We start from the raw sequence: 144,179 nt of genomic DNA, 5'->3' as shown, positions 1-144,179 counted from the left end.
ACGAGGCGTACGGAGCGGAGCCGCGTGTGTACAAGGTGTACGGAGCGGAGCCGCGTGTGTACGAGGTGTACGGAGCGGAGCCGCGTGTGTACGAGGCGTACGGAGCGGAGCCGCGTGTGTACGAGGCGTACGGAGCGGAGCCACGCGTGTACGAGGCGTACGGAGCGAGGCGTACGGAGCGGAGCCGCGCGTGTTCGAGGCGTACAGAGCGGAGCCGCGCGTGTACGAGTTGTACGTAGCGAAGCTGCGCGTGTACGAGGTTTACGGAGCGTAGCTGCGCGTGTACGAGGCGAACAGAGCGGAGCCGCGTGTGGACTCCGGCAATGACACCGCACCTTTCCCAGGACATGACAGCTGATCTGTACAGCTGTCTCATGCTCCTAACAGCCACAGGTGGAGTCGCAATCCACCCATGGCAGTTAATATGTTAAAGGGAATCTGTCACCCCTGGGACTTATCTGACCTCTAATATGGGGATACGGGTTATAGAAGTATGAATCTATACTTACCTGTATGTCCCATATTACAGGTGATGTCCCATATTAGAGGTCTACTTGCTGTGTAATAGCTTTTTATTAAATTAGTTTTGGCAAGCTTCACGTCTGGGGGACGCGAAGAAATCCCCGCCTATTAGCTTACTTCCCATATCCCCCCTCCTCCCCGGCACGACACAGGGGCCTGTGACCTGCAGTTCCCGGCCGGATCACGCGCCTGCGCAATTTACCCTGTATGGACGGCGCTCTTCTTCCTGCCATCTGTGTAGCCTTGTGGAGCAGGAAACTTGTGCGCAGGTGCCGGTGAGTCACAATTGTGAAATTGTACTTTTTTTGCAATTTCACTGCACTTTGAATTTTTTTCCCGTTTTCCAGTACACAATATGGTAAAACCAATGGTGTCGTTCAAAAGTACAACTCGTCTCCCAAAAAACAAGCCCTCACACTGCCATATTGTCGGAAAAATAAAACCGTTATGGCTCTGGAGAGAAGGGGAGCAAAAAACGAAAAAGCAAAAATGGAGAAGCCCAAAGTGGTAAAGGGGTTAATATCAAATAATTATAAAAAAAAATAGAAAAGTGTTAGAAAATATTTGTTTTTATTTCTTTCATATAGGCATCGAAGAAAACCGGCGTATGTATCTTTTCCAGCCTGGGTGCCGGGTTATCTGGGCCCATTCCATCCGGTGTTGTTCATATGGTGCGAAATCCCTTCCCAGATCCCCTGAATTCCTACATGGGATGTAAATTCCCCCAGGACCGACCCGCTGAATTCACGGCTTATCAATCAACCAGGGGCGGAACTACCGCCCGTGCAGCCGGTTCATTGAACGGGGCCCCGAGGGAGAGGGGGCCCCTCCAGCCTCAGCAGGGCCGCCATCAGGGCATGACTGCCCTGACTCCAGTATGGGGCCCGGCCGGTAGGGGCCCCCTCGGAGCCCCGTTGGGGGCCCCCCTCTTATGCATCTCTCGCCTCATGGGGCCCCTGGCCCCATGCTAAGCGCCGGGTCCGGGACATCTCAGCGCTGTGCTGCGCTGCCGTGGCAGCGCCTTCAAGATTCCCCTGACTTCCGGTCATGTGACGGTGCCGTCACATGACCGGAAGTCAGGAGAACCTGGTGTCAGCGATTTGGACGAGCGCCAGGATTCTGCAGGGATCGCATGGGGGTAAGTATAACAAGTTTTATTTTTTTAAAAATACAATTAACTAGGAGTGGGGGGAATGGGAGATGCACATGTGTGTGTGTGTGTGTGGGGGGGGGAATTGGGAGATGCACATGTGTGTGGGGGGGGGGGAATTGGGAGATGCACATGTGTGTGTGTGGGGGGGGGAATTGGGAGATGCACATGTGTGTGTGGGGGGGGGAATTGGGAGATGCACATGTGTGTGTGGGGGGGGGAATTGGGAGATGCACATGTGTGGGGGGGGGGAATTGGGAGATGCACATGTGTGGGGGGGGGAATTGGGAGATGCACATGTCTGTGGGGGGGAATGGGAGATGCACATGTGTGTGGGGGGGAATGGGAGATGCACATGTGTGTGGGGGGGAAATGGGAGATGCACATGTGTGTGGGGGGGAAATGGGAGATGCACATGTGTGGGGGGGGGGAATGGGAGATGCACATGTGTGGGGGGGAAATGGGAGATGCACATGTGTGTGTGTGGGGGGGGAATGGGAGATGCACATGTGTGCGTGGGGGGGGAATGGGAGATGCACATGTGTGTGGGGGGGGGAATGGGAGATGCACATGTGTGCGTGGGGGGGGAATGGGAGATGCACGTGTGTGGGGGGGGAATGGGAGATGCACATGTGTGGGGGAGGGGGATGAGAGAGGTGCACATGTGGGGGAGGGGGATGAGAGAGGTGCACATGTGGGGGTGAGAGGTGCTCGTGGGGGGATGAGAGATGCACATGGGGGGATGAGAGAGGGGCACATGTGGGGGAGGGGGATGAGAGATGTGCACATGGGGGGTGGTGAGAGATGTGCACATGGGGGGGGTTGAGAGCTGCACATGGGGGGGGTTGAGAGCTGCACATGGGGGGGGTTTGAGAGCTGCACATGGGGGAATTGGGAGAAAATGAGCTGTACATGGGGGAATTGGGAGTAGGGGGATAATGAGCTGCACATAATGAATGTGGGGTGGGGGAGAGTAAATGATAAATGATGATGGGTGGGGAGAGCACGGACATGATATAATGAATTGGGGCAGGGGGTTGCATGTAAATAATGAATGCGGGGAGCAGGAAGTATAGAGTAGGGGGCGTTGCGGATGCAGGAGTGTAACTGGTAACAAATTGGCGGAAAGAGTAGAGGTTCTAATTAAATTATATATTGAGTGCCTATTTACAGTTAATGGGGGCACCGTGGTGGATTACAATTTATATTTGGAATGGTAGGTGGCATAATAACTAACCATATATTGATGGTGGATGCACGTCTGTATTCAGCTGCGTAATGTAGAAGTTGGGGAATGTGCTCTAGATAACTGTGTTATTTTATGCAGAGATGAGTCCTGGCTGGAAGACGTGATGGCGGTCTGTGCTGGATGAAGGAGAAAAGCGTAGCTGAAGGACTTCACCTAGAGACGTCACCAGTGAGTCAGTGTATTACATGTACACTTACACTATATACTATGTACCGGGCTCCTGTGTATAATGTCACTGGTGATCACTGTATTACCTGTACACTATATACAGAGCTCCTGTGTATAATGTCACTGGTGATCACTGTATTACCTGTACACTGACACTATATACAGAGCTCCTGTGTATAATGTCACTGGTGATCACTAGATTACCTGGACACTTACATTATACATACCATGTATAGAGCTCCCGTGTATAATGACACTTATGGTAATATTAGTAATGTGGTGGTAATATTAGTAATGTGGTGGTAATATGTGGTCTGGTCATGGTGTGGCAGTTTTTCTCCCTTCTGTGTGGTATTATTCGGTCACTATGTTGTGGTAATATGTGGTCTGGTCATGGTGTGGCGGTATTCCCTGTATGTGGTATTATTGGTCATTTTAAAAAAAAATGTATATGACACATTCCCTTAAAGAAAACTAAATAAACATATATCTAAAAAGAGTATTGCATATTTTAAGAAAATTTTAATAGGTTAGAGTAGGGCCCGGCCAGAAGAGTCTACCTTATCGTGGTGGCGGCTTTAAAAATCTTTTGGCCAAAACAAAAGCTGATGGCTATGTATGTGGCGCCGTCACATGGCCGAACGTCAGGAGAACGTGGTGGCAGCGACGTGGACGAGCGCCAGGATTCTGCAGGGATCGCATGGGGGTAAGTATAACAAGTTTTATTTTTTTAAATACAATTAATTAACCAGGAGTGGGGGGAATCAGAGATGCACATGGGGGTGGGGGGGTGAGAGATGCACATGGGGGGGGGGGTGAGAGATGCACATGGGGGGGGGTGAGAGATGCACATGGGGGGGGATGAGAGATGCACATGGGGGGGGTGAGAGATGCACATGGGGGGGTGAGAGATGCACATGGGGGGGTGAGAGATGCACATGGGGGGGTGAGAGATGCACATGGGGGGGTGAGAGATGCACATGGGGGGGATGAGAGATGCACATGGGGGGATGAGAGATGCACATGGGGGGGATGAGAGATGCACATGGGGGGGGATGAGAGATGCACATGGGGGGGATGAGAGATGCACATGGGGGGGATGAGAGATGCACATGGGGGGGATGAGAGATGCACATGGGGGGGATGAGAGATGCACATGGGGGGGGATGAGAGATGCACATGGGGGGGGATGAGAGATGCACATGGGGGGGATGAGAGATGCACATGGGGGGGATGAGAGATGCACATGGGGGGGGATGAGAGATGCACATGGGGGGGGATGAGAGATGCACATGGGAGGGGGATGAGAGATGCACATGGGAGGGGGATGAGAGATGCACATGGGAGGGGGATGAGAGATGCACATGGGAGGGGGATGAGAGATGCACATGGGAGGGGGATGAGAGATGCACATGGGAGGGGGATGAGAGATGCACATGGGGGGGATGAGAGATGCACATGGGGGGGTGAGAGATGCACATGGGGGGGTGAGAGATGCACGGGGGGGGTGAGAGATGCACGGGGGGGGGTGAGAGATGCACCGGGGGGGTGAGAGATGCACGGGGGGGTGAGAGATGCACGGGGGGATGAGAGATGCACGGGGGGGGTGAGCTGCACATGGGATGAGAGCTGCACATGGGGGGGTTATGTTTACATAACTTTGTTGCCTTATGAAGGGCAGGGGGGGCCCCCAAAAATTTCTTGCACAGGGGCCCACTACAGTCTGTGTCCGCCCCTGCAATCAACATTTACATTTTGTTCATATTTATCCGGAACTTTTCGAAAACCGTCTAAATGGTTAACATTTCTGATGAATTGTATCATTTATTTCAGTTAAATATAGATTTTTGGCAATGTTCACACTCTGCATCTGAGGCTGAATGGTCCACAATGTACATTATATAATCATTGTCATATAGCATTTTATAGAGAGATTCATAAACATTTTGAAATATAATAAATAGAGTGGAGACACGAGGGTCAGTGGGTGGTCTCATCTTTAGAAAACCATATGGACCAGGGCTCACCCCACTGAACGCCCGCTCTCCTTTCCCGTGGACACTACTCAGACCAGATAGGGTGAGGGTAACACAGTGCAGCAATAATTTTATTGCACCAACACCAGCCGGTCACATACATTACAGCACCAGCAAGTACATGAGATGGTGCACATGACATAGTCTCACCTTTCCACTGGCTCTGAGCAGCTGTGACTACGGAGCATCCAGGCTGACTACCCCAACTTCTGGCCGGCAACCAGGGAGGAGGTAGCGGCAAGCTTAGGAAGCTGAGTGAGTGCAGTGAGGTATGTGGCCAGGTGACCTGATTGTCCCAACCTGGATTCTCCCGTGTCTTTGAGGGTTCAGTGATGGTCAGTGGAGCAGATCTGTGTTCCTGCAGCTGGTCGGTGGCTTGCTGTAGAGTGTGTGGGAAAAGAGGCAGATCCTACTTTTCTTGGTCACAGCTCGTAGTCAGGTATTTTCCAACAGGATTGGGAGAAGGTCGTCTCTCATTGTCCAAGTGTTCATAGCCAGTCCTTCAATATTTGCATGAGAACAACCTTGAATGCACTAATACAATAGGTAGACAGGAAACTAGCAATGATCAATGGGTCAGTTAGCCGGTGCCTTGGTTCCACAAGGAGAGCAGGACAATAAGCTTTAGGGGGCGCTATATTCCGTACACAGCAGCCATTCAAGATTCGAACAATTAATTACATCTACAACTAGAGTCACCGACAATAGCTCCTGTCCCTGTGCCCACTGACTAACATTGCGTTTGGCAGAATTAAGAAGAAATGCTGTGTCCTCACATAGATATATGTAAATATACAACTATCTCTAAATATATATACATCTATATATGGATATAGACATAAAGTTCAAATTAAAACACAGTTTGAGGTATAAATTTCCACAATAAAACAAGTGTTGTGTGTATAAAGTCTTATTGTGATGGATGTGTTCTTGTTAATCTCTGAGACTATAGGAGCAGAACAGAAGCTTCAGGCCGGAGTCACACTACACGTAGACAAAATCGGTCCGATTCTCACTGATGAGAGTCGCACGAGTTCTCCGTATGGTAATCCGTGTGTAATGCGATGATGCGATATTTTCTCGCCCGTGTATCTGTATGACATCAGTATGCAATGCATTTATTTTCTCTGCAACTATTATTCTCCAATCATTTACAGGACCATTTACAGTGTTCTATGCTACAGAATGGTAATGTTTCCATAAAAATTGGACGGCATACGGATGGTCCGTGTGGCGACCAATTTTTTTCTTACACCCATAGGCTTGCATTGGCGAGTCTCGCACGATATACGCGTACAATCACAGCATGCTGTGATTTTGCATGAACGCCTAATACGCTTGAGAAAAAAAACGGTGATCTGAGCTGCCCTATAGAATAGGTAATGTCATTTTAACATTTTACAACCTTATCTGGCCATGTGGTGTGTGAGATATCATCAGACGCATCATGTTTCATTTATGATGGAGGGACTCTGAAAGTCACAAAGCCTATTTTTATAGGGCCATCAGGCGGCCTTTACTATTCTTAAAGGGCCAGTCATCGGCCATCACTATTCTTCGAGAGCCATCAGCCGGCTATGTTTTATTGTTCCCATTACTAAAGAGTGGGTCTCCTATACTGTTATTGCGTATGCAGTGATTGGCAGGGCTGCCCAAAATTTAGATGCACCCCAATACCCCTTTGAAGAGACTTAGAGGAGGGCCTCCTGAAAACAATGTTCCCATTATTAGGAAGTGGGTCTCCCATTGTGTTTGCCTATGCAGTGAATGCAAGGGCTCCCAAAAATTGGGAGGCACTCCAATACCGCTTGGAAGAGACGTGGAGGAGGGCCTCATAAAAAAATGTTCTTATTAGAAAGGAGAAGGCCTCCTATACTTGTAATGCCCATGCACTAAGTGTATGGGCTGACAAACATTTACCCCTGGGGGGTATACATAAACATACTGTATAAAATTTTTTTTTATGGGCATCATAAACAGGGCCAGGTCCAGGTTTTTCTGGGCCCCGGGCGAAAGAGTCTCATTGGGCCCCTTTAATACATACCACGATTCATGATGCACAGATACCGCAGAGAAATATATAAATATATAGTACAATGCAAAGATTTCACTTCTTACATTACATGAGCGATATCTATTGTAAATTCCACAATAGCCCAGAAACCAGCGAATCGCTCCACACAGAATACTGGCCCCCATATAAGGCCCCATACGGAATACAGGCCCCCCATATAAGGCCCCATACGGAATACTGGCCCCCATATAAGGCCCCATACGGAATACTGGCCCCCATATAAGGCCCCATACGGAATACTGGCCCCCATATAAGGCCCCATACGGAATACTGGCCCCCATATAAGGCTCCATACTGAATCCTGGCCCCCATATAAGGCTTCATACGGAATACTTGGCCCTCATACAGAATACTGCCCTCCATATAAGGCTCCATACGAAATACTGGCCCCCATATAAGGCTCCATACAGAATACTGGCCCCATATAACGCTCCATACAGGATACTGGTCCCCTTATAAAGCTCCATACAGGATACTGGCCTCCATATAACGCTCCATATACGATACTGGTCCCCTTATAAAGCTCCATACAAGATACTGGCCCCCATATAATGCTCCATACAGGATACTGGTCCCCTTATAACGCTCCATACAGGATACTGGCCCCCATATAATGCTGCATGCAGGCTGTTACCCCCCACATAATGCCCCATACAGGCTGTCCCCCCCTTATAATGCTCCATGCAGGCTGTTCCCCCCACATAATGCACTATGCAGGCTGTCCCCCCCCCTTATAATGCCCCATGCAGGCTGTTCCCCACCTTATAATGCCCCATGCAGGCTGTCACCTCTCCTCTTTATAATGCCCCATGCAGGATGTACCCCCCCTCTTTATAAGGCCCCATGCAGGACGTCACCCCCCCTCTTTATAATTCCCCATGCAGGATGTCACCCCCTCTCTTTATAATGCCCCATGCAGGATGTCACCCCCTCTCTTTATAATGCCCCATGCAGGATGTCACCCCCCTCTCTTTATAATGCCCCATGCAGGATGTCACCCCCCCTCTTTATAATGCCCCATGCAGGATGTCACCCCCTCTCTTTATAATGCCCCATGCAGGATGTCACCCCCTCTATTTATAATGCCCCATGCAGTATGTACCCCCCTCTTTATAAGGCCTCATGCAGGATGTATCCCCCCTCTTTATAATGCCCCATGCAAGCTGTCACCCCCTCTCTCTATAATGCCCCATGCAGGATGTCACCCCCCCTCTCTCTATAATGCCCCATGCAGGATGTCACCCCCCCTCTCTATAATGCCCCATGTAGGATGTCACCCCCCCCCTCTCTCTATAATGCCCCATGCAGGATATCAACCCACCTCTCTTTATAATGCCCCATGCAAGATGTCACCCCCCCCCATATTATGCCCCATGCAGGATGTCACCCCCCCCCCCCATATTATGCCCCATGCCTCCATACATTAAAAAAAAAAAATCAAATACCTCCCTCCTCCTCACCTGCTGCCCGCTGCTCGGGTCCGGACTCCAGCGTTGCCGGCGTCGTCCCGCTCTGCGCTCCCTGTGACGGCTCAGGGGAGCGCGCGGTGGAAAGACGTCACCGCGCCCTCTGACCTGAGACGTCACAGGGAGCGAAGAGCAGGAAGACAGTGGATCTGCAGAGGCACAGGGAGAGGTAAGTATCCGGCTGCCGGGGCCCTGAGCAAGCGGCGGAGAAGGGCGGGCGCTGACACCGCTCTCCTCCGCCCATAGCCCGGCGGGGTGCGCGACCGCCAGTGGGCCCCCCTGCCTGCTCAGGGCCCCGGCACTTGCCCTGACGCCGGCCCTGATCATAAACAACCTTTAAAAAAATTATGTGGATGTTGCATCACGGACCACGGTCACCCTGGTGATATGGTGGTGGAGGATGTGGAGAAGGTGGAGGACAAGAGCAAATAGCCCAAATCAGGAAGCGTATACCCATGTGTGGGTGTGAGGAGGTGCATGGGAATACACCTCTCAAGAAAAGACACTGGATTTGAGTTTATGTTACGCTGCTATCATTCGGTCGTGTTGAGAAGTCTGGCCCAATCCAGCCCTTGTTCATTTTTATAAGAGTCAGCCTGTCAGCATTTTCAGTTGACAGGCGGATGCGCTTATCACTTATAATTCCACCAGTGGCACTAAAAACCCGCTCTGATAAAACGCTGGCGGCAGGGCAGGCCAGGACCTTCAAGGCATAGAGAGCCAGTTCATTCCACGTTTCCAGCTTGGATACCCAATAATTATATGGCACAGAGGAATCAAGGAGGACGTTGGTACGGTCGGCAAAGTACTCCCTCAGCATCTTCCCAAACTTTGTACTCCTTGTGAGAGTACCCCGCGCCTCAGGGCCTGTGCGATGGGAGGGGCTGAGAAAATTCTCCCAGAACTTTGACACTGTTCCCCTGCCTCTGCTGGATTGAAGTTGTGTCTCTTTCGCCTGTACTCCTTGGTTGTCCAACGAACTGTGACCCCTGCCCCCAGCGTTTTCAGATGGGATTTTTTTTAATAGTTCCGCAACAAGGGCCTTCTGGAATAGCCCCATTTTTGTAGACTTGTCTGCCTCAGGAATAAGAGATATAAAGTTCTCCTTGTAGCGTGGGTCTAGAAGTGTCACCAACCAGTAATGACTGTCACCCAAAATTTTGAGAACGCGAGGGTCATGGGAAAGGCAGCGTAACATAAACTCAGCCATACGTGCCAGACTGCTAACAGAAAAGACTTCCGTGTCCTCACCAAGAGGATGACTGACCATGCTCTCTTCCTCCTCTCAGTCCTCTGGCCATCCACGCTGAACAGACGGTATGACAGCTGTGCAGGTAGTACCGTCTATAGCCCATGAAACTAGCTCCTGTTCTTCCTCCTCCTCCTCTTCCTCATTGTCACCCAATCCACATTGGGATGAGATGAGGCTGGGCTGTGTGTAATCACCCTGTATGGTTCCTTGCTCCATCTCATCGTGCTCCGCCTGCAATGCATCTTCTTTGAGTGTGAGCAGAGAGCATTTCAGAAGACAGAGAAGCGAGATCACCATCTTGGTGGAGTCATCAAAGTTTTGGAGGATGGTACATATGTCTGACATCCATGTCCACTCCTGAGGTCTTATGTGTGGAGTCTGAACTGAATACCGACTGCCTTGTTGATGCTGGTACTTAACAACTGCCCTCTTCTGCTCACAAATCCATCCCAACATCTGCAGTGTAGAGTTCCAACGCGTGGGAACATCTCATACCAGTCGTTGAGCCAGAAGCTGCAAACGCTGCTGAAACACGGCAAGGGCAGCGGAAGCTGTAGGTGACTTTCTTAAATGGGCACACAGGCGGCGCATACTTTAACAAGCTGATCCGACAGCTCTGAGTAGGATTTGAGAAGCCACTGAACCACGAGGTTAAGCACATGGGCCAGGCATGGTATGTGTGTGAGTTCGCCTCGCCTCAGAGCCGCCACCAGGTTCCCGCCATTGTCACACACGACCATGCCTGGCTGTAGGTTCAGCGGTGTGAGCCACAGATCTGCCTGCTCTTTCAGAGCTGTCCACAACTCTTCAGCATTGTGTGGTTTGTCACCTAAGCGTATTAGCTTCAGCACAGCCTGTTGCCGCATGGCCAAGGCAGTGCTACAGTGCTTCCAGCTTGTGACTGATGTGGTCATTTCGGAGATGGAGGCTGTAGAGGAGGAGGAGGCTAAGGAGAATGATGTGTAGGAGTTGTAGACTGTGGGGGCAACCCTGATTGACCTAGGGACCGCAATCCTTGGCGTCGGGAGGACATGTTCCATCCCAAGGTCCGACTGGGTCCCGGCTTCCACTATATTAACCCAGTGTGCCATCAGCAAGATGTACCATCCCTGCCCACAAGCACTTGTCCACGTGTCCGCGGTTAGGTGGACTTTCCCAGTAAATGCGTTGTTGAGGGCACGGCTAATGTTTTGGGACACGTGCTTGAGTAATGCAGGGACGGCACACCGGGAGAAATAGTGGTGGCTGGGGACCGAGTACCGAGGGACGGCCGCTACCATCAGATTGCGGAATGCTTCTGTCACCACGAGCCTAAAAGGCAACATTTCGAGAGCAAGCAGTCGTGAAATGTGAGAATTTAGTAGTGTGACCTGTGGGGTGTTGGCTGTGTATTTGCGCTTGCGTTCCAAGGACTGGGGTATGGACAAATGAACGCTGCCCTGGGACAAGGACGTGCTTCCTGATGCTGCTACTTGAGAGTGTGCATGGCAGGAGGCATCTTCGCATGCACCATGGACAGGGGATTGGCTTGCATGCACAACAGCGGAAGAAGCAATAGTGCCACCCACAGACACTCTTCCTGGACCCTGGGGTTCGGCCCACAAAGTCAGGTGCTTTGCTGCCATGTGCCTGATCGTGCTGGTGGTGGTCAGGCTGCTAGTTTTGCCACCCCTGCTGAGGCTGGCCTGGCAGGTGGTGCAAATGGCCTTTTTGGGGTTATCGACAGAGTCTATAAAAAACAACTAGACTCGGGAAGACCTAACTGGCAACTTCTTTCGTGTTGGTGTTAAGGGAAACGGTTGCCTGCCTTCTGTCTGCGGCCACCACACTGCTTCTTCCTGCCTGTTGGGGTGATCTGCCTCCCTCCCCATGTGTGCTGCTGTCCTCTCTCTGCATGTCCTCCTGCCAGGTTAGGTCAGTTACTATATCATCCACCACCTCATCTTCCACTTCCGCACCCTGGTCCTCCTCCTGAATTCCTGGCATTTGTGTCTCATCATCGTCCACCTCTTGTGACACTTTCCCACAATTGCCTTTGTGTGACCGTGGCTGCTCAAATATTTGGACACTGCTACATGCAATCTCCTTTTGCCCCGCTTCAAGTGGACCGGGCGAGAGGCCCGAATGTATAAATGGAAAAGTGAACAGCTCTTCAGAGTGTCCAAGTGTGGGATCATTTGTCTCTGGGCACTCGGCATGGTGGGAGGAAGGAGGATCAGGGTGAGGAATATGCGGTCCAGACTCACGGCTACTGAGACTTGACCGTGTGGAAGACAGGGTGGTGGTGGTGGCTAAGTGACTGGAAGCATTATCCGCTATCCAATCAACAACCTTTAGACACTGCTCTGGGTTCAGTAGTGGTGTGCTGTGGTCCCCTAGGAATTTGGACAGGAAGGTCAGGCGAGAAGATGCGGGTGTTTGTTGTGGCACAATTTCAGCTTGCCCACAGCCTCGACCTCGGCCTCTGCATGCACCATCACCATCACGTCCAGTTCCCCTTCCCTTGCCACGCATCTTGCCCATTTTAAATGGACGACAATATCTTCCACGCTCACTACAAATGGCTGAATTTGGAGCAAAGTTATATGTAGTCCGTGTGATGAAAAAAACACAGTTTTAAATACCTGGCCTGTAGGTAATTATTTTGAACAGCAAACCGGTGCCAAAAACTTTGCTGACATACTGAAAAAAAATTTGAATGGAGGCCAAAAATGGCAGTATTTTCAGCGCAATTATATGTGAATGTGATCCGTGTGACGGAGAAACCACAGTTTTAAATACCTGGCCTGTAGGTAACTACACTGCTCAAAAAAATAAAGGGAACACTTAAACAACAGAATATAACTCCAAGTAAATCAAACTTCTGAGAAATCAAACTGTCCACTTAGGAAGCAGCACTGATTGACAATCAATTTCACATGCTGTTGTGCAAATGGAATAGACAATAGATGGAAATTATTGGCAATTATCAAGACACCCTCAATAAAGGAGTGGTTCTGCAGGTGGGGACCACAGACCACATCTCAGTACTATTGCTTTCTGGCTGATGTTTTGGTCACTTTTGAATGTTGGTTGTGCTTTCACACTCGTGGTAGCATGAGACGGACTCTACAACCCACAGAAGTTGCTCAGGTAGTGCAGCTCATCCAGGATGGCACATCAATGCAAGCTGTGGCAAGAAGGTTTGCTGAGTCTGTCAGCGTAGTGTCCAAAGGCTGGAGGCGCTACCAGGAGACAGGCGAGTACACCAGGAGACGTGGAGGGGGCCGTAGGAGGGCAACAACCCAGCAGCAGGACCGCTACCTCCGCCTTTGTGCAAGGAGGAACAGAAGGAGCATTGCCAAAACCCTGCAAAATGACCTCCAGCAGGCCACAAATGTGCATGTGTCTGCACAAACGGTTAGAAACCGACTCTATGAGGGTGGTATGAGGGCTCGATATCCACAGATGGGGGTTGTGCTCACAGCCCAACAACGTGCAGGACTCTTGGCTTTTGCCACAGAACACCAGGATTGGCAAAGTCGCCACTGGCGCCCTGTGCTCTTCACAGATGAAAGCAGAGTCACACTGAGCACATGTGACAGACGTGACAGTCTGGAGATGCCGTGGAGAGCAGTCTGCAGCCTGCAACATCCTTCAGCATGACCAGTTTGGCAGTGGGTTAGTAATGGTGTGGGGTGGCATTTCTTTGGAGAGGCGCACAGCCCTCCATGTGCTCGCCATAGGTAGCCTGACTGCCATTAGGTACCGAGATGAGATCCTCAGACCCCTTGTGAGACCATATGCTGGTGCGGTTGGCCCTGGGTTCCTCCTAATGCAGGACAATGCCAGACCTCATGTGGCTGGAGTGTGTCAGTAGTTCCTGCAAGATGAAGGAATTGAAGCTATGGACTGGCCCGCTCGTTCCCCAGACCTGAATCCGATTGAGCACATCTGGGACATCATGTCTCGCTCCATCCACCAATGTCACGTTGTACCACAGACTGCCCAGGAGTTGGCGGATGCTTTAGTCCAGGTCTGGGAGGAGATCACACAGGAGACCATCCGCAACCTCATCAGGAGCAAGCCCAGGCATTGTAGGGAGGTCATACAGGCACGTGGAGGCCACACACAATACTGAGCCTCATTTTGACTTGTTTTAAGGACATTACATCAAAGTTGGATCAGCCTGTAGTGTGTTTTTCCACTTTAATTTTGGGGGTGACTCCAAATCCAGGCCTCCATTGGTTAATAAATTAGATTTCCATTGATGATTTTTGTGTGATTTTGTTGTCAGCACATTCAACTTTGTACAGAACAAAGTATTCAATGAGAATATTTCATTCATTCAGATCTAGGATGTGTTATTTGAGTGTTCCCTTTATTTTTTTGAGCAGTGTATTTTGAACAGCAAATGGGTGTCAAAAACTTTGTTGACACACTGAAAAAAAATTTGAATGGAGGCCAAAAATGGCAGTATTTTCAGCTCAATTATATGTGATCCGTGTGACGGAAAAACCACAGTTTTAAATAGCTGGATTTTTAGCGCTGTAATATGGAAAGGACCTGGTTGAATTCTGCAGTGCCAACAAGCACATGGCGCAGAAAAACGGTGTTCTCTGGATTGCTTTTTAAGCAAATAATGAGGATTAAGATCCACCAAAAAATTATTCCTGGCCCCTGAGACCTGGGCCTTTGTCTGGAAATATCTAACGGCAGCAGAAGGCAGAATTGAAATGGAGCCTCTTGTGCTATATGCACTGCAGTCTGCTATATACACTGCCTACCTGCCTATTCACCCTGCCTGCCTGATATCTCTGCAGATGGATTAGTCCTCAGGACTGTTTGTTGAGATGGATATGTGTAATGTACTTGTTTTCTTCCTACACTACCTAATACACAACCAAATCTCTCCCTAGCTCAGCAGCAGCTCTCCCTACACTGACTGATTGCGGAGTAGACTGATGAGCACAGCGGCGCCAGGTCTGATATAGACCTGATAACGCTGTGCGGCCAGCCAATCACTGTAATGCCACAACCAACATGGCTGCGGCATTACAGTGAGTGGCAGGCAATCCCTGCATGTTGATTGGCACTCAAAAAAGGGCGCCAAACATGCAGGGAGGGGACCCAAGCATCCGCCCGAGCATATCGCAAGTACTCGGCGAGCTCCGAGCATCTCGAGTACTGAGATGCTCGGGCGAGTACTTGCGAGTATGCTCGATCATCACTAATTCAGAGGACTTTATTCACAGACACAGAGGACTATATTCACACAGACACAGAGGACTATATTCACACAGATACAGAGGACTTTAATTCACACAGATACATAGGACTTTATTCACACAGACACAGAGGACTTTATTCACACAGACACAGAGGACTATATTTCACACAGATACAGAGGACTTTAACCCCTTAACAACATCTGACGTACTAATATGCGTCTGTGCCCTGGGACTTAAGAGCCAGACCCGTATTAGTACGTCATGGCGATCGCGCGCGCACACAGACTGTGCGGGCGCGATCGCCGCCGGGTGTCAGCTGATTGTCACAGCTTACACCCGGTACTATGTGCAGGGAGCGGTCCTGCACCGCTCCCAGCACATTAACCCCCGCGATGCTGCGATCAAAGTCGATCGCCGCCGATCGCGGCATTGCGGGGGCAAGGGGAGGTGATCGCCGATACTCACCTCCTCTTCCGGCTTCCAGCGCAGTCTGCAAAGGCTTCCCGGGTGTTGCCATGACGACCCGATGTCGTCATGACAACATCCGGGTCACCAGACAGCAGGAAGATTGTTTGGACATGCACAGTGCATCTCCAAACAATCTTCACACTGTGCACCGCTGACAGCCTGCATGGCATAGGGATGGTGCATTCCTGTGCCATGCAGGCGATCAGAGAAAAAAAAGTGAAAGTCCCAGAGTGGGACAAAGTAATAAAGTGTATAAACTGTCTGAAAGTGGAAAAAAAAAAAAAAAAAAAAAATAATCCACCAAAAATAAAAATATAATGTACCCATCAATAAATATTATTATAAAAAAAAACAAAACCAAACAATAAAAGTACACATATTTGGTATCGCCGCGTCCGGAACAACCTGACCTATAAAACTGTCCCACTAGTTAACCCCTTCAGTGAACACGGTAAAAAAAAAAAAAAAAAAACGAAGCAAAAAACAATGCTTTATCACCATACCACCAAACAAAAAGTGGAATAACACACGATCAAAAAGACGCAAATAAATAAAAATTGTACCGCTGAAAACGTCATCTCGTCCCGCAAAAAACAAGTTGCCATACAGCTCCATCAGCTGAAAAATAAAAAAGTTATAGCTCTCAGAATAAAGCGATGCTAAAAAATATTTTTTTCTATAAAATAGCTTTTATTGTGTATAAGCGCCAAAACATAGAAAAATGATACAAATGTGGTACCGCTGTAAACGTACTGACCCGAAGAATAAAGCTACCTCATCAATTTTACCACACGCGGAACAGAATAAAAAAACAAAAAAAACAAACAATTCCTGAATTGTTGGTTTTTGTTTATTCTGCCTCCCAAAAATCGGAATAGAAAGCGATCAAAAAATGTCACGTGCCTGAAAATGGCACCAATAACAACGTCAAGTCATCCCGCAAAAAACGAGCCGTCACATGACTGTCTGCCAAAATCTGGAAAAATTATAGCTCTCAAAATATGGCGATGCAAAAACTAGATTTTACAAAAAATGCGTCTTTTTTGGTGTGTGACAGCTGTCAGTCATAAAAACCCCATATGATTCTGGCATTGCTGTAATCACACCGACCTGAAGAATAAAGTCGTCTAATCACTTATACCGCACAAGGAACGGCGTCAAAAATAAACTCTTGGGTTAAGATTGGGCTAGGGTTAGGGCTGGGTTTTGGGCTAGGGTTGTGCTGGGGCTAGGGTTGTGCTGGGGCTAGGGTTGTGCTGGGGCTAGGGTTGTGCTGGGGCAAGGGTTGTGCTAGGGCTAGGGTTGTGCTATGGTTAGGGTTGTGCTAGGGTTAGGGCTGGGGTTGAGATTTTTATCAAAAGTAAGAAAAAAAGATGACGATATGGCGACTAGTGTTGAGCGCAAGTGCTCGCTACTTGAGTTTGCATCGGGTGCTCTGGTATGCATTGAGTATCGTGGGTATTTGAGTGACATGCTCGAGTCTCTGCCCCATATGCTTCGCGGCCAAAAAAACTTTACGGGGATTGCCTGCCATGCACGAGCGATCCCCGCATGTTTTTTTTTGGGTGTCTAATAACCGTGAAACATGCGGAGCAGGGACTCGAGCATGTCACTCGAGCACACGCTGTACATGGTGCATACCTGAGTATCCGATGCAAACTCAAGTAGCGAGCATTTGCGCTCAAGAATAATGACAACTTATTCAATATGATGACCTAATGTAAACAAATTCTGTGCAGTACCTCTGGGTTCAAAATGTTCACTATACACCTTAATAAAATCCTTGAGGGGTATAGTTTCCAAAATGGGGACACTTGTGGGGGAGCTCCACTGTTTAGGCACATCACGGGCTCTCCAAATCGACATGGTGTCCGCTAACAAATTGAATGGAAAATCGGCTCAAATTGTTAGCGGACACCATGTTGCGTTTGGAGAGCCCCTGTGTGCCCAAACTTTGGAGCTCCCCCACAAGTGACCCCATTTTGGAAACTAGACCCCCCAAGGCACCTATCTAGATTCATAGTGAGCACTTGGAACCCCAGGTGCTTCACAAATTGATTCATAAAAATTAAAAAGTGTTTTTTTTTTCACTTTTTCATTTTTACGAATCAATTTGTGAAGCACCTGGGGGTTCCAAGTGCTCACTATGCATCTAGATAGGTGTCTTGGGGGGTCTAGTTTCCAAAATGGGGTCACTTGTGGGGGAGCTCCAAAGTTTGGGCACACAGGGGCTCTCCAAACGCAACATGGTGTCCGCTAACAATTTGAGCCGACATTTTGTTAGCGGATATCATGTTGCATTTGGAGAGTCCCTGTGTGCCCAAACTTTGGAGCTCCCCCACAAGTGACCCCATTTTGGAAACTAGACCCCCCAAGGCACCTATCTAGATTCATAGTGAGCACTTGGAACCCCAGGTGCTTCACAAATTGATTCATAAAAATGAAAAAGTGTTTTTTTTTTACTTTTTCATTTTTACGAATCAATTTGTGAAGCACCTTGGGGTTCCAAGTGCTCACTATGCATCTAGAAAGGTGCCTTGGGGGGTCTAGTTTCCAAAATGGGGTCACTTGTGGGGGAGCTCCAGAGTTTGGGCACAGAGGGGCTCTCCAAACGCAACGTGGTGTCCGCTAACAATTTGAGCCGATTTTCCATTCAATTTGTTAGCGGATACCATGCTGCATTTGGAGAGTCCCTGTGTGCCCAAACATTGGAGCTCCCCTACAAGTGACCCCATTTTGGAAACTAGACCCCCCAAGGCACCTATCTAGATGCATAGTGAGCACTTGGAACCCCAGGTGCTTCACAAATTGATTCATAAAAATGAAAAAGTGTTTTTTTTTTCACTTTTTCATTTTTACGAATCAATTTGTGAAGCACCTGGGGGTTCCAAGTGCTCACTATGCATCTAGAAAGGTGCCTTGGTGGGTCTAGTTTCCAAAATGGGGTCACTTGTGGGGGAGCTCTAAAGTTTGGGCACACAGGGTCTCTCCAAACGCAACATGGTGTCCGCTAACAATTTGAGCCGACATTTTGTTAGCGGATATCATGTTGCATTTGGAGAGTCCCTGTGTGCCCAAACTTTGGAGCTCCCCCACAAGTGACCCCATTTTGGAAACTAGACCCCCCAAGGCACCTATCTAGATTCATAGTGAGCACTTGGAACCCCAGGTGCTTCACAAATTGATTCATAAAAATGAAAAAGTGTTTTTTTTTTTCACTTTTTCATTTTTACGAATCAATTTGTGAAGCACCTGGGGGTTCCAAGTGCTCACTATGCATCTAGAAAGGTGCCTTGGGGGGTCTAGTTTCCAAAATGGGGTCACTTGTGGGGGAGCTCCAAAGTTTGGGCACAGAGGGGCTCTCCAAACGCAACGTGGTGTCCGCTAACAATTTGAGCCGATTTTCCATTCAATTTGTTAGCGGATACCATGTTGCATTTGGAGAGTCCCTGTGTGTCCAAACATTGGAGCTCCCCCACAAGTGACCCCATTTTGGAAACTAGACCCCCCAAGGCACCTATCTAGATGCATAGTGAGCACTTGGAGCCCCCAGGTGCTTCACAAATTGATTCGTAAAAATGAAAAAGTGTTTTTTTTTTCACTTTTTCATTTTTACGAATCAATTTGTGAAGTACCTGGGGTTCCAAGTGCTCACTATGCATCTAGAAAGGTGCCTTGGGGGGTCTAGTTTCCAAAATGGGGTCACTTGTGGGGGAGCTCCAAAGTTTGGGCACACAGGGGCTCTCCAAACACAACATGGCGTCCGCTAATTATTCAAGCAAATTTTACAATCAAAAAGTCAAATGGCGCTCCTTCCCTTCCGAGCCCTGCCGTGCGCCCAAACAGTGTTTTTTTCCCCAAATATTGGGTATCTGCGTGCCCAGGGGAAATTGCACAACAAATTTTGGGGTCCATTTTTTCTTGTTACCCCTGTGAAAATAAAAAAAATTGGGTCTAAAGTAACATTTTTGTGAAAAAAGTTAAATGTTCATTTTTTTCTTCCACATTCAAAAAATTCCTGTGAAGCACCTGAAGGGTTAATAAAGTTCTTGAATGTGGTTTTGAGCACCTTGAGGAGTGCAGTTTTTAGAATGGTGTCACTTTTGGGTATTTTCTGTCATAAAGACCTCTCAAAGTGACTTCAAATGTGATGTGGTCCCTAAAAAAATGGTTTTGTAAATTTTGTTGGAAAAATGAGAAATCGCTGGTCAACTTTTAACCCTTATAGCTCCCTAACAAAAAAAAAATTTGGTTCCAAAATTGTGCTGATGTAAAGTAGACATGTGGGAAATGTTATTTATTAACTCTTTTGTGTGACATATCTCTCTGATTTCAGGGCTTAAAAATTCAAATTTTGAAAATTGCAAAATTTTCAAAATTTTCGCCAAATTTCCATTTTTTTCACAAATAAACGCAAGTGATATCGAAGAAATTTTTCCACAATCATGAAGTACAATATGTCACGAAAAAACAGTCTCAGAATCAGGGGGATCCGTTGAAGCGTTCCAGAGTAATTACCTCATAAAGTGACAGTGGTCAGAATTGTAAAAATTGGCCTGGTCATTAACGTGCAAACCACCCTCGGGGCTTAAGGGGTTAATTCACACAGATACATAGGACTTTATTCACACAGATACAGAGGACTTTTCAGGTTCTTATTTGAGACATTGATATCAGCAACTAGGTATTGTAGCTAATCAGAAGTGCAGATACAGAACACGATGTCCAAGAGACACAGTGACTCCATCTCATCCATATAACAAGGAGCCGTCAGCGCACAGGACAGATTCACGTTTTTCCTGCTTTCAGACAGCTATCCATATATCTATCTATTTATTTATCTATCAGTCTATGTATCTATCTAATATCTGTATATCTATTTATCTATCAGTTTATGTATCTATCAATTATCTATCTATTATCTGTATATCTATCTATTCATGTATCTACTCCAAAAATAAAGGACTGCACTCCCTGTAGAAAACATAATGTGGTTTAATGGCCCATAAGGGCTAGTGGCGATGTTTCGGCTCTGATTTGAGCCTTTCTCAAGCAGTGAATAAGTGAAGTTACATCATATAAATAGAGTCATCCGTCAGATAATCAATGATATAAATAAAGTGCATAAGTGCTTTACAGAACCAAAATGCCTAGTACAAAAGACATGTGCAAACCTCATTGTATATTTATAAATAAAGTGCTGGTGATACACAGATTGCAGATTTACACAAAACATATATTACATTTAATTGCAATCAAGTACCAGATGCGTAGCTTTCAATAATCTAAGATAACATGACTCACCCCATTGGATCATATAATCCAGCGCCAAAACTCAGTGTCTATCAAATGCTACCGCGCATGTCAGTGTCAGCGCCAGGAAGTGTCCTGGCCGGGCAGGCGCTCTAAACGCCTGTGTGTATCCTGCGCCATGTATGTTGAAGTAAGAATATCAAATCGTACTGCGCATGTCACAGGCTGCTTCAGCATCACAGGAAGTGCTGCGCCTGACACAGACTGTCAAAAAATTCCCACGCAGCAGCAGTGCCGTAAGTGAGGTCGCGCTCCTGTCAGTGTATCGCGGCTGCACAATAGAGACGTCACATTTTCTGATGTGGCCGTTCTATTCATGAAATCGATGTGGGACACTTGGGATTATATGGACTACGGTGGACAGGTGAAGATTATGGTCGTTTATTATTTTATCTTTATTTCAGGAGACAATGGCTTCGGGGATTAGGTGTAAGGTGAGTATATGGCGTGTTTTTATTTTTTGTAGGGGTCGAAGACATCGGGGACAGGGTGTAGGTGAGTATAATGTGTTTTTTTTATTTGAATTCTTTTTATTCATTTCGACATTTGTTTTTTTTACTTTCAGCACAGGCGCCGCTGACAAGAGACTACTGCTTCCATCCAGTGGAGCCTGTGCTCCCTACTTTCTATGACAGCAGGTGCCGGCTGATGGGGGTAGTAGTCACATCAGCTGGCGTCTATGACCTGCAGTAAGCTTTTTACTGTAGGTCACTGTCACAGCTGTGGGATCATGCTGACATCTGTCAGCATGATCCCACAGCGCTCTTACCGTGGTAACTATGTTACCGCCAATCAGAGCCTGTGTTTCCTGTGCTGTCACGCAGATGACAGCCCGGGAAACACCCGAACCTGGACCCGAACAGTAACACGGACTTACCGAGGAAGTCCGTGTTCAGGGTCCGTGCCCGAACAGTAATTGTTTGGTATGGACCCCAAACTTTACTGTTCGGGATCGCCCATCACTTTTCATAATCTCTATCTACGTACCACCACCATATTCCAGGAGAATCATACATACAATTCTCACTATTATTGCCGGCTTCTCGTAAATCCCCTATATTATAATAAGGTACTTTAAAGCACACGTCAGCAGGATTGTGCTCAATAAACTATATACACTGTCTGGTGGGCGACATTACACTGATTAACATGATACCTTGGTTGATGAAATCCGTCCTGTGGTTCTTGTGTAACCTTTACTTTCAGCTTGGAGATAATGATATGCTTGTGCTCCAGGGTGGCCTGTGGGGGGCGCTCTATCTGGTGCTCGGCTTATATATTCATCTGTATGCTCTTATGACAGCTCACTGATCATTCACTGACCTGCCTTCTATTTTACATAGCCCCGCACTACTAGATGCATTATGTAGAACAGGAGCAGACATAAAACACTCTTCCAATTTTTCACAAGCCCAATAGCATCTGGTGACCAAACCTTCATATCTGCCCCCTTCCATGTGATGACAATAAGAGGTCCAGCAATCTGAGAAAAAAGCCTAATGAATTTCCTATAATAGTTGGCGAATCCTATAAAACGTCGCAACACTTTCAGGTCACCTGGTTGGACCCAATCTATTATGGCTTTCACCTTCCCAGGATCCATCGTAAACCCATCAGCCGATAAAATGACCCCCAGGAATGAAACTTCCTGAACAGAAAAAATACATTTCTCAATTTTAGCAAAGAAAGAATTCTCCCTAAACCTTTCTAATACAACACGGACATGTTCCTGGTGAGAATCCAAATCAGGAGAGAAAATTCTATATCATCAAGGAAAATCACAAGAAATCTTCCAATGTAATCAGAGAAATATCATTCAGAGAGTGGTGAAATCCTGTTGGTGCATTGGAGAATCCGAATGGGAGGACGAGATTATCGAGTAAACCCTCAGACGATAAAGACGCCGATTCCCACTCATCACCCGTCATGATGCGGATCTAATTGTAATAAGCCCCTCTAAGGTCAAGGTCAGAAAACCATTTATCCCCAAAGGCTGATTATATAGCTCAAGGATGAGTGGAAGTGGGTATGTATTCTTGATTGTGCTTTTGTTCGGTACTTGGAAATTGAGGCAAAAACGGAGACCCCCATCTTTTTTTTTTTTAAAGAAAAAATCCAGTAGCCCCAGAGGAGGAGGAAGGACGGATATGACCCTTCTGTAAACTTTCCTTTACATAATTTTTCATGGAGGTCCATTCAGGTCCAGACAAATTGTACAGGCGAGCTCAAGTTAATAGAGAGAAGTTGTGTCAATGGTTTATAGTACCCCGAAAAAATATATATGTATAACCATTAGTCTATGAATCTATCACTTGGGTACTTCAAACCACCATGGAAGCGGTAAGTGGTTCCCTACAGAAAACACTCATCATATAGAAAATGTACTCATGAACCAAGATGCATAAAATATAACAATGCTTTATTAAATACAAGATAAAATACATTACAATACAAAATACAGTGGGGAAACCACAAGGTGGCGCCACAAACCCACAATATAATAATAACAATAATAATCTTTATATAACGCCAACATATTCCGCAGCGCTTTACAATTCACAGGTTCATATACAACAGTCATAAGTAACATAGCTAAAGATAATACAATAATTAAAGCAAAGACAATGACGATCCTGCTCGCAAGAGCTTACGATCTATAAGTATTTTATGCATCTTGGTTCATGAGTACATTTTCTATATGATGAGGGTTTTCTGTAGGGAACCACTTACCGCTTCCATGGTGGTGTGAAGTACTCAAGTGGTAGATTCATGGACAAATGGTTATACATATATTTCTTCTATAGTCTAACATTGAGTTATTAGGGGCTGGCAATACCACCCACAAGAAGGTGATGTATATACTCTATTGATACCTTACAACGTGTCTATGTACTTGCTGGGACAGCAGAGACTTCTGCAGGTTCCTATAATAGTGTCTGACACTGGGTTCCCACTTGATGATTAATCCTGGCGATATAGAGATCCAGTATCTGGTTTTACATGATTCCATATTGTGGGTTTGTGGCGCCATCTTGTGGTTTCCCACTGTATTTTTTATTGTAATGTATTTTATCTTGTATTTAATAAAGCATTGTTATATTTTATGCATCTTGGTTCATGAGTACATTTTCTATATGATATGAGCTTTAGGTAATTTAGCATTAGGGACAAGATTAATAGCACAATCATAAGGACGATGGTGAGGAAGTATCTCCGCCTCTTATTCCGAGAACACATCTCTGAAGTCCATCAGGTACCACGGCCGACCCTCCAGACTAGAGGAGCAAATTTGTACCGACTTTAGACATTTCTTATCACAATTTCCTTCTGACACCAATCAAGAACAGCAAGTGCTTCACTCTGTGCTCCACACTCACTACTTCCGTTATCTACGTTCTGCTCCGAATACATATAATCGTATACACGCGGCTCCGCTCCGTACACCTCGTACACTCGGCTCCGCTCCGTACACCTCGTACACACGCGGCTCCGCTCCGAACACCTCATACACACGCGGCTCTGCTCTGTACACCTCGTACACACACGGCTCTGCTCCATACACCTCATACACACACGGCTCTGCTCCATACACACGCGCATAGCTCCCAACTGTACCGGATTCCGCGGGACTGTCGCGCTTTGAGGGCTAAGTCCCGCGTCCCGTCACGGCTCAGCTGTTCTCCTGGCTGCGGAGGGTGGTGGTGGGGGGGTTGCGGAGGTGGAGCAGCGGGCACAGGTAGTAGCCGACAGCTGCAGCTACCACGTGTGTCTGCTGCTAAAGAGAATGAATATTCACTCCTCTCCATGCCCATGGGAGTGGAGAGTAGTGAATATTCATTCTCCTTAATAGCGCACACTGTTGATCGTAGCCGTTGGCTTCTACTGCAGCTCTGCGATCCTGTGTGCTCGCTATTAGAGAGAATGAATATTCACTCTTCTCCACTCCTATGGGCATGGAGAGGAGTGAATATTCATTCCCTTTAGTAGCGGGCACAAAGGATAGCTGAGCCGCATTAGGAGCTGTGGCCGTGCTGACAGTGCGCAATAAGAAGGAGAATGACTATTCACTCCTCTCCACTCCCATATCCCGGCGTGGAGAGGAGTGAATATCCTCGCAACCCACCTCGGCGTCTGAGGGCGCATGGCAGTGATGTCATGCGCTGCTCAGATGTTGAGATCAGCTACTGACAGACAGCATGCAGCGCTGGAGCAGAGGGGAGGAAGGAACGTGAGTAGAAGTGTTTATCTTTTTCATGTGTGCAGTGATGGGGGGGCCATGCATACCAGGATTGGGGATGAGGGGGCCATGCATACCAAGATAGGGGGGCCATGCATATCAAGATTGTGGATGAGGGGGTTATGCATACCAGGATTGGGAATAAGGGGGCCATACATACCAGGATTAGGGATGAGGGGGCCATACATACCAGTATTGGGGGATGAGGGGGCCATATATACCAGGATTGGGTCTGAGAGGGTCATATATACCAGGATTGGGACTGAGGGGGCCATGTATACCAGGACTGGGTCTAAGGGGGCCATGCATATCAGGATTGAGTCTGAGTGGGCCATATATGCCAGGATTGGGGATGAGGGGGCCATGCATGCTAGGATTGGGGATGATGGGGCCATGCATACCAGGATTGGGTCTAAGGGGGCCATGCATACCCTAATTGAGTCTGAGGGGGCCATGCATACCAGAATTGGGGCTGAGAGGGCCATGCATATCAGGATTGGGGCGGAGGGGGCCACGCATACTAGGATTGGGGCTGAGGGGGCCATGCATATCAGGATTGGGTCTAATGGGGCCATGCATACCAGGATTGAGTCTGAGGGGGCCATGCATACCAGGATTGGGTCTAAGGGGGCCATGCATACCAGGATTGAGTCTGAGGGGGCCATGCATACCAGGATTGGGTCTAAGGGGGCCATGCATACCAGGATTGGGGATGAAGGGTGATATGCATACCAGGAATGGGGATGAGGGGGCCATGCATACCAGGAATGGGGATGAGGGCAGTCTGCTGAATGCCCCTCATTACCAGCGCCCCTGTGACAACTCCTCCTGCCAGGGGAGAAATAAATGGTAAATGGGTGTGGATTGGGGTGCGGCCAGGGGCGTGGCCAAAAATTGCAGAGGGATCTATCCCTCTTTCTCTTCTTCAAAAGTTGGGAGGTAGAAGAGTGCGCGCTCCGCTCCTTATACCTCGTACACATGCGTGCTCCGTACAACTTACAAAGACACGGCTCTGCTACATCCACACCTCATACATGCGGCTCCGCTATGCACGCCTCGTACACGTGCTGCTCCACTCCGCACGCCTCGTACACGCACGGCTCCGCTCCGTACACGCGCGGCTCCGCTCCATACACCTCGTACACGCGCGGCTCCGCTATGTACACCTCGTACACGCGCGGCTCCGCTCCGTACAACTCGTACACGCGCGGCTCCGCTCCGTACACCTCGTACACGCGCGGCTCCGCTCCGTACACCTCGTACACGCGCGGCTCCGCTCCGTACACCTCGCACACGCACGGCTCCGCTCCGTACACCTCGTACACACACGGCTCCGCTCCGTACACCTCGTGCACACACGGCTCCGCTCCGTACACCTCGTACACACACGGCTCCGCTCCGTACACCTCGTACACACACGGCTCTGCTCCGTACACCTCGTACACACGGCTCCGCTCCGTACACCTCGTACACACACGGCTCCGCTCCGTATACCTCGTACACACACGGCTCCGCTCCGTACACCTCGTACACACGGCTCCGCTCCGTACACCTCGTACACACGCGGCTCCGCTCCGTACACCTCGTACACACGCGGCTCCGCTCCGTACACCTCGTACACACGCGGCTCCGCTCCGTAAACCTCGTACACACGCGGCTCCGCTCCGTACACCTCGTACACACGCGGCTCCGCTCCGTACACCTCGTACAAACGCGGCTCCGCTCCGTACACCTCGTACAAACGCGGCTCCGCTCCGTACACCTCGTACAAACGCGGCTCCGCTCCGTACACCTCGTACAAACGCGGCTCCGCTCCGTACACCTCGTACACACGCGGCTCCGCTCCGTACACCTCGTACAAACGCGGCTCCGCTCCGTACACCTCGTACACACGCGGCTCCGCTCCGTACACCTCGTACACACGCGGCTCCGCTCCGTACACCTCGTACAAACGCGGCTCCGCTCCGTACACCTCGTACAAACGCGGCTCCGCTCCGTACACCTCGTACAAACGCGGCTCCGCTCCGTACACCTCGTACAAACGCGGCTCCGCTCCGTACACCTCGTACAAACGCGGCTCCGCTCCGTACACCTCGTACACGCGCGGCTCCGCTCCGTACACCTCGTACACGCGCGGCTCCGCTCCGTACACCTCGTACACGCGCGGCTCCGCTCCGTACACCTCGTACACGCGCGGCTCCGCTCCGTACACCTCGTACACGCGCGGCTCCGCTCCGTACACCTCGTACACACGCGGCTCCGCTCCGTACACCTCGTACACACGCGGCTCTGCTCCGTACACCTCGTACACGCACGGCTTCGCTCCGTGCACCTCGTACACGCACGGCTCCGCTCCGTACACCTCGTACACGCACGGCTCCGCTCCGTACACCTCGTACACGCACGGCTCCGCCCCGTACACACGCGGCTCCGTTCCGTACGCCTCGTACACACGCGGCTCCGCTCCGTACACCTCGTACACTCGCGGCTCCGCTCCGTACACCTCGTACACGCGCGGCTCTGCTCCGTACACCTCGTACACACGCGGCTCTGCTCCGTACACCTCGTACACACGCGGCTCCGCTCCGTACACCTCGTACACACGCGGCTCCGCTCCGTACACCTCGTACACACGCGGCTCCGCTCCGTACACCTCGTACACACGCGGCTCCGCTCCGTACACCTCGTACACGCGCGGCTCTGCTCCGTACACCTCGTACACGCGCGGCTCTGCTCCGTACACCTCGTACACGCGCGGCTCTGCTCCGTACACCTCGTACACGCGCGGTTCCGCTCCGTACACCTCGTACACGCGCGGCTCTGCTCCGTACACCTCGTACACGCGCGGCTCCGCTCCGTACACCTCGTACACGCGCGGCTCCGCTCCGTACACCTCGTACACGCGCGGCTCCGCTCCGCACACCTCGTACACGCGCGGCTCCGCTCCGTACACCTCGTACACACACGGCTCTGCTCCGTACACCTCGTACACACACGGCTCCGCTCCGTATCCCTCGTACACACACGGCTCCGCTCCGTACACCTCGTACACACACGGCTCTGCTCCGTACACCTCGTACACACGCGGCTCCGCTCCGTACACCTCGTACACACGCGGCTCTGCTCTGTACACCTCGTACACACGCGGCTCTGCTCTGTACACCTCGTACACGCGCGGCTCCACTCCGTACACCTCGTACACGCGCGGCTCTGCTCCGTACACCTCGTACACACGCGGCTCCGCTCCGTACGCCTCGTACACACACGGCTCTGCTCCGTACACCTCGTACACACACGGCTCTGCTACATCCACACTGTAAACCCCTCCTGACCCCACACATAACCTTCAGCTCATCCAGCACCATGACAACCAGCACAGCAGAGTCCTGCATCCACTGAGGCCCCTGATCATGTGACCCCTGACTCCTCCCCTCCTGTGACCTCATCACAGGTCCTGTGCGCACAGAACAGCCATGACTGTGGGGACCCCCAACCAAACCCAGATGCTCAGCCCCCCTACCGCCACCCCTTCTTTAACAATACAATAATGTAACTCTTACAACTGGATGGGTGAGGATCGGTCACAGCTTTATTAACTCTTTAACTCATTCCATTAGGAAGGCATTTTATTTCCAAAAATAATTCCGCTTGTTGCAGCATGCCCTGTGTCTCCACACCGGCAAATTGGCCAACAAGAGTAACTTTCCAACATGTCCTTTCTATTTCCAGGCCGCTGTGACTTTAAAAAATTCTATGATTCTCCTTCTTACAGTCTTCATATCAGGGAGGGTGGTTGGGACGTTCCACTCTGGGACCAGCGAAGAAAGGAAGTAACGTGGGATGTCCCGGTGTTTATGTATCCATGGGACGGCTTGTAGCGTCCCCTTTCGCTTCATTGGATCCTTCCGGGGGCTTCAGGATCACTGGTCAGTAAGGGGCAGCGAAGGGGGATCACCACAGTCAGTGACTCCTTCCTTATTTAGTATGGAGTCTACCAGACTGTGGGGACCCCCAACCAAACCCAGATCCTCAGCCTCCCTACTGCCACCCCTTCCTTAACACTACAATAATGTAACTCTTACAACTGGATGGGTGAGGATCGGTCACAGATTTATTAACTCTTTAACTCATTCCATTAGAAAGGCATTTTATTTCCAAAAATAATTCAGCTTGTTGCAGCATGCCCTGGGTCTCCACACCGGCAAGTTGGCCAACAAGAATAACTTTCCAACATGTCCTTTCTATTTCCAGGCCACGGAGGATCCTGCATACTCGTAGGCAGGACTCCGACCCCCACCCATCATCATCATTAACGCTTGTTCCACTCCGTCCTGGAGTCCTGACAGGAATATGTCCAGTCCAATATCCGTTAAATGAACACCATCGGGCCGTATGAGGCCTGCTTTATCTCCTTCCAGCTCTCATGTCGTATCACTACACCACTTCTTTCCTTTACAAATTTTGCCATCCGAATATTTCTTAGCCTCCTTGTCCGTTCGATGGCCGTGATGTCTCTCGCACCTCTCCATACAGCTCTCGGCACAATCTCTGACCATACTATAGTTAGTTTACTAAAAAATGCTCTGAAGCGCTCAGTGTCTAGCTTCATTATTGCCATTAGTTCTGCACTTTTGTAATGACCGAGGTCGTTTCCCCCGGCGTGTATAACTAAGATGACCGGACCTGATGCTTCTCTGCCTATGTCGATTACCTCCATTAGTACATGTGGTCATCGCAGGCCTCTAATACCTCTCCAGTTGAAATATGTGTTATGAAACCCTATATTCCTCCCGCCTGGGCGGACTTTCGCCCTTTTTTCTGCCCAATATATATACGAGTGGCCTATCACTCACACTGTTGGCTTAGCGTCACCTGTAAAAGAAACAAACCACGTTAGGATAACAAGTCCGGTCTTATGTATCTTGCAAAACACGCGGATCGCCATCTTCCTATCCTCTGAACTTCCGTCTCTGACAGTCCTGCTTTAGCTGCTTCCGTGGCTGCGCCTATGCGGAATGAGTGTGTCCCGTAATCTTTGGGGTGGTACCCTGCTGATGTTAGGCATTTATTAAATATAGCTTGGAACTGGTATCTTGATAATGGAGTTCCGTCAATGTGTGATAGGAAGAAATTACTTTGTGGCCTGATGGCTGTATATGTTTTTACTATTGTTACCGGACACAGTATACTGTTAGTGGGTTGTAAAAGCACCCAAGTGCCCCTGCCCGCTAGGTCCGTTTTGGATTTGCGTATGCGTATTGCATTATTGGCTATGACTACGTCCTGGTGTAATAAGCCTCCACTGGTGGTGATTTTGGATCGGGGGACTAATTTGCTTATGCGTAGCGCCCCGAAGAAGGCGATCGCAAATGCAGTAGACACTAGTGTTGCTTCAAATTGTGAGTGGCGTGTTACTGGTGTTAGGGATATGATTTCTGACAGCAGTTTTATTTACACAGGACGTCTGCACTCCTGACTTGGCTGACCTCTTTTCCACCCTTTTAAGGCTTGCCTGATGATGAATCTTTTTGTCACATCTTCCCAATTCAGTAATTGAAAGTGAAATGCCACTCCAGTTAGCCACCGCTGTGCTGACGCCCCTGATATGCCCCTCATCATTAGTTGGTGGAGAAATTCTATGGTTACATCTAGTCTGGCTTGTTTACATATGTCAACCCGTCTGCCTGCTACTAATCGTGTCCACTCTTCCCATGCCTTACCGTATGCTTTCCACGTTGACGGGGCGACTGATGCTCTGATTAATGGCATCAGCTGTTCGCCATTATATCCCATAGGGAGGGTGGGCAACTGGTGCCCGACGGGTGGGCGTTGGGGAGGAGCTCTCTGAAAACCTGCCAATTGAATTGTGATAAAGCGTTAGCAGCAGCAGCATTAGACTCTTCAATATTGTAGCTCACGCGAACCCATATATTGTGTTTTAGGCACAGGAATGCTAGCCGGCGCAGTAGGCCTAGCACTGGGAGAGACGATGATGCCATCTTATTAATGCAGTTCGCTAGGTTGGTGTTATTTGTTATGAAGCGTATATTTTTGTTAGCTAGGAACGTGCCCCATATTTCTATTGTTACCAATATTGGAAAGAGTTCCAGGAGTGTCTGGTTTTTTGTTAATCCTTGTTCAGACCAATATGGAGGCCATAAGCCTGTGCACCACTGGTTATCTAGTATCGCTGCATATCCGCCCGCTTCTGCCGCCCCGGTGAATAATCTTAGTTCAGTGTTGGACTGTTCTGCTGACATAAATAACGTATGACCGTTGAATGATTGTAAGAAGTTTTTCCACACCTCTAAGTCCGCTCGAAGCTGCCTGGTGATTCTGATTCTATGACTCGGTTTTAATGAACCTTTTGTTGCAAGGGATAAACGACGAGAAAAAACCCTTCCGACTGGCATCACCCGGCTGGCAAACACGAGGAGACCTAGTAATACTTGCATCTGCTGTAGAGTTACTTTCCGTACCGCGCAAAATCCCTCGATCTGGTGTAATGTTTTTTGTATTTTTTCCGTTGGGAGGCGGAACAACCCTGCTGTGGTGTCGATTTTGATGCCTAAAAACGATAGCTTTGTTGTGGGGCCTATGGTTTGTGTAGGGCATAATGGGACTCCGAACAGTTGAGCGATATTTGTGAATTCGTTAAGTAATGATTGCCATTGATTTGAGTCTTTTGGTCCGACGAATAGGAAGTCATCTAGGTAATGTGTGATGGACCTATTGCCGGTTTCATACCTCAACACCCATTCTAGGAAGGAACTGAATAGTTCAAAGTAATAACAAGAAATTGAACAACCCATTGGGAGGCAAGTGTCGTAGAATTATTCATTGTTCACTTGGCATCCCAACAGATGGTAGCAATCTGGGTGCACCGGTAGTAGGCGAAAAGCGGATTCTATGTCGGATTTAGCGAGGAGCGCTCCGGGCCTAGCATCGCGTACTAACATTACTGCTCTGTCGAACGACGCGTAGGTGACCGAGGCATCTTCTAACGTAATACTGTCATTTACAGACTCTCCTTTTGGGTAAGATAAATGATGGATAAGCCCGAATGAACCTGGCTCTTTTTTTGGTATTATTCCTAGAGGGGAAACTCTTAGGTTACTGAATGGTGGTGTTGGGAAAGGGCCCGCCACTCTGCCTAGAGCTACTTCTTTTTGTATTTTTTGTCTTAAGTATTTCAGGGTGTTCTTTTGCAGATTTAAGGTTATTTGCAAAGGTGGGCGATTTATTAAGTTTGAAAGGGATGAAAAAACCGTATGTGAAACCAAAACGTAACTGCCCCGCTGTGTCTTTCTTAGGATATTGGTCTAGCCAGGGGCCCATCGCGTTTACGCTCACCGGGGTCCTTGGCTTGTGACTGTGGGAGTTTAATTGATAATTTGCTTGCGGGACGAGAACATCTCGCTGCAGGGTGGGCTCCTCCACAGGCTGAACATTCATGTTTATATCTGCATAAGGTGTAGAAACGACAGTGTCCCTCATTGAACTGCCAGCAGGCCCCTGGTCTACGTACGACCACTGAATTTTGGCCTGCTGTTGCCGGTTGTCCAGTAGCCATTGTTGTAAAGGGATGTTGTTTCTGTGACAGCATTAATCGCAACCATACGTCTGTAGCTTTTACCCCCCAGCCTAGCTGTGGTTGCAGAGCCAACCGCCTCCAGAACTCCTCATCGTAGCGCCACCATGCTGAACCGCCGTGTGCTTTGTACGAGTTATACACCGTATCCTGGTATATGAATAGTTCCGAGCAGCGCTCCGGATGCTTTTGGCCCATGATGCAACCCAGCACAGAAAACGCCTGTAACCAGTTGCTCATTGTCTTTGCGACCTTTTGTCTGTTTCTGTCGAATGGTCGGTCGGCTACCCTTCTCTCTTTGTCTATAGTATGTTGGTCAGTGGTTAATAGTGACCAAATGTCAATGTAGTCATTATTCCATATTTTCATTCTGGTTTCCTCGTCTATGTGTGAGCCTAATGGGCTAATTCCGCAAAAGAATGCGTCCTTGTGTACACTGGCTAATGGTGGAGTTGTTTTAGTAGAATTATGTATTGCGCCTGGTGGCGCGGATAGTTTTTAGACTATGGCCTTAAGGGCCGTTATTAAGTTGTTGTTAATATTTCCCATTTCAGTTATACTTATATTGCACTCACCCATTTCTGCGGCTGGAGGAGGGACTCCGATGTTTGGAGGGACTTCGACACCAGTCTCGCTCGGGGTGAGCTGCGTGCCTCTGCTTGTAGACCTACGTGAAATCGCTTCATCGTGCAGGCTGTAAGCTCTGGAGGGTGCCCTTGAATCATCTCTGCCCCCCGAAGGACGGGATCGGTGCAAGCAGCTGTGGTTTGACGTTGCGCCCGACATCTCTGATGCGGAGGATGGTGAGCGCCACCTTGAGGACCGCGACCTGTTACCCCTCCTGTGGGATGCCGATCTCTGCTTTGCTTGCGACGACCTCTTCCTTTGCCGGTGACTTGTGTGCTGTGATGTAGATCTGTCGAGGAGGAACTACAGCGAGTTCGCCTGCAGCGAGTACACCTGGAGTCTCTGTGTCCCTGACGGTGTATGTGGGGTTCTGCGCAGTATACATGTGTCCCACCGGGATGTGGCGGTGCTATTTGTGTCCAGCTAGAGGGTGATGCTATATCGGTGTCAGGCGCGTACGTCGCTGCGCTATCAAAGGGGTATATGGTATTGATCATTTGACTGGGCGCTGGATGGGCTGCGGTGATTACAGGGGCAGCCATGTCCCCTGGATGTGTAGGGTCATGTGTGCTGTTTTGGGAACTTTTTCTTTTATTTTTAATAGGGGTTTTTCTGCGGGGGGGGGTGTTTGTGGGGTTGGCAGAGCACAGCTCCCGCCAGAGGATTCCTGTCCGAAGCTGTGCTCCGCCACAGCCCCTGCTGTGTGTTGAGGGGGAGGTGATGGATAAATGTATGGCCCGCAACTTCTTTTCTGTGGCAGCGGGGTGCTGTGCCTAAAGCGCTCTGGAGGGCGGGAGTGCCTGCTGGACCTCCGCTCTCCAGGGTGCCCTTCGGCAGGATGCGGGATGGGAGTTTTTAGGGGTTTGGGCTTTGATATGCTCGGTGCTGTCTTCAGCACCGGCGGCAGCCAGGAGACCTGAATCCCCGCTGTGCCCGCTGCCGACACAGAAGACACCCCACAATCGTAGACTAGTGCAGCGGAGCCCCGTGCCCGCTGTGAGTGCGGCGCAGGATCCACCACTGCACCAGCCACCGCTTCCTGTTCCGTCGCGCGGCATTCTGGACTGGGGGGCGTGACCTGCGCTTCCTGTACATTAGCTCCTCCTCCCCCAGCATGCCTCTGCGGCCTAGTCGCGTGGCTCGCCCGCCTCCCTGCTCCGGCGCGCGACCGCCGAGAGGAAACCCCCCCCCCCCCAACCCTACGCCGGCGCGAACACACCGCCTCGCTCCGGACCCCCGCTCCCCCGCCCCGGCAAGAGCACGAAGAGGTTCCGCAGCCGATCGCCGTCCAACGCCGGGGGGCGCCTGCCAAACCGCCCCACATGCTCGCTCTGCCGCGACGTCGTGCGAGACAGGGGGTGAGCCACGATGAGTGGCCTGCAGCTGTGCGTCTGCGGCGGCCGGGCGAGAATGGAGGACAGGACCAGACAGCGGCAGAACTGCAGCCCCTCGTCCCAGAGGATCCGGATGCAGCACGCTGAGTGGTGAGTGAGTGGGCCCAAGGGGTGAGGGGATTGGGGGATGTGATGTACCCTTAAGGGGTTGAGGGCCAGGGGAAGGGTTATCCGGGGAATTAGAGCTGGGGCCAGGGGGATGAGCGCTGAGCCCCGAGATGAGGGCCTGTAACCAGCGCTCGCCCCCCTGTGCAAACCCAGCCTTTAGGGCCTCAGTAATCTAACCTGATCCTGAATTCTCCATGACGTTCCACTCTGGGACCAACAAAGAAAGGAAGTAACGTGGGATGTCCCGGTGTTTATGTATCCATGGGACGGCTTGTAGCGTCCCCTTTCGCTTCATTGGATCCTTCCGGGGGCTTCAGGATCACTGGTCAGTAAGGGGCAGCGAAGGGGGGTCACCAATTGCCACGGCCCGGGGAGGGGCCACCACAGTCAGTGACTCCTTCCTTATTTAGTATGGAGTCTACCATTACACACAAACGAGTGGTAAAGAAATCAGTGAGACACCTGTGGGATAAGAATGTAAGAACGTCCATTACACCCTCAGATGACTTCCCTCGTGGGTACAGTGTCCGAAATGGGGTCACTTTAGGGGGTTGTATGTTCTTCACACCTCGTGGGCTTTGCTTTTGGCCGCTCCGTACACACCTGGCTCTGCTACATGCCGCTCATCTCCCGGCTGCATCGCCGCTGAGCTCCGTCCCGCAGATGAGCCGCTAACGGCCGCCATCTTTTTTCAGAAATCCCGCAGCGCTGATTGGCCACTGCCGGACCAATGAGCGACGCGAGATTTCCTGGACAGACAGAAAGACAGACAGACAGACGGGATAAGACAATTATATATATAGATAAGGTTTTTGTTCTGTTTCCTGTAATAGATACATACGACCCAACTATGGAGACAGGAAGGGAGGAAACGTATTGTTCTCATAGTACAGGACCCCTTTACTGGCCCCACAGTGTAATGCCCCCATTATGCCCCTTATGCAGGATGTATGATGCCCCCGCACAGTGTAATGCCCCCATTATGCCCCTTATGCAGTATGTATGATGCCCCCATTATGCCCCTTATGCAGGATGTATGATGCCCCCACACAGTGTAATGCCCCCATTATGCCCCTTATACAGTATGTATGATGCCCCCACACAGTGTAATGCCCCCATTATGCCCCTTATACAGTATGTATGATGCCTCCACACAGTGTAGTGCCCCCATTATGCCCCTTATGCAGGATGTATGATGCCCCCACACAGTGTAATGCCCCCATTATGCCCCTTATGCAGGATGTATGATGCCCCCCACAGTGTAATGCCCCCATTATGCCCCTTATGCAGGATGTATGATGCCCCCCACACAGTTTAATGTTCCGGGACATACTAAAAAGAATGAAGATCAGGAATAAATAAAAAGAATGAACACAAAAACTTACAGGTCCAAACATATGTAGAGATATTATGGATTTCTTGTGTATCTTGCACATGGGATGAACATGAAATATATCAAGATTACAAGGGAATGAACACATTCCATATAAACAGGTGTATATTATATTCCTACACTACCACCATCCCCCCACACACAGTATAATGTTCCCTCAGTACCCCCTGAGGTCCTGCAGTTGGAATAATCCCTCTGGAATTGGTTTTCCCTTTGCCTGCTCCCCTACATGTAGACCCTCGAGCATGTATACATGCATGTAGGGGAGCAGGCCTTACTAGATATCGAGGCTTTGTACAGTAATATACCGCATGAGGATGATATCAGAGGAGTAAGATATTTCTTGAAATCGAGATCAATAGAGTGTAGCAGACATAATGACTTCATGGAGGATCTTCTAAAATTCACTCTTACAACATATTTCTTTTTGACAGGAAGTACTTCCACCAGCTCAGGGGTACTGTGATGGGGAGCCCCTGTGCCCCCTCGTATGCTAACCTATTCCTGGGCTGGTGGGAGGAATCCACAATATTCAGGGATGATCATAAGTGGTGGCATCCATATATTGGGGTTTGATATAGATATATTGACAACATTTTTATCATCTGGTCAGAGACGAGTGAACAATTTCTTGAATTTGTCAGGGAACTCAATATCCATAGAGTCGGCCTGAGATTTATATCAGAGTTTAATTATTACCAGTTGCCTTTCCTGGATGTACCAATCAAGAAAGAACGGGATGGGACCCTAGGGACTCTCATCTACCATTAACCTATGAGCACTATTAAATTACTAAAAAAAAAACAAGCAATATCCAAGGGCTAATTTTTACAGTTGAGTAGAAACTGCTCTAATGTCACAGATATTAATAAAGAGGCAATAGACATGAAGACCAGATTCAAGGAAAAAGGTACCCACAGTACATTTTGGATTCCGCATGATTGTTTGCAGAAAAACAGGAGGGACAGACACTCCTCCATACCTAACCAAGAGAGCAAGAAAAATATGGGATAACACAAGTAATAGAAACTTGTCACAATCAGAGTGACCTTACCTTTAACCCCTTAAGCCCCGAGGGTGGTTTGCACGTTAATGACCAGGCCAATTTTTACAATTCTGACCACTGACACTTTATGAGGTAATTACTCTGGAACGCTTTAACGGATCCCCCTGATTCTGAGACTGTTTTTTCGTGACATATTGTACTTCATGATTGTGGTAAAATTTCTTTGATATCACTTGCGTTTATTTGTGAAAAAAACGGAAATTTGGCGAAAATTTTGAAAATTTTGCAATTTTCAAAATTTGAATTTTTAAGCCCTGAAATCAGAGCGATATGTCACACAAAAGAGTTAATAAATAACATTTCCCACATGTCTACTTTACATCAGCACAATTTTGGAACCAAAATTTTTTTTTGTTAGGGAGCTATAAGGGTTAAAAGTTGACCAGCGATTTCTCATTTTTCCAACAAAATTTACAAAACCATTTTTTTAGGGACCACATCACATTTGAAGTCACTTTGAGAGGTCTTTATGACAGAAAATACCCAAAAGTGACACCATTCTAAAAACTGCACTCCTCAAGGTGCTCAAAACCACATTCAAGAACTTTATTAACCCTTCAGGTGCTTCACAGGAATTTTTTGAATGTGGAAGAAAAAAATGAACATTTAACTTTTTTCACAAAAATGTTACTTTAGACCCAATTTTTTTTATTTTCACAGGGGTAACAAGAAAAAATGGACCCCAAAATTTGTTGTGCAATTTCCCCTGGGCACGCAGATACCCAATATTTGGGGAAAAAACACTGTTTGGGCGCACGGCAGGGCTCGGAAGGGAAGGAGCGCCATTTGACTTTTTGATTGTAAAATTTGCTTGAATAATTAGCGGACGCCATGTTGTGTTTGAAGAGCCCATGTGTGCCCAAACTTTGGAGCTCCCCCACAAGTGACCCCATTTTGGAAACTAGACTCCCCAAGGCACCTTTCTAGATGCATAGTGAGCACTTGGAACCCCCAGGTGCTTCACAAATTGATTCGTAAAAATGAAAAAGTGAAAAAAAAAACACTTTTTCATTTTTATGAATCAATTTGTGAAGCACCTGGGGTTCCAAGTGCTCACTATGAATCTAGATAGGTGCCTTGGGGGGTCTAGTTTCCAAAATGGGGTCACTTGTGGGGGAGCTCCAATGTTTGGGCACACAGGGACTCTCCAAATGCAACATGATATCCGCTAACAAATTGAATGGAAAATCGGCTCAAATTGTTAGCGGACACCACGTTGCGTTTGGAGAGCCCCTCTGTGCCCAAACTTTGGAGCTCCCCCACAAGTGACCCCATTTTGGAAACTAGACCCCCCAAGGCACCTTTCTAGATGCATAGTGAGCACTTGGAACCCCCAGGTGCTTCACAAATTGATTCGTAAAAATGAAAAAGTGAAAAAAAAAACACTTTTTCATTTTTATGAATCAATTTGTGAAGCACCTGGGGTTCCAAGTGCTCACTATGAATCTAGATAGGTGCCTTGGGGGGTCTAGTTTCCAAAATGGGGTCACTTGTGGGGGAGCTCCAATGTTTGGGCACACAGGGACTCTCCAAATGCAACATGATATCCGCTAACAAATTGAATGGAAAATCGGCTCAAATTGTTAGCGGACACCACGTTGCGTTTGGAGAGCCCCTCTGTGCCCAAACTTTGGAGCTCCCCCACAAGTGACCCCATTTTGGAAACTAGACCCCCCAAGGCACCTTTCTAGATGCATAGTGAGCACTTGGAACCCCCAGGTGCTTCACAAATTGATTCGTAAAAATGAAAAAGTGAAAAAAAAAAACACTTTTTCATTTTTATGAATCAATTTGTGAAGCACCTGGGGTTCCAAGTGCTCACTATGAATCTAGATAGGTGCCTTGGGGGGTCTAGTTTCCAAAATGGGGTCACTTGTGGGGGAGCTCCAAAGTTTGGGCACACAGGGGCTCGCCAAACGCAACATGGTGTCCGCTAACAATTTGAGCCGACAATTTGTTAGCGGATATCATGTTGCATTTGGAGAGTCCCTGTGTGCCCAAACATTGGAGCTCCCCCACAAGTGACCCCATTTTGGAAACTAGACCCCCCAAGGCACCTATCTAGATTCATAGTGAGCACTTGGAACCCCAGGTGCTTCACAAATTGATTCATAAAAATGAAAAAGTGTTTTTTTTTTCACTTTTTCATTTTTACGAATCAATTTGTGAAGCACCTGGGGGTTCCAAGTGCTCACTATGCATCTAGATAGGTGCCTTGGGGGGTCTAGTTTCCAAAATGGGGTCACTTGTGGGGGAGCTCCAATGTTTGGGCACACAGGGGCTCTCCAAACGCAACATGGCATCCGCTAACAATTTGAGCCGATTTTCCATTCAATTTGTTAGCGGACACCATGTCGCGTTTGGAGAGCCCGTGATGTGCCTAAACAGTGGAGCTCCCCCACAAGTGTCCCCATTTTGGAAACTATACCCCTCAAGGATTTTATTAAGGTGTATAGTGAACATTTTAAACCCAGAGGTACGGCACAGAATTTATTTACATTAGGTCATCATATTGAATAAGTTGTCATTATTCTTGAGCGCAAGTGCTCGCTACTTGAGTTTGCATCGGGTACTCAGGTATGCACCATGTACAGCGTGTGCTCGAGTGACATGCTCGAGTCCCTGCTCCGCATGTTTCACGGTTATTAGACACCCAAAAAAAACCATGCGGGGATCGCTCGTGCATGGCAGGCAATCCCCGTAAAGTTTTTTGGCCGCGAAGCATATGGGGCAGAGACTCGAGCATGTCACTCAAATACCCACGATACTCAATGCATACCAGAGCACCCGATGCAAACTCAAGTAGCGAGCACTTGCTCTCAACACTAGTCGCCATATCGTCATCTTTTTTTCTTACTTTTGAAAAAAATCCAAACCCCAGCCCTAACCCTAGCACAACCCTAACCATAGCGCAACCCTAGCCCTAGCACAACCCTAGCCCCAGCACAACCCTAGCCCCAGCACAACCCTAGCCCCAGCACAACCCTAGCCCCAAACCCAGCCCTAGCCCAATCCTAACCCAAGAGTTTATTTTTGGCGCTGTTCCTTGTGCGGTATAAGTGATTAGACGACTTTATTCTTCGGGTCGGTGTGATTACAGCAATGCCAGAATCATATGGGGTTTTTATGACTGACAGCTGTCACACACTAAAAGACACATTTTTTGTAAAATCTAGTTTTTGCATCGCCATATTTTGAGAGCTATAATTTTTCCAGATTTTGGCAGACAGTCATGTGACGGCTCGTTTTTCGCGGGATGATTTGACGTTGTTATTGGTACCATTTTCAGGCACGTGACATTTTTTGATCGCTTTCTATTCCGATTTTTGGGAGGTAGAATAAACAAAAACCAACAATTCAGGAATTGTTTTTTTTTTTTTTTTTTTATTCTGTTCCGCGTTTGGTAAAATTGATAAGGCAGCTTTATTCTTCGGGTCAGTACGTTTACAGCGGTACCACATTTGTATCATTTTTCTATGTTTTGGCGCTTATACACAATAAAAGCTATTTTATAGAAAAAAATATTTTTTAGCATCGCTTTATTCTGAGAGCTATAACTTTTTTATTTTTCGGCTGATGGAGCTGTATGGCGGCTTGTTTTTTGCGGGACGAGATGACGTTTTCAGCGGTAACATTTTTATTTATATGCGTCTTTTTGATCGCGTGTTATTCCACTTTTTGTTTGGCGGTATGGTGATAAAGCATTGTTTTTTTGCTTCGTTTTTTTTTTTTTTTTTACCGTGTTCACTGAAGGGGTTAACTAGTGGGACAGTTTTATAGGTCAGGTTGTTCCGGACGCGGCGATACCAAATATGTGTACTTTTATTGTTTTGTTTTGTTTTTTTTTATAATAATATTTATTGATGGGTACATTATAATTATATTTTTATTTTTGGTGGATTATTTATTTTTTATTTTTTTTATATTTTTGCAAATTTTATTTTATTTTTTTTCCACTTTCACACAGTTTATACACTTTATTACTTTGTCCCACTCTGGGACTTTCACTTTTTTTTTCTGATCGCCTGCATGGCATAGGGACGGAGCACCATCCCTATGCCATGTAGGCTGTCAGCGGTGCACAATGTGAAGATTGCTTGGAGATGCACTGCGCATGTCCAAGCAATCTTCCTGCTCTCTGGTGACCCGGATGTTGTCATGACAACATCGGGTCGTCATGGCAACACCCGGGAAGCCTTTGCAGACTGCGCTGGAAGCCGGAAGAGGAGGTGAGTATCGCCGATCACCTCCCCTTGCCCCCGCAATGCCGCGATCGACTTTGATCGCAGCATAGCGGGGGTTAATGTGCTGGGAGCGGTGCAGGACCGCTCCCTGCACATAGTACCGGGTGTCAGCTGTGACAATCAGCTGACACCCGGCGGCGATCGCGCCCGCACAGCCTGTGTGCGCGCGCGATCGCCATGACGTACTAATACGGGTCTGGCTCTTAAGTCCCAGGGCACAGACGCGTATTAGTACGTCAGATGTTGTTAAGGGGTTAATATCCTTGGAAAACACTAGTATGTACTTGTGGTCGACCCGGACCTGAGGGTGCTGTGGGATCTACTCCCACAATAACTTTCATAAAGGGTTGGTCAATTAGGGACCGTTTAGTGCATAGTTTCTATAAAAACCTGCACCCAAGTGGTCTTGGCTAGATAGAAGAATCTGTGGTTTCTTTAGTTGTGGAGAAAGTTGTACATGTAATTGGATGAGACCATATAAATCTTTCTCAAGTTCATCTACAGGTGAAGCCTTTTTCCAGAGGGATTATTCCAACTGTAAAACCTCAGGACTTGTATATGTGGCCACATGCAACTGCCCCCTAGATTATGTATGCACGACCAAGAGGATTGTGGGGGGGCATTTGGGCAAAATACGCCATGGCCGGGACACCTCATTAGTGAGACACATGAACAGTGCACATTGAGGTGAAACTGGAGACATCTCCTCTTATATCATTGAGGTGGTTAAACCCAATGTGAGAGGAGGTGATCACAATAGATGTATCCTCAAAATGGAAAGTGAATGGATTTCCAGACTGGATTCACAAGCTCCAAAGGAACTCAATGAGCAAATTTCCTATGCCTGTTTTGTGTGAATACAGCCCCATTCTGGATTACATTTTTGGATTTTATACTCTACCCATTGCTGCTCAGTTCCCTGTGAATGAGGTTCACATATTGTTTTACTTCATCAAGAGATCTGAGCTTCTATATCAGAATTATTTCTTATCAGTTATATACCACTTATACTGTTTAGTAACTAACAAGTGTGGTGTTCCTTATGTATCTCTAATTATGCAATAGTGGTCAAATTTGACCATTTAGGAATATACTGTGCGCCATCATCCCCTATTTTTTGTAGTGATAAAGTAGATCTACATGCCTATTGCATGATGGGAGGATGTGCAATAGTTGTTTTTAGTCTCCCATGACGCTGATCTCAGAGAGAGGATTTTTCATTTGATGGAATGCAATCCAATACCATATGCGCTCCGGCATGGAACGCAGACATCTGGGCATGCGCATTCGTGACAATGATCCTAGATGCGCTCCAGTGTGAAATGATAACTACGGGCATGCGCAGTCACAGGTACGAGTGAAGCGGCGGCAATCAGTTTTTTATTATTATTATTATTATTAATTTATATAGTGCCATTGATTCCATGTTTATCTAGCGTTTCAGTGTAAAATACGTCACTTCCGAACATGCACACTAGGGAATGGACATTATTGGACTTCTAGCTCATGAGAAGTAGCGTAGGTGCAGTACATTATTGTAGACAGATCCCGGTTCTTCTGCAACAACTCTCGACACTGCTGTTTCGGGGCCTTCGGTTGCGTTTCCGCTATTGCGACTCCTCCAACGTCACCTTCTGGCTTGCCCAGCAAGCATGGAGCTTCCACAGCCTCTCTGTCTTGCCACGGCTTGATGAGGTTGACGCGATATATCTGGTACGGCTTACGTCGTCCCTGTTGATGATCCTTGTAGTTCACTTCACCCACTTTTTCCACCACCTCATACGGCCCTTGCCAGTTGGCCAAGAACTTACTTTCCACCGTAGGAATTAGCACGAGCACTCGGTCTCCCGGATTGAATTGGATCACTCTGGCTGACCGGTTGTAGACTCTGGCATGAGCTTCTTGTGCCTGGAGGAGATGTTCTTTCATAATGGGCATCACCTTCGCAATCCTTTCCTGCATCAGAGCGACGTGCGCGATGACGCTCCTGTGGGGCGAGACCTCCGCTTCCTAGGTTTCCTTTGCAACATCCAGGAGACCCAGCGGATGTCAGCCATACAGGAGTTCGAATGGCGATAACCCTGTAGAGACCTGTGGAACCTCTCGGATGGAGAACAAGAGATACGGTAGGAGACAATCCCAGTCTCTGCGGCCCTTTCTATGGCATTCCTCAGCATACTCTTCAGAGTCTTGTTAAACCTTTCGACAAGGCACGTGGAGGCCACACACAATACTGAGCCTCATTTTGACTTGTTTTAAGGACATTACATCAAAGTTGGATCAGCCTGTAGTGTGTTTTTCCACTTTAATTTTGGGGATGAGTCCAAATCCAGGCCTCCATTGGTTAATAAATTTGATTTCATTGATGATTTTTGTGTGATTTTGTTGTCAGCACATTCAACTTTGTACAGAACAAAGTATTCAATGAGAATATTTCATTCATTCAGATCTAGGATGTGTTATTTGAGTGTTCCGTTTATTTTTTTGAGCAGTGTATATTGATGTTGCCCACGAGCAGATTCAATCAGGGGACCAACCAATTTCCATAACAATTCTCTTGAATGCTCTACAATAATGGGCAAAGGCACAAGGGGACTTTGAAAGTGAGAGGTGGGGGCGGTTAACTGGCGTGTAGGGCAAGACTTGCAATACTTACATCCCGGCCAATAGAACCTCTGCACAATCTGTTCCTGTGTTTTTTCCACTCCCAGATATCCCCCCCAAGACATGTCAATGGGCCATGTCCAACACCTTCTGTCTATAGGGGCCCGGCACTATTAACTGCTCCACTCGCTCCTCCCTCACTTTCTTGACCCGGTACAACGACTCCCCACTCATCATAAAATGGGGAAACCTTGTGTCAGCCCCCGGCTCCTGTGTAACCCCATTTATAGCAGTGACATTATTAAAGGCTTCCTTCAGAGTTAGGTCCCTGTGTTGGGCAAGCCCAAAATTCTCGCTGGTCACCCCTAACTCTGGAATGGCAGACCCGGGGGGCACTACCTCCTTATCCCCAACAAGGACACAAAAGAGAAACCTGCCTGACTCTGGGTGTGGTGATACCTCCTCAGGGTTAACTGGTTTCTTATCTGAGCCAGTGAACCCGGAACTCTTCCCCCACACATCCCAAAACAAACAAAAGTCCCAGCCTATAGTAATAGGGTGCAACAAGTCCTGAACGACGCCGACCTTGTGGGACTCAGTACCGTGAGCCATTTCAATGTCTACTCTGGCCATGGGGTAGTCCTTAGCATCACCATGAATGGACCGAACGCCAACTTTTTTTCCCGGGATCATTTGAAGAGGAAGGGTGGCCATCATAAGGGTCACCAGACTCCTGGATTCTAGCAGTGCCGTTACCTCCTGTCCGTTCACCTTCACAGGACATGCTTGTGGCCCCTCGCTGGGTTGACATTTCACACTGCAGGTCGGATAAGCATAATATGAACAATGGCGTCCTATGCTGCAGTCCATCGGCTCAGCGGACAATGGAGCCTATATGGCCTGGGCCGTGGCACCTCCAGTAAACAACATCACCTGTAGGGACCTTAGGCACCACCTCCCCCGCCCCTTTGGACCTTGGATGGCCCACCCCCTTTTGAGTCTCCGCCCCCCTGTTGGGAACCCCAGTATGGAGTGGGCTGCCTTCCCAAGGAACCTTCAACCCCCTGGTATCTCTCGACCAGTCCAACCCGGTCATCCGTATTCCAGGGATCACCCTGGGCAACCCAAGTCTGTATGGGCCTTGGCAGGGAGTGCACAAACCGGTCCATCACCACCCGCTCTACCATCTGCGCAGGTGTAGGGGAATCCGGTACCAGCAACTTCTGGACCAGGTGCAAGAGGTCAAACATTTGGAAGCTAGGTTGTTTGTCCCGGTGATTACCCCAGTGGGCGAGAATCTCAGTTTTTAGCTTGCCATACCCTTTGGCGTCCTGCAAAGCTAAATCATAGTACACCTTCTGGGGCTCTCACGTCAAGTAACGCGCCAATGCATCAGCCCTCTGCTCTGGGGTAAGTTTCTCCATCTCAGCGACCCTTTCAAACTAGGAATGCCTGAACGTCATCCACCAAGGTCATTTTCTGCAATGCCCGTTGTGACATGCAGAAGTAGTGCTGTTGCAGTGTGACATGCAGAAGTAGTGCTGTTCCTTTAAAAGCATTCAGCAACTATTAGCAGTAACAAAAGCACAAGAGACAGGTAGTGTTGTGCTCCAGAAGCATCCAGCAACTAGAGGGGTTAACACGGTCACAGGAGTACAGTGTCCATTTTAGGACATGATCAGATATCAAAATCAAACATCATAATGATGTCAGTTTGAGGCTAAATACCCTGTCTGACTAGTGTTTCTGACTAGTGACTTTGATAAGTGACTTTTACAACTGTAATAATAATAATAAAAAATAAAAAAAAGTCACTGTTCGCTGATGGGACTTGAACCTAAAATTCTGTATCCAGACACCAGTGCACTAACCACTGAGCTATTAACTCAGTTGAAGAGACCTTGGAGTTCCATTTGGTTATCTGATTTTCAGTGGAAATCTGATTGAAACTCATTGGGACTTATGCACAGACTGCAAGCAAGACAGATTCAAATGATGTTTGATTTTGATGTGTGAGTCTGATGTGTGACTTTCTTCAAACATCAGAATCACAATGACTTTTAGTCACCCTGAGTATTTTCATGGTTGATCTCATAAGACAAGAAAAGCTGCCAGTTACTATCACTTGCTTGGATAGCTCAATGGTAAGGCATCAGCCTCTGAAACTAAAGTGTCACAGTTAAAATCCTCATAGAAGTATTATTATTATTATTATTTTTATTTTTTTTTAACTATCCCTATTTAGCACACAAACTACAGGGGTGTTTTACTTTTTAATATCTGACATTTTTATTGTCATCCTGACGTGTTAAGAGTTTCAGACACGCTGTGTATTTGCATGGTAAATTACATAGCCAAAGTAAATTGGGAGGCACTAATTTACTACATATCTATTTCCAAGTGACTGTTCATTTGCATAATTTCTTAAAGGAGTCTAATGATAACATTTCTTTATTGTCAATTTTTATTTCCATCTACCCAAGAACTGGCTGCAAACTCCCAATTTACTTTTGCTATGTAATTATTATAATTATATATCACTACCTAAATAATCAAATAATGAACCTACAGTTTAATGGTAAGGCATCTGTGTCACATAGTTTTGGATGGAAAGGATAATAGTAATAATAATAATAATTAATAATAAAAAGTTCAGTATCCCTACAGGTTTTTCTTGGCTTATGAGATTAACCATGATAATACTTAGTAATTGTGATTCTTATTCTGATGTGTGAGAAAAGTCATCAGATATCAAAGCCAAGCATCAGTGAAGTTTGTGTGCTCGCCAACATCATTTAAAAAACAAAAGTTTATTTTTTTCTGCACCAGGGATTTAAACTCAGAACTAGTGATGGGCGAGCACTAAAATGCTCGGGTGCTCGATACTCGGGTTGAGCATATTGGAATACTCGGGTGCTCGACCCGAGCAACGAGCCCAATGTAAGTCTATGGGAAACTCGAGCATTTTTCAGGCGGCTCCCCCCGGCGGTCTGTTTTTGATCAAAAATAGCATGAAAGCTATCCCACCATGGCAAGGTGAACCCATTCGGGATAGCCCTACTCTGTATAATATTAAATACCTTACCATGTGTCAAAGCCTCAAACTTCTGTGTGTGAATCAAACATGAGATCTAATGTGATAGAAGATTACAGTCCAGGGAAGATGGGAAACATTCATATAGACGGCCAGTGGAGATGTAGTCAGTGAAGCACTGTGGCTAAATATGTTTCTAGAGCCGTAGTAGAAGATGAATGTCGTCCTCATCATGAAGTAGTTATTTCTCATGTTACGTGTAATGAATATCTCCTGCAGTATTGCTAATGCTGATTACAGTGTTGGTAAATGAGACGAGAATTAGCGTTATGGCAGATGAGTCTTTGAGAAACGTATTCAGCTACAGACTCCAAGGAAGAAACTGCTTGTTGTCTGTGGCCTAAAATATATAGGTTTTATTACTAGATGTAAAGAAGAAAACTAAATACTGTAGAAATAATATATCTCCTCATTTGTTTCCCTTTATTATCTCCAGTAATTGTATTATTACACAGGATTTTTATGATGTGACATCTGCTCATCATCTTCTCATTCAGGTCTCTACAATATCAGATCCTCTCAGTGAAGATCTTCTATTAAAGAGAATTTTCCTTATGGACCCATCAAAGATGGATTTGGACAGAGACCAGATGACGGAGAGGATATTACAACTCACCCTAGAGATCCTCTTCCGGATTACTGGAGAGGTGAGAGATTCTGATGACGTCTCATTACATCATTCTTATCTATGGGAATAACAGATGGACAGAACTGGAGAGGTGAGGACTCTGGAAATGTCTGTAGTGAGATTTATTAATGTGTCTCTCCATTACCAGGATTACACAGTAGTGAAGAAGACCTCTAGTGTACGCTGTCAGGACCCTGTGTCTGAGGGATGGAGAAGACCCCTGAGCCCAATCACTGGACCTCCATCTCACCCCCTGATACATGAGGACATCAATGATCAGAAGATCCTAGAACTCACCTACAAGATGATTGAGCTGCTAACTGGAGAGGTGACACTGCTGGGAATACTGGGATATTATACAGTAACGCTATGAAAGGATCTGGGGAATGACTGTATCATTGTATGTGTCAGGTTCCTTTAAGATGTCAGGATGTCACTGTCTATTTCTCCATGGAAGAGTGGGAGTATTTAGAAGGACACAAAGATTTGTACAAAGACGTCATGATGGAGGTTCCCCAGCCCCTCACATCACCAGGTAATAGACAGGACTAAATACACACGGCCTATAATTATCTGTATGTAAAGAATGAATTCAGTCCCTTATGTATTTCCCCCAGATCTATCCAGAAAGAGGACAACAACAGAGAGATGTCCCCGTCCTCTTCTTCCACAGGACTGTAAACAAGAAGATCCCAATGTTCCTCAGGATCATCAGGTAGATGGAGAGAAGGTGTCATGAGATCTCCCCTATGATGTGTAGACGGCTGTGAAGGTCTTGTGCTCAGTCTTGTTTTATCCACCAGTATTATATGTTTTATACTTGTGTAATGAGAACGGTGGAGATGGCAGGATTAGAGCTGATCATAGATGGGACTTTTACAATATTTGTTTCAGGGTGAAGATCTTTCCCATATTAATACTATAGAGGCATATGTGAGGGGGGATGAGTGGTGTAAAGAGGAGATTCCTACATATGACTACCCAGGTGAGTAGTGACCACTAAATGCAGAGAAGTCATAGATTCTTCTCAGTCACCGGCTGTGGCTGCTTTATCGGTTGTGTAGTCCAGCCGTATCACAATCGTGTGATCACCATTTTGCCTCTAAACCACAACATTCTCCTCCACCCAAAACTGTTCAAATGATTTTGGGCATTGAAACCCTTTTCCATAGAACTTACAACCTGGAGGATCCACCTACTCCCTGTGATTAGGAGACGTTACCTGCCCAGATCTGTAAACCACAAAGCCAGAAAATTACTTGAAGAAAAATATTATGATGAGACTGTAAGAGAAAGCGGAGGGTAATGATGCTGTTGGCTTCCTAGAACCCTGATATCTTATTGGATGAATCTACCTTCTCTCCCTTCTGTGCTGCTGAATGTGCTCATATGGTCCCTACAAGACCAGGTCCAGTCTTTCTGGCCAAACTTCACTTTTATGATCGATATTAAATGTGCAGTGAGGCCAAGTGTGAATTTCTGTACAATAACAACAGAGTTTCCCCTTATCCTGACTGTTCTATTTCTTTTGAAACCGACTAACTTCAAACCAGATTGTGATAAACTATACAGAAAACATTACACCTGTGCCATGATATATCTCTAAGCTAAATTTAAGACACCTCATCTCTGCACTATTATAAAAAGTTCTCTTTGAATGTCTAATATTTCTTCTTGAAACTCATCTGACAGAAAATATTGTCCCTTACGATAGTTTAGATTGCCCAGAGCCCCCGAGTCCCATACTCTAATTACCCCAGAGAGGTTTCACCACTAGTTACTCACTACTTACTGATGAAGACTGTTGAGTTTGATCATTTCAGTAGATGTTATTGTCTATAGTCACAGTTTTTGACTACAGTAGTTAGTGCCCAAAATACTCTGATTTAACCTCTTCCTGCAGCCAGTTTTCTGTTCCTTTCTGGGCCCATTTTTCAAATCTGACATGTGTGACTTTATATGGTGATAACTTTGGAATTCTTCACAAAGGATAATAGGAAACAAATGGACCTTACAAATAATATTCCATCTTCTCTTGAATCTGACAATACCCTATATACGGTTGTACACTACTGTCTGGGCCCATGGCAGGTTAAAAAATGAAGATGCGCCATTTAGCTATTAGGAATGCAGATTTTGCTGGGATAGTGTGCAGACACAATGTATTGGGGACACTGTTCGTTGTCACCTCGCAGCTCAAAAGATGGCTACCACAAACAGACTTGGCGCTATCTACTCCATTTTCCAGATCCCAGGGTTTGCCTTGCTCATCATCTTTTAACCCCTCTGCATGGATTTGGACTTAGACAGAGACCCCCTAAGCTTGGGCCACAGTGTTACCTAATGTTCTGTGGAGTGAGATTGCAAGAAGAATAGTCAGATAGCCGGGTCAGAACATGGAGGTCAGAGAAAAGCCGTTAGCTGAGCACAAAATCAGAAGATACAAGAGTAGTCCGTAAACAGGTCGGGGTCACAACAGGAAACAAATACACAAGCCGGGAGCTGAGCACAGAGGACTGAACCAGAGGAGAACAAGGCTGTATCTGGCAGCTTCCGGCAATATGCTTCCAGCTTTAGTAGGGTGTGGTGCTTTCCAGTTGGCTGAAGTAGGGAGCAGATTACTCCAGCTGGACAACACACACACCCATACTGCCAGACTGGATGGTACTACTGGTCCCAGCAACCCTAATCTTAGTGGCTGGACAGAACCTGCACCACCCAGAGCTTCTGGTTCTGACGTCACCTCCATCACCAGCGCCGCCTGCAGGATGAATAAGGAGACGCCTGGTGAGAGAAGCAGACGTTGCAGGAGCAGATCCCAGAGGAGATGGGACCCACCATTTGCAGAAGCCCTAATGTGACCAAATTGCAGAAAACCAGAGCAGTAGAAATCCACATAAAGTGACTCAATTTTGGAAATTATAACCCTCAGTGAAATAATCTATAGGAGCAGTGACTATTTTGACTCCACAGGCACTTTCCGGAAATTAGCACGCAGTGGATGATGGAGAGTGAAAATTACAAATATATAATTTCATTACCCAACACATAGTGCCCAGATTGTGCTCCAGGAGACACACACCATCAATTAAGTGGGTTCTTCTCACTATAGTAATGCCAAATACATGGATGATAAATGTGGTTTGGGCGCACTGCAAGGCTCAGAAGTGAGGGGGAGATTTGACTTTGGGAGGGTGGATATTGCTGGATTGGTTTATGGAAGCCATGTTGCATTTCTAGAGTCTTTGAGCCACTAATAATGTGGAAGCCTCTGGTTTTCCATTGACAGATGATGGACCTGAGTGGGGGCTTGTTTTTTGTGAGATGAGTAGAAGTTTTTATTGATATTATTTTCGCCTACATAACATTGTTTGGTGGCTTTTTATTCCATATTTGGGAGGCAGAATTAACAAACAGTTGGACACCACGCTCTACTGGTTCATCCTATGAGGTTTTCTATTAGACTGTGAACTGTTATCGTCTTGGTGAATAATGACGGCTAACATAGGGCAAAATAAAAAAAAATCACAGAAAAAGATACAGCCTTACTAACACCAAATCATATAACAAATGCACTAGCAGGATGCAGCAGACCCCCATGATAAAGGTGGGGGGGGGGGCAACACAGGTGCATAATACTTATGAAGCAACCACTCACAATCATACCAATTCATGGAGGGGGTGATTACTTAGTATTAAAGATGCACACAGATGAAGCTTGCATAGGACGCCAGTCACACAGGCAGGTTTGATGCACAGTGTCTGGCTTACAGCCTATTGATGATGCCCATACTATTAGATCAGGAAGGCTGCCCAGCACTATATAAGTGCACCCCACATGGACAGACGCCCCAGTACACCCAACCAACACTAAAATGCTAATGCATTTGCTATCTGATTTGGTGTTGGTAAGGCTGATTTTTCTGTGATATGTTTTCTTGGTAAATAATGATACTATTACATAATGTACATTTTTACGGAGAGTTTAAGTAAAATTATTCTACAATATAAATTTTAAGTATATGTTATTCATAAATAATAATGGGTTTTATTCTTGGCAGATGACTGTACCAGGAGATCAGAGGGACAGCTGACATCTTCAATTTTTAAATCACATGATCTTGAGATCACACAAGATACAATTGAAGTGAATGACATTACTCCAGATATACCATCATCTCTTCACAGCAAAGATCTGTCATCTGATCATTTGAAACAGGTCCTGTCTTCTGATTCATTACTGACTACTAAGGAAAATCAAAGTCACAAAATAAGCATTAAAAAACAAATTGCTCCTAAAGCAAAGAAGCCATTTTCATGTTCAGAATATGGAAATAGTTTTTCCCTCGAAAAGTCTTTTCTTAAACATCAAAGCATTCACACAGCAGAGAATAGATTTTTTTGTTTCAAGTGTGGGAAATTTTTTAACCAGAAATCAAATCTTGTTAATCACCAGAGAACTCACACAGAGGAGAAGCCTTTTTGCTGTTCAGAATGTCAGAAATGTTTTAACCAGAAATCAGATTTGGTTAATCACCAGAGGACTCACACAGGGGAAAAGCCTTTTTTCTGTTCGGAATGTGAAAGATGTTTTAGCCAGAAATCAGGTTTGGTTAAGCACAAGAGAACTCACACAGGGGAAAAGCCTTTTTCCTGTTCAGAATGTGGAAAATGTTTTGTCTGGAAATCAGATTTGGTTAAGCACCAGAGAACTCACACAGGGGAGAAGCCTTTTTCCTGTTCAGAATGTGGGAAATGTTTTAGCTGGAAATCAGGTTTGGTTGAGCACAAGAGAATTCACACAGGGGAGAAGCCTTTTTCCTGTTCAAAATGTGGGAAATGTTTTAGCCGGAAATCAGTTTTGGTTAATCACCAGAGAAGTCACACAGGGGAGAAGCCTTTTTCCTGTTCAGAATGTGGGAAATGTTTTATCCAGAAATCAGATTTGGTTAAGCACAAGAGAAATCACACAGGGGAGAAGCCTTTTTTTCTGTTCAGAATGTGGGAAATATTTTATCTCAAAATCAGTTTTGGTTAAGCACAACAGAACTCACACAGGGGAAAAGCCTTTTTGCTGTTCAGAATGTGGGAAATGTTTTAGCTGGAAATCAGATTTGGTTAATCACCAGAGAACTCACACAGGGGAGAAGCCTTTTTCCTGTTCAGAATGTGGGAAATGTTTTATCCAGAAATCAGATTTGGTTAAGCACAAGAGAACTCACACAGGGGAGAAACCTTTTTCCTGTTCAGAATGTGGGAAATGTTTTATCCAGAAATCAGATTTGGTTAAGCACAAGAGAAATCACACAGGGGAGAAGCCTTTTTCCTGTTCAGAATGTGGGAAATGTTTTGTGCAGAAATCATCACTTCTTAGTCACCAGAGAACTCACACAGACGAGAAGCCATTTTCATGTTCTTAATGTGGGAAATGTTTTACACGGAAATCAACTCTTAACAAACTTCATAGAAGTCACACAGGGGAGAAGCCTTTTACATTTTTAACTGAAAATTGTATCTTCATAAAGGGGTTGTCCACTACTAGGACAACTCCTTCTCATTTCTCATGTTTGGCCTTGTTAAAATAAAAACACTCATACGCACTTCCTGTTCTAGCGCCGTTCCATTGGTGTCACAACTTGTGTTTCCGTAAGGCTGTTACATCACACAAGATTGTTACATCACACAATCCTGCTCCCAATCAACGCCACCTTCAGACGTATTGAACATCAACAGGAAGGACAGGGCCTGGACATAGCACCAACCAAAAGAATGTACACACTGAAAGCACTCTCTTCAGATCGTGTTCTTGGGGGAATTATAAGCAATTTACAGCCTCAAACATGACTTTCGATATGGGAAAGAAAGAAGAGATCAGAGGTTAATCTGAGGTCCTCCACCTCCGTCAGCATGTCTGGTATGCAGTGTTTCTTATGGAAGGTCTTATCTTCCTGCTCCAGAGCTATTACTGCCTCACTTCAGTGTGGAAAAAGAAGCAGTCTTAACCCTCATGATGCCTGACAGCTCCGGACTGTAAGTCCTGCACCAACTTCTCTCTTAATGTAGGCCTCACAAGAAAACAGCTCCACAAATCTCCCTGTACTCTCACCAAAGCCCACATACTGAGCAGTGCTTTCTTCACCGGGACATTTACCCCCCAGCCACAGGTTATTCTGATATGGGGAACAACATAGCTTATTTGTATATCAGATTGCGTCTATCCCTACTAAAGAAGATATGGAGCAATATATTCAGAGGCTGGAGACCACATACAATACTGAAATACGTCCCCTCACTTCTATCCTGTCACAGCTTACTGACAAGGTACAGAGATTGGAGGATAATGTCGTCCAAGTTAGAGGCCATCATAATGCTCAGAAACTAACACTGGATCTTCACAGCCAGTAAATAAACCATCTGTTTAATATGGTTGATGATCAAGAAAATCACAATAATATCTGGATAAGTGGTATACCTGAAAGCATCAATGCACAAGTGATTATGCCAACACTGCGATCATTATTCAATAATATCCTTGGTGATCCTATTGATAAGGAGCTGGAGATTTAAAAGGCGCACCGGACAATAGGCAATCATGGCCCAGATCCTGAGCGTCCAAGGGACATTATCTGTCGCATACATTTTTTCAATGTAAAAGAGGCCATTGTGAGGAAAGCAGAGGAGTTGGGTCCTGGTGATTTCAATGGAAAACGCATATAATTGCTCACATACAGTACAGACGAAAAGATTGGACTCGCCTTCTCATTTAAAATTTTTTCTGTATTTTTATGACTATGAAAATTGTACATTCACACTTAAGGCATCAAAACGATGAATTACACATGTGGAATTACAGTACAGACCAAACCTTTGGACACACCTTCTCATTTAAAAATTTTCTGTATTTTCATGACTATGAAAATTGTACATTCACACTGAAGGCATCAAAACTAATTACCACATGTGGAATTATATACTTAACAAAAAAGTGTGAAACAACTGAAAATATGTCTTATATTCTAGATTCTTCAAAGTAGCCACCTTTTGCTTTGATGACTGCTTTGCACACTCTTGGCATTCTCTTGATGAGCTTCAAGTGGTAGTCACCGGAAATGGTCTTCCAACAATCTTGAAGGAGTTCCCAGAGATGCTTTGCTTTGCTAATTGTGCTTTGGTAGCAACTGGTCGATGTATGGAGGATTCTACATCCAGACGTAAAGGATTATACCTATTATTCTCCTTTACACAATATGCATAGCCATATAGTCCTTTTCTTAATTAGCCGTCACTTGCCTACATGGCAACCTACATCTCAGGTAGGAACTGCTGTATGGTCAGTTCATGCTCCTGTATATTGTAACTAGCTATTGAACCCGTTCTATGCCCGGGTGGCGAGCATTTTTATTGGTATATGGTCTCCCATGCTGGTATATGCTGCCCCCTCCTGGTATTTCTTCTGCCCCCATCCTGTCCCCACCATCCCATCCTGGTATGCATGGCACCCCTCATCCCCATCCTGGTATGCATGGCACCCCTCATTCCCAATCCTGGTATGCATGGCACCCCTCACCCCCAATCCTGGTATGCATGGCACCCCTCATCCACATTCTTGGTATGCATGGCACCCCTCATCCCCAATCTTGGTATGCATGGCACCTCTCATTTCAAATGTGGTATACGTTGCACCCCTCATCCCAATCCTGGTATTATGATACCCAATCCCTCATCCTGGTATGCATGGCACCACTAATCACCCAATCCTGGTATGCATGGCACCCCATCCCTCATCCTGGTATGCATGGTACCCCTCATCCCTATCCTGGTATGTATGGCACCCCTTATCCCCCAATCCTGGTATGTATGGCCTCCTCATCCCCCAATCCTGGTATGCATGGCACCCCTGATTCCAAATCTGGTATACATTGCACCCCTCATCCCAATCCTGGTATGTATGTTACCCAATCCCTCATCCTGGTATGCATGGCATCACTCATCCCCCAATCCTGGTAGGCATGGCACCCCATCCCTCATCCTGGTATGCATGTTGCCTCTCATTCCTATCCTGGTATGCATGGTACCCCTCATCCCTATTCTGGTATGTATGGTACCTCTCATCCTGGTATGCATGGCACCCCATCTTTCATCCTGGTATACATGGCACCCCTCATCCCAATTCTGGTATGTATGGCCTCATCCCAGTAACCTGGTATACATGGCACCCAATCCCTTATCCTGGTATGCAATGCACGCTTCATCCCCAATCCTGGTATATATGGCTCCCTCATCCCTATCCTGGTATGCATGGCACCCCATCCCTTATCCTGGTATGTATGGCACCCCTCATCCCTATACTGGTATGCATGGCACACCTCATCCCTATTCTGGTATGCATGGTACCCCTCATCCCTATCCTGGTATGCATGGTACCCCGCATTCCTATACTGGTATGCATGACACCCCATCCCTCATCCTGGTATACATGGCACCCCTCATCCCAATTCTGGTATGTATGGCTTCCTCATCCCTATCCTGGTATGCATGGCACCCAATCCCTCATCCTGGTATGCATGGCACGCCTCATCCCCCAATCATGGTATATATGGTGTAACATACCTGGCGGCGTCCTTGCATGGTGGTCCATCTCCCACTGTGCAGGAGGGCGCACTTGATCTCCTGTCCAGAATGTCTCTCTGGCTTCCCTCCATGCTGTCTGTTTGTGTCTGTTTCTGCTGCTTAAGGGCGGCGCCCGATCACTTCCTGCCTTTTGTACCTGCTGTGGGTCACACCCCTTGTGCGTCCTCAGCCTATTGCTGTCTGTCACTTGGTATATAGCTCAGCAGCTCCCTTCTATCCCTGCCTGAGCATAGTGTTGCCTTCAGTGTGTGCTTGCACTCTGAAGGTGCCAGGTCCCGTCTCTTGTCTCCTGCTTTTTGTATCAGTTCCCGTGTCTGAACTGAGTCCTGTATGTCTCCTGCTTTGCGGTATCAGCTCCCGTGTCTGAACTGAGTCCTGTATGTCTCCTGCTTTTCGGTATCAGCTCCCGTGTCTGAACTGAGTCCTTTCTGTGTTCTCTTGTCTGTCCTGTCTGAACACGCTCCTAGCCTGTTCCTCCTGCCTTCTAGGGGCCGATTACCTAGACCCGTTCCTGTATCTTGTCTGACCTGTCTGAACTCGCTCCTAGCCTGTTCCTCTCGCCTTCTAGTGGCCGATTTCCTAGACCCGCTCCTGTGTCTGGTCTGTCCTGTCTGAACACGCTCCTTGCCTGTTCGTTCCGCCTCTCTGGGGGCCGTATTCCCAGACCCGCTCCTGTATCCCTCTGCAGTGTCGGTCTCCTCCGTACACTCAGTTCCAGTCTGAACTCTCTCCTGTCCTTTACCTGTTTTGCCTCTATGTCCGTTCCCTTCCTTTTTCTGCAGAGTCTGAACTCGTACCTAACTCTTGCTTGTTGTCTCTGCAAGTACTGTGTGAGTATCTGGCTCTGTCTTTCCCTTCCTGTCTGTTCCGTGTGAACAGAGCCCTGTCCTCCCTGCTCAGCCTTGTCTGCACTCTAGCTGTGCTTGCCTGTAACCCTCTGCCTGTATTGTTCCTGAGTCCCGGTGTGTACTGGGTCCTATCCCGCCTGTGTTCCTACCTGCTAGTGCCTCCCTGTCTGCACTCTAGCTGTGCTTGTCTTTACCCCCCTGCCTGCATACCCGCCTGCCTGCATACCAGTCGTGCCTGCCTATACCCACCAGTCTGTGTGCCAGCCTACCAGCCTGTTCCTGTATTCCCCTGTGTGGGTCAACAGCCGTGTCCGGGGTCTGTCCTGGAGTAGCACCTGGTCCCTCTGCTCGGTTCCTCCTTGGTGCACTGGCGTCGTATGCCGTCGTGCGACCCTGGTCGGATCGGGTGAATACCTAGTCACGCCCCTCCAGGCATTCACTCTCCGGCACGGTCCAGTGGAATCACTACCAATCCCACGCACACGCCGCTTAGCCCGGGCGTGTGCATAACAGCATGCTCAGGCCATGGTTCCCGTTGAGCCCCACGGCCTTCGCTCTTTGAGAAGTTTTTCCAGCGAATACATGCATTAAAATAAAATAAATAATTTTTTTTTCCCCCTTTAGCTGAGTTCCAGGCGAATTACGCACCCGTCCAGATGGATCTATCAGCCCTCGTTCCTGCGGATCCGCCACGTTACTATGGGGATCCAAGACAGTGTCGTGCATTTGTGGAGCAATGCATGCTACACTTTAAGGCCTACCCTCTCTATTTTCCTTCCGATTGGGCTAAAGTGGCCTTTATGATTGACTACCTAGCGGGTGATGCCTTGAAATGGGTCACCCCCCTATGGGAAGCATGGGATCCTGTCATCCTTGACCTGCAGGCCTTCCTGGTGGCCTTTCGTATGGTCTTCGAGGACCCTAACTCTGAAGCCCCTGCTGAAGCTTCACTTCCCAATATCCCGGAGCAGCCCCGACGGGTAATGTGTGTGGGTAGCGCAATAGTCCTCCAGCCCAATGAGACTACTGCCCACCCAGAATCCTCACAGGGTGACTACGCTTTCCGGAATACTTCTCTCAACCTCAAGAGGCAGTCCAGACGTGCTAGACTTAGAGGCAAGCCGTCACGCCAGGGTCTGTCCTCCCTGAGACCTCCTGACCCCAACCTTGAAGTCCCTACTGAAGCTTCATCTCCCTGTATCCCGGAGAAACCCCAATGGGTAATGTGCGTGGGTAGTGCACCAGTTCTCCTGGCCGAAGAGACTTCTGCCCATCCAGACTCCACACAGGAGAACTTCCTGCACCCGGCATCAGATGCTTCTTTCTCTTTAACCGGTGTGCATGTCCAAGGATGCTCCAAAGCTGTGGTTACCTCAGAGTCTGTGCACCTCTACTACCTGGCGGAGGATCCCCTGTTGCCTCCTGAACCCTCCGGGATACCACTCGATGACAAATGGAGAGAGACTTCTCTACACCCGGTACTCAATACTTTGTCCGCTTCGTCCTGTGAGCCTGACAATGGGTACCCCAAAGTGGTAGTTACCTCCGAGTCTCTACACCCCTCCGACCAGGCGGAGGATCTCCAGTTGTCTCCTGAACCCTTCGGGGTGCTACCTGGTAGCGAAAGGACAGAGACTCTCCTATACTCTGTACCTGATACCTCGCTCGCTTCGTCCAGTGAGTCCAACTTAGTGTACTCCGAAGCAGAGGTTACTCCTGAGTCTCTACACCCCTCCGACCAGGCGGAGGACCTCCAGTTGTGTTCAGAATCCTTCGGGGTGCCACCTGGTGGTGAATGGACAGAGACTTTCCTATATCCTGGATCTGATACCTCGCTTGCTTCGTCCAGTGAGTCCGACCTAGTGTACTCTGAAGCAGAGGTTACCCGTGAGTCTCTACACCCCTCTGACCAGGCGGAGGACCGCCAGCTGTCTCCAGAACCCTTCGGGGTGCCACCTGGTGGTGAATGGACAGAGACTTTCCTATACTCGGTACCCGATACCTCGCCTGCTTCCTCCAGTGAGTCCGACCTAGTGTACTCTGAAGCAGAGGTTACCCGTGAGTCTCTACACCCCTCTGACCAGGCGGAGGACCGCCAGCTGTCTCCAGAACCCTTCGGGGTGCCACCTGGTGGTGAATGGACAGAGACTTTCCTATACTCGGTACCCGATACCTCGCCTGCTTCCTCCAGTGAGTCCGACCTAGTGTACTCTGAAGCAGTTGTTTTCTCTGAGCCTCTGCACTCTTCTGACCCGGCGGAGGACCTCCAGTTGTTTCCTGAATCCTCCGGGATACCACCAGATAACAAAGAGACAGTGACTTTTCCTCATTATGTACCTGATAACCCGTCTATTTCTTCCTGTGAGCTTGACAAGATGTACCTCGAAGCAGAGATTACCCTTAAGTCTCTGTCCCCCTCCAACCCAGTGAACGACTGGCCCTCGAATTCCCTGCGGAAGATTCTGGCAGGCCTGAAGAAGAGGGGGCGTAAGGGGGGAGGTACTGTAACATACCTGGCGGCGTCCTTGCATGGTGGTCCATCTCCCACTGTGCAGGAGGGCGCACTTGATCTCCTGTCCAGAATGTCTCTCTGGCTTCCCTCCATGCTGTCTGTTTGTGTCTGTTTCTGCTGCTTAAGGGCGGCGCCCGATCACTTCCTGCCTTTTGTACCTGCTGTGGGTCACACCCCTTGTGCGTCCTCAGCCTATTGCTGTCTGTCACTTGGTATATAGCTCAGCAGCTCCCTTCTATCCCTGCCTGAGCATAGTGTTGCCTTCAGTGTGTGCTTGCACTCTGAAGGTGCCAGGTCCCGTCTCTTGTCTCCTGCTTTTTGTATCAGTTCCCGTGTCTGAACTGAGTCCTGTATGTCTCCTGCTTTGCGGTATCAGCTCCCGTGTCTGAACTGAGTCCTGTATGTCTCCTGCTTTTCGGTATCAGCTCCCGTGTCTGAACTGAGTCCTTTCTGTGTTCTCTTGTCTGTCCTGTCTGAACACGCTCCTAGCCTGTTCCTCCTGCCTTCTAGGGGCCGATTACCTAGACCCGTTCCTGTATCTTGTCTGACCTGTCTGAACTCGCTCCTAGCCTGTTCCTCTCGCCTTCTAGTGGCCGATTTCCTAGACCCGCTCCTGTGTCTGGTCTGTCCTGTCTGAACACGCTCCTTGCCTGTTCGTTCCGCCTCTCTGGGGGCCGTATTCCCAGACCCGCTCCTGTATCCCTCTGCAGTGTCGGTCTCCTCCGTACACTCAGTTCCAGTCTGAACTCTCTCCTGTCCTTTACCTGTTTTGCCTCTATGTCCGTTCCCTTCCTTTTTCTGCAGAGTCTGAACTCGTACCTAACTCTTGCTTGTTGTCTCTGCAAGTACTGTGTGAGTATCTGGCTCTGTCTTTCCCTTCCTGTCTGTTCCGTGTGAACAGAGCCCTGTCCTCCCTGCTCAGCCTTGTCTGCACTCTAGCTGTGCTTGCCTGTAACCCTCTGCCTGTATTGTTCCTGAGTCCCGGTGTGTACTGGGTCCTATCCCGCCTGTGTTCCTACCTGCTAGTGCCTCCCTGTCTGCACTCTAGCTGTGCTTGTCTTTACCCCCCTGCCTGCATACCCGCCTGCCTGCATACCAGTCGTGCCTGCCTATACCCACCAGTCTGTGTGCCAGCCTACCAGCCTGTTCCTGTATTCCCCTGTGTGGGTCAACAGCCGTGTCCGGGGTCTGTCCTGGAGTAGCACCTGGTCCCTCTGCTCGGTTCCTCCTTGGTGCACTGGCGTCGTATGCCGTCGTGCGACCCTGGTCGGATCGGGTGAATACCTAGTCACGCCCCTCCAGGCATTCACTCTCCGGCACGGTCCAGTGGAATCACTACCAATCCCACGCACACGCCGCTTAGCCCGGGCGTGTGCATAACATATGGCTTCCTCATCCCTATCCTGGTATGCATGGCACCCCATCCCCTATCCTCGTATATATGGCACCCCTCATCCATATACTGGTATGCATGGTACCCCTCATCCCTATACTGGTATGCATGAAGTACAATATGTCACGAAAAAACAGTCTCAGAATCAGGGGGATCCGTTGAAGCGTTCCAGAGTAATTACCTCATAAAGTGACAGTGGTCAGAATTGTAAAAATTGGCCTGGTCATTAACGTGCAAACCACCTTGAGTTGTAAAGGGGTTAATTTTGTCTTGGATCCTTCTTTAGATGCGCCCCTGGGCTGGAGTCACCAGTCTAAAAGACAAACAAAAGCTTTGCTAATTGTGCTTTGGTAGCAACTGGTCGATGTATGGAGGATTCTACATCCAGACGTAAAGGATTATACCTATTGTTCTCCTTTACACAATATGCATAGCCATATAGTCCTTTTCTTAATTAGCCGTCACTTGCCTACATGGCAACCTACATCTCAGGTAGGAACTGCTGTATGGTCAGTTCATGCTCCTGTATATTGTAACTAGCTATTGAACCCGTTCTATGCCCGGGTGGCGAGCATTTTTATTGGTATATGGTCTCCCATGCTGGTATATGCTGCCCCCTCCTGGTATTTCTTCTGCCCCCATCCTGTCCCCACCATCCCATCCTGGTATGCATGGCACCCCTCATCCCCATCCTGGTATGCATGGCACCCCTCATTCCCAATCCTGGTATGCATGGCACCCCTCACCCCCAATCCTGGTATGCATGGCACCCCTCATCCACATTCTTGGTATGCATGGCACCCCTCATCCCCAATCTTGGTATGCATGGCACCTCTCATTTCAAATGTGGTATACGTTGCACCCCTCATCCCAATCCTGGTATTATGATACCCAATCCCTCATCCTGGTATGCATGGCACCACTAATCACCCAATCCTGGTATGCATGGCACCCCATCCCTCATCCTGGTATGCATGGTACCCCTCATCCCTATCCTGGTATGTATGGCACCCCTTATCCCCCAATCCTGGTATGTATGGCCTCCTCATCCCCCAATCCTGGTATGCATGGCACCCCTGATTCCAAATCTGGTATACATTGCACCCCTCATCCCAATCCTGGTATGTATGTTACCCAATCCCTCATCCTGGTATGCATGGCATCACTCATCCCCCAATCCTGGTAGGCATGGCACCCCATCCCTCATCCTGGTATGCATGTTGCCTCTCATTCCTATCCTGGTATGCATGGTACCCCTCATCCCTATTCTGGTATGTATGGTACCTCTCATCCTGGTATGCATGGCACCCCATCTTTCATCCTGGTATACATGGCACCCCTCATCCCAATTCTGGTATGTATGGCCTCATCCCAGTAACCTGGTATACATGGCACCCAATCCCTTATCCTGGTATGCAATGCACGCTTCATCCCCAATCCTGGTATATATGGCTCCCTCATCCCTATCCTGGTATGCATGGCACCCCATCCCTTATCCTGGTATGTATGGCACCCCTCATCCCTATACTAGTATGTATGGCACCCCTCATCCCTATACTGGTATGCATGGCACACCTCATCCCTATTCTGGTATGCATGGTACCCCTCATCCCTATCCTGGTATGCATGGTACCCCGCATTCCTATACTGGTATGCATGACACCCCATCCCTCATCCTGGTATACATGGCACCCCTCATCCCAATTCTGGTATGTATGGCTTCCTCATCCCTATCCTGGTATGCATGGCACCCAATCCCTCATCCTGGTATGCATGGCACGCCTCATCCCCCAATCATGGTATATATGGCTTCCTCATCCCTATCCTGGTATGCATGGCACCCCATCCCCTATCCTCGTATATATGGCACCCCTCATCCATATACTGGTATGCATGGTACCCCTCATCCCTATACTGGTATGCATGGTACCCCTCATCCTTATTCTGGTATGCATGGTACCCTTCATCCTGGTATGCATGGTAACCCCCGCATTCCTATCCTGGTATGTATGGTACCACTCATCCCTATCCTGGTATTCATGGTACCCCATCCCTATCCAGGTATGCATGGTACCCCGCATTCCTATCCTGGTATGTAGTGTACCCCTCGTCCCTATCCTGTAGGGTACCCCTCGTCCCTATCCTGGTATGTATGGTACCCCATCCCTATCCTGGTATGTATGGTACCCCTCATCCCTATTCTGGTATGCATGGCACCCCTCACCCCCCAATCCTGGTATGCATGGTCCCCTCACCCACCAATCCTTGTGTGCATGACACGCCTCATTCCTATACTGGTATGTATGGCACCCCTCACCCCCCCAATCATGCTATGTGTGGTACCCCTCATCCTGGTATGCATGGCACCCCGTTCCTCATCCTGGTATGCATGGTACCCCTCATCCCCCAATCCTAGTATGCTTGGTACCCCTCATACCCATTCCAGATGTGTTGCCCCCTCACCCCCCAATCCTGGTATGTATGGCACCCCTCATCCCTTTCACGCTACACTTAATCTCACCTTTCTTCTCTGTGCTCCAGCACTGCGGTGTTCTGTTCTGCTGGAGGCTAGGTGAGGAGTGCGGTGCCAGAGTATGCGCATGCCCATACCACGCTGTCTGGCGCCATTTTACTGAAGACACACTTCAAATAGCGCTATGTGCATGTGCTGATTCCGACACCTGAACTCCTGCTCCGGTCTCCAGCGAAGAGAGGCGCTGCGGCAACAAACCTTCCCGGTCAGGTAAGTATGTAAGTATGGCGCCAGAGATCGCGGTATGCGTTCAGTGTCTATGCATACCGTGATCTCCGGCGCCATACACGCTCCTCTTACCCGTAACGGCTCCATGCCTGCTTCTGTCTGGAGCCGGACTGCGCAGGCTTGTCGCACTTCATCAGTCTATAAAGGCTTCAGAGACACGCATCTCCCGTTGTATTATAGATCTGACTATGCCGGACTCCACAAAGGCTTCAGATGTTGGAACCTAAATGATAATCTGCTGAAAGACTCACTCTGTGTCTCAGACCTTCTTAAGACTATAGACTCCTTCAAATATATGAGCATGATGAAACTGCCTTACCATTTAAATGGGAAGCACTCACATGTGTCCTCAGAGGGATAATAATAAAACATAGATAAAAGCTAAAAAAACGAGAGAACAGCTAAAGTCTCCATTTGCTTGAGCGGATTGATCTCCTTGACAAACAACATAAATGATCTGCTTCCCTCCAGGTATACGCAGACCTGCTTAACGCTAGAATGGAGCTAAAGTAGTTTCATGGATGGGGTACTCGCAAATATTGTGTAATTTCAGGGCACCTACTTATGGAAGGTACAAAGTGGAAGCTTCCATTCTCGGTACTAGATATGGGCCCTCCTCGAGAAAATTACTTAAAATGTTGTACACTAAAGTTAATATATAAGGTGTGGGATAGGGGTAAAAATATTCTGGGGATTGGAAAGTACACAAACTATACTCCTTTATGGCACAGCTATAACTTACCAGAGCCATAGAAGCTAAACAATATTAGTGAGTGGGAGGATAGGGGTACTAGAATAAACGCCATACTGATTGATAGACATCACCCAATAGATACCATTGCTAAAGCAGTGGATACAAAAGGTCTATTAACCCTTATTTATAAGCAGTTACTGGCCCTACATTTGGATAATATTGATAGTTAAGACAAAATGGGAGGAGGATTTGGGTCCGTTATCTGAGGAGCAATGGGGGAAATACTGGATTTGACACCGAATCTTTCATTGTCAGAGTCACAAAGATTGTTCCGAATTCTTCTCATTCATAGAGTATATAGATCCCAAAGTATTTTATTTAAAATTGAAATAGAAACGGATGACACATGTCCTAGATGTGGTCAAAAGGACACCCACCTGATGCATATGACGTGGAAATGTGTAAATATTGGCGACTACTGGAAGGGGGTGATCGCTCTTGTACTATCTGTATTTGGGATACAACTTCAGTTGGAACCTAAAATCTGTATCCTAGGACTCCTGGGAGAAGATGTACACCCAGACTCCATATGGCAATAGGTCGCTCAAGAATATTATTCCAAGCCAGAAAGTTGTTGGCACTACATTGGATAGACAATTCTCCCCCAACGATAACAGAACTAAAATCCAGGATAAATAACACTCTATGCTTGGAAAGTGGATCTTATATAAAAAGGAACGCTCTCAAGAAATTCATACACATATGGGAACAATGGTTAATTACCCCAGGTATTGCTTCAGAAAACCTTCACAGAAATACTATCCTGGATCGTTTGTCCATTTCCTTACAGTAAACCAGGAATTTATATCCTTATACCCAAGGTGTCAGCAAATAATAATTGTCTCAGTCCACACAATTGCTCCTTCTTAGATATATTCATTTTCTTTTGATGTCTCAATAGGGAAAAAAATAAGCCGTCAGGAAGTATTCAGATATTTATGTACAAATGTAAAATTACTATTCCAAAACATTGTACTATAGAGCGATATTGGGATTTATATCATTGTAAACCGGTTCTTGTATTGTTTACTGTTTTTTCTTTTTTCTTTTTTTTGTCACAAAGTTTATTTAAAAAAAAAATTTTGGTAATTCTTTGTTTTGTTAAATAAAAATAATCTGAAAAAAAGAAAGGAGCGAAGGTCTTTACTAGATCAAACGTATACAAAATGCCGAGATCACGTGTGAAGGTACTCGTATGAATTCACAGATAAATGTGGTTGCTCATTGGCAAGGAGGTTACATCCACACGTGTAAAGGACATACGTATCCAAAATAAAAGGGGCACCCGGGCCAGAAATTCATAACCCCATTGACAAAGCGGAAGCATTTAGTTTCTTTTATAGTTCGCTATATAATATTCATGGACAATACCACGACATGCCACCTAATATTCTTGAAACTAAAAATGACAAATCTATTATGGACACTGCCGTTCCTTCCTTACAGACCCCTGAGCAGGAGATACTAGACAAAGCTTTCACTGAACAGGAGATATGAGAGGCCAATAAATAATTCCCTATCGGGAAGAGCCCTGGGCCAGATGGATTCAATAATAGATTTTATAAGATGTTTTCCCCCCAGTTATTACCATTTTTAGCCAAAGTGTTTGATAATATCTCAGAAGACTCCCCCTTTTGACCCCCAATCACTTAAGGCTCATATAACGGTTTTATCAAAGCCCGGAAAAGAACCAAATACCTGCCCTAATATTCGTCCAATATCATTAAATAATATAGACGTCAAAATATTCTCTAAATTAATTACAACACGGCTCTCCCACTATCTACCCTCAATTGTCAGCAACGATCAGGCTGGCTTCATTAAGGACAGAGAAGCTCGTGATAATAAAAATAAAACGTTGTTAATTTCACATGCAAAAAACAGGGGCTCCCAATGTGTCTTGTTTCTGCCTACGCTAAAAAAGCGTTTGACACAGTGCATTGGACTTTCTTGAAGAGCACCCTACCACAAATTAGGTTGGACTCTTTCTTGTTATCTAAAATTCTATCCTTCTACACTGACCCTAAAGCGATAGGGTAAACGGCCTTCTATATGACACATTTTCTATTAAAAAGGGGACGAGACAAGGGTGTCCCTTATCACCTCTCCTATACACATTGGTGATGGACCATTTTGCGGTAGCATTACACAAAAATCCAGATATTAGTGGAGTTACTATAGACTCACATCACTATAAACTAGCTCTATACGCAGATGACTTGTTGCTCTATGTGTCAAACCCAATGATCTCATTTCCCTCTATAATAAAGGAATTTGAATAACTCGGCCATGAAAGCAATTTTAAAGTCAACTACTCTAAAACAGAAGCCATGAACATAACTTTTAACCCTGAACTGACACTATAACTAATTTCTAACTTCCCCTTTAAGTGGCAGAAAGACACAATTAAGTACCTGGGTATACAAATTCTGGGGAACTTGGATGATCTGTATCGTTTAAATTATATCCCCCAACCTTGAACAAATGGTTAAAAATCGAATGAATTATAACTTGAAACCCTTGTCCTGGTTTGGTTGTATTAGTGTGATCAAAATGGACATTTTACCAGATCTTCTTTATATATTTCAGACCGTTCCGGTCTGCGTTCCTCAAACCTTTTTCTCCCGTCTCAACAATTCTAACAGCAAGTTTGTATGGGGAACAGCGAGGCCTAGGATACGTGTTAAAATATTGTGAAGAAACAGGAGGGAGGGTTAGGGAGTTGCAACACTGAATCCTAACAGGGTGAAGATAGTCCACTGAAGGGCGCCGGTCCCGCTGGTGAGCCCAGACATATGAAGGAAACGAGAAGGAGAAAATCAGCACTCCAACAGGTAAAATATGAAAAAAATGTATTGGATAATTTAAAAAAACAAAAAATGTAAAATTCTTACAAATTTCTGGCGCTAGGGTTGCGCCCTTAGTCATAGCAGATGAGAAAAGGACAATGAAGTCATATATATACAAGCACAATGGAGTCACATGACACGAAATGAGAAATCAATTAGACATGCAAAAGGTGTGAATAAAATCCAAGCCATAGTTCACATTGAAGGCAACGAGATCAAATACAGACAAGATGATCATTACAAGCGTCACACAACAAGCCAGAAATGCAAAACACCATGATGGTGAAAAATAAGATAGAATTAGACCTCATCCTCTTATTCATGCATATCCGTATCCCCCTCTGTATATAAACTGTTTATTGCAGGACATTTGTGTGAAGACCACCGGTGTTAGCTGCCAGGGGATTATCCCATATAGGAACACAACACCGGGTTTAAGTGTACAGGTGTGAGATCACAGGGTCAGAACATCACAAATGCCATCAACTATAGCAAGGGAAGGTGGGAGGATATACTGATTATAGAGGGACAGGAACATGTATACATGAGATGGATGATAGATTCAGTATAGAGCATCACAATAACAATGTCCAATAAACAGATAAAACGCATATCAATGTCTAAATTGTGAATAGAAATATTGTTCTTATCGATCTGACACACGTAAAAATATAATATAAAATAATATGCACAATAACCAATATGGAGAAACTATAAACCTATAACAATGAACATATAAAGGGGGAAAAAAATATGCAAATCAAAATTGAATAGATAGTAGAAAATTTACAAGGAAATCCACCCGCATCTGATCTGGTGCAAAGTATAATATCCTGGCAAAGGATCATAGAGAAGCAGATATACCGAGCATTATCTGTCATATTAACGGAAGGCAAATAGATGCATCATTGTAAAACAGACGAGAACAAGTACAGAACACTGGTGAGATTACTGTGGAGCATTGTAATGGCAAATCAGATTACTGTGGAGCATTGTAATGGCGAATCAGATTACTGTGGAGCATTGTAATGGCGAATCAGATTACTGTGGAGCATTGTAATGGCGAATCAGATTAGATGGAGCATTGTAATGGCGAATCAGATTAGATGGAGCGTACAAATCCATGATATCCAAGAGCTGGATGTATAACAGATCATTGGCAATGGGAGACGTCTGCATAGAGTCTGATGGAGAACCTGATCGTGAGGCTATAGATGTAGCAAGCATTTCTATCTGTATCAACGAAAAACAGGTAATTACATTATAATAAAACTGACAAAAACAAATATCTGATGCAGAACTTAATCGTGAAGCTGTGGATGTAGCGGGAATTTCTATCTGTATCAAGGAAAAACAAATCATTGAATTATATTGCGAAAAAACGGACAAAAATAAATATATGAGAAATGGAAGATAAATAAGCTGCAGAACATTGCAATGGAAATACTCCGTCATTGCTGAAAAATCTTTAAGATATTTTCATCATTTATGTGCGTTCTGCTAAGATGAATCAGCAATGATAGCGCAATATACAGAAAGGCAAATAAGTACGCCGGCAAATAATAACCAGAAAAACACAAAATAAATTCAGAAAACCTGGAATGTCACCATATAGATGGTCTGCTGGGAATAAACCAGTATGAATTTCATCAATAGATGTAAAACAGGTCATTGCGGAAATTCATTACCCGAAGGTTATTTAGTATTTACACGTCAGATCCAGAAGGCTTCACACATATTAAGGTGTTTCTGTCTGTTTCCACCCCTTACAGGATAATTAACTTTTACAAGACCAAAGAAAGAAAACTGTGTGAGATCATTATTATGTATGGACACAATGTTTTGATGCCCCGGAGTATGTGCTATTAGAACTGTTGATATATGAAATCTGCTCCGGTGGTCTCTATGAATCCTACCAATTTGTATAAAACAATGTTGTCCACTATTCTGGAGGAAGGCATTTATTTGTCGGTGTTTAATAACAAAATTCAGCGCAGGCTGTTACCTGATTATCCCATTTTTCATGGGCTCCCCAAAACACAAAAGGGTATCTCCCCCCCACCCTTCGCCCTATTATCTCGGGTATGGGTTCATTGAATGAGAATTTAAGACAATGGCTGGTGAACATTTGTATCCTCTGGTTATTCAAACACCAGGCCATGTGAAAGATACTACGTCTGTCCTGAGGGTTTTTGACAGGTTCGTGTGGCAAGAAGAATATAGGTTTGTCACCAGCAATGTTGTCAACCTGTATTCCTTCATCTCTCATGCATTGGCTGTCATTGCCGTTCAACACCATTTAAATAAATATAGTGGTTATTCTGTGAATTTAAAAAGGTTCATTAGAACATAAAATATTTGTTGTCCCACAACAATTTTATGTTTGATTCTAAATATTATTTACAAGTACTTGGAGCCCCCATGTGCTCCAAATTCTCATCATCTTTGGCTATGCTGTACATGTCGTGGTGGGAAGAAATTTACATATTTTCTGATGATAATCCATTTATGAGCACATTTTTTGGCTTGGTAGATATGTTGATAATGTACTTTTAGTATAGAGAGGTGACCCCCAGTTAGTGTCACAATTTGTTTTGAAATTTAAGGAATAGGAATTCAAATACAAATTAACTGTCAGTGAACCTTTGATTTTTCCACTCCATTTCTGGATATTTTCCTGACAGGGATAGTAACATCTTATAAAGTGGACACCACACTCTATAGAAAACCTTTGTCAGGCAACACATTACTGTTGTCTTCCAATTCTCAACTTACTCTATACTGTTCGCAGGGACCACTCAGTATAGTTGGAGAGAAGCACTCCGATGCCGTTCAGCGAATGTAACCCGTGCTACACAAAATATGTAACTTCCAACATAAGTGCTGATCCATCCTCCGTGGATTCTTTTATGCCTAAGGGGAGACCTGCCCACATACCCCCTGTGATGACATCACGGGGGCTAGTCTCCAGCCTTCATATTTTTATTAGATATCTGTTTTTTGCAATAACTTATCGTGGGTTGATCGTAGAGCCCCAAAAGTGATACCATATTTTCCGTTATGATTTTACCTTTCTCCAAAGACCACACCGTCTGCTATTTTGTTACTTTTGCGCCACAGCTCCCCAGAGGGGCTTACAGTGACGGTTAAATATCCATATTGTTCCTTAGCTGACCCTGCCACCCAAAATATAGGCCCCATTATTATCGGACATATGGAACTTTAGTTATTCCATATTGGCTTCGGGCCGTCTGCAGGCCTTTGTTACATTCCCTTTGAAGCACTGGGAATACAACCTTCTCAGTTAGCCAGTTAGCTGTAAATCTATCACAAGCCTGTGTTGAGTTTGGTAGCAGCTTTTGGGCCAGCATTTGCTTACAAGGCCCTTCTCATATGTGTTGATTTGCATAGAGGCCACTGGCCAAAGTGTCAGCTCTTCTCCCGTGGACAATTACTATAGGGGAGGAGGGAAGAGGAGTCTGAGAGAGACTTCTTAATATCTATGACAGGGGAGAAGAAAAGATTTTCAATATTTCCTTTACAATCTGTTTTTCATTGATACAGATAGAAATGCTTGCTATACCTATAGCCTTACGATCAGGTTTTGCATCAGACTCTATGCAGACCTGTCCCATTGCAATTGATCTGTTATACATCCAACTCCTGGATAGCATGGATTTGTACGTTCCATCTAATCTGATTCACCATTGCAATGTTCTACAGTAATCTCACCAGTGTTTTGTACATACTTGTTTTTGTCTGTTTTACAATGATGCATCTATTTGCCTCCCGTTGATATGATTGATAATGCTTGGAATATCTGCGGCTCTATGATCCTTTGCCAGGATATTATGCTTTGCACCAGATCAGATGCGGGTGTATTTCCTAACATCGGTGGTTTTCACACAAATTTCCTGCAATAAACAGTTTATATACAGGGTGGGATACAAATATGCATGAACAAGAGTATGAGGTTTAATTCTATGTTCCTTGTATGTAGTATTATTTGGTCATTATCTGGTGGTAATATGTGGTCTGGTCATGGTGTGGTGGTACTTGTTCCTTGTATGTGGTGTTGTTCGGTCACTATGTGGTGGTAAAATGTGGTCCGGCCATGGTGTGGTGGTATTTGCTCCTTGTATGTAGTATTATTTGGTCACTATGTGGTGATATGTGGTCTAGTCATCGTGTGTCGGTATTCTTTGTATGTGGCATTATTTGGTCACTATGTGGTGGTAATATGCAGTCCGCAGCATATACGCTTGAAAAACGCTATCGGGGCACTTAGCCTAAGTCCCTGCAGGAGGACAGACACAGCAGTCAATGAGCGCTCTCAATAGTCTGATGGGAAAGCATTCATTGGCCAGCGGCCTCTCTCCTGCATGACATGCCCCATTTTTCAATGCCCGCACTCTGCCCAGGGTATCAAAATCTTTACAGGTGGGAGTGGACGGGGTTAAGCAGCATCAGCCCTCAGTCAAGGGCACCATAGCAGCTGCGTGGTCTACTGCCTGAGCACTGCGCCCCTTCCTGCATGGGCTCCCCTCCACCTCTGGGCCCGGGTGCATCGGTGGTGTGTCCGCCCCTGGCTGAACCCCTCGCTGCGGCTATGAGCAAATGTAATATTATTTACACACAAACGAGTGGTAAAGAAATCAGTGAGACACCTGTGGGATAACAACGCCCATTACACCCTCAGATGACTTCCCTCGTGGGTACAGTGTCTGAAATGGGGTCACTTTAGGGGGTCGTATGTTCTTCACACCTCGAGGGCTTTGATTTTGGCCGCTCCGTACACCTCATACACACATGGCTCCGCTCCGTACACCTCGTAAACACGCGGCTCTGCTCCCTACAAGTTGTACACGTGCGTCTCCGCTCCGCACGTCTCCGCTCCGTACACCTCGTACACGCGCGACTCCGCTCCGTACGCCTCGTACACGCGCGGCTCCGCTCCGTACGCCTCGTACACGCGCGGCTCCGCTCCGTACGCCTCGTACACGCGCGGCTCCGCTCCGTACGCCTCGTACACGCGCGGCTCCGCTCCGTACGCCTCGCACACGCGCGGCTCCGCTCCGTACGCCTCGCACACGCGCGGCTCCGCTCCGTACGCCTCGCACACGCGCGGCTCCGCTCCGTACGCCTCGCACACGCGCGGCCCCGCTCCGTACGCCTCGCACACGCGCGGCCCCGCTCCGTACGCCTCGCACACGCGCGGCTCCGCTCCGTACGCCTCGCACACGCGCGGCTCCGCTCCGTACGCCTCGCACACGCGCGGCCCCGCTCCGTACGCCTCGCACACGCGCGGCCCCGCTCCGTACGCCTCGCACACGCGCGGCCCCGCTCCGTACGCCTCGCACACGCGCGGCCCCGCTCCGTACGCCTCGCACACGCGCGGCCCCTCTCCGTACGCCTCGCACACGCGCGGATCCGCTCCGTACGCCTCGTACACACGCGGCTCTGCTCCGTACACCTCGTACACACGCGGCTCTGCTCCGTACACCTCGTACACACGCGGCTCCGCTCCGTACACCTCGTACACACGCGGCTCTGCTCCGTACACCTCGTACACACGCGGCTCTGCTCCGTACACCTCGTACACACACGGCTCTGCTCCGTACACCTCGTACACACACGGCTCCGCTCCGTACACCTCGTACACGCGCGACTCCGCTCCGTACACCTCGTACACACGCGGCTCCGCTCCGTACACCTCGTACACACGCGGCTCTGCTCCGTACACCTCGTACACACGCGGCTCTGCTCCGTACACCTCGTACACACACGGCTCTGCTCCGTACACCTCGTACACACGCGGCTCTGCTCCGTACACCTCGTACACATGCGGCTCTGCTACATCCACACTGTAAACCCCTCCTGACCCCACACATAAACTTCAGCTCATCCAGCACCATGACAACCAGCACAGCAGAGTCCTGCATCCACTGAGGCCCCTGATCATGTGACCCCTGACTCCTCCCCTCCTGTGACCTCATCACAGCTCCTGCGAGCACAGAGCAGCCATATATGTGGTGGCGGCTCTGCAGGTGGAGGTATGTGGAGACCCCATTACTGGGCTCAGGGGGCATTAACCCCTTCAGCACGGAGACTCTTTTGGGGTCTTGTGTTGCCCCTTTATAAGAATCATAAGGTTTTCTTCTGTTTCCTGTAATAGATACATACGACCCAACTATGGAGACAGGAAGGGAGGAAACGTATTGTTCTCATAGTACAGGACCCCTTTACTGGCCCCACAGTGTAATGCCCCCATTATGCCCCTTATGCAGGATGTATGATGCCCCCACACAGTGTAATGCCCCCATTATGCCCCTTATGCAGGATATATGATGCCCCCACACAGTGTAATGCCCCCATTATCCCCTTATGCAGGATGTATGATGCCCCCCACAGTGTAATGCCCCCATTATGCCCCTTATGCAGTATGTATGATGCCCCCACACAGTGTAATGCCCCCATTATGCCCCTTATGCAGGATGTATGATGCCCCCACACAGTGTAATGCCCCCATTATGCCCCTTATGCAGGATGTATGATGCCCCCATTATGCCCCTTATGCAGTATGTATGATGCCCCCACACAATGTAATGTCCCCATAATGCCCCTTATGAAGTATGTATGATGCCCCCATTATGCCCCTTATGCAGGATGTATGATGCCCCCACACAGTGTAATGCCCCCATTATGCCCCTTATGCAGGATGTATGATGCCCCCACACAGTGTAATGCCCCCATTGTGCCCCTTATGCAGGATGTATGATGCCCACACAGTGTAATGCCCCCATTATGCCCCTTATGCAGTATGTATGATGCCCCCACACAGTGTAATGCCCCCATTATGCCACTTATGCAGGATGTATGATGCCCCCACACAGTGTAATGCCCCCATTGTGCCCCTTATGCAGGATGTATGATGCCCACACAGTGTAATGCCCCCATTATGCCCCTTATGCAGTATGTATGATGCCCCCACACAGTGTAATGCCCCCATTATACCCCTTATACAGTATGTATGATGCCCGCACACAGTGTAATGCCCCCATTATGCCCCTTATACAGTATGTATGATGCCCTCATACAGTGTAATGCCCCCATTATGCCCCTTATGCAGGATGTAGGATGCCCCCACACAATGTAATGCCCCCATTATGCCCCTTATGCAGGTTGTATGATGCCCCCCACACAGTGTAATGCCCCCATTGTGCCCCTTATGCAGGATGTATGATGCCCCCACACAGTGTAATGCCCCCATTATGCCCCTTATGCAGGATGTATGATGCCCCCACACAGTGTAATGCCCCCATTGTGCCCCTTATGCAGGATGTATGATGCCCCCATTATGCCCCTTATGCAGTATGTATGATGCCCCCACACAATGTAATGTCCCCATAATGCCCCTTATGAAGTATGTATGATGCCCCCATACAGTGTAATGCCCCCATTATGCCCCTTATGCAGGATGTATGATGCCCCCACACAGTGTAATGCCCCCATTATGCCCCTTATGCAGGATGTATGATGCCCCCACACAGTGTAATGCCCCCATTGTGCCCCTTATGCAGGATGTATGATGCCCACACAGTGTAATGCCCCCATTTTGCCCCTTATGCAGTATGTATGATGCCCCCACACAGTGTAATGCCCCCATTATGCCACTTATGCAGGATGTATGATGCCCCCACACAGTGTAATGCCCCCATTGTGCCCCTTATGCAGGATGTATGATGCCCACACAGTGTAATGCCCCCATTATGCCCCTTATGCAGTATGTATGATGCCCCCACACAGTGTAATGCCCCCATTATGCCCCTTATGCAGTATGTATGATGCCCCCACACAGTGTAATGCCCCTTATGCAGGATGTATGATGCCCCCACACAGTGTAATGCCCCCATTGTGCCCCTTATGCAGGATGTATGATGCCCCCACACAGTGTAATGCCCCCATTGTGCCCCTTATGCTGGATGTGTAATGCCCCCATTATGCCCCTTATGCAGGATGTATGATGCCCCTACACAGTGTAATGCCCCCATTGTACTCCTTATGCAGTATGTATGATGCCCTCCACAGTATAATGTTCCCCCAGTACCACCTGAGATTTTACAGTTGGAATAATCCGTCTGGAAAATGGTTTTCCCTTTGGCTGGTCCCCTACATGTAGACCCTTGAGGATGTATACATGCATGTAGGGGAGCAGGCCTTACTAGATATCGAGGCTTTGTACAGTAATATACCACATGAGGATGGTATCAGAGGAGTAAGACATTTCTTGAAATCGAGATCGATAGAGTGTAGCAGACATAATGACTTCATGGAGGATCTTCTAAAATTCACTCTTACGCAGAACTTCTTTCTTTTTGATAGGAAGTACGTCCTCCAGCTCAGGGGTACTGCGATGGGGAGCCTCTGTGCTCCCTCATATGCTAACTTATTCCTGGACTGGTGGGAGGAAGCCACAATATTCAGGGATGATCATAAGTGATGGCATCCATATATTGGGGTATGGTACAAATATATTGACTACATTTTTATCACCTGGTCAGGGACGAGTGAACAATCTTTTTAATTTGTCGGGGAACTCAACATCAATAGAGTGGGCCTTAGATTTACATCTGAATTTATTATAATAATTTTTATTTTTATAGAGACAACATATTCCACAGCACTTTACAATTTTAGGGGGGACTTATACAGACAATACAGACTTTCCAGAATAAGCATAACTCAGATATTAAAAGGAGTGAGGGCCCTGCTCACAAGCTTACAGTCTGTAAGGAAATAGGGGAGACACAAAAGGTAAAATGTACATATATTGTATAATACTGCCTTAATATACTAAATAGGGTAACTATATAACACTACATGAACTGGTCTCCAGCCAGTATGTGTACAGTACAGACAGAGGCTAATCAGTGCATGGATGGTAGGAGCACGATTTTGAAGAAAATTTTAATATGGGCCAAACTGGGACAGTTAGGTAAGTGTGTTGAGGTGATAGGCCAGTCTAAAGTAATGGGTTTTTAGGGCACGCTTAAAACTGTGAGTATTGGGAATTAATCGAATTGTCCTGTGTAGTGCATTCCATAGAATTGGTGCAGCATGCGAGAAATCTTGGAGACGGGAATGGGAGATTCGGATTACGGAGGATTTTAGTTTTAAGTCATTAGCAGAACGAAGGGCACGGGTAGGGTGGTAGACTGAGACGAGGGAGGAGATGTAGAGTGGTGCTGAATCGTGGATAGCTTTGTGGGTAAGAGCGATAAGTTTATATTGAACTCTGTATTGGATGGGCAATCAGTGCAATGACTGGCACAGGGAAGAGGCATCGTTGTGTCGGTTGGCGAGGAATATGACCCTGACTGCTGTGTTCAGGACGGATTGGAGAGGGGAAAGTTCAGAAAGAGGGAAATCGATAAGTAAAGAGTTGCAATAGTCCAGACGAGAATGAATAAGAGCTACAGTAAGAGTTTTTACCGAGTCAAAGATAGGAAAATTTCTAATTCTAGAGATGTTTTTGAGGTGTAGATGACACGAGCGAGCGAGTGATTTGATGTGAGGAGTGAAGGAAAGATCTGAATCAAGTATGACCCCAAGACAGCGGGCATGTTGCTGGCGAGTAATGATGGAGCCACAAACAGAAATGGCTATATCGGGCATAGATAGGTTAGTGGAGGGAGGAAATAGGAGTAGTTTAGTTTTTGACAGATTCAGTTTTAGATAGATGGAGGACATAGTGTTAGAGACAGCGGAAAGACAATCACTGGTATTTTGTAATAATGCAGGGGTGATGTCCGGAGAAGAGGTGTATAATTGGGTGTCATCAGCATAGAGATGGTACTGAAAACCGAATCTGCTGATTGTTTGTCCAATAGGAGCGATATATAAGTAGAAAAGAAGGGCGTCTAGGACTGATCCTTGAGGAACCCCGACAATAAGGGGGAGGGGAGAAGAAGAGGAGCCAGCAAAAGACACAGTGAAGGAGCGGTCAAAGAGGTAGATCCACAGTGTCGAATGCTGCAGAGAGATCCAGAAGAATCAGCAGGAAGTAGTGACCATTAGATTTGGCTGTTAGTAGATCATTAGAAACTTTAGTGAGTGCAGTTTCAGTAGAATGTAAAGAGCAGAAACCAGATTGTAAAGGGTCAAGAAGGGAGTTATCTGAGAGATAGCATATTAGACAGGAGTGGAACAGGCTTTCCAGGAGTTTAGAGATAAAGGGAAAATTGGAAACAAGTCTGTAGTTAGCAGCACAGTTCTGGTCCAGGGATGTTTTTTTAAGTAATGGATGTATGCTGGAGTGTTTAAAAAAGTAGGTAAAAATACAAGATGAGAGGTAGAGGTTGAATATTTTAGTTAGGTGAGTGGTGACAGCTGGAGAAAGGGACTGAAGGAGATGTGAAGGAATAGAGTCACTGGTGCAGGTGGTAGAGCGAGAGGAAGCAAGGAGCCTTGTCACTTCTTCTTCCGTGACTGGTTCGAAGTCAGAAAATGAGCAATATACAATGTGTGAGGGAGGAGCATGCATAACATTTGGGGATTGAGAGAAAATTTCCTGTCGGATATGGTCAATTTTTTCTTTGAAATAATTGGCCAGATCGTCAGTGCTGAGGTTGGTGGTTGGGGACTGTGCTGTTTGATTAAGGAGAGAATGAAAAGTGTCAAACAGGTGTTTAGGATTATTGGACCATGAGATGATGAGGTTGTTAAAGTAGGTTTGCTTGGAGAGGTGAAGGGCGGAGTTATAGGTTTTAAGCATAAATTTATAATGGAGGAAATCTTCGGCCAGATTAGATTTTGTCCACAGCCGTTCGGCACACCTGTAGCCCCGCTGGAGAAAACGTGTTTGCAGCGTGTTCCTGGATTGTCGCCGTCTGTGCCGAGTTGTTCTCTGTGTAGGAGCTGCGCCTTCATCCAGGGCTCATTGCAATGTTTCGTTATAATGCTTCAGTGCAAAGTCAGGGCATGAGAGGGAGGAGATTGGGGCCAATGATGATTGCACCGTTTTCATAAATTTCTGGGTGTTAATGGCATGTATATTTCTATAAGTGTGGAAAGTGGAGGTGTCTTGAGCAGGGTGACAGTTCTTGACAGAGAATGAAAGAAGGTTGTGATCAGAGAGCGGAAGAGGAGAGTTAGTTAAGTCATGTATTGAACAGAGCCGGTCGAAGATCAGGTCAAAGAGTATTTCCATCTTTATGTGTAGGAGAATTAGTAAGCTGTGAAAGGCCAAAGGAGGAAGTTAGCGATAAAAGATGAGCGGCAGATGGGGAGAGGGAATCGCCTATTGGGATGTTAAAGTCTCCCATAATGAGGGTGGGGATGTCATAGGATAGAAAGTTTGGAAGCCAAGTGGCAAAGTGATCCACAAACTGACAGGAGGGTCCCGGAGGGCGATACACAACCGCCACTCGCAGGGAGAAGGGCCGGTAGAGTCTGACTGTGTGGGCCTCAAAAGAAGGGATGAAAAGTGAGGGTACTGGGGATATAACCTGAAAAGTACATTTTGTTTAACCCCTTAATAACATCTGACGTACTAATACGCGTCTGTGCCCTGGGACTTAAGAGCCAGACCCGTATTAGTACGTCATGGCGATCGCGCGCGCACACAGGCTGTGCGGGCGCGATCGCCGCCGGGTGTCAGCTGATTGTCACAGCTGACACCCGGTACTATGTGCAGGGAGCGGTCACGCACCGCTCCCAGCACATTAACCCCCGCGATGCTGCGATCGAAGTCGATCGCGGCATTGCGGGGGCAAGGGGAGGTGATCGGCGATACTCACCTCCTCTTCCGGCTTCCAGCGCAGTCTGCAAAGGCTTCCCGGGTGTTGCCATGACGACCCGATGTTGTCATGACAACATCCGGGTCACCAGAGAGCAGGAAGATTGCTTGGACATGCGCAGTGCATCTCCAAGCAATCTTCACACTGTGCACTTCTGACAGCCTTCATGGCATAGGGATGGTGCTCCATTCCTGTGCCATGCAGGCGATCAGAAAAAAAAAAGTGAAAGTCCCAGAGTGGGACAAAGTAATAAAGTGTATAAACTGTGTGAAAGTGGAAAAAAAAAAAAAAAAAAATGTGCAAAAATATTATAAAAAAATAAAAAAAATAATACACCAAAAATAAAAATATAATGTACCCATCAATAAATATTATTATAAAAAAAATAAAAAAAAAACAATAAAAGTACACATATTTGGTATCGCCGCGTCCGGAACAACCTGACCTATAAAACTGTCCCACTAGTTAACCCCTTCAGTGAACACGGTAAAAAAAAAAAAAAAAAAAACAAGCAAAAAACAATGCTTTATCACCATACCGCCAAACAAAAAGTGGAATAACACGCGATCAAAAAGACGCATATAAATAAAAATGATACCGCTGAAAACGTCATCTCGTCCCGCAAAAAACAAGCCGCCATATAGCTCCATCAGCCGAAAAATAAAAAAGTTATAGCTCTCAGAATAAAGCGATACTAAAAAATATTTTTTTCTATAAAATAGCTTTTATTGTGTATAAGCGCCAAAACATAGAAAAATGATACAAATGTGGTACCGCTGTAAACGTACTGACCCGAAGAGTAAAGCTGCCTCATCAATTTTACCACACGCGGAACAGAATAAAAAAAAAAAAAAAAAAACAATTCCTGAATTGTTGGTTTTTGTTTATTCTGCCTCCCAAAAATCGGAATTGAAAGCGATCAAAAAATGTCACGTGCCTGAAAATGGCACCAATAACAACGTCAAGTCATCCCGCAAAAAACGAGCCGTCACATGACTGTCTGCCAAAATTTGGAAAAATTATAGCTCTCAAAATATGGCGATGCAAAAACTAGATTTTACAAAAAATGCGTCTTTTAGTGTGTGACAGCTGTCAGTCATAAAAACCCCATATGATTCTGGCATTGCTGTAATCACACCGACCCGAAGAATAAAGTCGTCTAATCACTTATACCGCACAAGGAACGGCGTCAAAAATAAACTCTTGAGTTAGGATTGGGCTAGGGTTAGGGCTGGGTTTGGGGCTAGGGTTGTGCTGGGGCTAGGGTTGTGCTGGGGCTAGGGTTGTGCTGGGGCTAGGGTTGTGCTGGGGCTAGGGTTGTGCTAGGGTTAGGGCTGGGGTTGGGATTTTTTTCAAAAGTAAGAAAAAAAGATGACGATATGGCGACTAGTGTTGAGAGCAAGTGCTCGCTACTTGAGTTTGCATCGGGTGCTCTGGTATGCATTTAGTATCGTGGGTATTTGAGTGACATGCTCGAGTCTCTGCCCCATATGCTTCGCGGCCAAAAAACTTTACGGGGATTGCCTGCCATGCACGAGTGATCCCCGCATGTTTTTTTTTGGGTGTCTAATAACCGTGAAACATGCGGAGCAGGGACTCGAGCATGTCACTCGAGCACACGCTGTACATGGTGCATACCTGAGTACCCGATGCAAACTCAAGTAGCGAGCACTTGCGCTCAAGAATAATGAAAACTTATTCAATATGATGACCTAATGTAAACAAATAATGTGCCGTACCTCTGGGTTCAAAATGTTCACTATACACCTTAATAAAATCTTTGAGGGGTATAGTTTCCAAAATGGGGACACTTGTGGGGGAGCTCCACTGTTTATGCACATCACGGGCTCTCCAAACGCGACATGGTGTCCGCTAACAAATTGAATGGAAAATCGGCTCAAATTGTTAGCGGACGCCATGTTGCGTTTGGAGAGCCCCTGTGTGTCCAAACATTGGAGCTCCCCCACAAGTGACCCCATTTTGGAAACTAGACCCCCCAAGGCACCTATCTAGATGCATAGTGAGCACTTAGAACCCCCAGGTGCTTCACAAATTGATTCGTAAAAATGAAAAAGTGAAAATAAAACACTTTTTCATTTTTATGAATCAATTTGTGAAGCACCTGGGGTTCCAAGTGCTCACTATGAATCTAGATAGGTGCCTTGGGGGGTCTAGTTTCCAAAATGGGGTCACTTGTGGGGGAGCTCCAATGTTTGGGCACACAGGGACTCTCTAAATGCAACATGGTATCCGCTAACAAATTGAATGGAAAATCGGCTCAAATTGTTAGCGGACACCACATTGCGTTTGGAGAGCCCCTCTGTGCCCAAACTTTGGAGCTCCCCCACAAGTGACCCCATTTTGGAAACTAGACCCCCCAAGGCACCTTTCTAGATGCATAGTGAGCACTTGGAACCCCCAGGTGCTTCACAAATTGATTCGTAAAAATGAAAAAGTGAAAAAAAAAACACTTTTTCATTTTTATGAATCAATTTGTGAAGCACCTGGGGTTCCAAGTGCTCACTATGAATCTAGATAGGTGCCTTGGGGGGTCTAGTTTCCAAAATGGGGTCACTTGTGGGGGAGCTCCAATGTTTGGGCACACAGGGACTCTCTAAATGCAACATGGTATCCGCTAACAAATTAAATGGAAAATCGGCTCAAATTGTTAGCGGACACCACATTGCGTTTGGAGAGCCCCTCTGTGCCCAAACTTTGGAGCTCCCCCACAAGTGACCCCATTTTGGAAACTAGACCCCCCAAGGCACCTTTCTAGATGCATAGTGAGCACTTGGAACCCCCAGGTGCTTCACAAATTGATTCGTAAAAATGAAAAAGTGAAAAAAAAAAACACTTTTTCATTTTTATGAATCAATTTGTGAAGCACCTGGGGTTCCAAGTGCTCACTATGAATCTAGATAGGTGCCTTGGGGGGTCTAGTTTCCAAAATGGGGTCACTTGTGGGGGAGCTCCAATGTTTGGGCACACAGGGACTCTCCAAATGCAACATGATATCCGCTAACAAATTGTCGGCTCAAATTGTTAGCGGATATCATGTTGCATTTGGAGAGTCCCTGTGTGCCCAAACATTGGAGCTCCTCCACAAGTGACCCCATTTTGGAAACTAGACCCCCCAAGGCACCTATCTAGATGCATAGTGAGCACTTGGAACCCCTAGGTGCTTCACAAATTAATTCGTAAAAATGAAAAAGTGTTTTTTTTTTCACTTTTTCATTATTACGAATCAATTTGTGAAGCACCTGGGGGTTCCAAGTGCTCACTATGCATCTAGAAAGGTGCCTTGGGGGGTCTAGTTTCCAAAATGGGGTCACTTGTGGGGGAGCTCCAAAGTTTGGGCACAGAGGGGCTCTCCAAACGCAATGTGGCGTCCGCTAACAATTTGAGCCGATTTTCCATTCAATTTGTTAGCGGATACCATGTTGCATTTAGAGAGTCCCTGTGTGCCCAAACATTGGAGCTCCCCCACAAGTGACCCCATTTTGGAAACTAGACCCCCCAAGGCACCTATCTAGATGCATAGTGAGCACTTGGAACCCCTAGGTGCTTCACAAATTGATTCGTAAAAATGAAAAAGTGTTTTTTTTTTCACTTTTTCATTATTACGAATCAATTTGTGAAGCACCTGGGGGTTCCAAGTGCTCACTATGCATCTAGAAAGGTGCCTTGGGGGGTCTAGTTTCCAAAATGGGGTCACTTGTGGGGGAGCTCCAAAGTTTGGGCACAGAGAAGCTCTCCAAACGCAATGTGGTGTCCGCTAACAATTTGAGCCGATTTTCCATTCAATTTGTTAGCGGATACCATGTTGCATTTAGAGAGTCCCTGTGTGCCCAAACATTGGAGCTCTCCCACAAGTGACCCCATTTTGGAAACTAGACCCCCCAAGGCACCTATCTAGATGCATAGTGAGCAGTTGGAACCCCCACGTGCTTCACAAATTGATTCATAAAAATGAAAAAGTGTTTTTTTTTTCACTTTTTCATTGTTACGAATCAATTTGTGAAGCACCTGGGGGTTCCAAGTGCTCACTATGCATCTAGATAGGTGCCTTGGGGGGTCTAGTTTCCAAAATGGGGTCACTTGTGGGGGAGCTCCAATGTTTGGGCACACAGCAGCTCTCCAAACGCAACATGGTGTCGCTAACAATTTGAGCCAATTTTGCGTTAAATTTGTTAGCGGACACCATGTTGCATTTAGGGAGCCGCTGTGTGCCCAAATATTGGAGCTCCCCCACAAGTGACCCCATTTTGGAAACTAGACCACCCAAGGCACCTATCTAGATGCATAGTGAGCACTTGGAACCCTCAGGTGCTTCACAAATTGATTCATACAAATGAAAAAGTGTTTTTTTTTTCACTTTTTCATTGTTACGAATCAATTTGTGAAGCACCTGGGGGTTCCAAGTGCTCACTATGCATCTAGATAGGTGCCTTGGGGGGTCTAGTTTCCAAAATGGGGTCACTTGTGGGGGAGCTCCAATGTTTGGGCACACAGGGACTCTCTAAATGCAACATGGTGTCCTCTAACAAATTTAACGGAAAATCGGCTCAAATTGTTAGCGACACCATGTTACGTTTGGAGAGCCGCTGTGTGCCCAAACATTGGAGCTCCCCCACAAGTGACCCCATTTTGGAAACTAGACCCCCCAAGGCACCTATCTAGATGCATTGTGAGCACTTGGAACACTCAGGTGCTTCACAAATTGATTCATAAAAATGAAAAAGTGTTTTTTTTTTCACTTTTTCATTGTTACGAATCAATTTGTGAAGCACCTGGGGGTTCCAAGTGCTCACTATGCATCTAGAAAGGTGCCTTGGGGGGTCTAGTTTCCAAAATGGGGTCACTTGTGGGGGAGCTCCAAAGTTTGGGCACACATGGGCTCTCCAAACACAACATGGCGTCCGCTAATTATTCAAGCAAATTTTACAATCAAAAAGTCAAATAGCGCTCCTTCCCTTCCGAGCCCTGCCGTGCGCCCAAACAGTATTTTTTCCCCAAATATTGGGTATCTGCGTGCCCAGGGGAAATTGCACAACAAATTTTGGGGTCCATTTTTTCTTGTTACCCCTGTGAAAATAAAAAAAATTGGGTCTAAATTAACATTTTTGTGAAAAAAGTTAAATGTTCATTTTTTTCTTCCACATTCAAAAAATTCCTGTGAAGCACCTGAAGGGTTAATAAAGTTCTTGAATGTGGTTTTGAGCACCTTGAGGGGTGCAGTTTTTAGAATGGTGTCACTTTTGGGTATTTTCTGTCATAAAGACCTCTCAAAGTGACTTCAAATGTGATGTGGTCCCTAAAAAAATGGTTTTGTAAATTTTGTTGGAAAAATGAGAAATCGCTGGTCAACTTTTAACCCTTATAGCTCCCTAACAAAAAAAAATTTTGGTTCCAAAATTGTGCTGATGTAAAGTAGACATGTGGGAAATGTTATTTATTAACTCTTTTGTGTGACATATCGCTCTGATTTCAGGGCTTAAAAATTCAAATTTTGAAAATTGCAAAATTTTCAAAATTTTCGCCAAATTTCCGTTTTTTTCACAAATAAACGCAAGTGATATCGAAGAAATTTTTCCACAATCATGAAGTACAATATGTCACGAAAAAACAATCTCAGAATCAGGGGGATCCGTTGAAGCGTTCGAGAGTAATTACCTCATAAAGTGACAGTGGTCAGAATTGTAAAAATTGGCCCGGTCATTAACGTGCAAACCACCCGCGGGGCTTAAGGGGTTAAAGGAGCAGACCAACACCAATTATTACCAGTTGCCTTTCCTGTATGTACTGATCAAGAAGGATTGTAACGGGACCCTAGGGACACTCATCTACCAGAAACCTTCAAGCACTAATAAACTATTGAAGTGGGATAACCACCACCCCATCCCCATAAAAAGAGGAAAACCCAAGGGACAATTTTTATGGTTGAGAAGGTACTGCTCGAATGTCACAGATTTTAATATACCGGCAATAGACCTGAACACCAGATTAAGGGATAAAGGGTACTTGTGGTACATTTTGGATTCCGCAACATCGTTTGCAGAAAAATGGTCCATCAGCTCATCTTTTTCTCATTCAGATCTCTAAAATACCGGATCCTCTCAGTGACGATCGTCTATAATTATATAATATAATATAAATTTTCCTGATTTATCCAGGAAAATGATGGACAAGATGGTGGAGAGGATATTACACCTCACCCTAGAGATCCTCTTCTGGCTTACTGGAGAGGTGAGAGATTCTGATGACGTCCCATTACATCATTCTTATCTATGGGAATAACAGATGAACAGAACTGGAGAGGTGAGGACTCTGGAAATGTCTGTAGTGAGATTTATTAATGTGTCTCTCCATAACCAGAGATTAATCACGGGGCCTCCACCTCACCCCCTGATACATGAGGACATCAATGACCAGAAGATCCTAGAACTCGCCTACAAGATGATTGAGCTGCTGACTGGAGAGGTGACACTGCTGGGAATGCTGGGACATTATACAGTAACGCTGTGAAGGGATTGGGGGATGACGGTATCATTGTATGTGTCAGGTTCCTATAAGGTGTCAGGATTTCGCCGTCTATTTCTCCATGGAGGAGTGGGAGTATTTAGAAGGACGTAAAGATCTGTACAGGGACATCATGATGGAGGTTCCCCAGCCCCTCACATCACCAGGTAATAGACAGGACTAAATACACACGGCCTATAATTATCTGTATGTAAAGAATGAATACAGTCCCTGTATGTGTTTCCTCCAGATCTATCCAGTAAGAGGACAACACCAGAGAGATGTCCCCATCCTCTTCTTCCACAGGACTGTAAACAAGAAGATCCCAATGTTCCTCAGGTAGATGGAGAGAAGGTGTCATGAGATTTCCCCTATGATGTGTAGACGGCTGTAAAGGTCATGTCTTCAGTTCTGTTTTATCCACCATTATTATGTTTTATATTTGTGTCATGAGAACGGTGGAGATAACAGTATTAGAGCCGATCAAACTTGTGACTTTTCCATCTGTCTTTGACTTTTATAATATTTGTTTCAGGGTGAAGATCTGACCCATATTAATACTACAGAGACATATGTGAGGGGTGATGAGTGGTGTAAAGAGGAGATTCCTACATATGACTACCCAGGTGAGTAGTAACCACTGAATACACAGAAGTCACAGATTCTTTTCAGACACCGGCTGTGGCTTCTTTATCAGTGGTGTAGTCGTATCACAATCGTGTGATCACCATTTTGCCGCTAGACCACAACATTCTCCTCCATCCGAAAATATTCAAATTACTTTGGGAAATTGTGAAAGCCCTTTTCTATAGAACTTACAACCTGGAGGATCCACCTACCCCCTGGGATTAGGAGACACTGACCGTTACCTGCCCAGTTCTGTAAACTACAAAGCCAAATGTCAGCGTATGTAGATTGTCCTGACAAATTAAAAAATCACTTGAAAAAAACTATTATGATGAGCCTGTAAGAGAAAGCGGAGGGTAATGATGCTGTTGGCTTCCTAGATCCCTGATATCTTATTGGATGAATCTACCTTCTCTCCCTTCTGTGCTGCTGAATGTGCTCATATGGTCCCTACAAGACCAGGTCCAGTCTTTCTGGCCAAACTTCACTTTTATGATCGACAACATTAAATGTCCACTGAGGGACACGTGTGAATTTCTGTACAATAACAACAGAGTTTCCCTTTATCCTGACTTTTCAATTTCTTTTAAAACCAACTAACTTCAAACAGGATTGTGATAAACTATACAGAAAACATTACACCTGTGCCATGATATCTCTCTAAGCTGTGCGCGGCTGATGGCTGTAATATACATTTATTCACGCCTGCAGGAGATGTGTTGGCATGGCTCGAGCCCTGGTTTCATGGATTCACTCCACATCATAAATAGTATTGAGCGAATTTGTTCGGCATTTCAGATTCAGGTTCGTGTTCGGTGTTCCGGCTTGTTCGGCCCAAATGGTCAACCATAAATGAGTGTGACTCCAGTTTAGTGTTGGATTTCTCCCTTCATACATACGTTGTTGTTGGAGATGTAACATGTTTATATATTCTTTTTTTTACAAGTTCATTCTGTATGTTAGTTTGATTGTGGTGGGATCGGCCGGCCTCACTTATGTGCGTCTGTAACTCCCTGGTAGTCTTTCAAAAAGATCTCCATTGCCTCTTCCAAATGCCCGAGATCTATATTTAAGACACCTCAGCTCTGCACTATTATAAAAAGTTCACTTTAAATGTCTAATATTTCTTCTTGAAACTCATCTGACAGAAAATATTGTCCCTTACGATAGTTTAGATTGCCAAGAGCCACCGAGCCCCATACTCCAATTACCCCAGAGAGGTTTCACCACTAGTTACTCATTTTTCTCTGATGGAGACAGTTCAGTTTTATCATTTCAGTAGATGTGTTATTGTCTATACTCACAGTTTTTGACTTCAGTAATCCTCTGATTTAACCTCTTCCTGCAGCCAGTATTATGTTTCTAATCAGGCCCCATTTTTCAAATCTGACGTGTGTCCCTTTATGTGGTGATATCTTTGGAATTCTTCACAAAGGATAATAGGAAACAAATGGACCTTACAAATTATTTTCCAACTTATTTTGAATCTGACAATCCCCTATATACGGTTGTACACTACTGTCTGGGCACATGGCAGGTTAAGAAGGGAAGAAGCGCCATTTAGCTATTAGGAATGCTCGAAAGATGGCTACCACGAACAGGCTTATAACTATCTACCCTGTTTACAGATTTCTCAAATTACTTTGCTCATCACCCTTTAACACCTCTACATGGATCTGAACCTACACAGAGACCCCTAGGCTTGGGCCACTGTGTTACCTGCTATTCGGTGGAGTGAGATGGGAAGAAGAATAGTCAGGTAGCCGGGTCAGAACCAGGAGGGCAGAGAAAATACAAAATCAGAAGACGCAAGAGTAGTCAGTAAACGGGCCGAGGTCACAACAGAAGTAAATACACAAGCCAGGAGCTGAGCACAGAGGACTGAACCAGAGGAGAACAAGGCTGTATCTGGCAGCTTCCAGCAATATGCTTCCACCTTTAGTAGGGTGCAGTGCTCTCCAAATGGCTGAAGCAGGGAGCAGATTAATCCAGCTGGACAGCACACACACCCATACTGCCAGACTGGATGGTACTACTGGTCCCAGCAACCCTAATCTTAGTGGCTGGACAGAGCCTGAGCCTTTAACTCCATATTTGGGAGGCAGAATGAACAAACAGTTGAACACCACGCTCCACTGCTTCATCCTATGAGATTTTCTATTAGATGGTCATTGTCCTGGTGAATAAGTGAATTTTTTAATATAACTTGCCTTTTTTATAGACAATTTAAGTAGAAATGTTCAAAAATATAAAATTGAAGGATTTTTTATTAATAAATAATAATTGGTTTTATTCTTGGCAGATGTCTGTACCAGGAGATCAGAGGGACAGCTGACATCTTCAATTTTCAAATCAGATAATTTTCAGATCCCACAGGATACAATTGAAATGAATGACATTACTCTAGATTTACCATCATCCCTTCACAGAAAAGATCTGTCATCTGATCCTTTGAAACAGGTCCCGTCTTCTGATTTATTACCGACTAATAAGGAAAATCAAAGTCACAAAATAAGCATTAAAAAACAAACTGCTCCTAAAGCAAAGAGGCCATTTTCACATTCAGAATATGGATATAGTTTTCCTCTCAAAAAGTCTTTTCTTAAACATCAAAAAATTCACACAGCGAAGAATAGATTTTCTTGCTCCAAGTGTGGGAGATGTTTTAATCAGAAATCAAGTCTTGTTAGGCACCAGATAACTCACACAGGAGAGAAGCCATTTTCCTGTTCAGAATGTGGAAAATGTTTTACAGAGAAATCCACTCTTATCAAACATCAGAGAACTCACACAGGAGAGAAGCCATTTTCATGTTCAGAATGTGGAAAATATTTTACAGAGAAATCAACTCTTATCAGACATCACAGAACTCACACAGGAGAGAAGCCATTTTTCTGTTCAGAATGTGGAAAATGTTTTACAGAGAAATCAACTCTTATCAGCCATCAGAGAACTCACACAGGAGAGAAGCCATTTTCATGTTCAGAATGTGGAAAATGTTTTAACCAGAAATCTAGTTTTCTTAAGCACCAGAGAACCCACACTGTGGAGAAGCCTTTTCCATGTTCAGAGTATGGGAAATGTTTTGTACAGAAATCAAATCTTTTCAAACATCAGACAACTCGCACAGGGGACAAGCCTTTTCCATGTTCAGAATGTGAAAAATGTTTTACAGAGAAATCAACTCTTATCAGCCATCAGAGAACTCACACAGGAGAGAAGCCATTTTCATGTTCAGAATGTGGGAAATGTTTTACAGAGAAATCAACTCTTAGCAGCCACCAGAGAACTCACACAGGAGAGAAGCCATTTTCATGTTCAGAATGTGGGAAATGTTTTGCAAAGAAATCAAATCTTATCAAACATCACAAAACTCACACAGGGGAGAAGCTTTTTTCGTGTTCAGAATGTGGGAAATGTTTTACAGAGAAATCTACTCTTATCAAACATCAGAGAACTCACACAGGGGAGAAGCCTTTTCCATGTTCAGAATGTGGAAAATGTTTTATCCAGAAATCTGATTTTGATAAGCACAAGAGAACCCACACAGTGGAGAAGCCTTTTTCATGTTCAGATTGTGGAAAATGTTTTGTACAGAAATCCTATCTTAATATACATCAGACAACTCACACAGGGGAGAAGCCATTTTCATGTTCAGAATGTGGGAAATGTTTTGCAAATAAATCATATCTTTTCAAACATCAGAGAACTCACACAGGGAAGAAGCCTTTTCCTTGTTCAGAATGTGGAAAATGTTTTACAGAGAAATCAACTCTTATCAACCATCAGAGAACTCACACAGGAGAGAAGCCATTTTCATGTTCAGAATGTGGGAAATATTTTACAGCAAAATCTAATCTTATCAAACATCACAAAACTCACACAGGGGAGAAACCTTTTTCATGTTCAGAATGTGGGAAATGTTTTACAGAGAAATCAACTCTTACCAAACATCTAAGAACTCCCACAGGGGAGAAGCCTTTTCCATGTTCAGAATATGGAAAATGTTTTAACCAGAATTCTGATTTTGATGAGCACCAGAGAACCCACACAGGGGCGAAGCCTTTTTCATGTTCAGATTGTGGGAACTGTTTTGTACAGGAATCACATCTTAACAAACATCAGAGAATTCACACAGGGGAGAAGCCTTTTTCATGTTCAAAATGTGGGAAATGTTTTAACCAGAAAGCGCATTTTGATAACCACACTGGGGAAAATGCCGCAACTACACCCAACTAGTCTCTGTACAGACAAGAAAGGCCCTAGCTGCACAACTAAAAACACCACCACAGACCTAACTCCCTAATAAGCCGTTGAGGAGTTTCTCGTACCTCCTGAGGAACCAGAGGGGAGGCTGCAACACACTGTCAACAAGGGGAAAGGAAAGTATGAAGTAATATACAAAAAACCTGAATGAGAAACAAAAACCCATTCATATAGGGCAAAGAAGGCAAGCTAAGGAGAACCAAAAATAAAAGGAACGAGTATAATCTCCTAGAAACCTAACATTGCTAGAATGAAAAGGTACTGGGAGGGAAAGCAAACTGACCGGGAGGATATTTTCACCTTTGTGGTGAAACTTATAAAATTCATCCTCACCAACTGTAAATGTAAACCTGTCCGTTTATAATGACCACGGACAAGATAAAGATTCCCAACTCACATCAGGACCACAAGATCCCAGGTACTTTCAGCTGCATCACATCTAATGTAATGTACTTAATATGTAGCAAATGTCCAACTGGGGGTCTGTATGTAGGGGAGACAGGGCAAAAACTTGGATGAATTCTCATCGCCACACAAAAAAAGAATAGATCTACTTGTGGCCACACATTTTTACGGCCACAACTGCTTATCCTTTTCCCAAACTGATAGTTCTGCTTCATGTCACTTGTCTTATCTATTGCATTATTCCTGAGCCCTATTATGTATAAATATTTGACTCTTCAGATTTTGTGTTATTCTTTGTCTGATGAAGAGACCTGAGTAGTCTCGAAAACTTACTGACTAATGGCTAACTGAAAAGATGGTATCAACCACTAAGGACTCTCAAATTTTAATATTTTTCTCCATACAGCAATTTTAAGATCTCTCCACAGGTTTTCAATGGGATTTAGATCCAGACTCATTGCTGGTCAGAACTCTGCAGTACTTTGTTTCCATCCATTTTCTGGGTGCTTCTTGAAGTATGTTTGGGGTCATTGTCCTGCTGGATGACCCATGACCTAGGACTCAAACCCAGCTTTCTGACACTAGGCACTACATTGTGACCCAAAATCCTTTGCTAATCTTCAGATTTCATGATGCCTTGCACACAGTCAGAGGCAGCAAAACACCTTTGAACCTCCACCATATTTGACTGTATGGGTTGTAAATTTATTGATTATGCAGTTCTTTTCTCCTTTTTCTGTTTTCTCCATGCTTAGTGTGCCACACATATGCACACAATGCAAAGATTGAATTCATTTCTCCCATTTTTATCTGGTTTTAGTTGTGATTTTCATATTGCCCACACCTGTTACTTGCCACAATTGCGTTTGAACAAGCTTCACATGCTTGAAACAAAGTTGTTTACCCATAATTTTGGCAAGGTGCCAACAATTTTGTCCGGCCTATTTTGTGTGAAATTATGTTTAATTTGCCTTTTTTTCTCTGTTTTCTTGTGTTGTTCCAATACATGCAAAGGAAATAAACGTTTATAGCAAAAAGTGTAATTTCAATCATTTTCAGGGAGAATTACTTCATTTTGTGGAACAATTTCAAGGGAGCCAGCACCTTGACCATGACTTGTTTTTGTTGCCTTTTTAATATGTTGCAGCATATCATCCTCTACTTGTTCAGCTATATTAGGAGGCTTGTAGCAAAGTCCAATTAGCAGCTTTGCATTATTGCCATTTCCGTGTACATTTACCCAGGCTGATTCTACATCAGGAATGTAAAACTCAAAACATGCAGAGGGACAAAATGAAAAACGTGGACAAAGTCGTGGGCCAACTAGTATACAGTATAATGGGCTCCACATAGTCCACCATACAGTATAATGGGCCCCACATAGTCCTCCATACAGAATAATGGGCCCCACAAAGTCTTCCATACATAAGAAGCAAGAGGAAAAAACTTCAAGTCAGAGTCCCATATAATACTGAAAAAATTACAAAATTTTATTAATTATAATTAATACAGGAAAAAAATATGAATTGCAGAAACAGAGGCAGTTAATAGTAAAATAATGGAGGAGCACTAATGAGGAGCATGAGACAAATTAACATGATTCTTTTCTGATGTAAATACATAATTGGGCTGCCAAAAAAATAAGTATATATTGTTAAAATGCAGTGAAGCATTCAATAAAAGTGCAGGTTCTTATGAGGTAGGTCAGAAGTAGTTGCTATATAAGAGGTTAGTCATACCGCTGTCTATATATAGGTACTAATCTAGATAGCTCATACTGGGGGTAGCAGATCTTTATAAGTGGTATCAGTGCCTGGACCCCTTAGGCTACAGAGTAAAAGTATATCCTAATACATATTAAAGCCTAGAAAATGCACCTAAGTAGGAAAAAAGATTAAAGAATGGCACCAAAAAGAGTGTAGCATGAATCCTATAGTATACTTACAGCCACAGTGGATGTGAACACAGTCCTCAATGGCACTCACCCTAATGTGCGTTTCGGCACGGCTGCCTTCGTCAGGAGGTGGCGTCAATGAAGGTGGGTAGGGTTTAGAAACCCTTGAGCCAATAGAAAAGGGGGTGTGTAGTCTCTCTGCCAATGGGTGTGGGGATGGAGTGGCATGACACATGGCAATCACCGCCGCATCCACGGCAACATCACCATGACGCAGCAAGCACGTGGTGAACCACGTGACCGCGCATCATGGAGCAGATATTGTTACGGCCAGTGAGGACACCACAGAGAACAGTGAAGCCATGCGTACCGCCCAGTCCACAGACATATATAGTCAAATACAACCGGAGAGAAAAGGAAACTAACATAATGGGGTAAACTGTCAATAACAGCATAACCCAAATGTATATACAGTACAGACCAAAAGTTTGGACACACCTTTTCATTTAAAGATTTTTCTGTATTTTCTTGACTATGGAAATTGTACATTCACACTGAAGGCATCAAAACTATGAATTAACACATGTGGAATTATATACTTAACAAAAAAGTGTAAAACAACTGAAAATATCTCTTATATTCTAGGATCTTCAAAGTAGCCACCTTTTGCTTTAATGACTGCTTTGCACACTCTTGGCATTCTCTTGATGAGCTTCAAGAGGTAGTCACCGGAAATGGTTTTCACTTCACAGGTGTGCCCTGTCAGGTTTAATAAGTGGGATTTCTTGCCTTATAAATGGGGTTGGGACCATCAGTTGTGTTGTGCAGAAGTCTGGTGGATACACTGCTGATAGTCCTACTGAATAGACTGTTAGCTGCTTTTTTCTTGCCATAATACAAATTCTAAGTAAAGAAAAACGAGAGGCCATCATTACTTTAAGAAATGAAGGTCAGTCAGTCTGAAAAATTGGGAAAACTTTGAAAGTGTCCCCAAGTGCAGTTGCAAAAACCATCAAGCGCTACAAAGAAACTGGCTCAAATGAGGACCGCCCCAGGAAAGGAAGACCAAGAGTCACCTCTGCTTCTGAGGATAAGTTTATCCGAGTCACCAGCCTCAGAAATCGCAGGTTAACAGCAGCTCAGATTAGAGACCAGGTCAATGCCACACAGAGTTCTAGCAGCAGACACATCTCTACAACAACTGTTAAGAGGAGACTTGGTGCAGCTGGCCTTCATGGTAAAATAGCTGCTAGGAAACCACTGCTAAGGACAGGCAACAAGCAGAAGAGATTTGTTTGGGCTAAAGAACACAAGGAATGGACATTAGACCAGTGGAAATCTGTGCTTTGGTCTGATGAGTCCAAATTTGAGATCTTTGGTTCCAACCACCGTGTCTTTGTGCGACGCAGAAAAGGTGAACGGATGGACTCTACATGCCTGGTTCCCACCGTGAAGCATGGAGGAGGAGGTGTGATGGTGTGGGGGTGCTTTGCTGGTGACACTGTTGGGGATTTATTCAAAATTGAAGGCATACTGAACCAGCATGGCTACCACAGCATCTTGCAGCGGCATGCTATTCCATACGGTTTGCATTTAGTTGGACCATCATTTATTTTTCAACAGGACAATGACCCCAAACACACCTCCAGGCTGTGTAAGGGCTATTTGACCAAGAAGGAGAGTGATGGGGTGCTCCGCTAGATGATCTGGCCTCCACAGTCACCAGACCTGAACCCAATCGAGATGGTTTGGGGTGAGCTGGACCGCAGAGTGAAGGCAAAAGGTCCAACAAGTGCTAAGCATCTCTGGGAACTCCTTCAAGATTGTTGGAAGACCATTTCCGGTGACTACCTCTTGAAGCTCATTAAGAGAATGCCAAGAGTATGCAAAGCAGTCATCAAAGCAAAAGGTGGCTGCTTTGAAGAACCTAGAATATAAGACATATTTTCAGTTATTTCACACTTTTTTGTTAAGTATATAATTCCACATGTATTCATAGATTTGATGCCTTCAGTGTGAATGTACAATTTTCATAGTCATGAAAATACAGAAAAATCTTTAAATGAGAAGGTGTGTCCAAACTTTTGGTCTGTGCTGTATGTTAAAAATATAGGGTATAGGCAATAGCCAATTATATATAAGTATGAGAAGTTAATTGGCAATGACAAAACAAAGTATATCTTTAAGAAAAGCTTGAAGTATAACATGATTATATGAGATCATAGTATAAATGCATAATAAGATATAAGAAAATATCTCTCAAAATATCGATCTATAAATGCGAAAGATATACAATATTAACTGTATGGATCAAAAATGTGCACAGAGAAAAAAAGTTACAGATCTTGAGAGCCAAATAGTGCCGGCAATTATGTCCATGTTATCCAATAGCAGAATGGAAGTCCTCAACGTCATTGACTGGTAGAAATGGAGATATCACGTATACAAACATGCCAATCACCATGTAATGCCTTTATGAAAATTTGGTAGAAAAAGACGACGAACTCTCATAGGAGAACACTAAAGAAATAGGAAAAAGTTTAAATTAAAAAAAATACTCAACCATACTAGATAAAAAGGTAAGACAAAATAGCTAAAACAATGTGGATATAGGTGAGCAGAGAAATGGGGCATAACTAATATTTTCGTTCAAGCCCAATGGATGGAGTGCTTTTAAAGTCCAAATCCATCTGCTCTCTTTCTGGGCTAATAGTTTGCTCACTCTACCTTCCCTAATATTAGTGGTGATCATGTCAATACACCGAACTTTAAGTTTAGATGCGTCACACTTATTGTGTATTCTAAAATGCTTGGGAATAGTTTTTAACGTAGAAATATCAGTTTCATTTACCGCCGCTTCAATACCTAGGACGTGTTCACGTATTCTTGTCTTAAGTTGTCTAGTTGTGAGCCTTACATAGATTTTAGGACACAGGCATGTCGCATAATAGACCATAGCTTTAGAGATACAAGTTATAGGTTTGGTGATGTAATAGGTCCTAGAGCCCTGGGAATATGTGAAAGAGTTAGCTTGTTCAACATTAGGACACGCCACACATCTACCACATGGTACACATCCATTTACTGGAGGTGGTCTTTTCTGAAAATTAGGGGGAGTGGTAGAATAATAGTGGCTTCTCATAAGGTGATCACAGAGATTTTTTGCCTTTCTGAAAGTGATTTGCTGTCTCTCTGGTAGATATTTTGCCAATATGGGGTCAGCCATTAAGATGGGCCATGATTTGATAAGACAGTCACGTAATTCTGTCGCTTTAGAGTGGAATGTTGTAATGAACCGTAACTACTGATGAGCGAGCATGCTCGCTACTGCTCGGTGCATGCCCGAGCATCTCACTGCTTGCCCGAGCATCTCACTGCTTGAGATGCTCGGCGCTCGCCGATTATTTCCGGGGTTGCTCGGCGGGAGCTCGGTTCCCCTCACTGCATGTTTGGCGATCATTAGAGCGCCAATCAACATGCAGTGATTGTCTGCCACACACTGTAATGCTACAGCCATGTAGGTTGTGGCATTACAGTGATTGGCTGGCCGCACAGCGTCATCAGGTCTATATCAGACCTAGCGCCGCCATGCTAGGCAGGCTGGCAGGGTATATAGCAGACTACAGTGCACATAGCAAGAGGGTCCATTCCAGTTCAGCCTGCTGCAGCTTCATTCAGGAAGTGGTGGAGGTGGAGCCTGCAGTGGGCTGTGTGCCCTGTGCTGTCTGTACTGTGTGCTGCTGTGGAGAGAGCTCCTGGGAAGGGAGGTTTTTTTTTTTCCATCTGGGACTTTTTGTCTGCCCCCTTCCCAGGAAACAAGGCTCAGAGTGGGACTGGCCTCCGGGGCTGGGCCCCCGGCTCCCACCTCCCGGTCCAAGCTGGCGGGGGGTGGGAGAAACACCAAGCCGGCTAAGGCAACAAGATCTGGCCAAGACAGCAAGGGGTCCGGCATGAGGACCCGGAGGACCCCCGAGGCTATGACCGCGGCGGCTCCTCCCTCCGGAGGTGGGTCGAGTATGAGCGGAGGTGCTGCAGCGGTGCCCCCTGATTGGGGTACCAAGGCGTCGAGGGAGGCAACCGTCACCTATGCCTCCCGTATACATGCACACCTCTGCGAGTATGAGGACGCCACAAAGAAGCTAAGTTCCCTCTGGGGGGAGTTGAGGGTGGCTCAGGAGAGGTCCGTGAGGGCCTCTGGCAGTAAGAAGCCTGAGCTATCCGCCGCGGTCCGGAAGATCAAGCGGGCCATTCAAGACCTGGAAGACCGCAGGAGCATCATCTTGGCGGGCAGTGGACCCTTCAGGGAGAAGCTGCTTAATGATGACCGGTTCAGAGCCATGACCGGTGGGGCTCTGGAGGGGTCGCAGGGCCCCGGCCAGGCGGTGGAGGAGGAGGAAGAAGAGGTATGCGTGGAGGAGGTCGCACCCTACCCACCGCCTGGTGGCCTGGTAAGTGATCTCCAGGCATCGCATAGCGGGATAGCCCCTGAGCAGATGGCTCTCCCGTCTGATTCTAGCCCTTCAGAGGGCAGCGGGAGCGAGGGGGAGGATGAGGAGGATGGGAGCAGTAGCAGTGAGGGGGGCTGCCTTATCATGCAGCAGATCCAGCAGATCGAGTCCCCGATACGTTTTGGTCAGCTTACGTTCGGGGATGAGATCTGCGAGGATGAGGCACCCGTGAGGGGGATGAAGAGAAAAGCAAAAAAAAAGAGAAAAACAACTGTTGCGCACAAATTTGTGTATGTCCCCCTCTCTGGGGCCCCCCTGTCCCGTTGTGCGGCACCCGCTACCCACCCCGGCTTGGACTCTGTTGTGGGTCCACAGCGAGGGAGCGGGGAGAACATAGGCCATGGCACGCAGAGCGCTGCCTCTGTTTGTGGTAATGGAGGCAGTGGGTCCAAGGTGTCTGATATGGAGCATGGCGCGGAGGGCGGCCCGATGGTGGGAGTCATCAGTGGAGGTGCTCGGGCTGGATCCCCTGTAAAAGGGGGGTCTGGCCTGGCACCTGGTGCGCCTGCTGGCGTGCGGGGGGCGGCGTGTACATCCGCCGCTGCCTCCTGCGCTGCCGGCGGTGCACCGACAGCCGGGGCCGCATCTCCGGCGGCGTGTGCTGGGGTGTCTGGGTCCCTCACGCACGGATCCACTAAATCTGGATCACTTTCAGGGACCCAGAGACCTGGTAAGGTGAAGGGCGCGGGGCCTGCGGCTCCGGCAGAGCCGGCTCATAAACGAAAGGTGGGGCTTGCTCCCCTGGCAAAATCCGTGGCGAGGTCGGGGCCCCCTGCGCAGGGGCCCAGTAATGGGTCAGCGCGGGGGGCTCCACCGCCGCTGGGTGCCGAGGGGGAGTGGCCTAGCCTGGGGCCGGCCACCGGAGCTGGGGTGGCCAGGCTTTTTGTGGCAACGGGTGTGACGGTAGGGGGTGCTATGCCCCTGAGAGCTGGTGCCGCTGGTCCAGGGGCCCCTGTGAGTAGACCCGGCTCCGGGTCAGCTTCGGGGGTCCCTGCGCGGCCGGCTTCGGGGGGTGTGGCCTCCCAGCCGTCCACAGCGCCAGTGGGAGTGGCCTCTGGGGCCCCCACCGTGCTGCCTGGTGCGGGGGGCGTGGCCTCCATGTCACCAAAGGCACCGGTGGGAGTGGCCTCTGGGGCCCCCGCCGTGCTGCCTGGTGTGGGGGGCGTGGCCTCCCTGTCATCCACGGCACCGGTGGGAGTGGCCTCTGGGGCCCCCACTGTGCTGCCTGGTGCGGGGGGCGTGGCCTCCCTGTCACCCACGGCACCGGTGGGAGTGGCCTCCGGGGCCCCCACCGTGCTGCCTGGTGTGGGGGGCGTGGCCTCCCTGTCATCCACGGCACCGGTGGGAGTGGCCTCTGGGGCCCCCACTGTGCTGCCTGGTGCGGGGGGCGTGGCCTCGCGGGTAAATCCCGCACAAGTGGGCGTGGCTTCACCCGAAAAGGGGCGGGGCTTAGCGCCGGCAGCTGCTGGGAGCAGTGGTGCCACAGTTGTGGCTAAAAATGGAGGTGGTGCCTGCCTGCCGGTGTCCTCTGTGCCCACGGGCTTATCTGGGGCAGGGGCGCCGGCAAAAATAGCTGCAGCACCAGGCTCCCAAAACCCCCCGGCAGGGAAGGTGCTGCCAGCAGGTGGCAGCAGTAGTAATGCTGGTGGAAAACCTGCTGGCAGAAAGTGTGTGGAGAAAAGAAATAACTGTGACCCCAGTGTGCATGTGAGTGGGAGTGGGGCAAGTGGGGTCACTGTCGGTATGGATGTGTCTGTGGTGGAGGAAGCGAGTGCTGGTGTGTCTGTTGCTAGTGGGGGGAGTGGGGGTGGGGCTGGTCCATCTGCCCCCCCGGCTGCTGGTCCCCGGAGTTTTGCGGGGGTAGTAGCCGGGGCCTCGGGGTCTTCTCGGGGGGCTTCCTCACCTCTGGACCTCAGGGATGGTGACTTGCGACGCCGTTTCCTGGAGGCCCTCAAGAAGGGAGAACGGACGATCCAGGTAGAGGGAAGAGAGGTGGACCTGGCCTTTTGGCTAGATAGGCATGGCCTGGCCGCCTTCCAAGATAAAAAGGAGGGGGAGACAGCGTGGTCCCTCCCGACAGCCGGGCAGGGGGTGGCCAGGAGGAATGTAGTTCGTCTTCGGTGGAGGGGCAGTGAAGCGTGCCCGCCAAGAGCAAGGGTCGTGGAGCTCCTCCTGAAGATGAACTTCAGGGCGACTGACATCTTTGCCCTGATCCATCCTTTTGGTACCCCCATCTTCGACATCAGTTTTGTTCGGCCGGAGGGCCTAGAGCTTTTTTGGTCGAATTTTGAACTGGTGAAGGGGGAGCCCGGCTGGCGAGACTTTGCCGTGCAGGCGGTGTCTCGCCAAAATGGAATAAAGAGAGTGACCGTTCTAACTAATAACGAGTCACTCTCTGGGGTCGATATTATGACGTGGCTTTCCCGCTATGGGGAGGTCACGGACGTCCCAAAAAAGAACAGGGACGAGTTTGGCATCTGGTCAGGGGGCTGGACCTTCATGATGAGGTTGAAGGTCTCAGGCGGTACTGTCACCCACATCCCCTCCTCAGCATTCCTGGGGAGGGACAGGATCCTGATCTTCTACCAGGGGCAACCAAAGGTCTGCCACAGGTGCGGTGATCCCCGCCACTTCAGCGCGGGCTGCAAGGTGCAGAAATGTGCCTTGTGTGGCGGGGTAGGTCATCTTGCCGCGGCCTGTGGTGACATTAGGTGTCACCTGTGTGGTGACCTAGGTCACCCGTACAGCCGCTGCCCCCGCTCCTTTTCTAACACCATCTCTGGTCAGGCGGGGGAGAGCCATGGGGGGGTCCCCAGCGGTGCATCCTCTGCTGGAGCTGGAGGTGGGGGCGGGAGAGGAGCTGAGGGGTCGGTGAAGGAAGGCGTGGCCAGTACATCTGCCCACCAGTGGCATCAGGTGAGGCGCCGTGGGGGTAGGGGGCAGGATAAGCCCCAGGCGACTGGGGTGATGTCTGTACCCTCCTTGGAAGCGGCAGCCGGTGCCCCTGAGGCCCTGGGGGAGGAGGCGGTGAGCGAGGAGATCAGGAGGATGGAGAGGGAGGAGGTGGCTGCTTCTGATGACTCCTCCCAGTATGAAAGTCTGGACGAGGAGGTGGTGGAGCAGCCTAAAACAAAAGGTGACAATAAGACCAGTAAGAGTCGGAGGAGGAAACGAAAAGGGGCAAAAACATCTAAGGCCCCCCCCCTGGCCACTAAGGTGCCTACGGAAGGGCTCACCGGCTCCCCTCTGATCCCCCTCTCCAACCGGTTCCATGCCCTCGATGACTCTGCTGTGTCGGAGGTCGGGGGTGAGGGACCGGCAGTAACATCTGAGGTGCCTTCAGGGAGCGGCGGGGTCCGTCCTCCGGAGGGCTCACTTTCCTCTGGGGGGGGGACTGCCCTGGGGTCCAGGGGTGAGGAACCCGGTAAGACTGGGAAGGTGGTGGCGGGTGCTATGGACACCTCGGTGTCACTAAAGAGGAGGGGAGAGTCTGGCTCCTCCTCTGAGGGTGAGCACAGAAAATCTGGGGGTACGGTCAAAAAGAAGGCCGTCTAACTCAATCACCCATGATGGCGGAACCTACCCCGTTGACTCTGGCGTCGATTAATGTCGCCAGTATAAAGTCAGATGCGGCCAGATTTATGGCCTTTGATTTTTTCAACCGAGTTGAGGCTGACATTTTATTTTTGCAGGAGACCAGACTAACAGACATGGGGGCCATTTACAAAGCAAGGAGGGAGTGGAGGTGCGGGCCCTCATACTGGTCTCTTGCGGCCGAGCCGTATAGCGGGGTAGCGGTCCTTTTTAAGGCCGCTTCGGTGGAATGCAGACGGGTGATCGAGGTAGAAATGGGGAGGTGCTTGGTCCTTGACGTCTTCATGGGGGGACAGGAGCTCCGGCTCATTAACATCTATGGTCCACAGTCAGAGTGGGACCGTAAATGTCTCTTCCTGAAGATCAAGCCCTATCTTTTTACCAGCCGGCAGGTGGTCTTCGGTGGGGACTTTAATACTATAACTAGACCCCGTGATAGGGGAGGCCCCGGAGACCGAAGGCTGGCTTTTGATAGTAATACCCTCAACAGCATAGCAAGCGAAGCTCGCCTGGTGGATGTCCACATCCGGCACACCCCAGGTCACGGGGGTTTCACCTTTCATAGGGGTAGTTGTAGGTCTAGGATAGATAGGTTTTTTTTAAAGGAGGAAGCCGTCTCTTCTGCAGTGTCCGCTGTTGAGGTGGAATTCTCCGATCACTGTTTCATTTCCTTTTCTTTGAATGTTGCAGAGACTCCCCGGATAGGGAGAGGCCTATGGAAGCTGAATTCGTCCCTGTTGGAAGAAGCGGATGTGAGACAATCCTTTGAGGAATTTCTTCAGAGCCAGGTACCTCTCTTGGGTCTCTGTAGCAGTAAGTCTGAGTGGTGGGAGATCTTCAAAACAAGGGTTGCGGGGTTCTTCCGTCAGCTTTCGAGCCTCAGAGGCCTGAACAGGTACCGCCTGTATCGGGAGCTGGGGAGGAAACTCGAGCAGCTCGTCTCGACTGGAGGGGACCGTGAGGAAATCTCCAGGGTGAAGGCCTTGCTCAAGGGGTGCCAGTATGATAGGCACACATCCTTAGTTTTTGAGAGGGATTTCGGGAGGTACCGCTCGCCCGACCCCTACAGGAACTGCAGGATGTCAGTGAGTTGCAAGATGGTAACAGGACTGATCGACAGTACGGGTTCCCTGAACAGATCCAAATCAGGGATCCTGGAAGTGGTCAGATCCTTCTACTCGCATCTCTTGGGAAGGAGGGATCCAGATCGGGATGAGATGTCGGCTTTCCTGGCTGAAACCATCCCTGAACCAGGGGATGACCCCTCTCTTCATGGTTTGGCAGAAGCAATCAGGGAAGAGGAAGTGAGACGGGCCATTGATGGGCTCCGGCCCAAAAAATCGCCCGGTCCGGATGGCTTAACATCCGAGTTTTACAGGACTTTTAGGGACTCTTTGGTCCCCCTCATGACTGAGGTTTTTAATGAATGTCTTTCCTCGGACATTCTTCCCGGTTCAATGAGGAAGTCCGCCCTGATTATCCTGTCAAAGGGTAAAGACTCGTCCCGTATTGAGAATTGGCGTCCCATAGCGCTTCTCAATACGGACCGAAAGGTTTTGGCAAAGGTGCTTTTCAATCGGTTGGTGAAGTTTGCACCCCGGCTCCTTTCGGGGGCCCAGCACTGCTCTGTTCCAGGCCGCAGTACTTTTAGTGCTGTGCTCGGTGTCCGGGAGGCAGTGGAGCAGGGCAGGGCAGGTCTCTGGAAGGGGTACTTGCTGTCCTTAGACCAAGCGAAGGCCTTTGACCGGGTTAACCATGAGTACCTCTGGTCCGTCCTTCTGAGGTACGGTCTGCCCGGGAGGTTTGTTGATTGGTTGAGAGTATTATACAATGGGGCAGAGACTTTTCCGCTTGTGAACGGTTGGGTCGGACCCCCTTTTGAGGTGAGGTCTGGTGTCCGCCAGGGCTGTCCTCTGAGCCCACTGTTATACGTGTTCGCGATCGACCCCTTTTTAAGGAGAGTGGAACGCGGACCGTTGGTGGGAGTCGGGATGGACCGGGCGGAGCCAGAGGCCACCTTGAGGGTAGTGGCGTACGCCGACGACGTTTCCCTCTTTGTATCCTCGAGAGAGGAGGCGGACTGGGTCATGTCTGAAGTTGAGCGCTACTCGGTGGCTTCTGGGTCCATGATCAACCGGGATAAGTGTGAGAGTCTCTGGCTGGGAGGGGGAGATCCAAGTTTCGATCTCCCGGACACCCTTCCAGGGCCTCAGGCCACAGCAAAAATTTTAGGCATCAGTTTCGGCCCGGGGGACTATCCCCAGCAAAACTGGGAGGGCAGACTTAAGATTGCCGCCCAGAAGGTGGATCAGTGGAAGGGTTGGTCCTTGACCCTGAGGGAAAGGGTTAACCTGGCCAAGGGGTATTTGCTCCCTTTATTAATATACCTGGGCAGCGTCTGCATCTTGCCAGAACCTCTTTGGACACGGGTCTACAGCCTGTTCTTCCAACTATTATGGGGGAATAGGCTGAACCTGATCAAGAGGGAGGTCACGTACCGCACGAGGAGACTAGGAGGGTTGGGTATGGTCAACCCGGTGGTGTTTCTAGTAAACACCTTTCTTAAGGCAAACATCGCCAACCTCTGGTTAGAGAGGGCTCCTCCGTGGGTATTCTCCTGTAGGGGGTGGTTTCGGCCTTTCTTCCAGGAATGGGAGACAGGAGGGCGGGTGAAGGACCTTCGCACGCCTCATGGGCATCTTCCGGCTTATGCTACCCTGGTTGTGAAGGCGATCCGCCGGTGGGGTCTGGGAGTGTGGGAGATCAGGACCTTGTCAAGGAGGTTACTTGACAATAGGGTTCTGTTGACCCACTTCCAGAAGCCCCTGGCCCTCAGGGATTGCCCAAGCCGGGATCTGGAGGTGGGGCTCGGGTTATTAAACTCTAAGCGGATCCCCTTGAAGTTTTGGGACTTGACTTGGCGCTGCTTCCATGGGAGACTGTATGTGAGGGGCAACCTGAAGTACAGGAACTCTGATGACCGGGATTGTCCCCGCGAGGAGTGTGGCGGCATGCTTGAAAGCATGGAGCACTTCCTGCTTCAATGTCCCTTTAATACAGAGGTCTACAGTAGGGTGGGTGCTTCCATTGGCTGGCCTAGGCTGGCAGGCCTTTCCTATGCGGAGTGGGCCTATGGGGCATTCAGATCCCTTGGTGGCCGAGATCGGGGCACTGTCTTCTTAGTTAGTTTAGTGACTAGGTTTTACACGTGGAACGCACGGTGTTTAGTGTCCACCCAGCATAAAGTCCTCCCCCGGGAAGAGGTGATTAGGAACATCCTGGGTGACCTGGCAAAAGTGCGCTCGCTGGAGTATGAGAGGCTGGGTGCAGGGAGGGCTTCCCTTCTATGGAGGGGGTTCTCATTTAATGTGCCCTAGGGAGAGTTAGGGTATGTGTGTCTGTGATAGGGTTAGTTTAGTCCTTTCTATATTTTATATTTATTTGTAGGGTCAGATGGATGTGTAGGGTCAGGGAGGGACAGGTAGGGACAGTCTTTAGGGATAGGTAGTTAGCATTAGGTTGGTAGTGAGGGTCAGAGAGGGACAGGTAGGGACAGGTAGGGAAAGATTGGTAGGGCGGTAGGGACAGGTTTTTCTTTTTCTTTAATAGGGAGGGACAGGCTGTTTGTGTGTTAGAGCAGGGTGAGAGCCTCTGTAGTCTCCAGTTTCCTGGTGGTGGGCTGCTCCCCTCACATTTGTAGTTTTTTGTTTTACGAAAAAAAAAAAAAAAAAAAAGAGGGCTCGCAAGCACTGAACTTGGGTCTGATCCTTTGGTTCATGTTTAGTAGTCTTAAAAAATCGGTTAAGTTGTTATGTCATGATGATTTGGTTAGTTGTTGTTACATCGTTATGTTGTGTTGTATATAAATAATGTATGTGTATTGTGTGTGTGGGGGGGTTAGTTTAGGTTGGGTGGGGGGCTTTAGGGGGGAGGGGGGAGGGGTTTGCGGTGGTTTTGTGAAAAATGTGGACGTCCTGCGGGATGCCGGAAGAGGCAAAGGGACCTTTTTGTGTGTGAAATGGCCACAAACTTTAGTGGGGCTTGTTGTGATAAGGCCACAGACTCTCGTGGGACCTTGGGTGTTAAAAAATGGTGGTGGGGGAAAAAAAAAAAAAAAAAAAAAAAAAAAATATAAAAAACTACAAAAAAAGGTTTGCTGTGCATTAAGTTTTGTTTCGGCCAGGTGGCCTATTTCTTTGTTTTTGGCAGTGGGCCAGTTATTTAGTTTTCCTTTTTTGTTAGGGGGTTAGGTATGAATGTGCAGGTATGGATGTTGTGTATGCTGGGGGTCGGGTGCGTTTTAGGGCGCACCCTGGAGTTATGGTAGGGTCTTCCCTTGCTGGGGGGTCTCCTACAGAGTCTGCTGGAGGACTTGAACTTTGTGTCGTCTTATATTTCTTTGTTGGACTCTATATAATTTCAGATTTTAGGTTATGTCTTGCTGGGGTTTTGTTGGTTGTTAGTTGTTTGTTTGTTGTATAATTGTATCTGTGGTTTGGTTTTTGTGTTTTGTATATGTGTTTTTGTACTTTTATAATAAAAGAGCTCCAGTTCAGCCTGCTGCAGCTTCATTCAGGAAGTGGTGGAGGTGGAGCCTGCAGTGGGCTGTGTGCCCTGTGCTGTCTGTACTGTGTGCTGCTGTGGAGAGAGCTCCTGGGAAGGGAGGTTTTTTTTTTTCCATCTGGGACTTTTTGTCTGCCCCCTTCCCAGGAAACAAGGCTCAGAGTGGGACTGGCCTCCGGGGCTGGGCCCCCGGCTCCCACCTCCCGGTCCAAGCTGGCGGGGGGTGGGAGAAACACCAAGCCGGCTAAGGCAACAAGATCTGGCCAAGACAGCAAGGGGTCCGGCATGAGGACCCGGAGGACCCCCGAGGCTATGACCGCGGCGGCTCCTCCCTCCGGAGGTGGGTCGAGTATGAGCGGAGGTGCTGCAGCGGTGCCCCCTGATTGGGGTACCAAGGCGTCGAGGGAGGCAACCGTCACCTATGCCTCCCGTATACATGCACACCTCTGCGAGTATGAGGACGCCACAAAGAAGCTAAGTTCCCTCTGGGGGGAGTTGAGGGTGGCTCAGGAGAGGTCCGTGAGGGCCTCTGGCAGTAAGAAGCCTGAGCTATCCGCCGCGGTCCGGAAGATCAAGCGGGCCATTCAAGACCTGGAAGACCGCAGGAGCATCATCTTGGCGGGCAGTGGACCCTTCAGGGAGAAGCTGCTTAATGATGACCGGTTCAGAGCCATGACCGGTGGGGCTCTGGAGGGGTCGCAGGGCCCCGGCCAGGCGGTGGAGGAGGAGGAAGAAGAGGTATGCGTGGAGGAGGTCGCACCCTACCCACCGCCTGGTGGCCTGGTAAGTGATCTCCAGGCATCGCATAGCGGGATAGCCCCTGAGCAGATGGCTCTCCCGTCTGATTCTAGCCCTTCAGAGGGCAGCGGGAGCGAGGGGGAGGATGAGGAGGATGGGAGCAGTAGCAGTGAGGGGGGCTGCCTTATCATGCAGCAGATCCAGCAGATCGAGTCCCCGATACGTTTTGGTCAGCTTACGTTCGGGGATGAGATCTGCGAGGATGAGGCACCCGTGAGGGGGATGAAGAGAAAAGCAAAAAAAAAGAGAAAAACAACTGTTGCGCACAAATTTGTGTATGTCCCCCTCTCTGGGGCCCCCCTGTCCCGTTGTGCGGCACCCGCTACCCACCCCGGCTTGGACTCTGTTGTGGGTCCACAGCGAGGGAGCGGGGAGAACATAGGCCATGGCACGCAGAGCGCTGCCTCTGTTTGTGGTAATGGAGGCAGTGGGTCCAAGGTGTCTGATATGGAGCATGGCGCGGAGGGCGGCCCGATGGTGGGAGTCATCAGTGGAGGTGCTCGGGCTGGATCCCCTGTAAAAGGGGGGTCTGGCCTGGCACCTGGTGCGCCTGCTGGCGTGCGGGGGGCGGCGTGTACATCCGCCGCTGCCTCCTGCGCTGCCGGCGGTGCACCGACAGCCGGGGCCGCATCTCCGGCGGCGTGTGCTGGGGTGTCTGGGTCCCTCACGCACGGATCCACTAAATCTGGATCACTTTCAGGGACCCAGAGACCTGGTAAGGTGAAGGGCGCGGGGCCTGCGGCTCCGGCAGAGCCGGCTCATAAACGAAAGGTGGGGCTTGCTCCCCTGGCAAAATCTGTGGCGAGGTCGGGGCCCCCTGCGCAGGGGCCCAGTAATGGGTCAGCGCGGGGGGCTCCACCGCCGCTGGGTGCCGAGGGGGAGTGGCCTAGCCTGGGGCCGGCCACCGGAGCTGGGGTGGCCAGGCTTTTTGTGGCAACGGGTGTGACGGTAGGGGGTGCTATGCCCCTGAGAGCTGGTGCCGCTGGTCCAGGGGCCCCTGTGAGTAGACCCGGCTCCGGGTCAGCTTCGGGGGTCCCTGCGCGGCCGGCTTCGGGGGGTGTGGCCTCCCAGCCGTCCACAGCGCCAGTGGGAGTGGCCTCTGGGGCCCCCACCGTGCTGCCTGGTGCGGGGGGCGTGGCCTCCCTGTCACCAAAGGCACCGGTGGGAGTGGCCTCTGGGGCCCCCGCCGTGCTGCCTGGTGTGGGGGGCGTGGCCTCCCTGTCATCCACGGCACCGGTGGGAGTGGCCTCTGGGGCCCCCACTGTGCTGCCTGGTGCGGGGGGCGTGGCCTCCCTGTCACCCACGGCACCGGTGGGAGTGGCCTCCGGGGCCCCCACCGTGCTGCCTGGTGTGGGGGGCGTGGCCTCCCTGTCATCCACGGCACCGGTGGGAGTGGCCTCTGGGGCCCCCACTGTGCTGCCTGGTGCGGGGGGCGTGGCCTCGCGGGTAAATCCCGCACAAGTGGGCGTGGCTTCACCCGAAAAGGGGCGGGGCTTAGCGCCGGCAGCTGCTGGGAGCAGTGGTGCCACAGTTGTGGCTAAAAATGGAGGTGGTGCCTGCCTGCCGGTGTCCTCTGTGCCCACGGGCTTATCTGGGGCAGGGGCGCCGGCAAAAATAGCTGCAGCACCAGGCTCCCAAAACCCCCCGGCAGGGAAGGTGCTGCCAGCAGGTGGCAGCAGTAGTAATGCTGGTGGAAAACCTGCTGGCAGAAAGTGTGTGGAGAAAAGAAATAACTGTGACCCCAGTGTGCATGTGAGTGGGAGTGGGGCAAGTGGGGTCACTGTCGGTATGGATGTGTCTGTGGTGGAGGAAGCGAGTGCTGGTGTGTCTGTTGCTAGTGGGGGGAGTGGGGGTGGGGCTGGTCCATCTGCCCCCCCGGCTGCTGGTCCCCGGAGTTTTGCGGGGGTAGTAGCCGGGGCCTCGGGGTCTTCTCGGGGGGCTTCCTCACCTCTGGACCTCAGGGATGGTGACTTGCGACGCCGTTTCCCGGAGGCCCTCAAGAAGGGAGAACGGACGATCCAGGTAGAGGGAAGAGAGGTGGACCTGGCCTTTTGGCTAGATAGGCATGGCCTGGCCGCCTTCCAAGATAAAAAGGAGGGGGAGACAGCGTGGTCCCTCCCGACAGCCGGGCAGGGGGTGGCCAGGAGGAATGTAGTTCGTCTTCGGTGGAGGGGCAGTGAAGCGTGCCCGCCAAGAGCAAGGGTCGTGGAGCTCCTCCTGAAGATGAACTTCAGGGCGACTGACATCTTTGCCCTGATCCATCCTTTTGGTACCCCCATCTTCGACATCAGTTTTGTTCGGCCGGAGGGCCTAGAGCTTTTTTGGTCGAATTTTGAACTGGTGAAGGGGGAGCCCGGCTGGCGAGACTTTGCCGTGCAGGCGGTGTCTCGCCAAAATGGAGTAAAGAGAGTGACCGTTCTAACTAATAACGAGTCACTCTCTGGGGTCGATATTATGACGTGGCTTTCCCGCTATGGGGAGGTCACGGACGTCCCAAAAAAGAACAGGGACGAGTTTGGCATCTGGTCAGGGGGCTGGACCTTCATGATGAGGTTGAAGGTCTCAGGCGGTACTGTCACCCACATCCCCTCCTCAGCATTCCTGGGGAGGGACAGGATCCTGATCTTCTACCAGGGGCAACCAAAGGTCTGCCACAGGTGCGGTGATCCCCGCCACTTCAGCGCGGGCTGCAAGGTGCAGAAATGTGCCTTGTGTGGCGGGGTAGGTCATCTTGCCGCGGCCTGTGGTGACATTAGGTGTCACCTGTGTGGTGACCTAGGTCACCCGTACAGCCGCTGCCCCCGCTCCTTTTCTAACACCATCTCTGGTCAGGCGGGGGAGAGCCATGGGGGGGTCCCCAGCGGTGCATCCTCTGCTGGAGCCGGAGGTGGGGGCGGGAGAGGAGCTGAGGGGTCGGTGAAGGAAGGCGTGGCCAGTACATCTGCCCACCAGTGGCATCAGGTGAGGCGCCGTGGGGGTAGGGGGCAGGATAAGCCCCAGGCGACTGGGGTGATGTCTGTACCCTCCTCGGAAGCGGCAGCCGGTGCCCCTGAGGCCCTGGGGGAGGAGGCGGTGAGCGAGGAGATCAGGAGGATGGAGAGGGAGGAGGTGGCTGCTTCTGATGACTCCTCCCAGTATGAAAGTCTGGACGAGGAGGTGGTGGAGCAGCCTAAAACAAAAGGTGACAATAAGACCAGTAAGAGTCGGAGGAGGAAACGAAAAGGGGAAAAAACATCTAAGGCCCCCCCCCTGGCCACTAAGGTGCCTACGGAAGGGCTCACCGGCTCCCCTCTGATCCCCCTCTCCAACCGGTTCCATGCCCTCGATGACTCTGCTGTGTCGGAGGTCGGGGGTGACGGACCGGCAGTAACATCTGAGGTGCCTTCAGGGAGCGGCGGGGTCCGTCCTCCGGAGGGCTCACTTTCCTCTGGGGGGGGGACTGCCCTTGGGTCCAGGGGTGAGGAACCCGGTACTGGGAAGGTGGTGACGGGTGCTATGGACACCTCGGTGTCACTAAAGAGGAGGGGAGAGTCTGGCTCCTCCTCTGAGGGTGAAAAAGGTAAATTGAGGGGTGCGGTTAAAAAGAAGGCCGTCTAACTCAATCACCCATGATGGCGGAACCTACCCCGTTGACTCTGGCGTCGATTAATGTCGCCAGTATAAAGTCAGATGCGGCCAGATTTATGGCCTTTGATTTTTTCAACCGAGTTGAGGCTGACATTTTATTTTTGCAGGAGACCAGACTAACAGACATGGGGGCCATTTACAAAGCAAGGAGGGAGTGGAGGTGCGGGCCCTCATACTGGTCTCTTGCGGCCGAGCCGTATAGCGGGGTAGCGGTCCTTTTTAAGGCCGCTTCGGTGGAATGCAGACGGGTGATCGAGGTAGAAATGGGGAGGTGCTTGGTCCTTGACGTCTTCATGGGGGGACAGGAGCTCCGGCTCATTAACATCTATGGTCCACAGTCAGAGTGGGACCGTAAATGTCTCTTCCTGAAGATCAAGCCCTATCTTTTTACCAGCCGGCAGGTGGTCTTCGGTGGGGACTTTAATACTATAACTAGACCCCGTGATAGGGGAGGCCCCGGAGACCGAAGGCTGGCTTTTGATAGTAATACCCTCAACAGCATAGCAAGCGAAGCTCGCCTGGTGGATGTCCACATCCGGCACACCCCAGGTCACGGGGGTTTCACCTTTCATAGGGGTAGTTGTAGGTCTAGGATAGATAGGTTTTTTTTAAAGGAGGAAGCCGTCTCTTCTGCAGTGTCCGCTGTTGAGGTGGAATTCTCCGATCACTGTTTCATTTCCTTTTCTTTGAATGTTGCAGAGACTCCCCGGATAGGGAGAGGCCTATGGAAGCTGAATTCGTCCCTGTTGGAAGAAGCGGATGTGAGACAATTCTTTGAGGAATTTCTTCAGAGCCAGGTACCTCTCTTGGGTCTCTGTAGCAGTAAGTCTGAGTGGTGGGAGATCTTCAAAACAAGGGTTGCGGGGTTCTTCCGTCAGCTTTCGAGCCTCAGAGGCCTGAACAGGTACCGCCTGTATCGGGAGCTGGGGAGGAAACTCGAGCAGCTCGTCTCGACTGGAGGGGACCGTGAGGAAATCTCCAGGGTGAAGGCCTTGCTCAAGGGGTGCCAGTATGATAGGCACACATCCTTAGTTTTTGAGAGGGATTTCGGGAGGTACCGCTCGCCCGACCCCTACAGGAACTGCAGGATGTCAGTGAGTTGCAAGATGGTAACAGGACTGATCGACAGTACGGGTTCCCTGAACAGATCCAAATCAGGGATCCTGGAGGTGGTCAGATCCTTCTACTCGCATCTCTTGGGAAGGAGGGATCCAGATCGGGATGAGATGTCGGCTTTCCTGGCTGAAACCATCCCTGAACCAGGGGATGACCCCTCTCTTCATGGTTTGGCAGAAGCAATCAGGGAAGAGGAAGTGAGACGGGCCATTGATGGGCTCCGGCCCAAAAAATCGCCCGGTCCGGATGGCTTAACATCCGAGTTTTACAGGACTTTTAGGGACTCTTTGGTCCCCCTCATGACTGAGGTTTTTAATGAATGTCTTTCCTCGGACATTCTTCCCGGTTCAATGAGGAAGTCCGCCCTGATTATCCTGTCAAAGGGTAAAGACTCGTCCCGTATTGAGAATTGGCGTCCCATAGCGCTTCTCAATACGGACCGAAAGGTTCTGGCAAAGGTGCTTTTCAATCGGTTGGTGAAGTTTGCACCCCGGCTCCTTTCGGGGGCCCAGCACTGCTCTGTTCCAGGCCGCAGTACTTTTAGTGCTGTGCTCGGTGTCCGGGAGGCAGTGGAGCAGGGCAGGGCAGGTCTCTGGAAGGGGTACTTGCTGTCCTTAGACCAAGCGAAGGCCTTTGACCGGGTTAACCATGAGTACCTCTGGTCCGTCCTTCTGAGGTACGGTCTGCCCGGGAGGTTTGTTGATTGGTTGAGAGTATTATACAATGGGGCAGAGACTTTTCCGCTTGTGAACGGTTGGGTCGGACCCCCTTTTGAGGTGAGGTCTGGTGTCCGCCAGGGCTGTCCTCTGAGCCCACTGTTATACGTGTTCGCGATCGACCCCTTTTTAAGGAGAGTGGAACGCGGACCGTTGGTGGGAGTCGGGATGGACCGGGCGGAGCCAGAGGCCACCTTGAGGGTAGTGGCGTACGCCGACGACGTTTCCCTCTTTGTATCCTCGAGAGAGGAGGCGGACTGGGTCATGTCTGAAGTTGAGCGCTACTCGGTGGCTTCTGGGTCCATGATCAACCGGGATAAGTGTGAGAGTCTCTGGCTGGGAGGGGGAGATCCAAGTTTCGATCTCCCGGACACCCTTCCAGGGCCTCAGGCCACAGCAAAAATTTTAGGCATCAGTTTCGGCCCGGGGGACTATCCCCAGCAAAACTGGGAGTGCAGACTTAAGATTGCCGCCCAGAAGGTGGATCAGTGGAAGGGTTGGTCCTTGACCCTGAGGGAAAGGGTTAACCTGGCCAAGGGGTATTTGCTCCCTTTATTAATATACCTGGGCAGCGTCTGCATCTTGCCAGAACCTCTTTGGACACGGGTCTACAGCCTGTTCTTCCAACTATTATGGGGGAATAGGCTGAACCTGATCAAGAGGGAGGTCACGTACCGCACGAGGAGACTAGGAGGGTTGGGTATGGTCAACCCGGTGGTGTTTCTAGTAAACACCTTTCTTAAGGCAAACATCGCCAACCTCTGGTTAGAGAGGGCTCCTCCGTGGGTATTCTCCTGTAGGGGGTGGTTTCGGCCTTTCTTCCAGGAATGGGAGACAGGAGGGCGGGTGAAGGACCTTCGCACGCCTCATGGGCATCTTCCGGCTTATGCTACCCTGGTTGTGAAGGCGATCCGCCGGTGGGGTCTGGGAGTGTGGGAGATCAGGACCTTGTCAAGGAGGTTACTTGACAATAGGGTTCTGTTGACCCACTTCCAGAAGCCCCTGGCCCTCAAGGATTGCCCAAGCCGGGATCTGGAGGTGGGGCTCGGGTTATTAAACTCTAAGCGGATCCCCTTGAAGTTTTGGGACTTGACTTGGCGCTGCTTCCATGGGAGACTGTATGTGAGGGGCAACCTGAAGTACAGGAACTCTGATGACCGGGATTGTCCCCGCGAGGAGTGTGGCGGCATGCTTGAAAGCATGGAGCACTTCCTGCTTCAATGTCCCTTTAATACAGAGGTCTACAGTAGGGTGGGTGCTTCCATTGGCTGGCCTAGGCTGGCAGGCCTTTCCTATGCGGAGTGGGCCTATGGGGCATTCAGATCCCTTGGTGGCCGAGATCGGGGCACTGTCTTCTTAGTTAGTTTAGTGACTAGGTTTTACACGTGGAACGCACGGTGTTTAGTGTCCACCCAGCATAAAGTCCTCCCCCGGGAAGAGGTGATTAGGAACATCCTGGGTGACCTGGCAAAAGTGCGCTCGCTGGAGTATGAGAGGCTGGGTGCAGGGAGGGCTTCCCTTCTATGGAGGGGGTTCTCATTTAATGTGCCCTAGGGAGAGTTAGGGTATGTGTGTCTGTGATAGGGTTAGTTTAGTCCTTTCTATATTTTATATTTATTTGTAGGGTCAGATGGATGTGTAGGGTCAGGGAGGGACAGGTAGGGACAGTCTTTAGGGATAGGTAGTTAGCATTAGGTTGGTAGTGAGGGTCAGAGAGGGACAGGTAGGGACAGGTAGGGAAAGATTGGTAGGGCGGTAGGGACAGGTTTTTCTTTTTCTTTAATAGGGAGGGACAGGCTGTTTGTGTGTTAGAGCAGGGTGAGAGCCTCTGTAGTCTCCAGTTTCCTGGTGGTGGGCTGCTCCCCTCACATTTGTAGTTTTTTGTTTTACGGTTCAGAATCTGAATATAGGGCTTGCAAGCACTGAACTTGGGTCTGATCCTTTGGTTCATGTTTAGTAGTCTTAAAAAATCGGTTAAGTTGTTATGTCATGATGATTTGGTTAGTTGTTGTTACATCGTTATGTTGTGTTGTATATAAATAATGTATGTGTATTGTGTGTGTGGGGGGGTTAGTTTAGGTTGGGTGGGGGGCTTTAGGGGGGAGGGGGGAGGGGTTTGCGGTGGTTTTGTGAAAAATGTGGACGTCCTGCGGGATGCCGGAAGAGGCAAAGGGACCTTTTTGTGTGTGAAATGGCCACAAACTTTAGTGGGGCTTGTTGTGATAAGGCCACAGACTCTCGTGGGACCTTGGGTGTTAAAAAATGGTGGTGGGGGAAAAAAAAAAAAAAAAAAAATATAAAAAACTACAAAAAAAAAGGTTTGCTGTGCATTAAGTTTTGTTTCGGCCAGGTGGCCTATTTCTTTGTTTTTGGCAGTGGGCCAGTTTGTTGTTTTGTTTTGGGGGTTTAGGTATGAATGTGGAGTGAATGTTGGAAGGGGTTAAGGTCTTCCCTTGCTGGGGGGATTTTGGGAAATGGACTTTATGTTCTATGAGCATTGTAGGACATTTTTGCTTTGCTTTATAATTTATACTGGACATTATAATTTTGGACTTGTTTGTGTTTCGTTGGGGTTTGTGTCTTGGTTCTTTATGTAGTGTGTTTTTATGGTTTGTTTTATATTTTTATAATAAAAGAGCTCCAGTTCAGCCTGCTGCAGCTTGTTTCAGGAAGTGGTGGAGGTGGAGCCTGCAGTGAGCTGTGTGCCGTGTGCTTCCTGGACTGTGTGGCTGCGTTTGGAGAGAGCTCCTGGGAAGGGAGGTTTTTTTTTTTTTTCTATCTGGGACTTTTTGTCTGCCCCCTTCCCAGGAAGGAAAGCTTGTGGTGGGACTGGCCTCCGGGGCTGGGCCCCCGGCTCCCACCTCCCGGTCCAAGCTGGCGGGGGGTGGGAGAAACACCAAGCCGGCTAAGGCCACAAGATCTGGCCAAGACAGCAAGGGGTCCGGCATGAGGACCCGGAGGACCCCCGAGGCTATGACCGCGGCGGCTCCTCCCTCCGGAGGTGGGTCGAGTATGAGCGGAGGTGCTGCAGCGGTGCCCCCTGATTGGGGTACCAAGGCGTCGAGGGAGGCAACCGTCACCTATGCCTCCCGTATACATGCACACCTCTGCGAGTATGAGGACGCCACAAAGAAGCTGAGTTCCCTCTGGGGGGAGTTGAGGGTGGCTCAGGAGAGGTCCGTGAGGGCCTCTGGCAGTAAGAAGCCTGAGCTATCTGCCGCGGTCCGGAAGATCAAGCGGGCCATACAGGACCTGGAGGACCGCAGGAACACCATCATGGCGGGCAGCGGACCATTTAAGGAAAAGCTGCAGAATGATAGCCGGTTCAGAGCCATGACCGGTGGGGCTCTGGAGGGGTCGCAGGGCCCCGGCCAGGCGGTGGAGGAGGAGGAAGAAGAGGTATGCGTGGAGGAGGTCGCACCCTACCCACCGCCTGGTGGCCTGGTAAGTGATCTCCAGGCATCGTATAGCGGGATAGCCCCTGAGCAGATGGCTCTCCCGTCGGATTCTAGCCCTTCAGAGGGCAGCGGGAGCGAGGGGGAGGATGAGGAGGATGGGAGCAGTAGCGGTGAGGGGGGCTGCCTTATCATGCAGCAGATCCAGCAGATCGAGTCCCCGATACGTTTTGGTCAGCTTACGTTCGGGGATGAGATCTGCGAGGATGAGGCACCCGTGAGGGGGATGAAGAGAAAAGCAAAAAAAAAGAGAAAAACAACTGTTGCACACAAATTTGTGTATGTCCCCCTCTCTGGGGCCCCCCTGTCCCGTTGTGCGGCACCCGCTACCCACCCCGGCTTGGACTCTGTTGTGGGTCCACAGCGAGGGAGCGGGGAGAACATAGGCCATGGCACGCAGAGCGCTGCCTCTGTTTGTGGTAATGGAGGCAGTGGGTCCAAGGTGTCTGATATGGAGCATGGCGCGGAGGGCGGCCCGATGGTGGGAGTCATCAGTGGAGGTGCTCGGGCTGGATCCCCTGTAAAAGGGGGGTCTGGCCTGGCACCTGGTGCGCCTGCTGGCGTGCGGGGGGCGGCGTGTACATCCGCCGCTGCCTCCTGCGCTGCCGGCGGTGCACCGACAGCCGGGGCCGCATCTCCGGCGGCGTGTGCTGGGGTGTCTGGGTCCCTCACGCACGGATCCACTAAATCTGGATCACTTTCAGGGACCCAGAGACCTGGTAAGGTGAAGGGCGCGGGGCCTGCGGCTCCGGCAGAGCCGGCTCATAAACGAAAGGTGGGGCTTGCTCCCCTGGCAAAATCCGTGGCGAGGTCGGGGCCCCCTGCGCAGGGGCCCAGTAATGGGTCAGCGCGGGGGGCTCCACCGCCGCTGGGTGCCGAGGGGGAGTGGCCTAGCCTGGGGCCGGCCACCGGAGCTGGGGTGGCCAGGCTTTTTGTGGCAACGGGTGTGACGGTAGGGGGTGCTATGCCCCTGAGAGCTGGTGCCGCTGGTCCAGGGGCCCCTGTGAGTAGACCCGGCTCCGGGTCAGCTTCGGGGGTCCCTGCGCGGCCGGCTTCGGGGGGTGTGGCCTCCCAGCCGTCCACAGCGCCAGTGGGAGTGGCCTCTGGGGCCCCCGCCGTGCTGCCTGGTGCGGGGGGCGTGGCCTCCCTGTCACCAAAGGCACCGGTGGGAGTGGCCTCTGGGGCCCCCGCCGTGCTGCCTGGTGTGGGGGGCGTGGCCTCCCTGTCATCCACGGCACCGGTGGGAGTGGCCTCTGGGGCCCCCACTGTGCTGCCTGGTGCGGGGGGCGTGGCCTCCCTGTCACCCACGGCACCGGTGGGAGTGGCCTCCGGGGCCCCCACCGTGCTGCCTGGTGTGGGGGGCGTGGCCTCCCTGTCATCCACGGCACCGGTGGGAGTGGCCTCTGGGGCCCCCACTGTGCTGCCTGGTGCGGGGGGCGTGGCCTCGCGGGTAAATCCCGCACAAGTGGGCGTGGCTTCACCCGAAAAGGGGCGGGGCTTAGCGCCGGCAGCTGCTGGGAGCAGTGGTGCCACAGTTGTGGCTAAAAATGGAGGTGGTGCCTGCCTGCCGGTGTCCTCTGTGCCCACGGGCTTATCTGGGGCAGGGGCGCCGGCAAAAATAGCTGCAGCACCAGGCTCCCAAAACCCCCCGGCAGGGAAGGTGCTGCCAGCAGGTGGCAGCAGTAGTAATGCTGGTGGAAAACCTGCTGGCAGAAAGTGTGTGGAGAAAAGAAATAACTGTGACCCCAGTGTGCATGTGAGTGGGAGTGGGGCAAGTGGGGTCACTGTCGGTATGGATGTGTCTGTGGTGGAGGAAGCGAGTGCTGGTGTGTCTGTTGCTAGTGGGGGGAGTGGGGGTGGGGCTGGTCCATCTGCCCCCCCGGCTGCTGGTCCCCGGAGTTTTGCGGGGGTAGTAGCCGGGGCCTCGGGGTCTTCTCGGGGGGCTTCCTCACCTCTGGACCTCAGGGATGGTGACTTGCGACGCCGTTTCCTGGAGGCCCTCAAGAAGGGAGAACGGACGATCCAGGTAGAGGGAAGAGAGGTGGACCTGGCCTTTTGGCTAGATAGGCATGGCCTGGCCGCCTTCCAAGATAAAAAGGAGGGGGAGACAGCGTGGTCCCTCCCGACAGCCGGGCAGGGGGTGGCCAGGAGGAATGTAGTTCGTCTTCGGTGGAGGGGCAGTGAAGCGTGCCCGCCAAGAGCAAGGGTCGTGGAGCTCCTCCTGAAGATGAACTTCAGGGCGACTGACATCTTTGCCCTGATCCATCCTTTTGGTACCCCCATCTTCGACATCAGTTTTGTTCGGCCGGAGGGCCTAGAGCTTTTTTGGTCGAATTTTGAACTGGTGAAGGGGGAGCCCGGCTGGCGAGACTTTGCCGTGCAGGCGGTGTCTCGCCAAAATGGAGTAAAGAGAGTGACCGTTCTAACTAATAACGAGTCACTCTCTGGGGTCGATATTATGACGTGGCTTTCCCGCTATGGGGAGGTCACGGACGTCCCAAAAAAGAACAGGGACGAGTTTGGCATCTGGTCAGGGGGCTGGACCTTCATGATGAGGTTGAAGGTCTCAGGCGGTACTGTCACCCACATCCCCTCCTCAGCATTCCTGGGGAGGGACAGGATCCTGATCTTCTACCAGGGGCAACCAAAGGTCTGCCACAGGTGCGGTGATCCCCGCCACTTCAGCGCGGGCTGCAAGGTGCAGAAATGTGCCTTGTGTGGCGGGGTAGGTCATCTTGCCGCGGCCTGTGGTGACATTAGGTGTCACCTGTGTGGTGACCTAGGTCACCCGTACAGCCGCTGCCCCCGCTCCTTTTCTAACACCATCTCTGGTCAGGCGGTGGAGAGCCATGGGGGGGTCCCCAGCGGTGCATCCTCTGCTGGAGGTGGGGGCGGGAGAGGAGCTGAGGAGCCGGTGAAGGAAGGCGTGGCCAGTACATCTGCCCACCAGTGGCATCAGGTGAGGCGCCGTGGGGGTAGGGGGCAGGATAAGCCCCAGGCGACTGGGGTGATGTCTGTACCCTCCTCGGAAGCGGCAGCCGGTGCCCCTGAGGCCCTGGGGGAGGAGGCGGTGAGCGAGGAGATCAGGAGGATGGAGAGGGAGGAGGTGGCTGCTTCTGATGACTCCTCCCAGTATGAAAGTCTGGACGAGGAGGTGGTGGAGCAGCCTAAAACAAAAGGTGACAATAAGACCAGTAAGAGTCGGAGGAGGAACCGAAAAGGGGCAAAAACATCTAAGGCCCCCCCCCTGGCCACTAAGGTGCCTACGGAAGGGCTCACCGGCTCCCCTCTGATCCCCCTCTCCAACCGGTTCCATGCCCTCGATGACTCTGCTGTGTCGGAGGTCGGGGGTGAGGGACCGGCGGTAACATCTGAGGTGCCTTCAGGGAGCGGCGGGGTCCGTCCTCCGGAGGGCTCACTTTCCTCTGGGGGGGGGACTGCCCTGGGGTCCAGGGGTGAGGAACCCGGTAAGACTGAGAAGGTGGTGGCGGGTGCTATGGACACCTCGGTGTCACTAAAGAGGAGGGGAGAGTCTGGCTCCTCCTCTGAGGGTGAGCACAAAAAATCTGGGGGTACGGTCAAAAAGAAGGCCGTCTAACTCAATCACCCATGATGGCGGAACCTACCCCGTTGACTCTGGCGTCGATTAATGTCGCCAGTATAAAGTCAGATGCGGCCAGATTTATGGCCTTTGATTTTTTCAACCGAGTTGAGGCTGACATTTTATTTTTGCAGGAGACCAGACTAACAGACATGGGGGCCATTTACAAAGCAAGGAGGGAGTGGAGGTGCGGGCCCTCATACTGGTCTCTTGCGGCCGAGCCGTATAGCGGGGTAGCGGTCCTTTTTAAGGCTGCTTCGGTGGAATGCAGACGGGTGATCGAGGTAGAAATGGGGAGGTGCTTGGTCCTTGACGTCTTCATGGGGGGACAGGAGCTCCGGCTCATTAACATCTATGGTCCACAGTCAGAGTGGGACCGTAAATGTCTCTTCCTGAAGATCAAGCCCTATCTTTTTACCAGCCGGCAGGTGGTCTTCGGTGGGGACTTTAATACTATAACTAGACCCCGTGATAGGGGAGGCCCCGGAGACCGAAGGCTGGCTTTTGATAGTAATACCCTCAACAGCATAGCAAGCGAAGCTCGCCTGGTGGATGTCCACATCCGGCACACCCCAGGTCACGGGGGTTTCACCTTTCATAGGGGTAGTTGTAGGTCTAGGATAGATAGGTTTTTTTTAAAGGAGGAAGCCGTCTCTTCTGCAGTGTCCGCTGTTGAGGTGGAATTCTCCGATCACTGTTTCATTTCCTTTTCTTTGAATGTTGCAGAGACTCCCCGGATAGGGAGAGGCCTATGGAAGCTGAATTCGTCCCTGTTGGAAGAAGCGGATGTGAGACAATCCTTTGAGGAATTTCTTCAGAGCCAGGTACCTCTCTTGGGTCTCTGTAGCAGTAAGTCTGAGTGGTGGGAGATCTTCAAAACAAGGGTTGCGGGGTTCTTCCGTCGGCTTTCGAGCCTCAGAGGCCTGAACAGGTACCGCCTGTATCGGGAGCTGGGGAGGAAACTCGAGCAGCTCGTCTCGACTGGAGGGGACCGTGAGGAAATCTCCAGGGTGAAGGCCTTGCTCAAGGGGTGCCAGTATGATAGGCACACATCCTTAGTTTTTGAGAGGGATTTCGGGAGGTACCGCTCGCCCGACCCCTACAGGAACTGCAGGATGTCAGTGAGTTGCAAGATGGTAACAGGACTGATCGACAGTACGGGTTCCCTGAACAGATCCAAATCAGGGATCCTGGGGGTGGTCAGATCCTTCTACTCGCATCTCTTGGGAAGGAGGGATCCAGATCGGGATGAGATGTCGGCTTTCCTGGCTGAAACCATCCCTGAACCAGGGGATGACCCCTCTCTTCATGGTTTGGCAGAAGCAATCAGGGAAGAGGAAGTGAGACGGGCCATTGATGGGCTCCGGCCCAAAAAATCGCCCGGTCCGGATGGCTTAACATCCGAGTTTTACAGGACTTTTAGGGACTCTTTGGTCCCCCTCATGACTGAGGTTTTTAATGAATGTCTTTCCTCGGACATTCTTCCCGGTTCAATGAGGAAGTCCGCCCTGATTATCCTGTCAAAGGGTAAAGACTCGTCCCGTATTGAGAATTGGCGTCCCATAGCGCTTCTCAATACGGACCGAAAGGTTCTGGCAAAGGTGCTTTTCAATCGGTTGGTGAAGTTTGCACCCCGGCTCCTTTCGGGGGCCCAGCACTGCTCTGTTCCAGGCCGCAGTACTTTTAGTGCTGTGCTCGGTGTCCGGGAGGCAGTGGAGCAGGGCAGGGCAGGTCTCTGGAAGGGGTACTTGCTGTCCTTAGACCAAGCGAAGGCCTTTGACCGGGTTAACCATGAGTACCTCTGGTCCGTCCTTCTGAGGTACGGTCTGCCCGGGAGGTTTGTTGATTGGTTGAGAGTATTATACAATGGGGCAGAGACTTTTCCGCTTGTGAACGGTTGGGTCGGACCCCCTTTTGAGGTGAGGTCTGGTGTCCGCCAGGGCTGTCCTCTGAGCCCACTGTTATACGTGTTCGCGATCGACCCCTTTTTAAGGAGAGTGGAACGCGGACCGTTGGTGGGAGTCGGGATGGACCGGGCGGAGCCAGAGGCCACCTTGAGGGTAGTGGCGTACGCCGACGACGTTTCCCTCTTTGTATCCTCGAGAGAGGAGGCGGACTGGGTCATGTCTGAAGTTGAGCGCTACTCGGTGGCTTCTGGGTCCATGATCAACCGGGATAAGTGTGAGAGTCTCTGGCTGGGAGGGGGAGATCCAAGTTTCGATCTCCCGGACACCCTTCCAGGGCCTCAGGCCACAGCAAAAATTTTAGGCATCAGTTTCGGCCCGGGGGACTATCCCCAGCAAAACTGGGAGGGCAGACTTAAGATTGCCGCCCAGAAGGTGGATCAGTGGAAGGGTTGGTCCTTGACCCTGAGGGAAAGGGTTAACCTGGCCAAGGGGTATTTGCTCCCTTTATTAATATACCTGGGCAGCGTCTGCATCTTGCCAGAACCTCTTTGGACACGGGTCTACAGCCTGTTCTTCCAACTATTATGGGGGAATAGGCTGAACCTGATCAAGAGGGAGGTCACGTACCGCACGAGGAGACTAGGAGGGTTGGGTATGGTCAACCCGGTGGTGTTTCTAGTAAACACCTTTCTTAAGGCAAACATCGCCAACCTCTGGTTAGAGAGGGCTCCTCCGTGGGTATTCTCCTGTAGGGGGTGGTTTCGGCCTTTCTTCCAGGAATGGGAGACAGGAGGGCGGGTGAAGGACCTTCGCACGCCTCATGGGCATCTTCCGGCTTATGCTACCCTGGTTGTGAAGGCGATCCGCCGGTGGGGTCTGGGAGTGTGGGAGATCAGGACCTTGTCAAGGAGGTTACTTGACAATAGGGTTCTGTTGACCCACTTCCAGAAGCCCCTGGCCCTCAAGGATTGCCCAAGCCGGGATCTGGAGGTGGGGCTCGGGTTATTAAACTCTAAGCGGATCCCCTTGAAGTTTTGGGACTTGACTTGGCGCTGCTTCCATGGGAGACTGTATGTGAGGGGCAACCTGAAGTACAGGAACTCTGATGACCGGGATTGTCCCCGCGAGGAGTGTGGCGGCATGCTTGAAAGCATGGAGCACTTCCTGCTTCAATGTCCCTTTAATACAGAGGTCTACAGTAGGGTGGGTGCTTCCATTGGCTGGCCTAGGCTGGCAGGCCTTTCCTATGCGGAGTGGGCCTATGGGGCATTCAGATCCCTTGGTGGCCGAGATCGGGGCACTGTCTTCTTAGTTAGTTTAGTGACTAGGTTTTACACGTGGAACGCACGGTGTTTAGTGTCCACCCAGCATAAAGTCCTCCCCCGGGAAGAGGTGATTAGGAACATCCTGGGTGACCTGGCAAAAGTGCGCTCGCTGGAGTATGAGAGGCTGGGTGCAGGGAGGGCTTCCCTTCTATGGAGGGGGTTCTCATTTAATGTGCCCTAGGGAGAGTTAGGGTATGTGTGTCTGTGATAGGGTTAGTTTAGTCCTTTCTATATTTTATATTTATTTGTAGGGTCAGATGGATGTGTAGGGTCAGGGAGGGACAGGTAGGGACAGTCTTTAGGGATAGGTAGTTAGCATTAGGTTGGTAGTGAGGGTCAGAGAGGGACAGGTAGGGACAGGTAGGGAAAGATTGGTAGGGCGGTAGGGACAGGTTTTTCTTTTTCTTTAATAGGGAGGTACAGGCTGTTTGTGTGTTAGAGCAGGGTGAGAGCCTCTGTAGTCTCCAGTTTCCTGGTGGTGGGCTGCTCCCCTCACATTTGTAGTTTTTTGTTTTACGGTTCAGAATCTGAATATAGGGCTTGCAAGCACTGAACTTGGGTCTGATCCTTTGGTTCATGTTTAGTAGTCTTAAAAAATCGGTTAAGTTGTTATGTCATGATGATTTGGTTAGTTGTTGTTACATCGTTATGTTGTGTTGTATATAAATAATGTATGTGTATTGTGTATGTGGGGGGGTTAGTTTAGGTTGGGTGGGGGGCTTTAGGGGGGAGGGGGGAGGGGTTTGCGGTGGTTTTGTGAAAAATGTGGACGTCCTGCGGGATGCCGGAAGAGGCAAAGGGACCTTTTTGTGTGTGAAATGGCCACAAACTTTAGTGGGGCTTGTTGTGATAAGGCCACAGACTCTCGTGGGACCTTGGGTGTTAAAAAATGGTGGTGGGGGAAAAAAAAAAAAAAAAAAAAAAAATATAAAAAACTACAAAAAAAAGGTTTGCTGTGCATTAAGTTTTGTTTCGGCCAGGTGGCCTATTTCTTTGTTTTTGGCAGTGGGCCAGTTATTTAGTTTTCCTTTTTTGTTAGGGGGTTAGGTATGAATGTGCAGGTATGGATGTTGTGTATGCTGGGGGTCGGGTGCGTTTTAGGGCGCACCCTGGAGTTATGGTAGGGTCTTCCCTTGCTGGGGGGTCTCCTACAGAGTCTGCTGGAGGACTTGAACTTTGTGTCGTCTTATATTTCTTTGTTGGACTCTATATAATTTCAGATTTTAGGTTATGTCTTGCTGGGGTTTTGTTGGTTGTTAGTTGTTTGTTTGTTGTATAATTGTATCTGTGGTTTGGTTTTTGTGTTTTGTATATGTGTTTTTGTACTTTTATAATAAAAGAGCTCCAGTTCAGCCTGCTGCAGCTTCATTCAGGAAGTGGTGGAGGTGGAGCCTGCAGCGAGCTGAGTGCAGTGTGCTTCCTGGACTGTGTGGCTGCGTTTGGAGAGAGCTCCTGGGAAGGGAGGTTTTTTTTTCCATCTGGGACTTTTTGTCTGCCCCCTTCCCAGGAAGGAAAGCTTGTGGTGGGACTGGCCTCCGGGGCCGGGCCCCCGGCTCCCACCTCCCGGTCCAAGCTGGCGGGGGGTGGGAGAAACACCAAGCCGGCTAAGGCAACAAGATCTGGCCAAGACAGCAAGGGGTCCGGCATGAGGACCCGGAGGACCCCCGAGGCTATGACCGCGGCGGCTCCTCCCTCCGGAGGTGGGTCGAGTATGAGCGGAGGTGCTGCAGCGGTGCCCCCTGATTGGGGTACCAAGGCGTCGAGGGAGGCAACCGTCACCTATGCCTCCCGTATACATGCACACCTCTGCGAGTATGAGGACGCCACAAAGAAGCTAAGTTCCCTCTGGGGGGAGTTGAGGGTGGCTCAGGAGAGGTCCGTGAGGGCCTCTGGCAGTAAGAAGCCTGAGCTATCCGCCGCGGTCCGGAAGATCAAGCGGGCCATACAGGACCTGGAGGACCGCAGGAACACCATCATGGCGGGCAGCGGACCATTTAAGGAAAAGCTGCAGAATGATAGCCGGTTCAGAGCCATGACCGGTGGGGCTCTGGAGGGGTCGCAGGGCCCCGGCCAGGCGGTGGAGGAGGAGGAAGAAGAGGTATGCGTGGAGGAGGTCGCACCCTACCCGCCGCCTGGTGGCCTGGTAAGTGATCTCCAGGCATCGTATAGCGGGATAGCCCCTGAGCAGATGGCTCTCCCGTCGGATTCTAGCCCTTCAGAGGGCAGCGGGAGCGAGGGGGAGGATGAGGAGGATGGGAGCAGTAGCAGTGAGGGGGGCTGCCTTATCATGCAGCAGATCCAGCAGATCGAGTCCCCGATACGTTTTGGTCAGCTTACGTTCGGGGATGAGATCTGCGAGGATGAGGCACCCGTGAGGGGGATGAAGAGAAAAGCAAAAAAAAAGAGAAAAACAACTGTTGCGCACAAATTTGTGTATGTCCCCCTCTCTGGGGCCCCCCTGTCCCGTTGTGCGGCACCCGCTACCCACCCCGGCTTGGACTCTGTTGTGGGTCCACAGCGAGGGAGCGGGGAGAACATAGGCCATGGCACGCAGAACGCTGCCTCTGTTTGTGGTAATGGAGGCAGTGGGTCCAAGGTGTCTGATATGGAGCATGGCGCGGAGGGCGGCCCGATGGTGGGAGTCATCAGTGGAGGTGCTCGGGCTGGATCCCCTGTAAAAGGGGGGTCTGGCCTGGCACCTGGTGCGCCTGCTGGCGTGCGGGGGGCGGCGTGTACATCCGCCGCTGCCTCCTGCGCTGCCGGCGGTGCACCGACAGCCGGGGCCGCATCTCCGGCGGCGTGTGCTGGGGTGTCTGGGTCCCTCACGCACGGATCCACTAAATCTGGATCACTTTCAGGGACCCAGAGACCTGGTAAGGTGAAGGGCGCGGGGCCTGCGGCTCCGGCAGAGCCGGCTCATAAACGAAAGGTGGGGCTTGCTCCCCTGGCAAAATCCGTGGCGAGGTCGGGGCCCCCTGCGCAGGGGCCCAGTAATGGGTCAGCGCGGGGGGCTCCACCGCCGCTGGGTGCCGAGGGGGAGTGGCCTAGCCTGGGGCCGGCCACCGGAGCTGGGGTGGCCAGGCTTTTTGTGGCAACGGGTGTGACGGTAGGGGGTGCTATGCCCCTGAGAGCTGGTGCCGCTGGTCCAGGGGCCCCTGTGAGTAGACCCGGCTCCGGGTCAGCTTCGGGGGTACCTGCGCGGCCGGCTTCGGGGCGTGTGGCCTCCCAGCCGTCCACAGCGCCAGTGGGAGTGGCCTCTGGGGCCCCCACCGTGCTGCCTGGTGCGGGGGGCGTGGCCTCCCTGTCACCAAAGGCACCGGTGGGAGTGGCCTCTGGGGCCCCCGCCGTGCTGCCTGGTGTGGGGGGCGTGGCCTCCCTGTCATCCACGGCACCGGTGGGAGTGGCCTCTGGGGCCCCCACTGTGCTGCCTGGTGCGGGGGGCGTGGCCTCCCTGTCACCCACGGCACCGGTGGGAGTGGCCTCCGGGGCCCCCACCGTGCTGCCTGGTGTGGGGGGCGTGGCCTCCCTGTCATCCACGGCACCGGTGGGAGTGGCCTCTGGGGCCCCCACTGTGCTGCCTGGTGCGGGGGGCGTGGCCTCCCTGTCACCCACGGCACCGGTGGGAGTGGCCTCCGGGGCCCCCACCGTGCTGCCTGGTGTGGGGGGCGTGGCCTCCCTGTCATCCACGGCACCGGTGGGAGTGGCCTCTGGGGCCCCCACTGTGCTGCCTGGTGCGGGGGGCGTGGCCTCGCGGGTAAATCCCGCACAAGTGGGCGTGGCTTCACCCGAAAAGGGGCGGGGCTTAGCGCCGGCAGCTGCTGGGAGCAGTGGTGCCACAGTTGTGGCTAAAAATGGAGGTGGTGCCTGCCTGCCGGTGTCCTCTGTGCCCACGGGCTTATCTGGGGCAGGGGCGCCGGCAAAAATAGCTGCAGCACCAGGCTCCCAAAACCCCCCGGCAGGGAAGGTGCTGCCAGCAGGTGGCAGCAGTAGTAATGCTGGTGGAAAACCTGCTGGCAGAAAGTGTGTGGAGAAAAGAAATAACTGTGACCCCAGTGTGCATGTGAGTGGGAGTGGGGCAAGTGGGGTCACTGTCGGTATGGATGTGTCTGTGGTGGAGGAAGCGAGTGCTGGTGTGTCTGTTGCTAGTGGGGGGAGTGGGGGTGGGGCTGGTCCATCTGCCCCCCCGGCTGCTGGTCCCCGGAGTTTTGCGGGGGTAGTAGCCGGGGCCTCGGGGTCTTCTCGGGGGGCTTCCTCACCTCTGGACCTCAGGGATGGTGACTTGCGACGCCGTTTCCTGGAGGCCCTCAAGAAGGGAGAACGGACGATCCAGGTAGAGGGAAGAGAGGTGGACCTGGCCTTTTGGCTAGATAGGCATGGCCTGGCCGCCTTCCAAGATAAAAAGGAGGGGGAGACAGCGTGGTCCCTCCCGACAGCCGGGCAGGGGGTGGCCAGGAGGAATGTAGTTCGTCTTCGGTGGAGGGGCAGTGAAGCGTGCCCGCCAAGAGCAAGGGTCGTGGAGCTCCTCCTGAAGATGAACTTCAGGGCGACTGACATCTTTGCCCTGATCCATCCTTTTGGTACCCCCATCTTCGACATCAGTTTTGTTCGGCCGGAGGGCCTAGAGCTTTTTTGGTCGAATTTTGAACTGGTGAAGGGGGAGCCCGGCTGGCGAGACTTTGCCGTGCAGGCGGTGTCTCGCCAAAATGGAGTAAAGAGAGTGACCGTTCTAACTAATAACGAGTCACTCTCTGGGGTCGATATTATGACGTGGCTTTCCCGCTATGGGGAGGTCACGGACGTCCCAAAAAAGAACAGGGACGAGTTTGGCATCTGGTCAGGGGGCTGGACCTTCATGATGAGGTTGAAGGTCTCAGGCGGTACTGTCACCCACATCCCCTCCTCAGCATTCCTGGGGAGGGACAGGATCCTGATCTTCTACCAGGGGCAACCAAAGGTCTGCCACAGGTGCGGTGATCCCCGCCACTTCAGCGCGGGCTGCAAGGTGCAGAAATGTGCCTTGTGTGGCGGGGTAGGTCATCTTGCCGCGGCCTGTGGTGACATTAGGTGTCACCTGTGTGGTGACCTAGGTCACCCGTACAGCCGCTGCCCCCGCTCCTTTTCTAACACCATCTCTGGTCAGGCGGGGGAGAGCCATGGGGGGGTCCCCAGCGGTGCATCCTCTGCTGGAGGTGGGGGCGGGAGAGGAGCTGAGGAGCCGGTGAAGGAAGGCGTGGCCAGTACATCTGCCCACCAGTGGCATCAGGTGAGGCGCCGTGGGGGTAGGGGGCAGGATAAGCCCCAGGCGACTGGGGTGATGTCTGTACCCTCCTCGGAAGCGGCAGCCGGTGCCCCTGAGGCCCTGGGGGAGGAGGCGGTGAGCGAGGAGATCAGGAGGATGGAGAGGGAGGAGGTGGCTGCTTCTGATGACTCCTCCCAGTATGAAAGTCTGGACGAGGAGGTGGTGGAGCAGCCTAAAACAAAAGGTGACAATAAGACCAGTAAGAGTCGGAGGAGGAACCGAAAAGGGGCAAAAACATCTAAGGCCCCCCCCCTGGCCACTAAGGTGCCTACGGAAGGGCTCACCGGCTCCCCTCTGATCCCCCTCTCCAACCGGTTCCATGCCCTCGATGACTCTGCTGTGTCGGAGGTCGGGGGTGAGGGACCGGCGGTAACATCTGAGGTGCCTTCAGGGAGCGGCGGGGTCCGTCCTCCGGAGGGCTCACTTTCCTCTGGGGGGGGGACTGCCCTGGGGTCCAGGGGTGAGGAACCCGGTAAGACTGAGAAGGTGGTGGCGGGTGCTATGGACACCTCGGTGTCACTAAAGAGGAGGGGAGAGTCTGGCTCCTCCTCTGAGGGTGAGCACAAAAAATCTGGGGGTACGGTCAAAAAGAAGGCCGTCTAACTCAATCACCCATGATGGCGGAACCTACCCCGTTGACTCTGGCGTCGATTAATGTCGCCAGTATAAAGTCAGATGCGGCCAGATTTATGGCCTTTGATTTTTTCAACCGAGTTGAGGCTGACATTTTATTTTTGCAGGAGACCAGACTAACAGACATGGGGGCCATTTACAAAGCAAGGAGGGAGTGGAGGTGCGGGCCCTCATACTGGTCTCTTGCGGCCGAGCCGTATAGCGGGGTAGCGGTCCTTTTTAAGGCTGCTTCGGTGGAATGCAGACGGGTGATCGAGGTAGAAATGGGGAGGTGCTTGGTCCTTGACGTCTTCATGGGGGGACAGGAGCTCCGGCTCATTAACATCTATGGTCCACAGTCAGAGTGGGACCGTAAATGTCTCTTCCTGAAGATCAAGCCCTATCTTTTTACCAGCCGGCAGGTGGTCTTCGGTGGGGACTTTAATACTATAACTAGACCCCGTGATAGGGGAGGCCCCGGAGACCGAAGGCTGGCTTTTGATAGTAATACCCTCAACAGCATAGCAAGCGAAGCTCGCCTGGTGGATGTCCACATCCGGCACACCCCAGGTCACGGGGGTTTCACCTTTCATAGGGGTAGTTGTAGGTCTAGGATAGATAGGTTTTTTTTAAAGGAGGAAGCCGTCTCTTCTGCAGTGTCCGCTGTTGAGGTGGAATTCTCCGATCACTGTTTCATTTCCTTTTCTTTGAATGTTGCAGAGACTCCCCGGATAGGGAGAGGCCTATGGAAGCTGAATTCGTCCCTGTTGGAAGAAGCGGATGTGAGACAATCCTTTGAGGAATTTCTTCAGAGCCAGGTACCTCTCTTGGGTCTCTGTAGCAGTAAGTCTGAGTGGTGGGAGATCTTCAAAACAAGGGTTGCGGGGTTCTTCCGTCGGCTTTCGAGCCTCAGAGGCCTGAACAGGTACCGCCTGTATCGGGAGCTGGGGAGGAAACTCGAGCAGCTCGTCTCGACTGGAGGGGACCGTGAGGAAATCTCCAGGGTGAAGGCCTTGCTCAAGGGGTGCCAGTATGATAGGCACACATCCTTAGTTTTTGAGAGGGATTTCGGGAGGTACCGCTCGCCCGACCCCTACAGGAACTGCAGGATGTCAGTGAGTTGCAAGATGGTAACAGGACTGATCGACAGTACGGGTTCCCTGAACAGATCCAAATCAGGGATCCTGGGGGTGGTCAGATCCTTCTACTCGCATCTCTTGGGAAGGAGGGATCCAGATCGGGATGAGATGTCGGCTTTCCTGGCTGAAACCATCCCTGAACCAGGGGATGACCCCTCTCTTCATGGTTTGGCAGAAGCAATCAGGGAAGAGGAAGTGAGACGGGCCATTGATGGGCTCCGGCCCAAAAAATCGCCCGGTCCGGATGGCTTAACATCCGAGTTTTACAGGACTTTTAGGGACTCTTTGGTCCCCCTCATGACTGAGGTTTTTAATGAATGTCTTTCCTCGGACATTCTTCCCGGTTCAATGAGGAAGTCCGCCCTGATTATCCTGTCAAAGGGTAAAGACTCGTCCCGTATTGAGAATTGGCGTCCCATAGCGCTTCTCAATACGGACCGAAAGGTTCTGGCAAAGGTGCTTTTCAATCGGTTGGTGAAGTTTGCACCCCGGCTCCTTTCGGGGGCCCAGCACTGCTCTGTTCCAGGCCGCAGTACTTTTAGTGCTGTGCTCGGTGTCCGGGAGGCAGTGGAGCAGGGCAGGGCAGGTCTCTGGAAGGGGTACTTGCTGTCCTTAGACCAAGCGAAGGCCTTTGACCGGGTTAACCATGAGTACCTCTGGTCCGTCCTTCTGAGGTACGGTCTGCCCGGGAGGTTTGTTGATTGGTTGAGAGTATTATACAATGGGGCAGAGACTTTTCCGCTTGTGAACGGTTGGGTCGGACCCCCTTTTGAGGTGAGGTCTGGTGTCCGCCAGGGCTGTCCTCTGAGCCCACTGTTATACGTGTTCGCGATCGACCCCTTTTTAAGGAGAGTGGAACGCGGACCGTTGGTGGGAGTCGGGATGGACCAGGCGGAGCCAGAGGCCACCTTGAGGGTAGTGGCGTACGCCGACGACGTTTCCCTCTTTGTATCCTCGAGAGAGGAGGCGGACTGGGTCATGTCTGAAGTTGAGCGCTACTCGGTGGCTTCTGGGTCCATGATCAACCGGGATAAGTGTGAGAGTCTCTGGCTGGGAGGGGGAGATCCAAGTTTCGATCTCCCGGACACCCTTCCAGGGCCTCAGGCCACAGCAAAAATTTTAGGCATCAGTTTCGGCCCGGGGGACTATCCCCAGCAAAACTGGGAGGGCAGACTTAAGATTGCCGCCCAGAAGGTGGATCAGTGGAAGGGTTGGTCCTTGACCCTGAGGGAAAGGGTTAACCTGGCCAAGGGGTATTTGCTCCCTTTATTAATATACCTGGGCAGCGTCTGCATCTTGCCAGAACCTCTTTGGACACGGGTCTACAGCCTGTTCTTCCAACTATTATGGGGGAATAGGCTGAACCTGATCAAGAGGGAGGTCACGTACCGCACGAGGAGACTAGGAGGGTTGGGTATGGTCAACCCGGTGGTGTTTCTAGTAAACACCTTTCTTAAGGCAAACATCGCCAACCTCTGGTTAGAGAGGGCTCCTCCGTGGGTATTCTCCTGTAGGGGGTGGTTTCGGCCTTTCTTCCAGGAATGGGAGACAGGAGGGCGGGTGAAGGACCTTCGCACGCCTCATGGGCATCTTCCGGCTTATGCTACCCTGGTTGTGAAGGCGATCCGCCGGTGGGGTCTGGGAGTGTGGGAGATCAGGACCTTGTCAAGGAGGTTACTTGACAATAGGGTTCTGTTGACCCACTTCCAGAAGCCCCTGGCCCTCAAGGATTGCCCAAGCCGGGATCTGGAGGTGGGGCTCGGGTTATTAAACTCTAAGCGGATCCCCTTGAAGTTTTGGGACTTGACTTGGCGCTGCTTCCATGGGAGACTGTATGTGAGGGGCAACCTGAAGTACAGGAACTCTGATGACCGGGATTGTCCCCGCGAGGAGTGTGGCGGCATGCTTGAAAGCATGGAGCACTTCCTGCTTCAATGTCCCTTTAATACAGAGGTCTACAGTAGGGTGGGTGCTTCCATTGGCTGGCCTAGGCTGGCAGGCCTTTCCTATGCGGAGTGGGCCTATGGGGCATTCAGATCCCTTGGTGGCCGAGATCGGGGCACTGTCTTCTTAGTTAGTTTAGTGACTAGGTTTTACACGTGGAACGCACGGTGTTTAGTGTCCACCCAGCATAAAGTCCTCCCCCGGGAAGAGGTGATTAGGAACATCCTGGGTGACCTGGCAAAAGTGCGCTCGCTGGAGTATGAGAGGCTGGGTGCAGGGAGGGCTTCCCTTCTATGGAGGGGGTTCTCATTTAATGTGCCCTAGGGAGAGTTAGGGTATGTGTGTCTGTGATAGGGTTAGTTTAGTCCTTTCTATATTTTATATTTATTTGTAGGGTCAGATGGATGTGTAGGGTCAGGGAGGGACAGGTAGGGACAGTCTTTAGGGATAGGTAGTTAGCATTAGGTTGGTAGTGAGGGTCAGAGAGGGACAGGTAGGGACAGGTAGGGAAAGATTGGTAGGGCGGTAGGGACAGGTTTTTCTTTTTCTTTAATAGGGAGGGACAGGCTGTTTGTGTGTTAGAGCAGGGTGAGAGCCTCTGTAGTCTCCAGTTTCCTGGTGGTGGGCTGCTCCCCTCACATTTGTAGTTTTTTGTTTTACGGTTCAGAATCTGAATATAGGGCTTGCAAGCACTGAACTTGGGTCTGATCCTTTGGTTCATGTTTAGTAGTCTTAAAAAATCGGTTAAGTTGTTATGTCATGATGATTTGGTTAGTTGTTGTTACATCGTTATGTTGTGTTGTATATAAATAATGTATGTGTATTGTGTATGTGGGGGGGTTAGTTTAGGTTGGGTGGGGGGCTTTAGGGGGGAGGGGGGAGGGGTTTGCGGTGGTTTTGTGAAAAATGTGGACGTCCTGCGGGATGCCGGAAGAGGCAAAGGGACCTTTTTGTGTGTGAAATGGCCACAAACTTTAGTGGGGCTTGTTGTGATAAGGCCACAGACTCTCGTGGGACCTTGGGTGTTAAAAAATGGTGGTGGGGGAAAAAAAAAAAAAAAAAAAAAAAAAAAAATATAAAAAACTACAAAAAAAAGGTTTGCTGTGCATTAAGTTTTGTTTCGGCCAGGTGGCCTATTTCTTTGTTTTTGGCAGTGGGCCAGTTATTTAGTTTTCCTTTTTTGTTAGGGGGTTAGGTATGAATGTGCAGGTATGGATGTTGTGTATGCTGGGGGTCGGGTGCGTTTTAGGGCGCACCCTGGAGTTATGGTAGGGTCTTCCCTTGCTGGGGGGTCTCCTACAGAGTCTGCTGGAGGACTTGAACTTTGTGTCGTCTTATATTTCTTTGTTGGACTCTATATAATTTCAGATTTTAGGTTATGTCTTGCTGGGGTTTTGTTGGTTGTTAGTTGTTTGTTTGTTGTATAATTGTATCTGTGGTTTGGTTTTTGTGTTTTGTATATGTGTTTTTGTACTTTTATAATAAAAGAGCTCCAGTTCAGCCTGCTGCAGCTTCATTCAGGAAGTGGTGGAGGTGGAGCCTGCAGCGAGCTGAGTGCAGTGTGCTTCCTGGACTGTGTGGCTGCGTTTGGAGAGAGCTCCTGGGAAGGGAGGTTTTTTTTTCCATCTGGGACTTTTTGTCTGCCCCCTTCCCAGGAAGGAAAGCTTGTGGTGGGACTGGCCTCCGGGGCCGGGCCCCCGGCTCCCACCTCCCGGTCCAAGCTGGCGGGGGGTGGGAGAAACACCAAGCCGGCTAAGGCAACAAGATCTGGCCAAGACAGCAAGGGGTCCGGCATGAGGACCCGGAGGACCCCCGAGGCTATGACCGCGGCGGCTCCTCCCTCCGGAGGTGGGTCGAGTATGAGCGGAGGTGCTGCAGCGGTGCCCCCTGATTGGGGTACCAAGGCGTCGAGGGAGGCAACCGTCACCTATGCCTCCCGTATACATGCACACCTCTGCGAGTATGAGGACGCCACAAAGAAGCTAAGTTCCCTCTGGGGGGAGTTGAGGGTGGCTCAGGAGAGGTCCGTGAGGGCCTCTGGCAGTAAGAAGCCTGAGCTATCCGCCGCGGTCCGGAAGATCAAGCGGGCCATACAGGACCTGGAGGACCGCAGGAACACCATCATGGCGGGCAGCGGACCATTTAAGGAAAAGCTGCAGAATGATAGCCGGTTCAGAGCCATGACCGGTGGGGCTCTGGAGGGGTCGCAGGGCCCCGGCCAGGCGGTGGAGGAGGAGGAAGAAGAGGTATGCGTGGAGGAGGTCGCACCCTACCCGCCGCCTGGTGGCCTGGTAAGTGATCTCCAGGCATCGTATAGCGGGATAGCCCCTGAGCAGATGGCTCTCCCGTCGGATTCTAGCCCTTCAGAGGGCAGCGGGAGCGAGGGGGAGGATGAGGAGGATGGGAGCAGTAGCAGTGAGGGGGGCTGCCTTATCATGCAGCAGATCCAGCAGATCGAGTCCCCGATACGTTTTGGTCAGCTTACGTTCGGGGATGAGATCTGCGAGGATGAGGCACCCGTGAGGGGGATGAAGAGAAAAGCAAAAAAAAAGAGAAAAACAACTGTTGCGCACAAATTTGTGTATGTCCCCCTCTCTGGGGCCCCCCTGTCCCGTTGTGCGGCACCCGCTACCCACCCCGGCTTGGACTCTGTTGTGGGTCCACAGCGAGGGAGCGGGGAGAACATAGGCCATGGCACGCAGAACGCTGCCTCTGTTTGTGGTAATGGAGGCAGTGGGTCCAAGGTGTCTGATATGGAGCATGGCGCGGAGGGCGGCCCGATGGTGGGAGTCATCAGTGGAGGTGCTCGGGCTGGATCCCCTGTAAAAGGGGGGTCTGGCCTGGCACCTGGTGCGCCTGCTGGCGTGCGGGGGGCGGCGTGTACATCCGCCGCTGCCTCCTGCGCTGCCGGCGGTGCACCGACAGCCGGGGCCGCATCTCCGGCGGCGTGTGCTGGGGTGTCTGGGTCCCTCACGCACGGATCCACTAAATCTGGATCACTTTCAGGGACCCAGAGACCTGGTAAGGTGAAGGGCGCGGGGCCTGCGGCTCCGGCAGAGCCGGCTCATAAACGAAAGGTGGGGCTTGCTCCCCTGGCAAAATCCGTGGCGAGGTCGGGGCCCCCTGCGCAGGGGCCCAGTAATGGGTCAGCGCGGGGGGCTCCACCGCCGCTGGGTGCCGAGGGGGAGTGGCCTAGCCTGGGGCCGGCCACCGGAGCTGGGGTGGCCAGGCTTTTTGTGGCAACGGGTGTGACGGTAGGGGGTGCTATGCCCCTGAGAGCTGGTGCCGCTGGTCCAGGGGCCCCTGTGAGTAGACCCGGCTCCGGGTCAGCTTCGGGGGTACCTGCGCGGCCGGCTTCGGGGGGTGTGGCCTCCCAGCCGTCCACAGCGCCAGTGGGAGTGGCCTCTGGGGCCCCCACCGTGCTGCCTGGTGCGGGGGGCGTGGCCTCCCTGTCACCAAAGGCACCGGTGGGAGTGGCCTCTGGGGCCCCCGCCGTGCTGCCTGGTGTGGGGGGCGTGGCCTCCCTGTCATCCACGGCACCGGTGGGAGTGGCCTCTGGGGCCCCCACTGTGCTGCCTGGTGCGGGGGGCGTGGCCTCCCTGTCACCCACGGCACCGGTGGGAGTGGCCTCCGGGGCCCCCACCGTGCTGCCTGGTGTGGGGGGCGTGGCCTCCCTGTCATCCACGGCACCGGTGGGAGTGGCCTCTGGGGCCCCCACTGTGCTGCCTGGTGCGGGGGGCGTGGCCTCGCGGGTAAATCCCGCACAAGTGGGCGTGGCTTCACCCGAAAAGGGGCGGGGCTTAGCGCCGGCAGCTGCTGGGAGCAGTGGTGCCACAGTTGTGGCTAAAAATGGAGGTGGTGCCTGCCTGCCGGTGTCCTCTGTGCCCACGGGCTTATCTGGGGCAGGGGCGCCGGCAAAAATAGCTGCAGCACCAGGCTCCCAAAACCCCCCGGCAGGGAAGGTGCTGCCAGCAGGTGGCAGCAGTAGTAATGCTGGTGGAAAACCTGCTGGCAGAAAGTGTGTGGAGAAAAGAAATAACTGTGACCCCAGTGTGCATGTGAGTGGGAGTGGGGCAAGTGGGGTCACTGTCGGTATGGATGTGTCTGTGGTGGAGGAAGCGAGTGCTGGTGTGTCTGTTGCTAGTGGGGGGAGTGGGGGTGGGGCTGGTCCATCTGCCCCCCCGGCTGCTGGTCCCCGGAGTTTTGCGGGGGTAGTAGCCGGGGCCTCGGGGTCTTCTCGGGGGGCTTCCTCACCTCTGGACCTCAGGGATGGTGACTTGCGACGCCGTTTCCTGGAGGCCCTCAAGAAGGGAGAACGGACGATCCAGGTAGAGGGAAGAGAGGTGGACCTGGCCTTTTGGCTAGATAGGCATGGCCTGGCCGCCTTCCAAGATAAAAAGGAGGGGGAGACAGCGTGGTCCCTCCCGACAGCCGGGCAGGGGGTGGCCAGGAGGAATGTAGTTCGTCTTCGGTGGAGGGGCAGTGAAGCGTGCCCGCCAAGAGCAAGGGTCGTGGAGCTCCTCCTGAAGATGAACTTCAGGGCGACTGACATCTTTGCCCTGATCCATCCTTTTGGTACCCCCATCTTCGACATCAGTTTTGTTCGGCCGGAGGGCCTAGAGCTTTTTTGGTCGAATTTTGAACTGGTGAAGGGGGAGCCCGGCTGGCGAGACTTTGCCGTGCAGGCGGTGTCTCGCCAAAATGGAGTAAAGAGAGTGACCGTTCTAACTAATAACGAGTCACTCTCTGGGGTCGATATTATGACGTGGCTTTCCCGCTATGGGGAGGTCACGGACGTCCCAAAAAAGAACAGGGACGAGTTTGGCATCTGGTCAGGGGGCTGGACCTTCATGATGAGGTTGAAGGTCTCAGGCGGTACTGTCACCCACATCCCCTCCTCAGCATTCCTGGGGAGGGACAGGATCCTGATCTTCTACCAGGGGCAACCAAAGGTCTGCCACAGGTGCGGTGATCCCCGCCACTTCAGCGCGGGCTGCAAGGTGCAGAAATGTGCCTTGTGTGGCGGGGTAGGTCATCTTGCCGCGGCCTGTGGTGACATTAGGTGTCACCTGTGTGGTGACCTAGGTCACCCGTACAGCCGCTGCCCCCGCTCCTTTTCTAACACCATCTCTGGTCAGGCGGGGGAGAGCCATGGGGGGGTCCCCAGCGGTGCATCCTCTGCTGGAGCTGGAGGTGGGGGCGGGAGAGGAGCTGAGGGGTCGGTGAAGGAAGGCGTGGCCAGTACATCTGCCCACCAGTGGCATCAGGTGAGGCGCCGTGGGGGTAGGGGGCAGGATAAGCCCCAGGCGACTGGGGTGATGTCTGTACCCTCCTTGGAAGCGGCAGCCGGTGCCCCTGAGGCCCTGGGGGAGGAGGCGGTGAGCGAGGAGATCAGGAGGATGGAGAGGGAGGAGGTGGCTGCTTCTGATGACTCCTCCCAGTATGAAAGTCTGGACGAGGAGGTGGTGGAGCAGCCTAAAACAAAAGGTGACAATAAGACCAGTAAGAGTCGGAGGAGGAAACGAAAAGGGGCAAAAACATCTAAGGCCCCCCCCCTGGCCACTAAGGTGCCTACGGAAGGGCTCACCGGCTCCCCTCTGATCCCCCTCTCCAACCGGTTCCATGCCCTCGATGACTCTGCTGTGTCGGAGGTCGGGGGTGAGGGACCGGCAGTAACATCTGAGGTGCCTTCAGGGAGCGGCGGGGTCCGTCCTCCGGAGGGCTCACTTTCCTCTGGGGGGGGGACTGCCCTGGGGTCCAGGGGTGAGGAACCCGGTACTGGGAAGGTGGTGACGGGTGCTATGGACACCTCGGTGTCACTAAAGAGGAGGGGAGAGTCTGGCTCCTCCTCTGAGGGTGAAAAAGGTAAATTGAGGGGTGCGGTTAAAAAGAAGGCCGTCTAACTCAATCACCCATGATGGCGGAACCTACCCCGTTGACTCTGGCGTCGATTAATGTCGCCAGTATAAAGTCAGATGCGGCCAGATTTATGGCCTTTGATTTTTTCAACCGAGTTGAGGCTGACATTTTATTTTTGCAGGAGACCAGACTAACAGACATGGGGGCCATTTACAAAGCAAGGAGGGAGTGGAGGTGCGGGCCCTCATACTGGTCTCTTGCGGCCGAGCCGTATAGCGGGGTAGCGGTCCTTTTTAAGGCTGCTTCGGTGGAATGCAGACGGGTGATCGAGGTAGAAATGGGGAGGTGCTTGGTCCTTGACGTCTTCATGGGGGGACAGGAGCTCCGGCTCATTAACATCTATGGTCCACAGTCAGAGTGGGACCGTAAATGTCTCTTCCTGAAGATCAAGCCCTATCTTTTTACCAGCCGGCAGGTGGTCTTCGGTGGGGACTTTAATACTATAACTAGACCCCGTGATAGGGGAGGCCCCGGAGACCGAAGGCTGGCTTTTGATAGTAATACCCTCAACAGCATAGCAAGCGAAGCTCGCCTGGTGGATGTCCACATCCGGCACACCCCAGGTCACGGGGGTTTCACCTTTCATAGGGGTAGTTGTAGGTCTAGGATAGATAGGTTTTTTTTAAAGGAGGAAGCCGTCTCTTCTGCAGTGTCCGCTGTTGAGGTGGAATTCTCCGATCACTGTTTCATTTCCTTTTCTTTGAATTTTGCAGAGACTCCCCGGATAGGGAGAGGCCTATGGAAGCTGAATTCGTCCCTGTTGGAAGAAGCGGATGTGAGACAATCCTTTGAGGAATTTCTTCAGAGCCAGGTACCTCTCTTGGGTCTCTGTAGCAGTAAGTCTGAGTGGTGGGAGATCTTCAAAACAAGGGTTGCGGGGTTCTTCCGTCGGCTTTCGAGCCTCAGAGGCCTGAACAGGTACCGCCTGTATCGGGAGCTGGGGAGGAAACTCGAGCAGCTCGTCTCGACTGGAGGGGACCGTGAGGAAATCTCCAGGGTGAAGGCCTTGCTCAAGGGGTGCCAGTATGATAGGCACACATCCTTAGTTTTTGAGAGGGATTTCGGGAGGTACCGCTCGCCCGACCCCTACAGGAACTGCAGGATGTCAGTGAGTTGCAAGATGGTAACAGGACTGATCGACAGTACGGGTTCCCTGAACAGATCCAAATCAGGGATCCTGGGGGTGGTCAGATCCTTCTACTCGCATCTCTTGGGAAGGAGGGATCCAGATCGGGATGAGATGTCGGCTTTCCTGGCTGAAACCATCCCTGAACCAGGGGATGACCCCTCTCTTCATGGTTTGGCAGAAGCAATCAGGGAAGAGGAAGTGAGACGGGCCATTGATGGGCTCCGGCCCAAAAAATCGCCCGGTCCGGATGGCTTAACATCCGAGTTTTACAGGACTTTTAGGGACTCTTTGGTCCCCCTCATGACTGAGGTTTTTAATGAATGTCTTTCCTCGGACATTCTTCCCGGTTCAATGAGGAAGTCCGCCCTGATTATCCTGTCAAAGGGTAAAGACTCGTCCCGTATTGAGAATTGGCGTCCCATAGCGCTTCTCAATACGGACCGAAAGGTTCTGGCAAAGGTGCTTTTCAATCGGTTGGTGAAGTTTGCACCCCGGCTCCTTTCGGGGGCCCAGCACTGCTCTGTTCCAGGCCGCAGTACTTTTAGTGCTGTGCTCGGTGTCCGGGAGGCAGTGGAGCAGGGCAGGGCAGGTCTCTGGAAGGGGTACTTGCTGTCCTTAGACCAAGCGAAGGCCTTTGACCGGGTTAACCATGAGTACCTCTGGTCCGTCCTTCTGAGGTACGGTCTGCCCGGGAGGTTTGTTGATTGGTTGAGAGTATTATACAATGGGGCAGAGACTTTTCCGCTTGTGAACGGTTGGGTCGGACCCCCTTTTGAGGTGAGGTCTGGTGTCCGCCAGGGCTGTCCTCTGAGCCCACTGTTATACGTGTTCGCGATCGACCCCTTTTTAAGGAGAGTGGAACGCGGACCGTTGGTGGGAGTCGGGATGGACCGGGCGGAGCCAGAGGCCACCTTGAGGGTAGTGGCGTACGCCGACGACGTTTCCCTCTTTGTATCCTCGAGAGAGGAGGCGGACTGGGTCATGTCTGAAGTTGAGCGCTACTCGGTGGCTTCTGGGTCCATGATCAACCGGGATAAGTGTGAGAGTCTCTGGCTGGGAGGGGGAGATCCAAGTTTCGATCTCCCGGACACCCTTCCAGGGCCTCAGGCCACAGCAAAAATTTTAGGCATCAGTTTCGGCCCGGGGGACTATCCCCAGCAAAACTGGGAGGGCAGACTTAAGATTGCCGCCCAGAAGGTGGATCAGTGGAAGGGTTGGTCCTTGACCCTGAGGGAAAGGGTTAACCTGGCCAAGGGGTATTTGCTCCCTTTATTAATATACCTGGGCAGCGTCTGCATCTTGCCAGAACCTCTTTGGACACGGGTCTACAGCCTGTTCTTCCAACTATTATGGGGGAATAGGCTGAACCTGATCAAGAGGGAGGTCACGTACCGCACGAGGAGACTAGGAGGGTTGGGTATGGTCAACCCGGTGGTGTTTCTAGTAAACACCTTTCTTAAGGCAAACATCGCCAACCTCTGGTTAGAGAGGGCTCCTCCGTGGGTATTCTCCTGTAGGGGGTGGTTTCGGCCTTTCTTCCAGGAATGGGAGACAGGAGGGCGGGTGAAGGACCTTCGCACGCCTCATGGGCATCTTCCGGCTTATGCTACCCTGGTTGTGAAGGCGATCCGCCGGTGGGGTCTGGGAGTGTGGGAGATCAGGACCTTGTCAAGGAGGTTACTTGACAATAGGGTTCTGTTGACCCACTTCCAGAAGCCCCTGGCCCTCAAGGATTGCCCAAGCCGGGATCTGGAGGTGGGGCTCGGGTTATTAAACTCTAAGCGGATCCCCTTGAAGTTTTGGGACTTGACTTGGCGCTGCTTCCATGGGAGACTGTATGTGAGGGGCAACCTGAAGTACAGGAACTCTGATGACCGGGATTGTCCCCGCGAGGAGTGTGGCGGCATGCTTGAAAGCATGGAGCACTTCCTGCTTCAATGTCCCTTTAATACAGAGGTCTACAGTAGGGTGGGTGCTTCCATTGGCTGGCCTAGGCTGGCAGGCCTTTCCTATGCGGAGTGGGCCTATGGGGCATTCAGATCCCTTGGTGGCCGAGATCGGGGCACTGTCTTCTTAGTTAGTTTAGTGACTAGGTTTTACACGTGGAACGCACGGTGTTTAGTGTCCACCCAGCATAAAGTCCTCCCCCGGGAAGAGGTGATTAGGAACATCCTGGGTGACCTGGCAAAAGTGCGCTCGCTGGAGTATGAGAGGCTGGGTGCAGGGAGGGCTTCCCTTCTATGGAGGGGGTTCTCATTTAATGTGCCCTAGGGAGAGTTAGGGTATGTGTGTCTGTGATAGGGTTAGTTTAGTCCTTTCTATATTTTATATTTATTTGTAGGGTCAGATGGATGTGTAGGGTCAGGGAGGGACAGGTAGGGACAGTCTTTAGGGATAGGTAGTTAGCATTAGGTTGGTAGTGAGGGTCAGAGAGGGACAGGTAGGGACAGGTAGGGAAAGATTGGTAGGGCGGTAGGGACAGGTTTTTCTTTTTCTTTAATAGGGAGGGACAGGCTGTTTGTGTGTTAGAGCAGGGTGAGAGCCTCTGTAGTCTCCAGTTTCCTGGTGGTGGGCTGCTCCCCTCACATTTGTAGTTTTTTGTTTTACGGTTCAGAATCTGAATATAGGGCTTGCAAGCACTGAACTTGGGTCTGATCCTTTGGTTCATGTTTAGTAGTCTTAAAAAATCGGTTAAGTTGTTATGTCATGATGATTTGGTTAGTTGTTGTTACATCGTTATGTTGTGTTGTATATAAATAATGTATGTGTATTGTGTGTGTGGGGGGGTTAGTTTAGGTTGGGTGGGGGGCTTTAGGGGGGAGGGGGGAGGGGTTTGCGGTGGTTTTGTGAAAAATGTGGACGTCCTGCGGGATGCCGGAAGAGGCAAAGGGACCTTTTTGTGTGTGAAATGGCCACAAACTTTAGTGGGGCTTGTTGTGATAAGGCCACAGACTCTCGTGGGACCTTGGGTGTTAAAAAATGGTGGTGGGGGAAAAAAAAAAAAAAAAATATATATATATTAAAAATAAAAAAAAAAGAGAGTTTGCTGTGTGTTGTGCTTTCGGCCAGGTGGCCTATTTCTTTATTTTTGGCGATGGGCCAGTTATTTAGTTTTCCTTTTTTGTTAGGGGGTTAGGTATGAATGTGCAGGTATGGATGTTGTGTATGCTGGGGGTCGGGTGCGTTTTAGGGCGCACCCTGGAGTTATGGTAGGGTCTTCCCTTGCTGGGGGGTCTCCTACAGAGTCTGCTGGAGGACTTGAACTTTGTGTCGTCTTATATTTCTTTGTTGGACTCTATATAATTTCAGATTTTAGGTTATGTCTTGCTGGGGTTTTGTTGGTTGTTAGTTGTTTGTTTGTTGTATAATTGTATCTGTGGTTTGGTTTTTGTGTTTTGTATATGTGTTTTTGTACTTTTATAATAAAAGAGCTCCAGTTCAGCCTGCTGCAGCTTCATTCAGGAAGTGGTGGAGGTGGAGCCTGCAGTGAGCTGTGTGCAGTGTGCTTCCTGGACTGTGTGGCTGCGTTTGGAGAGAGCTCCTGGGAAGGGAGGTTTTTTTTTTCCATCTGGGACTTTTTGTCTGCCCCCTTCCCAGGAAGGAAAGCTTGTGGTGGGACTGGCCTCCGGGGCCGGGCCCCCGGCTCCCACCTCCCGGTCCAAGCTGGCGGGGGGTGGGAGAAACACCAAGCCGGCTAAGGCAACAAGATCTGGCCAAGACAGCAAGGGGTCCGGCATGAGGACCCGGAGGACCCCCGAGGCTATGACCGCGGCGGCTCCTCCCTCCGGAGGTGGGTCGAGTATGAGCGGAGGTGCTGCAGCGGTGCCCCCTGATTGGGGTACCAAGGCGTCGAGGGAGGCAACCGTCACCTATGCCTCCCGTATACATGCACACCTCTGCGAGTATGAGGACGCCACAAAGAAGCTAAGTTCCCTCTGGGGGGAGTTGAGGGTGGCTCAGGAGAGGTCCGTGAGGGCCTCTGGCAGTAAGAAGCCTGAGCTATCCGCCGCGGTCCGGAAGATCAGGCGGGCCATACAGGACCTGGAGGACCGCAGGAACACCATCATGGCGGGCAGCGGACCATTTAAGGAAAAGCTGCAGAATGATAGCCGGTTCAGAGCCATGACCGGTGGGGCTCTGGAGGGGTCGCAGGGCCCCGGCCAGGCGGTGGAGGAGGAGGAAGAAGAGGTATGCGTGGAGGAGGTCGCACCCTACCCGCCGCCTGGTGGCCTGGTAAGTGATCTCTAGGCATCGTATAGCGGGATAGCCCCTGAGCAGATGGCTCTCCCGTCGGATTCTAGCCCTTCAGAGGGCAGCGGGAGCGAGGGGGAGGATGAGGAGGATGGGAGCAGTAGCAGTGAGGGGGGCTGCCTTATCATGCAGCAGATCCAGCAGATCGAGTCCCCGATACGTTTTGGTCAGCTTACGTTCGGGGATGAGATCTGCGAGGATGAGGCACCCGTGAGGGGGATGAAGAGAAAAGCAAAAAAAAAGAGAAAAACAACTGTTGCGCACAAATTTGTGTATGTCCCCCTCTCTGGGGCCCCCCTGTCCCGTTGTGCGGCACCCGCTACCCACCCCGGCTTGGACTCTGTTGTGGGTCCACAGCGAGGGAGCGGGGAGAACATAGGCCATGGCACGCAGAACGCTGCCTCTGTTTGTGGTAATGGAGGCAGTGGGTCCAAGGTGTCTGATATGGAGCATGGCGTGGAGGGCGGCCCGATGGTGGGAGTCATCAGTGGAGGTGCTCGGGCTGGATCCCCTGTAAAAGGGGGGTCTGGCCTGGCACCTGGTGCGCCTGCTGGCGTGCGGGGGGCGGCGTGTACATCCGCCGCTGCCTCCTGCGCTGCCGGCGGTGCACCGACAGCCGGGGCCGCATCTCCGGCGGCGTGTGCTGGGGTGTCTGGGTCCCTCACGCACGGATCCACTAAATCTGGATCACTTTCAGGGACCCAGAGACCTGGTAAGGTGAAGGGCGCGGGGCCTGCGGCTCCGGCAGAGCCGGCTCATAAACGAAAGGTGGGGCTTGCTCCCCTGGCAAAATCCGTGGCGAGGTCGGGGCCCCCTGCGCAGGGGCCCAGTAATGGGTCAGCGCGGGGGGCTCCACCGCCGCTGGGTGCCGAGGGGGAGTGGCCTAGCCTGGGGCCGGCCACCGGAGCTGGGGTGGCCAGGCTTTTTGTGGCAACGGGTGTGACGGTAGGGGGTGCTATGCCCCTGAGAGCTGGTGCCGCTGGTCCAGGGGCCCCTGTGAGTAGACCCGGCTCCGGGTCAGCTTCGGGGGTCCCTGCGCGGCCGGCTTCGGGGGGTGTGGCCTCCCAGCCGTCCACAGCGCCAGTGGGAGTGGCCTCTGGGGCCCCCACCGTGCTGCCTGGTGCGGGGGGCGTGGCCTCCCTGTCACCAAAGGCACCGGTGGGAGTGGCCTCTGGGGCCCCCGCCGTGCTGCCTGGTGTGGGGGGCGTGGCCTCCCTGTCATCCACGGCACCGGTGGGAGTGGCCTCTGGGGCCCCCACTGTGCTGCCTGGTGCGGGGGGCGTGGCCTCCCTGTCACCCACGGCACCGGTGGGAGTGGCCTCCGGGGCCCCCACCGTGCTGCCTGGTGTGGGGGGCGTGGCCTCCCTGTCATCCACGGCACCGGTGGGAGTGGCCTCTGGGGCCCCCACTGTGCTGCCTGGTGCGGGGGGCGTGGCCTCGCGGGTAAATCCCGCACAAGTGGGCGTGGCTTCACCCGAAAAGGGGCGGGGCTTAGCGCCGGCAGCTGCTGGGAGCAGTGGTGCCA

General features: G+C 50.0%; 1 pseudogene; it reads left to right on the top strand.

Moving 5' to 3' along the window:
- The first annotated feature begins 28,585 nt into the window (after positions 1 to 28,585).
- Positions 28,586 to 91,519, top strand: LOC141229031 (uncharacterized; annotated as a pseudogene).
- Positions 91,520 to 144,179: the final 52,660 nt, after the last annotated feature.

The sequence above is a fragment of the Phyllobates terribilis genome, unplaced genomic scaffold (genome assembly GCF_046119375.1).
Source record: "Phyllobates terribilis strain yellow unplaced genomic scaffold, ASM4611937v1 Scaffold_453__1_contigs__length_1468511, whole genome shotgun sequence".
Lineage (NCBI taxonomy): Eukaryota > Metazoa > Chordata > Amphibia > Anura > Dendrobatidae > Phyllobates > Phyllobates terribilis.
The sequence above is the reverse complement of the archived record's forward strand: the minus strand, read 5'-3'. Positions and strand labels throughout refer to the sequence as shown.